The 127,019-nt window shown below is 40.4% G+C and overlaps 12 protein-coding genes and 1 pseudogene across 18 annotated transcripts in view; 7 read left to right on the top strand and 6 right to left on the bottom strand.

Moving 5' to 3' along the window:
- LOC116250447 (protein DA1-related 1-like) overlaps nt 1–6,533 on the bottom strand; it is a 6,945-nt gene extending 412 nt beyond the window's left edge. Inside the window, exons 1-12 of one of the 4 annotated variants that reach the window (XM_031624066.2) lie at nt 6,294–6,533; nt 4,740–4,887; nt 4,545–4,635; nt 3,682–3,820; nt 2,167–2,287; nt 1,916–1,999; nt 1,169–1,288; nt 777–989; nt 610–672; nt 400–518; nt 193–251; nt 1–77 (exon numbers count right to left, since the gene is read on the bottom strand). The exon at nt 1–77 is cut by the window's left edge and continues 412 nt beyond it. In XM_031624066.2, the coding sequence (XP_031479926.1) occupies nt 1–77; nt 193–251; nt 400–518; nt 610–672; nt 777–989; nt 1,169–1,288; nt 1,916–1,999; nt 2,167–2,287; nt 3,682–3,820; nt 4,545–4,635; nt 4,740–4,853 (1,200 nt within the window). In that variant the 5' untranslated portion in view covers nt 4,854–4,887; nt 6,294–6,533. The other 3 variants (XM_031624068.2, XM_031624065.2, XM_031624067.2) reach the window with 3 other exon arrangements.
- Nucleotides 6,534–14,499: 7,966 nt separating this feature from the next.
- LOC116251198 (uncharacterized) lies at nt 14,500–15,103 on the top strand. Its single transcript, XM_031625316.2, has one exon. The coding sequence runs from the start codon at nt 14,568–14,570 to the stop codon at nt 15,006–15,008; it is 441 nt and encodes a 146-aa protein (XP_031481176.1). The 5' UTR covers nt 14,500–14,567; the 3' UTR covers nt 15,009–15,103.
- Nucleotides 15,104–36,537: 21,434 nt separating this feature from the next.
- On the top strand, nt 36,538–42,535 carry LOC116250703 (BEL1-like homeodomain protein 4). 3 transcript variants are annotated; one of them, XM_031624540.2, is made up of 5 exons: nt 36,538–36,890; nt 37,085–38,716; nt 39,685–40,070; nt 40,716–40,776; nt 41,591–42,535. In XM_031624540.2, the coding sequence occupies exons 2-5, from the start codon at nt 37,280–37,282 to the stop codon at nt 42,221–42,223; spliced, it is 2,517 nt and encodes an 838-aa protein (XP_031480400.1). In that variant the 5' UTR covers nt 36,538–36,890; nt 37,085–37,279; the 3' UTR covers nt 42,224–42,535. The 3 variants fall into 3 exon arrangements, with proteins under 3 accessions (XP_031480400.1, XP_031480401.1, XP_031480402.1); XM_031624542.2 differs by lacking the exon at nt 36,538–36,890 and adding an exon at nt 36,898–37,021; XM_031624541.2 differs by lacking the exon at nt 36,538–36,890 and having other exon boundaries at nt 36,897–38,716.
- A 6,583-nt stretch (nt 42,536–49,118) lies between these two features.
- LOC116251043 (BTB/POZ domain-containing protein At3g50780-like) lies at nt 49,119–54,414 on the bottom strand. The gene is made up of 2 exons (XM_031625102.2): nt 53,352–54,414; nt 49,119–50,364 (listed from the first exon to the last, which is right to left on the bottom strand). The coding sequence occupies exons 1-2, from the start codon at nt 53,928–53,930 to the stop codon at nt 49,423–49,425; spliced, it is 1,521 nt and encodes a 506-aa protein (XP_031480962.1). The 5' UTR covers nt 53,931–54,414; the 3' UTR covers nt 49,119–49,422.
- Nucleotides 54,415–61,570: 7,156 nt separating this feature from the next.
- Nucleotides 61,571–63,690, top strand: LOC116250951 (uncharacterized). The gene is made up of 3 exons (XM_031624962.2): nt 61,571–61,872; nt 62,026–62,349; nt 63,341–63,690. Exons 1-3 carry the CDS (start codon nt 61,773–61,775, stop codon nt 63,415–63,417), a joined length of 501 nt encoding a protein of 166 aa, XP_031480822.1. The 5' UTR covers nt 61,571–61,772; the 3' UTR covers nt 63,418–63,690.
- A 1,166-nt stretch (nt 63,691–64,856) lies between these two features.
- LOC116249651 (protein TIC 62, chloroplastic) lies at nt 64,857–70,248 on the top strand. Its single transcript, XM_031622835.2, has 14 exons — nt 64,857–65,102; nt 65,225–65,339; nt 65,425–65,497; nt 65,625–65,671; nt 65,756–65,937; nt 66,442–66,523; nt 66,936–67,008; nt 67,611–67,721; nt 68,216–68,365; nt 68,638–68,762; nt 69,115–69,303; nt 69,409–69,609; nt 69,705–69,881; nt 69,955–70,248. Exons 1-14 carry the CDS (start codon nt 64,931–64,933, stop codon nt 70,010–70,012), a joined length of 1,755 nt encoding a protein of 584 aa, XP_031478695.1. The 5' UTR covers nt 64,857–64,930; the 3' UTR covers nt 70,013–70,248.
- A 3,683-nt stretch (nt 70,249–73,931) lies between these two features.
- LOC116250383 (protein DETOXIFICATION 33-like) lies at nt 73,932–77,493 on the top strand (annotated as a pseudogene).
- Nucleotides 77,494–78,234: 741 nt separating this feature from the next.
- LOC116251624 (50S ribosomal protein L3, chloroplastic) lies at nt 78,235–81,705 on the bottom strand. Its single transcript, XM_031625994.2, has 2 exons — nt 81,077–81,705; nt 78,235–78,691 (listed from the first exon to the last, which is right to left on the bottom strand). Exons 1-2 carry the CDS (start codon nt 81,642–81,644, stop codon nt 78,402–78,404), a joined length of 858 nt encoding a protein of 285 aa, XP_031481854.1. The 5' UTR covers nt 81,645–81,705; the 3' UTR covers nt 78,235–78,401.
- Nucleotides 81,706–83,283: 1,578 nt separating this feature from the next.
- Nucleotides 83,284–87,794, bottom strand: LOC116250025 (pentatricopeptide repeat-containing protein At1g56690, mitochondrial-like). Of its 2 annotated transcripts, none has more exons than XM_031623351.2 (2): nt 87,655–87,794; nt 83,284–86,217 (listed from the first exon to the last, which is right to left on the bottom strand). In XM_031623351.2, the coding sequence occupies exon 2, from the start codon at nt 86,207–86,209 to the stop codon at nt 84,008–84,010; it is 2,202 nt and encodes a 733-aa protein (XP_031479211.1). In that variant the 5' UTR covers nt 86,210–86,217; nt 87,655–87,794; the 3' UTR covers nt 83,284–84,007. The 2 variants fall into 2 exon arrangements, with proteins under 2 accessions (XP_031479211.1, XP_031479212.1); XM_031623352.2 differs by lacking the exon at nt 87,655–87,794 and adding an exon at nt 86,327–86,449.
- Nucleotides 87,795–88,837: 1,043 nt separating this feature from the next.
- On the top strand, nt 88,838–92,788 carry LOC116250024 (pentatricopeptide repeat-containing protein At2g29760, chloroplastic-like). The gene is made up of 2 exons (XM_031623350.2): nt 88,838–91,791; nt 92,166–92,788. Exon 1 carries the CDS (start codon nt 88,838–88,840, stop codon nt 91,148–91,150), a length of 2,313 nt encoding a protein of 770 aa, XP_031479210.1. The 3' UTR covers nt 91,151–91,791; nt 92,166–92,788.
- A 3,455-nt stretch (nt 92,789–96,243) lies between these two features.
- LOC116250384 (plastid division protein PDV2-like) lies at nt 96,244–105,856 on the top strand. The gene is made up of 8 exons (XM_031624012.2): nt 96,244–96,828; nt 99,058–99,717; nt 102,125–102,212; nt 102,303–102,440; nt 102,994–103,114; nt 103,536–103,650; nt 103,735–103,851; nt 105,525–105,856. Exons 1-8 carry the CDS (start codon nt 96,553–96,555, stop codon nt 105,663–105,665), a joined length of 1,656 nt encoding a protein of 551 aa, XP_031479872.1. The 5' UTR covers nt 96,244–96,552; the 3' UTR covers nt 105,666–105,856.
- Nucleotides 105,857–116,083: 10,227 nt separating this feature from the next.
- LOC116250030 (uncharacterized) lies at nt 116,084–116,867 on the bottom strand. Its single transcript, XM_031623358.1, has one exon. The coding sequence runs from the start codon at nt 116,763–116,765 to the stop codon at nt 116,292–116,294; it is 474 nt and encodes a 157-aa protein (XP_031479218.1). The 5' UTR covers nt 116,766–116,867; the 3' UTR covers nt 116,084–116,291.
- Nucleotides 116,868–121,445: 4,578 nt separating this feature from the next.
- Nucleotides 121,446–122,705, bottom strand: LOC116250028 (uncharacterized). Its single transcript, XM_031623355.2, has one exon. The coding sequence runs from the start codon at nt 122,446–122,448 to the stop codon at nt 121,729–121,731; it is 720 nt and encodes a 239-aa protein (XP_031479215.1). The 5' UTR covers nt 122,449–122,705; the 3' UTR covers nt 121,446–121,728.
- Between the last annotated feature and the right edge of the window lie 4,314 nt (nt 122,706–127,019).

Consider the following 127,019-nt stretch of genomic DNA (forward strand, 5'->3'; position numbering starts at 1 on the left):
GATCTCCGATTCTAGCCACATGTGAGCCAGCACTTGGCAAATCCCTTCTTCCACGTCTTGGCTGAGAGTTCTGTATCCTGTCGGTTTTAGTTGCCAAATGAGATCAAAGAGCTCAAAAGATAGCCCGCCAAGCCTGTTAATGGGCTTCGCTACTATGAAGTATGAACAAGTTACAATAGCCTGAATCAGTACCATTAAGTCGTAACCAAGCATGCATCATCTCGTGTGCCAAGATTGAACCTGTTAACAATCTGCGAGCGGAAAAGATCATATCAACCAAGCAGCACTGCAACAGCACATTGTTGCAATTGCCATGCAACTGACAATGTTCTGCGAGCAGATGGAGGTAAGATGGAGGTACCAACAAACACACAAACAGAAATTTTGGAAAAAATGTACCTTGGAAGCCCATATAAGATGAGAATAGCCGTCACTTCACAACGGCGAATTAGTCTGTACGGCTCTGTTATCATATCGATAATAGAGTTTCCTGTTCCTATTCTAGGCCTTCTCAAAATCTGAAAGGCATCAAAGATGGACGTATAACTTTAACAAATTTTGATCAGCCAACTAAACCACATGGTAACATGATTGAACAGAACTACTCACCGTACTGACTGTCTGCTCCTCAGAGAGGCAAAGCCCTCTGGTTTCAGGCAAGTGATGATGTCCCTGCTTACACAAAATAAATCATCCAAAGCTGTTTGTTAGTGAAGTAGCTCAAAATTCTTGAATCCTACCATGGCAGATTTTCAACCACAAGATGACTGCCTTACTTGCTTTTCTCCTTCCAAGGCCTCATTTAGTGCCTGCCTCTCAACTAGTAACAATGGGATTTGCTGTTCCACCTTCATGTTTAACCCTTCATAAAAGTCCCGTATTTCTAGGTAAAGGGGTTGACATTCGTCATTGTCCATGATTGCAGAATCTAAGCACTCCAAACAGAGCTTCCTGCCATCACCTAGTGAAATGTATTGTGTATCCCGTGGCTGTAATTCAAAGTAGAACAGATCTTCAGCACAACAACAGAAGGCTTTATAGCGGGAAATTTCCCTAAAACATGATAGGTCAGCCAAATCTAAATGCAGCGAATGTTACAGATAATAACCATAAATTCTAACATCCAACTTGTTAGCACAGTAGGAGAGAAAAGGACAACAGATCTTACCTCCATACGTTCGCAACTGCAGCATCTTGGTGTATCGTCAAGCTCATGTGATGGACAATACTTCTGTCCCCAGAATGGGTGAGCCCTGAATTCAATCAGACCTGCTCTGTTTGTTGGAATCTGCCCAAAAAATCAAGTGTTTGAGAAAGCACTTGCAACCAAAGCAAAATTATGAACTGAACACGGTTGGTATGTACAATTTAAGTGAAATAGGATGAAGTTACAGCAAGACCAGGAGGTTCAAGCACAAATAATCAATTGGAATTTTGTAAAAAGAACAGATTATACAAATCGTGCATCTCACATCATTCTAGAATTATGAAGGAACCACTTTCCGTTTAAGGAAAGAAAAGAGGAAAAGGATGACACGCCAAAGTTAAAACATGCCAAATCCCTTAGCGTTACTAGTTGCATCTTGAGACCCACCAGAACTGGCAAAGGTTACAACAGGACTTTCTGCCCTCGATAATGGGAGAAGTGTCAACTTACAGGATTGTAAGTTTGCATGTTTATGAAAGCAATAAACAAGCTCAGTATCCACTATCGAGTATACAATCTGTAATTTACCAGCTTGAACATAGAAGGAAGAAGTTGTTTGCAGGTATAACCAAACGTCTACATCATCTAATAAACATCTATAAAGAATATTTCATTTTATTCTGGAATTAATCCAGGAAGAGAAGAAACTAGAAAACTTTCTACTGCCAAAAGATTAACCAAGGAAACTGATCAAGTTTGAGTACTTACAAACTGCTTGCAGACATCACACTTGGGATGATAAAGCTCTCGATAGCATGATTTGTGATAAGGATAGTTGCCTGACATAGAAAACTACACAGAAACCAACAAATGAAACCAATAAATTACTGACCGTCTGGCACAAGGAAGAAAAAAGAAGGAACAGAAGCCAAATATAACATTTTCAAATGCTGCACCAACAATAAATATAGTCATGAACTGTGACTGAGAGGAAACATATTAAGTCCAATCTTTTGTACCTCAAATTCAGATATAGGTTGGTTACACGAATGACAACGAAAACATTCTGGGTGCCAGACTGCACCCATGCAACTAAGAAAGCGACCCCGACCTATCTCATTGTCGCACCCAGCACATATTCTGCAAAGACATGACTAAGTTAAAAGCTTACATTTTTCAAGAATATGGGCTTGCAGACAGAAAACTATAAACATTCTATAATAAAGCAACAACTGCATTACGGCATTTCCAAAAAACTTCCTCGATGTCAACAAAGGTTAGAACTCAAACCAAAACCCAAATTGTTGTGATGCTCTGATCATAAGATATGGAGCTCAGGGCTCACAGTTGAGGGCTTGTGTTACAATTTAGATATCGGTCAAAGACATAGCATTACAAGAAACAATTAAGGATATAGCATGCTTTTAAAAATGTTGTCTGAGTTCTATAAAAAGCAACTCATATCTTCACAATTTGGAAGCCTGCCAGTCCAAATCTGAATAATATAGCTACCGGAAACTAAATATATAAATATAAAAGTATCATAACTGCAATCAGAGTCTGATTCCATGCTTACTCTTACAAGTAAAAGTCTGCCATATGACGATAAAGATTGTCAAAGTTGCCCTTAACTAATTGATATCTCAGGAGGGAAAAACTGCAAGATGGATAGAAAGTAGTGGGACAGCATATGCCAGGGGTACTCAAAAAGTTTACACCTAAGCTGAACGCCTTTCAATTGTTGACAAAGACAATGGTGGTAGCTATGTTACAGAACCAGTTTTACTAGCTCTCACACTAATATTACATCTACAATCATCCTGAGTAAAGGTCAACTGCACCCATTTTATTCACCACAGGTTCCATCTCAAGACAGCGCTACACTCAAAAACAAAGATATTACCATTACATGTATATTGTAAATACCTGCATATCTTTGACATACTTTTAAGTCTTCTAATTCGTCACCTGTAATTGTTAACTTTACAGGAAGAGAATCTTCTTGTAACCAAGCATCCTGGAGTAGCATGCATTTGGATCATTTATAGATCCTGTCCGACATGGGCATACTGTGATTGTCACTAATATCTTTTACAGGCTTTCCCCAATTTATTTCACAGTAAGCTGTTTTAAAGAGAAAATACAAAAGAACTAAAAGAGAAGAATCTTCAAAGGCAATATTATGCACAATTATATCGCAGTTTTTTTTCATTGTAAAGCTGCTGTGGTATATTTTCTTTTCTCTTTTTCATTATAAGTGCTCCAAAACATAACCTAAGGACAATCTATGGCCTTTGAAATTACAGATAAAAGTTCATTAATCAAATAATGCCAACTGCATACTACTTAAAGACTACATACAAGTGAACCTCTGAAAATCGTAGCACTCCTAATTTCTAAAGACTGGCTGACACAAAGCCAAACACAGTTTCAGAATGAACTAAGAGAATGAAGCACTATCAGTATGGCATGCGAAATTGGCAGAGAAAACCCCGGTAAATGACATGACGTGGAGAGCATGTCTGACAACAAACCTGAATCCTGTCAGAAAAGGATATGGTGGAGGCTGATACAAAGTGCTATTATCATTTGTCTGTGGAGGTGATTCCATGTCCAGACTGGCTTGGAGGGCCCTTGCAAGTGCCTCATCTTCCTCCAGATGAGAATCATTTTCTAAAAAATTCAATAGAACTGAAAGGTTACAGCGAAAGAAGACAGCATTGAGTCTAAAGCATACAAATGACCAAAAGTGAGACACCATAGGACCTTCATGTACCGGGACTGAAAGTGCAGACAATAGTAAATCTTCAAGTATCCATAAAATACTAACAGATCAATGGACCACAAAGAGGACTCACAAGAAAACGGCCGTAGAAGCTAGAGTTGCAGCTAAAAGGTCTACCAAGAAGATAAGATATGCTTGTTGCTACATCTCCTAGATCTAGATGCCCCTCATAATCGGATTTTCACCTAAACTATCTTTAGGAACTTTTGTTGGTTAGACCAAATGGAAAGCTCCCCTCACTTGTGCACATTGGCAGATGGCTCATTACATGACGAGTGAACAAGGGAGATTTAGTTTCTAGTCTATCCTACAGCTAAACATTTATTATATGACAAAGATCACAAAAACCAACAGAAAATATTACAAGCACATGTTGTAGTATTGATTCTTCAACCATGCAATTAAAGAACAAATTGTTGAAGGGAAAAAGACATATGCCCGTACATGTCACATAACATCTTAAGTTCTTAATACATCTATGATCTATATGAGTTTGAACACTCAATTTCACAAAGTGCATTAGGTCCATATCTGAAGCCAAAGCATGTTAATCAAACAATTTTTTTTCTCTAAACAATCAATTAAAATCCATATAGCAGTCTGTTCATTTACCAATTCCATTTTCCTTCCGTTTTTCTTCTTCTACAAGTGAAAGTGCAATGGCGTGATCAAGATCCTCATTTTCATACTGAGACTGGATATCCTGCATTACATTCCAAGGCTAACAATAATCAGCAAAACCAAGTAAACTGTTTCAACTTTATGGGTGCACGAGCCATATGGCACTGATGGCAAACAAAACGATACCACAGAATGTGATGGTGGATCCCATACTTTATCATCCCCAAGAATTCCTTGATATTGACCCTCGGATATTTTATGACTTGAAGAACCTTTAAATATCTTGCTTAGCCACCCCATACTTTCAGTGCTCCACAATCATGCCCTCGGTTATCTTGCACAAAACGTAAATTTATAAGACTAGCATCCTCACATTCTCTCAAGTTCTACATTTTAGCAATATACAAAGCAAAGAGATGCAGTAAATTGCAACAAGAAAAAACATAAAAGTCAAAAGTCAGCACCAAAATCAAATATCTGCATCAAAAACAGAAAAAGCTTTAGGCACAACATGCATACATCCAAAACATTCAGTGACACCCATGTCTAGATGTTTCGAATAATTAGATAAGGATGGCATGGTACACAAGTTATCAGCGTCCAATAAAACTAGTTTCCAATTAACCTCCTCTACTATTTTACTTCAAGGTGTCCACTAAGGCCTGAGAGGACTTAAGATTCTAGGTTGTAGCAGACTAACAATGGTGTATCCACTGCAAAACACAAAAATATGGACTTGTCAATTTACAGAGATGTTTCTCTTGATTGGATAAGCATGATCCAGAGTAACCATAACGACCCCAAAGACTGAATTGCCTGCGCATGGATGGCCATCCCGCATGAAAATCCCAGGCAACTCGTAGAATGTAAAATTGCTGCAAGACTTTGGCAGAATTCTGTCATGTGTGTGGATGTGCATGTTTCCCCTGTCTCTCTTACAAGCAAATTCTCCTCCCTGCTTGACTGAACTAGACGACAGGACATGCTAAAATGAATTAATCTTATTGCATATAAACCACACGAGATTCATAAGTTATATGACATGCATATAGATGTCTTCATTCTGTTCGTAAAATTTATGTGACTAATACTACATACAATCAGTTAATGACAGAAAGCAAGATAGCCAAATGAAGGAACACTTCATCAAATTGCCAAAACAAGAAGCGAAATCTACGTACAAAAACGTACTAATCTCTAAATGTATATGCAATATGTTGAACACGTCAGAAAGGAGACTCTTATATGTGCACAATTCAGGTTGAACTTACGTTAGATAGGAGATACTTTTAGGTGTACAATTTAATGGCTAAGTATAAAAACACAAATAGATCCCAATTCCCGTATTTGATAAGTTGCCATCCTCGAACATACCTCGTGACAAAACTTAACGAGAAGAGAAAAGAAGACGAAAAACTAATATCCACCAAACAACCAGTTCCTCCTGCCGAGTTCCAAAGATCTACCCGATCTCAGAATTGGTTCCATCTCCCAATACCAACCACCCGAAAATCCTCAAAAAATCAAACTAACCAATCTCCGCCACAACAACAGAATCAAACTCTCAGAAAAGGGAAGAAAAGCAAACATCCGTCGACCTCCCCCGCATGAAGGAAGAAAGGACATCACCATAAGAGGAAGAAAACCAATCCAAAGGAAAGGAGAGGAAAGAGGAAACTCTATTTATCGGGGACACGAGAAGTTTTCATTTTTAGTTCTTTAAAACCAGACGTCTCTCACCTTGGACAACCGGTAGAACGGGCAAATAAGCAAAGGACCGATGACTCAAAATCCCGAATTGGGGAGTGGAGAAACTTCATCATCAAGCTCGTCCAGATCAAATGAAGGCTTTTCTATTCGATCAAAAGAGGTGGGGGTGGTGAATTTTTCTCCTCGCTTTCCCATGTGGGGTCCTGCTTGACTTTCCTACCACCACCCCCACCCCTCCGCACAGTAACAAAACCCCAAAACCCTATGGAGTTTCATTAAGGCCCAATCTCTCCCTCTCTCCCGCGCGAAGTTGCCTCCCTTCTAAGCACGCGTTTTCCCGTGTCAAAAACAAAAATTAAGTAATCTAATCTACTGAATAGTAACTAAATCAAGCTGGAAATTCTAATGTTACTGAAAAAAAAGAACCGATTGCATGTGGCAGCAGACAGTCGTAAAAACACCATACCGTAAATTATACGGTAGAAATTTCCCTTGATTCTCTTTGAAGATAATTAAAGTTGAAGATTGGAAGAATCCTCCCATCCTTCACAATGTAATTAAAAAAAAAAAAAAAAAAAAAGACTCCCCCAACCACCAAGAAGATAAATGTGAGTAAAGTATGTCATATATTCTTTAATTCGCTTAACAGTTAATGTGGGTTGGGAGAATCCCAACTTTGTTAGATAAAAGAAAGATGAGAAAGCCGATTTCACAACCAACGTGATGGGATTTCCACTTTGTTCTGAAGGAAAAGCAAAACAGCTACCGCCCCTGAGAATTGTAGTCAGTAAAAAAATAATTAAACATCTTTTAGATTCCTCTTCCTCAACATGCTTTCTCAGTTTGTCTCTTTCTCCTTCTTCCCAACCATTTCTTCTTTTTTGTTGGTTTTTGCCTTCTGTTCACCTAGATGAAGACTACATTGACGTGGGTCCAGACATATCCCCTTTTTTTTTTTTTTTTGGTGCCATATATGGTTCGGAGACTGGACGAAGGAAGATCCAAAGATTTTGGGTTTTTGAATTTCTTGAAATATCCCAATCTGTCCTGTACCATAACACAGATTTGGGGGCAGTGAATGACCAATTTCTTTGGCCATATCTAGCAAGGCATAAAAACTACAAGGGATGATGCACTTTTACTGACACATATTATTGGTGTTTAGTATTATTGCGAAAAAGCTGAAGTTCTAGGATAGGAGATTTGTGCCATGCCTTGGCGAGCACCACATATTGAGATAAACCTGAAAAGTTGTGGATGCAGAGTTTTTTTTAATTATGTGTAATACCTAACTGCTCAACTTGTTCCATTTTTTTGTGGTTAAAGTAGAATGGCTCCGAACAACCGTTTGGAGGTATTCTATTGTGGTAGGTCCCATGGACTTTTTGGAACAACCGCGAAAGGGGCCTCTAAGTTCTAGATACATTGGTGATTCACCAGATTTTTTTTTTTTTTTTTATCCAAGAGTGCTAAAATTTTAAATATTGTAATTTTAGAAAACACCAATAAGAATTGGCCACATAAGCCCACGAATGCCACCAGAACTGCTGTATTTTAAAATGGTAAGTTGATAATCGAGGTCAAAAGATCAAATTAGATACTGCAAGATCTGAAATTAAGAGTGTAGCCTAACTTCAGTATTGCCTCATCTAATGAAAATGACAATACCCCGTTGTCGGTGGAAAGTTCATGATATTATGGTCAAGGGGTCACACATTGCATTGCTGGCCTACTAAACAAGCGGAATCGGCCAAACTTTTTTTCAGCTCATTCAAGCTCGGAATTCAAACTAATGGGCAAGGTAGATGAGCTCAGCAAAAATGTATAAGCTAACAGTACATGATACAAAAATATTCATTACCTTTTCTGTCTTATCTTTCTTTCAATAGTACATCACCATGAATTGAATGGCCTTCAACAATGAGTTGGGTCTAAAATCTTCAGTTAATTTTCGTATATATATATATATATATATATATATATGTTGCAACTAGTACAAACTACATACTCCAATCACATGATTAAATTGTAGTTTTATTGCCGTCCTTTGTTTCTCGTTTTATGGATAAAACTTAAAAGTAGATCGCAAGCCTTCCCCCGCGTGGGGGCAAAACTATACTATTTTAATTCGGTAGGTCGGAAGTCAGAAAGGTTAGCTGAATCTAACCGTTCCTTTTATATCTTAAATTACCAAAAAAAATTGTACAAAGAAACTACATTATCAGTAAAATTTTGGGCGGTATCCTCTAATGAAAGAGCCGAAACTTTCATCCAATTCCTTGTCCCCTTAAATTGTAAGGCCTACTTTAAGCTTTGGGGTGCGGCATTTATGTTAGTAACATATTATTTGCTACATATGTCCTCATCATAATTTAAAATGAAAACTAATTGGATACCAACCATCACACCAACCTCTTCAAACTCCGGAAGCGTAACATAAGTTAAAAGATATGTCTGATGAAGAATAAGGCCTTTGAATAGAAGAAGCGTGGAAAGCGAAATTTTCCAAGATGTGAAAGGTTGAGGGACCCTTGTACGCTGTGAAAGGCGGCATTGACCTGAAGGACACAGCCGCGGTCTTCACATTTGTACAAACGCGCTGTCATGCCTTTTTCTTTTTCCAGAGAAGACCCATGGGATGGCTAGTGAATTGCACAATTCTTAGCCAACTTCTATGCCTTTTTTCAACTTGTCAACTGTGAGCTCTGACTTGACTTCTGAAATTCTTTTCCCCGTTACATAACAATACCAACATGGTGTTGGATTTCTTATGTTTCGCTCCGGATCTTTACCCGCAACATTAGCCTGCAACTCTGCAAGGGCCCTCTTGATGTAGAGATAGGGCTCAGCGCTACTATCCAACACATGGGCCATGCTAGATCCCCAGATCGGATAACCAACATACTTCTTTACGAGCTCACTTCTTTAATTTAAGACAGGCTCGAGCTAAACCGTCCAGCCCTGTTGAGGTCAGCCAGGCCAAGCCTGGCTCAAGCCCGGTCCCTAATTTGCAGGGGAGAAAGTAGCACCAATCTATTTTACAAAAAATGAATAGTTTGAAACTTCAGTGCCATATTAAATATCTCAAATGGGCCTAAAGTACTTATTTCTTAAATGCTCATCCATCTCAATGTATTGAAGAGACTGCACTAACGATTAAATGAGGATACAAGTCCTAACCAAGGGTTCTTAGTTTGGGATCGAGGTAATTAATTATTTAAAGCAAATGTTAGTGCATCTGCCCATTAAACCAACGTTGGATGCAGGCTAAGATTCTTATGGCATACGATTGAGCCAGTCAAAAGGGCGTTCACATGTGAATGATTTATATATAAGCATTCTATCACACAACTGTTAGTTAGAATATTGTAATAAAATAAAAAGTACGCCTAAATATCTTTATTTAATGACTCCCAAATATCTTATTTTGACGTTCGTTAGCAAGTCTAGTTTTTAATACTTGAGAACCTGCCCACCGAAAAGTGACACGATCACTACATTTGTTTTTTTGGCCCTCACCTCCTTCTCATGTGCCTAACTATTTTAGTCATTATTGTTACTACCATATATATGTGTGTGTTCAAAATGCAGCAGAATGGGAGAGTTGTTGTGCCTTTGTTCGTCTGACAAAAGAGAATGACGAGAAGACAAAATTGAACCCATGTTGATCCGTAAGAACATCAAGCAAGCTGTGGAAACCCTTTCAAAATTCAAAAGGGCCACGCTCGACTCTTCTTGGGTTGAGAGGTGAGATACGTTAAGATCATTCAGATCCCTTGTAGGGCTCTCTCTATCTTTCCGTTCCAAAGAAGAGGAAAAAAAAAGAAAAAAGGGAAAGATCCCGCAAAATCCAAACTTTGGTAATTCTTTTAATGTATAGTTAACAATGAAGTCATTCCCGAGGACATGATTCTCCAAGTGAGAAAAAGACATTCCTGGAGATGCTGGACCCGTTCAGTAGTGAGTATTTTCACTTGGAACTCTCTGGACCCGTTTGCATAATCTCATGTTATGCCACTACCTCTAGGGATAAAACCAACCACTGGACCCGTTTGCACTTCCATATGTCATTGTTAAAACATGATTGATATTTTCTTATTATGCATTAACATCATAAAACACGCATCAGAAGTCGCTCGTGCATACCATGTATACACTCAACCCACAAGGGTGTAGACAAATGTATCTGTTTATTTCCTTTTATCTTAATTTAAGGTATTTATTATTTTTTTACTATCAATATAAGCTCAAGCTTATATAATGAACGTACACGAGCTTCACAACAAGACAGGGTTAAAAGGACCCATGCAGGGGGCCACCATTGAACTATGAATTTTTCTTACGAGGAGCAGGAATTTATACGCTTTATTCCATAAATTGGATAGAGACTCCATCCCACCATTACACTTAGCCTCAATTCCTTGTGGGATTGACTGAACTGTTACGGAGGGCTGCCTTTGAATGCATCCTCAAAGACTTAAGCTAACAGCCTGGTTATATTATACTGTTAGGTTATTAAGAACTTCTGCCATAAAAGAAACCACAATTGAAGCAATTACATAGGAGAGGAAAGAGACATAGTAAGTGTAGTAGGAGAGATTTAAAGGGCAAGTTCATCAACAATAAGAGAGCAACCTTCAAATATGACCTCAAAGAATAGCGGTTTTAGGTGTACATGTTCATTCCACTTCATCCCCCTGGCATTCATGGCCTGCATGTACATATATATGTTCAGGGGTGCACATATATATATATATATATATATATTTATATATATATATATATATATTTATATATATATTTATTTCTAGAATTCCAACTCTCAACGGTTACAGAGTACAATACTAACAATTTTTACTACTTTGATAACGGAAAGAAATGTAACCAGATTTGTATATTTAGTACACTTTTCTTTCTAAGTGTAAACATTGTGATGAAGAAGACAAGACGATGAAACAAATTACCATATAGCAGAAGACTTCAAAGGTATAAGTAATGACACTTATAAATAGTTATTAGTTAAAAGTAAATAGACTGTACTATAATGCACTTACTATCTGTTTTACTTCTATAGTTTTTCACTCAATTTTTGCACTAAGAGACTAAAACAAAGTCAACTTTTCTCCATCTACCAAAACAAGGACTTCTAAAAATTTGATGTTTATAGTTATAGGGAAATGCAAACAGACTTTGATAACAGTTATGGTGTCTTCAATCTTCTTATATATGGTTTACAAATTTCTCTTTAGAATTCAACTTACTGCTTGGGGAGATGAACTGACACTAATAGTTTTTTTTTTTAGTCTAAATGGCTCCTCTTTCAGATTGTTACTTATGTTTCCAGCTTATGCAACTGTCCAACGTAAAATAGGCTTCATATGGTGGATGTTACTAGCTAGAGGTCTGATTAGTAAGACTAGTTTAGAATCAGTTTAGCTTTATTTCATCAGTATAGACTCCCTAGTGAGTATTTGCATTGGAACTCTCCAGCATGCGCAGTTAGATCTGGTCCATGATTAGTCCTTGTGAACGTGACTCCCCAATTCTGCATTTCAGGCTTTCATTCATGCATTCATACATATTCCCAGTCATAAACATTCGATACTTGCATGATATCAAAAGAATAATTCCATGACACAATATGATTTAGATTCTGCCATATATAACTTAAATAAACAGACGTGTTCAATTTCAATAAATACTTTCTTGTAGCATCTCTATCAATAATACCAATCACTAGAATTTTATGAAAAAATCCAAGGAAACTTAAGCGACCTTGCTATACCCTATCACGCCATTTCTTATCAAGAGACATAACTATACAGGAACCTACCATAGCTATGTTAATCCTCTCATAGATCATAGGTAGGAGGTTATGTTGAAAAATATATGTTTTTAATTCTAGCATGTCACACTTCATACATCGATTTATACTTAGGCACATACAAACATTGATTTGAGTATTCTCATACCTGTCAAGTAAAAAATGACTTCCAGCAACCTTCTATATACTTCTTGTTTCCCTCTAGCAGCCACTAACCTTGATCTCAACCAAAAAGAAAGCAGAAATGAGGACCTATCCCCCCTCTCTCTCTCTCAATTTCTCTGTTGTTGAACCTTCTCCTTCTCATCTATAACTGCAGCAAATGAATGTTTATTTTCCTCCAAAAATGCTATACAAATTTTGCAGCCTTTCACAAGAAAAGAAATAAATTTTCATTTTTCCCCTCTTTCTTTTATAATATTTTCAGTTACTACTTCCAGGCTTCCAGCCAGGTATATGTTTAGTAACCCATTTATTTTTTTTCATAACTGCACCCCCTTTATGATATAGTTGACCCTTTTAGCCAAATTTAACAGTTATTGAATCTTTCATTTATATTTATACCCTATACCCACATTAAAATTTTTGAATAATTAAAAAAAGAAAAAGGAAACATTGGGCATTACACTTCTTAAGTTTTTTGTTATGCATACTCATGTTTCCTACCATTGATTTGTCTCATTTGGCAGTATAAGGTATTATGACCTACGAGACCGAACACTCGGGTTAGTTACTTTTCAATTGAGTTGTTACAATTTGTTCTTGTATGGTTATAGAAGATTAGTTCGTTTAGCGCAAATGTGATGAATCTCACACATGGTAAAATTTTCAATATTTTTTTTACCTTAAGGTAAAGATTGAATAATAATAATAATATAAAAAAACCCTAACGTTAAAATATTAATTATTTAATGCCTGGTAGCTTTCACGTGGAACAAAAGTTTAAGATCCCATATACACCACCATGACTTGTTACTTTTGTTTCAAACATTTTAGTTTTATTTTTATTTATAAAAGTTTTTATTGATGCACATCTTTTAAAGGAGAAAAGGAAAAGAAGCGCAACCGAGTCCAAACAGGACGCCCAGAGATGTTCCCTTTGTGACGAGTCCTGATCAAGATGGGTGGAGACAAGTGAAGGTTAAGACGAGGATCCAGCGAATGAGTTCTTCGCTACTTACTGGCTTTCTTGCTTCATCAACTAACTAAAAAGAATGAAAGAGAAAAAGAACTGGCCACTGGCCACTGTGTAGCTGGTCCAGTCGCCTCTGAGAATCCAGCTTTCTCGAGGCACGACGAAGGAAAAGGATCTCTGCCTCTTTGGAAAGCGGCCTGGCTTTTTCCTCACGTTAGCCGGAAAAAGCTACCAACTGCAGACTAGGAGGCATCTGCAGCAGTCCTTTGTTTTGGTTCCCAGGCGATCGACCGGTCATGTTTTGCTTTTTGGTTTTTCACCTTGAAGAGGAAAATATAATAATAAAAAGAAGCATTGTCCATGTGGCGTGAAGTTGAAGGAAATTTTGAAGTTAAAATCACCGTTTCTTCGCAAGATGAAGATGAAGAAACTTGAATCAACGTACAACCAGAAATTTATATATTAACAACACCGCGCATTGGAGCATATCGGCCGAAATGTGCTGATATGATTCAAGGGCCACATAGATAGTAGTTTTCTTTTTTAAATTGTTCTAAAAATTAATTTAAAAATAAAAAAATAAGATGACATTCGATCGTTACAATGCATATCGGCTTACTCTATATCGATAAGCAAATCAATCAATATGGTGCAGATGCTGTTTATCAAGTCCTTAAATTGTGAGGTTTGGGACGAGTGCCCTCATTTGATAAGTTGCTTGGAGACCACATTTGACATAACAAATATATTCTAAATTGCTAAGTGGCACATACATAATAGCTTAAAGAAGACATTTAAAGCCGCATCATCCAAATTGTGCTGATTATAAGAATGATTAACCAAAATTATTTTAGGTTCAGCCAAGTACATTCACTCCGTCCCTATCTTTCTTTGCAGAGTAAGAATCAGACACAGAAACAAAGGGGCAATCCTGAAATTGACAAATTCAGTACCCTTGTCGGGCAAAGGATGCTGAAGTCTCAATCCATCCAAAAGATTCTCCAAGAAAAATAAAAACGAAACCCAGAAAACAGGGAGGCCCTCTTCAGACATTATCTCACAAATAAGGACCTGTTTAGCTCTTTAGTCGAAAAGATCAGTCGAAAATTTCACAAGCCACCGCCCACCCTTAATTTACTTCAAATTCCTCAATGGTACTCCATTTGTTCTCCAAATCTCCACAACACCCATGTACATGACTGATTATTGACGCATAGGACATGGGCAGTGTCGTAAATGGCATCGACGATAAAACCCCCCTTCCAGGGGTGGTCCGAGCACATGGGCAATCTGCCGTGTCTTTGTTCTTCTTTCTTTGGAAGGGAAGGGAAGGGAAGGGAGGACGATGAACACTAGGTGCGTTTCAGGGTGTCTGCAGGATGTGGAGGCACCCATCAGGGTGAGCTTCATGAAGCTGTACCAATGGCCGCACTCCGATGCGGAGTTTCTGAAGCTCATTAGCGCGAGGGAGGAGAAGAGCACGGGCGGCAACCCTCGGGCCTCGTGGAAGGGTCGTGAGAGCTACGCCTCCAGGCAGATGTACCTGAGGAGCTACACCTTCTGCAGGAAGGAGGAGACTGTTGCGGAGAAGACCAGGAAGTGGCTGAGCGAGAAGAAGAAGATGAAGGGCAGGAAGGAGAAGAGGAAGGGAGGTCCCATGGAGGTGGTGGCCGTCGTGAAGAGGGTGAAGGACAAGTCTGTGTCTGGGGTGTACTCCGTGTTTGAGGTTGTGTTTGAGTGCCTCTTCTCTTGTATGGCTCGGGTGGATGTGGTGGAGTTCAAATGAGGGGGGTTGTAGGGATGGGCAAGAACCAAGTTCAAGTTCCTGACTTATGTACTTTATCCTATATGGAAGAAGGAAAAGATGGGTTTTCTTCTCTCTTTCTTTCTCTCTCTGTCTCTACGTCTCTTACTCTTCATTTTTTGGTACTCTTTCTTCCTCTTCATGTTGCTTTTAGTAGCAAGGATTGAAGTGGAGTGCTTGACTGGTCACTTCTTAGGTTCACTGGAAGATTTAAAGCAGAGGAGGCAGAACTGTCTTGTTGGAATGCAGGAATGGCTCTATCTTCCTCTTGTTTATGCTAAGTGTTGGTACAAAGGCATCACTAGTGATCGATACAGTATATACTAGAAAACGAGGGATCCATATATATTCCCTCTCAGCTTTCTTGTTCCTGAAGAGATCAACAAAGAAATTTAATTAATGCTGTGCACAGAAATCATTCCCTTCAAAGCTAGTACCGTGAGTTGGATTTTAAGAACAACCTGTATTAAATACAGATTTTGCAGATTTCTGGCCACTTGATACACAAAGAACACGAAAGACGCAGCTTTGAAAACAGATGTGTATCCTTCTCTGCAAATGATTATTTCAGTAGACGGATGGTCGTGGAAGGGTAGTTAATTCAGAATATTTTTCATACTTTACGATGGTGGATGCAACTTGTTCACAATGGGTTTGCGTGAATTGTCTTACTTGCAATACAGAGGACAACTGGTCTGGCACTCGTACATGGTGATAGACAAAAGTAGGGCAGGACAAGGGTGGGTGCAGGCGGCATGTGATGTGAAGATGGGGCATCTGGGGTACTCATTGAGTAACGCGATTTTGGGTAGAGAGCCCTTTGGGCAAACCGCAAAAGATTATTGCAGATATCGGAGACTGTGACATCACTTGATATGCTAACCGCTAGTGGTTAGTTTGCTTGGGAGTTGATCCAATCGACTCACTTCGTGCTCAACCGGCCGATCTTTACAGACGCAGAGTTTATGAACTTGGTTGCATCTATGTTTTGTTCTTGGTCCACACACCTGCGGTGGAAAACAGCACCAACCTGAAAATGAACAACTTTTTCTTTTTAAATGCACCAAACTGATAAATATAAGAAAAAAAAATCAAACCATGGCTTTGGATATGTACCTACACACGAGTTTTGTCCACAAAAATTAATTGAACTAGGTGTCTGGTAGGAGCCACACTTAAATGCCGTAGGCGGAGGATGGTTCTACCAGATGATAATATATAGAAGGAAAAAACCAATCTCATTAACCAGCCCAATAACTTCTAGTGCAAGATGTCTCTTAGCATGTCCGGATCACCAGCGCAATCTTAGTCGCCGACTTGGAATTTAAGTACTTGGAAAGGATTCCATGCACCTGGCTAAAGGGTTGGACTGAAGAAACTTTTTTAAGTTGAAAGATGTAAATAATTTAAAATCCTGATTGAAAGAACATGGTCTTCATATTTTAGCGATTACGTTTGTCCAGAACTGATGTCACAACATCTCTCTAGACGCCATACGCTTTCCCTCCAAGGCAAGAAATCTCTGTCTCGGTGCCTCCTGCATGAGAAAGAAAAACTTAAATGTTCTTCCGGAATTTCCGCAGCTTGGCAGATCATGAATGTCGGAGAAGTAACTTTTGGTAGCAAGGATGAAGGTGATCCCCTCGCCTGTAAGGAGGGATCTGTGCTGGGGATTGATGTGTGGCACCGGTGAAATGGTAAAAAAAATCATACGAAGCTTTCCCCTGAAATATTTTCACAGATTCAAGAAAATGAATTTGGTGATAAACGTGCAATGTGAAAAACATATAACCCTGAATGGGAATGATCTAAGGACGTGCTTTTCTGGTGCTTTCTACGAGGGAGTAAATCATCTTGTGGAAAACATGTTTCCACTGGCTGTAAGAGGGTGCACAATCCTTTTTTTTTTCTTTGATCTCGCTATTTACCTGTTTCACTTCACACCGCGTTCAACGTTGTGAATCTTTAGGAGTAGTAAACCACCAGTTCGTCCTTCTCATTAGTTACAAAACTATATTCGATAAACGTGAAGTCTGCAGAAACCATGGTCTGGTAAAGTTTGGATCATTTTACAAAACGTTTTACATCAAAACTTATCTATGTTCAATTATTTCACCTTTAAAATTAAACCCAATTCCATGTACTTCATCACATTTATAAGGTCATATTTCATGCAAAAAAAAAAAACATAAAAAAAAGGAAAAAAGACTTGCATCCTCATGATCCAACGTTTAAATGAAACTAATTCCCTATCTAACTATATGTAGTTGGTGTCCGCGAGTAATAGAGCAACGAATCAATCCACAAATGTATCCCACTATGTATATGTTAATTTTAAAGAGACCAGATGCCAAACCAAAATGAACCAAAGGATTGACTTGACGACTTCCATCATCCATGCCGGTCCAATTTGAACTAAAAGAGTCGTACAGTATATAAAATTTTTGATACCAGAGTTTTTCCGAGTCTTTTTTCGTTTATCTTTGGCTAATACAGTCTATATACCTCGTCGTTTCCATGCATTTGATCTCAGCTCTGTGAGCCGATCGATCGTGACTTTCACGTCCCAATTATATTAACCATGTCAAAAGTAAGACCGGCGGGTGCCATTTTGGTGAATGCCCAAACAAATTCATAGTTTGCTTTTCTAAGTTAACATCTAAAAACTTTCTAAGATCAAGTGCAGTAGCAGCTAAAAACTAGTAAGTAGCATAAATTTTTATCCCAGATATACTTTAAATATAAAATTTTGTACTTTCAAGCCTTTTTCACTCTCGGAGAAGTTATAAGCGTCTCTATATAATGTTAATCCGCAGACAGCATTCTCTAAAGATTTTTACGCAAACTTATAAATTTCTATCTTCGAATTTTTAGCTAGGACCAAATTAAAGCGGCCTATCAGTACTTCATAATAAGCTACGGTGGCCGCCTTCAAGGATCACACCATCTTTGCAGATCCTATTAGATCACGCAGCTGCCAGTTCGTAGGAAAAATCGGTCCTAAATCCTCGTCGGAAGAACTGTAATAGGAAATTGCACTTCTACAAAATTTCCCATGGTTGTGACGTGCAAGGGGGTTGGACTGGCCGTTGGGATCATGAAAGACCTCTACTTGGTATAACATAGATGTTACTGATAAAAGAGAAAACCAATTATAGAAAATATTTGCTTAGTTTAAACTCTTATGTTTGCTCTTCTTTAGTTTGGAGCTTCTACTGTGTGACTTTCTTTGTTATTTTACACATGAAACTAAAACAAAGTTAAATCGAGGTATCTTTGGTCCATTCATCTGAATTAGATGGAGACAAAAGCCTTTCATACGCATCGTCCATTTTTATCGTACTCTGATAAACTACAACGGCCAATCGTGCATATCATCCAACCAAATTAGAGTGGTTCTCAGCTGCTTCAAAAATCACATGAAGGCTACTAATTCCTCCCTCTCGCATCGCTATCAGCTCAGTATTCAATGGGCGTCGCATTTCTTGTTGTGCTCGTAACGTGATTGAAAGAAGGATGGTGACGGACAAACTCCATGTGTAGCGCCCTCTAGGTTAGCCATGTGTCCCATGGAGGTGAGTCCAACTGGTACTTGGTAGTGCCCACCAACACATGGTTCTTTGTTGAGCTCTTCCAGGAGGTGGGGGAAGACTGCCCTGATGCTCAACTCAGGCAGTGGATCCTCCCTTTGCCTCATCAGAATGAGGCCAAAAGTAGCGTTTGATTACTATGAATTTGAAATTCACGATATGATGTAGATTTAACATGGCATGCTTTCGTTGATACGGTGAAAGATCTATTGTCTATCAAGCTAAAGCTTTTAGGTTAGACCTAAAATCCATATTTTAGTTCTTTACATTGAAAAAAAGGTTGGATTTAAGATTGGAGGGAAAATGTTCAGACTTCTCAACTCGTCCTGAGGATCTTAAATCTGCAGAATGAGTTGGGCAGATGCACTAGCTAATTAAGAAGCAGGTAAGCTAGTTCTACCAACCAACTTCTTTTGTCTGTCAAATGGAACCAACAAAAGGCACAGATCCAGATCTAGAAAAAACAAATTAATCTGTAAAACAGACAACCACCGCTTAAGAAGGCAAGAAAAAAGCCCTGGACCCCACTAATTGGGTGGTGTTTGATTTGAAGAACGTTGTGTTCTTGGAACACATACTTTCAAAACACTTGACATGATTATAACTGCACAGTATTCATGTGTACTGCCCAGTCACCCGGCCCTCATTTGTCATCTAGCTGTGACAGCCATTCACTGACCAACAATCTATTCAAGGTAGGAAAAAGTACTGATGCGGTTGAGCGAAAGATAGATTAATGTTGATAACAAAACTTGATCTATCATTTGTAGCAGTGAGATTTCGATCCAGCATTTACATATCGATCGAATGTTCATTATATGAATGTCAGTTTCCATCTATATGAGTCACATGGGGAATTCAACAAAAAACTTTGTGCAGCTTGCTTGAGAAAGTAGCATTAGAACACAAGAAAAGTCAACAATAAAAACGGAAAGCTAAAAAGGACAAGAAAACAAAAAAAAAAACCCTTCCCAGAGAAAATAACAAGAGAAAACCACAGGTTTTTCAAAATTAAGAATCTACTACGTGAAATTGGGTCACAATGCTCTTACGATAAGCTCTCGAGCTTGAAAAGCAAAATTTTTTGAAAAAAAAAAAAAACAAAATTTAAATGAAGGAGCTTGAATTCCTTCAAGACCATTTACTTTCTCTGGTGTTGCATTAGACCTTACCAGGCCGGATGGTCATTCGGACCCAACACCCGATTCAGTCGACGCACAGTACCACTCAAATTAATTTAATCTGAATAATACAAATCTCAGATAGCCACTTCTAATTAGTTAGCGAACAATTGGCCTTCATTTCTCTGGCCGCCCGACCGATTAAGGAGCATTTCTTTGAAAATGAATGTGATATCATGCACTGAAAGATCTCCTCAGGGCTTCACATAGATACATAATTTCACGGCAGAACATTACATATATGATGAAACGGCAGAACATTATGTATATGATGAATCAACACAGATAGGAAAACAGGCTGCTTAATCCTTAGGCAGCTTAGTTTCGTGTAGATGTGCTGTACCAAGAATGTATCCAATGCTTCCAGAAGCACACATGCAATATCCAATATGGTTATTATGATATGTATACTTCCAGATTTAACATTGTGGCAATGTGAAGAAACCTCATCACACACACAAACGAGGAGGCGCAGAACCACAACGGCATGGCCACCTGATCATCCATAGAAGATCCTCTCTTATTTGGCTTGTATGATGAAACGGGCATCATTTAGAGCTCGATTTGGAGATAGTTTTGAAGGGTCGGCCCATTCCTGTCCCACGAGCTTCACACCATTTAGTACTCCACCACCTGCTATCAGGAGGAGATGCCATCTACCTACCTTACAATGACGTTCTTTTGTCCTTTCGTCTTGGTGCCACAGTATTTTCTTGTCCAGGGTATCGCATTCAAGATGCTGGATGTTGCTAGATACCTACAAGGTAAAAACATATCCTTGAAAGCACCATAAATTGCTGCTAAAAGCACCGTAAATTTGTGTGAGTCCTTTCTTTTTAAAGTCTACCTGACGGATGTGCTTTCAACATTAAAAGCATTATCAAACTATAAAGTAAAGATGGATTTTGAACATGTATCTGACGTTCGATAACTCTTTAAAATCAATGATCTGAAACACTTTTGACTTCTAAAGCTAATCTTTCATTTGGGAAATATAATTTCTGTGTCAATCTACGTGTTTTAGTTGAACATGCATGTCTTATTTGCATATTGATTTTTTGAAAACCCTTTAAAAATATTGGGCGACAAAAAATGTTTGAGGCTTTTGACTAGCCAAGGTCCATGTCCTGATTAATTAGGTCGTGATGTCTGGTGAATCGTCACCTCATGCCTTTGTTTATTGTAATTGCTGCCTGCCCGATCACTTCATCACCATGTTCGTGTTACAATTTTAACAGCAAAAAGTTTTTAATGCACGGTTATCATTTTCATACCAAGACCTTTCTCATTGTAAATTACCGCAATAATTTCTTTAAAAAATTAACAAGAAAAGCTTGAGAAAACTTTGGTTATATATTCAAAATCATTACCCGATAATATGCTAAAATTTAAGAGCATCCAGTTAGTAATGTGGGCGTGTGGCAGGCCACAACACGTGAGTCTGCTTGTCTACACGGAGTGCAGTCTGCTTTTCTGAGCTACCTCATGGCAGGTTCCCGGTACTTGATTTAGATGAGTTTTGATCCGCTCAATTGGCTGAAAAATCTTTTCTCAGCTGTTAATTTACTTAACATACAATTTTAAATTTCGAAATTTAATTGGGTGCAGTTGGAGGTTTCTGATTTAATTTTAAGGGTTAATTGGTACATCGAATGATTATATGTCATGTCCAACTAATCACCATAAATGTTAATCTCTCTCTATGAAACTGTCTTAATTCATTCTAAACTTCATTAAGGACTCACTGCTTTAAGAATAGAAATGAAAAAGACAAGAGGCGTCATCTCCATTAGGCTTTTCCTTCGATTAGATGGAATCCTAGGGTTGTGTTCATGAGTATGCAACATATGCCGGGATTTACTTCTTTTCACAGAAATAATGGACAACGCTGGAGGAGAGGAGGGAGTGGTAGCCAACTGTTTCAACTAATGCAACTTGCTTAAATATGATTGCAGGTTCTGTCCTGCTGGTTGGGAACAGGCTTCTTGCAAAGATCACCTTGAAAAGTAGGCATGTAAATGTGTTGAACAAGCGACTCTGTCATTCCCAATCGTAAAATGGGATCCAGTCTATTCTTCGATTAGAAGAATGCAAATTATTTGGCTATATGTTGATTAATAGATCCTGCCGCGACTGTGAAAGGACCAACACCGATATTATATACGACTTCTTCGTACTCTTTTGACTCTTTCCTTTTTCTCCTTCTTTTTTTTTTTTTAAGTTGAACAGATAGGGTTGATGAGCTCCAACTTTAATATCTTATAACTATTAAAAAAATGGACGGGACTTTTGGTAGAAATCAAGATGATACGTGTACGATGCGGCCGTGACATTCTAGCTAAAAAACTTTGCACCATCAGTCATAGCCGCAGTATTTTATAAGGTGCAAGAGAGCCAGTTGGACATAATGCAATAATCAATAAGTAAAGCGGGCCCCCGATCCATCTTTTCACTTGGAATTTTGCACCTCCACACTAGCATCAAACAGTTTTAGATTTCGATCCATTAACGCTCGTGCTCGCAAGCTGTAACAAATCCAAAGACAAAACACAACTCAACTATTGTATGCTCAGCAGAATACATGGATATATACAATCAGCAATTCGTGAACATTGAGCATATTGCTGGTTAGGACTTGGCACACTGGCCTAAGTTGGTAGCGTTAATTATGACTCCAAGGATGACCAATAGTTCAGTTAGGTTATTCCTTGGTCACCAATGTGTTCAAAGGATTGGATTATCCCCGCCTAAAGAAAGGATACTTAAGCTTTTGTGGTGAAAGATGATCTAAACATGATGAACGACTCATTTCGCCATGGCCATATATATATATATATATATATATATATATATATATATATATATGTGTGTGTGTGTGTGTGTGTGTGTCTGTGTGTGGGTTGGGCTTTCTAAAGTAAACTGTCGTCACTTGGTTGTGAAAACAATAGTTGCATGCAGATCAATAGCCAAGCGCCTACCTGAATACGCAAAAGATCAACATCATAGCACATGCACTGATGTACAGATATATGACAGAATAGGATTGGTGTCTGAGCAGTCCCAATCCTGATTTTGATATAAAGTTGGTGCTCTTTCAAAAATATAAAGTTGGTCTGTCGCTGAGAATCAAGCTCAGATTCTAGAGCTGAACAAGCCCCCTTCTTTTTCCCTGTTCGACAGAAGGATCTGAACTCATTTTTAAGCAACACAGTTTCATCACGAAAGCAAAGATTGGTGGTTGGCAATGCTCTCCTTTGAGGCCAACAGCAGCAGCTTTTCGATGTGGGCTGAAGCTTTTTCGGGGTCTCGACAAAGGGAGCGCGCCAATTGACAAAGGTTTTTTTTCTTGCTGAGTGCAGAAGCTCCATTCTTTTTAAAGGCGCATTCCCCCGAAGAGGTATTTGGGTAGGGAGAAGATGCATCGCTTTTTCGCTTTCTTTTCTTTCAATTTGTCCAACTATTTTAATTCCTTTTTCTTGAGATGTCTCTGTCTCTGTGGAAACATGGGAAAGATGACATTTTCTGAAAAATGGAAAATGACAGTAGAGAAATTCTAAGAACGCCTTGCCTTGAGACAGATAGCAATTTGATTCGCAACGTCGAAGAAAAGTCTTGGCCACATGGGTGACGTGATCGGACAGCGTTTTTGGCCACGACTCTGGGACGCCCCTTTCTCCTACTGGACAAATCATGCGTACATTACAGAGCCAAGCACAGGCATCTGATACACAATGGAAAACTCGCATATTGACAAGAAACCCATCTCTATCCACTCGTCCGTCTATTTAATTTTAATCTACCTACCTAATGAAAAATAACAGTTGCTAAGTTTGTTAATCATAAAGTTGTAGGCTTGTCCAGGGCCACCCACTTGTGGCTGAGTCCCAGAAATCCAAGACATGCATTGTCGTCGACCTACCTTTGTTTGTTCCTTTTTTTCTTTGATTATATATGGACCACGGATTTGCATGTCTCTAGAAACTTCTTACCAATGGAAGGTTTTTTTTTTTAAAAAAAAGTTAATTAGTAAGGTTAGTAAACAAAGCAATTCTAATATTTTCTTTGGAACAATGCGTTTAGGAGGGTTGCATATAAATATTAGGTTGATCGGTCGCCAATATTACATTCAGGATTGAGCTTCTACAGATTTCTTAATGAGTCAAATCCAGATTTAAACAAGAAACAGACAATTTCAAAACGCCAATTACCTGACTCATTAGCATCTGTAACTGCTTATTTGATATGTATACAGGTCGATCGTTAAGGAAATATGAGAAAGGATTTTGGAAGATAAACGAATTCATTACTTAAGAAGTTGTTGTTTCATAGTAGAAAATGGCTGCGTTCAATATGCCAATCTCAAATGAAACTAAAATTTTTACGTCAAAACAAACAAGTTCTTTTCAAGACATACTTCAGACCAGAAGAGACTATGACAATGCATGCGAGCTTACATCGAGCAACTAAAATATCGGGAACGATGACCTTCGAGTACGGTTTCCAAGCTACCAACGCAACAATATGACTCGCTCCTTCATGCTCACGCAGGAGTGGGTATTTGTGTGGGGAAGGCGGAAGGGGAAACCTGTTCATGGTTTAGTACGTGCATGCATGCAAGCACAGTGTCGGCCGAATCTGCAGAGATATCTTTGGGCCCTCCAATTCGTCCACTTGCCAAATTATGCAATTAAATGAAAGTCTTGCATTATTGACGGGCTCCATTGCCATAATAAAGTGTTCATCTTCGTTGACTCTCTCTCTCTCTCTACGATACAGTACTTGCATCGCCATTGCACATGGCTTCCAGGGAGGGAGAAAGAGCATCAAGTGGCAGTGGAAAAACCTAGAGAAAGATTAACGTTGGGATCTATCGTTTTGGCGATTGGGATCAATGCCAGTGAATGATGTGGAACAAAAAGAAAGAAAGAGATGTCGAAAGAAAAAAAGAAAGAAAAAGAAGGAAAGAAAAAACTTTAGGTGATTGCGAGAAACAATTCATACATATAGATTGGACACGTCCATACCAAAACCTTCCTTTTCTTCGGGATGTCTATTGGATCGCAAGCGAGGTAGTTCTTTTTATATGAAAACAAGACTCGGGTGATTGATTGGCTTGGAACCGATGAAATTTTAAAATTGTGATTCATATTCCTAGAACATGTGAATTGCATTATCAAACTACAAATTTTGATTCCAACATTATCAGTTAAAATTTTGGGATTGTGATCTCACCCTAGGGGATGAAATTATGGTTTCGAAAATTTGGAACGTTTTAATCTCTTTTTAGAGTGCAAAACAAGAAGGCTTTAATTCATGAATTTTAAAATTCTAATTCTCTTTCCATCAAACATACCATTTCTAATCCTGAAACTGGAATTTTCATTCCTTTTTTGTTTGATTTGAAATATTGAATCGATAATCATAATTTCATGCTATCAAATGCTCTCTAAGTGGCTGTTTAGTATTAGGAACAAAATATGAGCGCTTCATGAATCTGTCTCACAATTAAGATGTACTCATATGATACTTGAACAAGTGTCATATGAATTTACACTAATTTTGAGTTGTTGTTCCTATCATTTGGCAGTTAAAATACTATTTGAGTATTCTATAAATTTACTTCAAAGATTACCATAGATTCGAATTAGGTATATTTGAATCTACCCCAATCTTTGTGGTAGATTAATGAAACATGCATAAAGTGATTCATTTGTCAAACGACTTCTAAGGGAACCATTTGTATTATTGTTTTAAGTGATCACACGGTAGAGATTAAATTGAAAATATAAAATCAAATTATTTTCTTAAAAGATTGAAACACCCCAAAGAGAAGAGAGAAAAAAAAGAGAGATAAGAACACCTACCTCGATCATTTGAATTGTATTTTAATCCCCTAAAAAAGCAGTTTATCTTCCACGCTCTCCGCTTAATATCCTCAATCTAATTTGCTTAGAATGGATGTTCAAGATGAATTCCATTATAAGAAACGAAAGCCAACTCCAGAGAACTTGAAATGAGTGATCACTATAGATTTACCAACCCCAGTAGCTATAGATTTACCAAACCCCGCCGCTGAGACAAGAAAAAAAACGAAACAGAGAGGCAGCGTCTTCCTTCCTTGGGAGTGGATCAAGCGAAGATCTCCCCTGTCAGTCAGTCTGCATACTGGCTGGAGGGTCATTGGGATTAGATCTATACGCATATCCAATCTTATTACAGTTCCTGGATTGTGGGTATTTTCCCCCTGGTTTCGGGATTTTCGCGGCCCTAAGATCCAAATCAGATCACGGGCTACCAAAAGTTGATCTCGAGTCCAAATCACATTCTTCAGGAATCGGACACAGAAAGCGAGGAAGAGATATCGGGTTAGTAGAATCCGATGGTATCCATACCCGATCCGAATCAGATCATGTGGATGATTTTCTCCTGCGGGCGGGAGAACAGCCTGGCACCCAATCACCGCTTGGACCACAGCGCCCACGTGGGCAGCAGAGCCTAACTTCAGTGGGGACCGCAGCCGCCCCACACTGGACTCCACAACAGAGCTTCCTCCACGTGTGAGGCGCAGAAAAGCCCTCAGAGGGGGACCACTCTCTCTCCATCTTTTTCCTTTTTTCATGCCCAATAATAAATCCATCGTCTTTACTGTCTTTCAGATTTCTTCGTTCATAATGGCGCAGTCTTCTCGAGTCAAAGCATGGAAAGTTAACTGAAGTTCCTTACCTCCATGGTAAATAATAACAAGAAGTTACCTTTCCAAAATCTAATTTCATAAACTTTGTGCGGTAACATTTCCACGTCTACCGAAGGAGTCTTTGTCGTTTTATCAAGAGCCACAGCAAGTGACCAAAGTAAATGCCCCTATCCTTTCCTCCACGACAGTGTCCTTTTTCATCTATTAAAAATCTTTCGTAGAGAAGGGAAAATAGACAATTACCAGAGATGAGAGCAAGGGGGACCGTATACCAGGAGAATGTTGGTTGAAAAAATTTATAGGTCACGTGGCAGAAAATGACCTTCCTTCCCCATGTCGGTCATGGCACCACCAGTACAGTACAGTGGGCACCCAAGAGGGGAAAAAGGAGAAGCAGGAAGCCCGAGATCATTCATCATGGAAAGGGAAGGTGAAGCGCCGGGGATGGCATCCCAACTACGACAAAACGAAGCTTTATTGTGTCTAATGTGACCCTTGTTCTGAGATAGATAAGAAATTCTATAGAGGAAATGCATCCCACTCACTTTCATGGCAATCAGATAACGTATTTAAATAGGGGAGCGCCTTCGATGGGGATATATAAATTCACCCTAATGTTTTAACGAAAAGCCTCTTGCATAATTAACAACCACAAAACCAATGCCAATCATGATAATTGACCCTTTCCTCCTCCCCTTTGCTGTTCTACTTTTTTAGAAAGTTATTCTCATTAGCAATCGATTGTACGCAGTGACAAGCAAATGTCATTATCGAGCATAAAGATGTATGCCTTCCTAACCTCAACCACTAGTCGAGGTTGCATGCTTAAAAAGAAAAGGGGGAGGAGAAGCAAGTTCAGTTTGATTGTTACTGTTCGCAGATATCTGCACAATCCGCTTGGGGAACAGGGAATATAAGATGTTTGTTTTATTTTTAAGTTTTGACCATTTAGTAACGCCAGAAGATGACAAATTTCCGGCACCATATTCGTGTTTCATCTTCGAGGCCGAACATTTAAGCACCCCAATCTGTTCAGGCAAATATTCATTCTCAGGATTTCAGCAGTTTGCCAACATAAGATTCTTCTTCATAGAATCAAATATAGAACATGTAAGAAAAAAATTCTCTATACGTTTGAGCACCTGAATGGTTTACACTTTACACATAAGTGGTCGTGGTGCGTCAATCCAAAGTTGACACAGATTTCGCACTTGGTAGTTCGGGAACTGTTTCCATTGTGGTTTCTAAAAGGAAAATCTTTGAAAGGTGAATCCGCTGTCCAGCCGAAAACTTTTAAATTAAGGATATTGTTTATGATAATCTATCTACATCATCTCTAGGTCTGCGCCTACTTCCAACCATTAGCTTCACAGAAGGCATGCAGTGAGAGCGACCTTTTGAAGGACCCAAAAAGGTTTTCCTTGTAAACAGACCAACACGATTAACATAGCTCATTTGCCTATATCCGGATTTCATTTGACTTTGAGCTTCGGTTTCTAGCCGCCGTGAGTGAGAAAGTACCATAGCTTCTCCGTTGTCAAAACAACCAAATAAATTATGGCCAAACTCGATTTCTTAGGTTATAGGTGCATTTAAACAGTTAATCACGGAGATCAGAATTTGTCTAATAAAACTTTTCATTATTAAGAAACACGTTCATATCTCAAATTGATCCAGAGCTTATCAAATTAAATATCATTTAAGATGTTATTAACCACATCTATATTCCAGTCTTTCTAGCCTAATAGAAGAGATATGCTCATTCACAGCTTCAACCATAAGCCTTCCCCTATTTTAGTGGAATGCAGAACTGTCAATGCGACAAACAAACATGTTCAAACCGAAAAGGTACTCTGTCAATGTAGGTGCATGTGTCGCACTCATGCTTCGCTAAAATTTCCATGACATGAGCTGTTTCATCAGCCTGCACACATATGAAGATAAAATACTTTTGAACGCAGTTGGCAATGATCAGGTAATTAACTCCTTCATTGGCTCTTACAGTGACAAAACAAACCAATCAAGTAGATGTATAAAAAATATATATATATATTCTGTGCCGCATCCTAATCAAGGGCGTAATATCTCCAATATTGTGAGAAACACGTAATATTACCGGATTCTATAACAATACATCGACAATATTTTTCTATTCACGCCCAGGTTTTGAAACCTTGAGTTCCACAGGAGCAATGGCGACATGTTCTCTTTACTTTTTCTTGCTTTCTTCTTCTTCTTCTCATCTTCGAGTACCTCTTGACAAAGAAACGGCAGCTCGAGATCAGGCGGGTAATTGGGAAAGGAAGAATTATGAATTCCTACACAGACGTAGTAAGCAAATGCATGGGATACGATCCGCGTGGTCCCTTAATCATTGGTCCAGGGAGGGACAGATCGGAGATGGTTTGAAACCTTCTGTCTCCTTGGAAGTAGTGGCTACATATCACTGATCTGCAGCGGATCATCTGTTACTGTTTTGTCAGCCTGAGTACTTTATCTTTACTTCCCCCATGGGTAACAAAGAGTTTTTGACAAGAAAAAGAATAGATAAAAAAGTAGTAGAACACAACGAAAATTACTGTGCAAATTAATTGCTTTTATTATAGATGCAACTAGCTGATGCGTCCTCGTTGTTGGACTTTAAAATTTCTCTCATAACTTGAAGGCCTAAAATTCAAGCCAAGCGTCCACCACATCTTGTCCAGACACTGTTGTCCGCATCAATTCAGAACAGGAATACTTCGAGTGAAAAGCTGGATTCAATGCCCAAAAATACAGGAAGAGTGAAAATTCAACTTGAACGATGGCCACAAGAAAACAATCGTAGATTGTTTGACATGTCAAAGGCAAGGAAACTAATTCTCCACATAAAACAAGAGCCGGTACAAAAGGTTAAGTTAGCTACAGTTGTAGAAGCATATAGATGCCTTCATAAATAGTGAAAGGTGGTCCTTACTTTTTTGAAATCGAAAGCCTTGAATGAATGGGCCACTGAAAATGTTGAGATCCTTAAATGCGATCTTAATCTTATTCATCTTCAGCCATAAATAAATAGGAATTCCAAGGGTGCCCATCATTCTAGACCAATCAATTGGCGACCTGCAAAAGAGCAGGAGGAGAATATTTACATTGAGAATTTACGAGGGTGCAATTAATTTTTAGTGCACGATGATGACTCTTTAAGTTTTGAGCAAGACAAATCTGCTCTCGCCCTCTCTCTTTCGTTGAAAATTACTTAGTGATAGCTATTCGCCAACTCCAACTGTCAATTGCTTCCCATTGATTTCTGAAGACTGTTGGTTTAAGGGTCTGAAACGACCAGGAATATGGACCCCGCCCTCATGTGCGACAAGATCAATATCACAAATTTTCAGCCCTAGCTAGTTGATGAATCAATACTGAAAAATAAGTTTCTTTCAATTGATATATATCGCTCAAGACTCTCATGTGTAACCATCAGCTGCTGGTAAGATTCCAACAATGATAATTTGACATTGGCAATACCATATATTTATCTTCGGACGTTTCAATATCTTCTGATATTCATGAAGCCTTATTTTTTAAAATAAAATAGATAAACAAATAAAGCGTATGTCATGAAATTCTACAACTTAAAACTCTTTTCATGCTCTTTTACCAAGAATAGGTCCAATCACATGCACTATGACTTTCAACTTCCCTAGCCAACAAGAAATCTATAAATGGACCCAGTTTCCTTGTAAGAAAGTGATCATTCCCCACCATGTTTATTGTATGATTAGGTAAGATGTTAAGTCATAAGAACTAAAATAAGAGATAATCAGAATATTATAATGCACATAGGTTAGCATAGCAGGTACCATGGAAGGAAGGGGCCAAAAAAGAAAGGCCTCTACTGTCATCACTTACACATATTTTAGTAGTATTTCACACCTAGCCCGCAACTTCTGTCATTACTCAATGCTTCCTTTGCATATTATGTGAATTAACTATCTTCACGCCCACATATTTTAATACCTGCACCGCTCTGCGTCATACTTCAAGGGATTGGCTGAGCCACAAGAGACAAGCATGAATCATGAAACTTCGAAGGACCGGGTGTTACTTGAACCCCACGTCATCTCGTTTTCACTTGCCGGTGGAAGTAAAAAACTACTGGATTTTAAACATTCGTTCTAGAGATTACCATATATATGCCCCACATGTTGTAATATCAATAGCAGTATACGTAGCAGAGAGAGAGAGAGAAAGAAAGGGAGTAGTTGAACTCTATATAACAGCAAATGGGTATATATATATATATATATATCTTCAGAATCGTCCAAAGCGAGGACTGGGACAAGTGGTTAGGCTGGATGGAGATACCTCCTTTTCCTTTTCATACGAAGTCCCGGAGTGACGTTTTGCTCCACGTACACACTTATGGAGGACGGAGAGAGAGAGGTGGTCCTAGAAATGCATGATGAAATGGTGGACAGGAAGGACTAATAATTAGGCGCATTCTCTCCCTCTCCTTCCCTCCTCTGCCTTAGGATTCTTATGCTTTAATGTTATTGCTCATGAAAAGCTATATATGCCCATTCGAATAAGATGCCCCCACCCTTCTCTCCTAGCTAACTTAGCCCAATCCCATCCTTCGATTTAAACTTTTCTGGCTGCACCCACGATAGAAAAGTTCAAATAAAACCAAGAGATCACAAGAAACTACGTTTTTTAACTCTTTCAACTGTTACGTAGAAGACCATTATTACATTATATATATTATACATGACCAGTTAAGTATATTACGAAGTACGACTGTTCCCTAATAAACCATTTGTTCTCGTAGTCCGAGGGAAAGGAGAAGGTATTGAATCATAGGCAAGGCACAAATGGGAATGAACGTCATACGGTGAAACTTTCCAAGCTACGGTTCCAACTATCCTGTGATTGAGGCCGCATTTGAGGACATGTTCCAAATTAAGTAGAATCTTTGCCCTTCACATCCTTGTCGGTTCTTCATTCCCGCACTCCCCCCAGCTTGGTTTTGTTAGCTTCGATCCCAAAGCCAAGTCCTCCGAGACGTCGCTATTCATGCCTCACGCTATGCTTACTTCCTTCTGCCCTTGCTTGAAATTCTCGCCAAAAACATGGGGCAAAAATCGATGTTCCTTAGTAAAAACAGGTGCTTCAAAGAGCGTCCTGCAACGGGCCCTCGGTCGAGGCCTCTTGCAAAGAAGGAAGCCCGGCACAGTATATATTCCCGCTTCCACAGTCCACGCTCATGTCACAAAAGAAGTCGCCCTTACATATCATTTGATACATATTTTCCCAGAATTCCATATATAATTTACTTATAATTAAGCAGATGACGTTACATGTACATATCCAGGAGATGTATTAACTGCCTGTATCATGCCAAGCGGGGGAATGGCTCTGTTACAATCTATCTCGTTACGTTCTAAGTTGGCCGGCATGGGAAAGCTCCGGCTTGGGAGCCAGCGTGCTGCCAAAAAGGGCACGGCGTGAATGAAGATATGGTCCGAGATTTACTGTTTCATTGAACTGCTAAATTAAGGGCCTGGTCCTTCGCGCCCCGTACTCTCCCGCTCCATCTATTATGAATTCCCAACTGTCCTTCACCCAAATTGAAAAAAGAAAAAGGAGATTTCATCCATCGTTTGCTGTACCGGCAAAAATCGCGTTTGTGGTACCACTTCATATTTATTACTATTCGCAATAAACATCTCATGTTCCGTGGTTATATATATATATATATATGAATGAGAGAGATAAAGAGAAGGGCAATAATGGCGTGTGCATGCATGGCAGGATGAGGTGGTGCTGGTACAAAAGTTGGGAGAAAGTGGGACAGTCGCCGGTGTCCTCCTCCCCCAAGGTAGAGAGAGAACGAGAGAGAGAGAGAGAGAGGACGCCTGCCAAGAAGGAAGAACCAAAGGGGGGCGGAGGGGCTGGTACGAAAGAAAGCGATATCTGGGCGTCCGCTTCTGTACGCTGACGGTCGTCGACGTCGACCCACTATCACATTGATCGCGACCATCTGGCCCTCTCGATCGATCGGTCGATCGATTTTCGGGGTCTTCTCTTCTTTATCCGGCCATAATTAGTTTTCTCTGCAACTTGAAGAAGTTGAGCATTATACCCAACCAACCTGGAATATTATTTAAAAAGCCACACGCCCGGCCCGATACTAGCAGCTAAATTCTTCTCCGACCATGATATCGAATTATGACGTTCACATATGTTTTTCTACCGAACCGAAATTCAACAACCAAAAATTATTGAGACTCTCCAAGCTATGAAATTTCATTTACAGTCTTCAGCGTGCATTCTAGGTTTTTAAGATATAATGATCCACATCGTGGGCTTACTGAAGAAACCCAGAGTCTGATGCATAACTGCACAACAACATTACAAAAGCTCAATTATGTCGCGCCTCTTGTTTCTGTTGTCTTGGAGAGTCTCCGCTTTGCTCCACTCTTCTAACAACAGATTTGCCCTTACCATTTCGGCCATCTATGGACTTTAAAAAAGTTAGAGAGAGAGAGAGAGAGAGAGATTCCGTCCATACGGCAGTAGGACTCCGGGTCGATAAGCCGGAGAGAAGGAAGCAGCTGGCCTCTAACATGTGGGGCCACTGTGGCGCTCTCTCAGTGGTTTGAACTTTGGAAAGAAAGAGAGAGCGCGATAGATGAGTGGTCCCCGTCAGCGATTTCTTAGGAGAAAAGGTTCATGTGGGGACCACTCCTCGCTTTCCGTACCCTCGCAGCAAAGGGTTGCCCGACGGAAATAGGTGGTTTCCGCCGACGGCGACCCCCTAACCTCTCGCCGTCGCCGGCCCCTCTCTCTAACTTCTCAGCTAGCTAAAAGACTAGCATCTGCCATCTCCCACCCTCTGCTAAAAAAAAAAAAGTTTCGGCACTTTTGGACTCCGTTTCTCCCTTTCCTTGACGGTCTGAAACGCGCGTTCGATGCTTAGATAGTATGTAGATCTCCGATCGGCCATAGCAAGGACACCTTAACACGCCCTCTCGACAAACATGGCCATCGTCACCCTGCCTTCATCACCATAAGCCTTCGCCACAGCAGAACCTTATGAGCTTACATGCGTTGCACCCCAAAAAGGACGTGAACGTGATTCCCAGAGAGACCGCCATGAATGCTACCGGAAACGACGACCTCATTTTTTTTGGTTTTGCTGTTAGGTCTTTTCTATTTGCTCATGCGCATGATTGCTTCCCTCTACTTTTTCCCGAGTCCTGCATGTGCTTCTCCCCCCTCCCTCGTACCCCTCCCCCGGTTACTTGTCACTACTTGTTTGGTTGTGAGAAAGAAGCCCTTTAAACGAATTACAGATTAGGGTTCTCTCTCTCTCTCTCTCTTGCGATTCTTGGCTGGATGTGTGTGACTGTAGTGTTGGGGATAAAACGTGTGAGCTCTAGCATCACCAGTATTGAAAGGTCGAAGTTTGAACAAGGAAATAATGAAACAGTATGGTTCTAAAGAAAAAGTAAAAGGTGAAAGGAAGAGAGGAAAAGAAGATCATGGTGATAGGTATTTCTTTCAATAAAAGGTGAAGCTGTTGTTTTATTATTTAATACGAAAAGCCCAATTTTAGGTGTCGGCCCGTACCTTTGGGGTCCGTGACACACAAACTAACAAAGCAGACGGGGGCGGCCTTTATTGCTACCATTGTTGTTATTATTAGCATTATCATTGTTGTTCATATCAGTAAATAATAACATTATATTATAATCGTCACAGTTATTATTCTTAGGGAGGGGATCTTTTTTCTGGTCTCTTCCGCTCCCTACTAAAGCGATAAACATGAGGACGCGTCGCAACAAAAGCTTTGCTTTTCCCTCCCTCGCCCGAAAGTGACAAGATTAACCCAATTTCCACAGCTCCAACTATTCATGTAACTTTCGCCTCCCCACTTCTTCTTCTTCTTCAAGTGCAGAAAATGTTGCTGTCTTGACGACGAACAAATCAAAATCTCCGTAGCGTCCCATACCAGCACCATCGCTGCAGCGTCTTCAACATTCAACGTCCCGATCGATTCTTCATCTACCACAGCAAAATTACGGCCGCTTTAATCTTCAGTCTGTTGCCGATCAAAGCTCGAGATCCACTGCCAAGCAACTAGCAGAAAACCTTTCTTTTTTCTTTTCTAGAAAGCTCTTTCATCGCCAAAGTCAAAACCAGGCCTTCATTTTCACCCCCACATAAAGTACAACACGCTCATAATTCACCACACCAACCTATGGGTCGAAGCCAACCCCCCACACGTGCCAACTTGTTCATCTTTAGATCCTTGCATGTGGTCCACGCACTGGAAGTCGAGCGTGTGGGAGGTGAGCTTCACGTGACATCACCCTTGAGAGAGAGCGAGAGAGAGGCACCCAACCAACTAAATTTGGGTTTACAGTCGGATGCCAAAATAATTTTAAAAGATGAAATACGAAACTTCTTATTGATATTGATGTGGCCAAATAGACCCAGTAAACGTTGAAGCAGCAAGAGAGAAAGATTGATTTGGATTAATTATATAAGCAGTACGCCGAATTCATTCAAAGCAAGATATGTATTTCGCATAATACACATTACTTTAAATCCCTATCGGACAAAAGAGAGAGAGGAAGGGGAGCATTCTGACGTATTAGTTAACATTATTATTATTATTGTACTAGATATAAAAACAAGGAATTGGTAAAACGAAGGAATAAGATTTTATATATAAATTAGGTATGCAAATTTTGATATGGTACCTAAATGTGTGATGATGACGAAGATGGGTGCCCTTCCAAACCCCCTCTCTACTTTCTTCCCACTTCTAGCCACACACTTACAATGCATGGATTAACCAAACCCTACGGGCGGTTAAATGTGACTTCCCGCTTCTCACATCCCAAACTTCATCCTCAAGCGTGCTTTCTCTCTCTCTCTCTCTCTCTCTCTCTCTCTCTCTCTCTCTCTCTATATATATATATATATATATATATATATATATATATATATATATATATATATATATATATAGTTGACCCTGGAAAGGTTAAAGAAAGACAATCGTGGAGTTTGACATTATAAATGACGAGGTACATTTGGTTAGGAAGTTGAGATTAATTGTTTAATTGTCTGCAGTTTTTACTTGATTAGGATATTGGGGAAAGAAAAGTCAAGGAGAAGTAACTTTTGGTTTAATATGAGAGAGAGAGAGAGAGAGAGTCTCATCAATGGTTGTCGATTTGGAGATAAGAGTTATCTTTCCATGCCTTAATCTTTTAAAAGAAGAAAGATTTGCCGCCAAGTATTTGTTGGTTTCTGCAAAAATGGCTGCAGTCGAATTCAAGAAGTGCAAAAATGCTTTTGTTGGGAGTTTTCATTCCCGTACCTGGTGTGTGTTGGTTTCATCCTTCAGTAATTTCTTTTTTTTTTTACTTTGACGAAGAAACCGCTCGATCTGTTGTGTTGCAGGAACTCGTTCATTCGCTTTATGTTTTGAGTTGTATTTTGATATTCTTTAAAAGATTAATTTACTTGGGAAATATCACAATATATCTTCTAGAAATCAACCTCTTCTAGTTATTAGCAATCAAAAGGATCCCAATTCTTCTGGTGAAACTAAATTACTAAGACGTTGTTTGTCGCCTCCGAGTACTGTATCATTTCCTAACGGCTATTCATTCTTATAGACAAGAGCGAAAACGGTAAAAGGCAGTCTCTCTTTCAGAGAGGTTGATCATGGCACATTAAAAACCATTAATGGACCAGACAGTCATTGACTCATCTCAACGGATTCGAGCGCAGCCATGATAATTTCTCAGTCTACAGAAAAGAAAAGAGAGAAAAAAGAAGGAAGACAAAAAAGCCAAGGCTAGAAAGAAAGGGCATGTCTGTCATGGATAAAGGCCATTCTAGCTAAAACCTGACCGTCTTTGCGTCCTTTCCATTCTTTTGTTTTTTTTCTTTTTTCCTTTTCATTTTTTTATCGCCATCAGAGGAGGAGGAAACGTCATTGCAGGCTGCAAGTGAGGGGGTTTATGTCATTTAATAGCACGATTGAATTATCATTTTCCTTTTGTTATGGGGTTCAGCGGATTAAGAGAGAGAGAACAGCGACCTCGACTGTGCTGTGTCTGCAATCAGTTCCTTGCTCTTAATTTTCTATCCTCATTTTGCTCTGCATCATTTTCAGAAGGCGATGGTCTATTTCCCCTCTGCAAAAGGGAGAGATAGATGCATCCGTAGGTTCGATCAATAGGCTAGAGAGAGAGAGAGAGAGAGAGGTTGTCTGCTGTATAAGAAGAGAGCAAAGCGGAATAAAATAAAAGAGAGGAAAAAATAAAGCTACCAGTCAGAAGGACAACGATGTATGTGTTTTAAGGCTCCTGGACGCCCCTCCTGCAACTCTCATGAGGTAACATCCCCCCTCAAACCCCCTCTTTCCCCCTAGCTAGATAGAGAGAGACAGAGAAAAGAGACGATGATGATGATGATGAAAACCCCTTGTTGTATTTGTTGCCTGACACTGCTCTTGATGAAAACCAAGTATGGCTTCTCTCTCACCTCCTCTAGCACCTACCCACCTGAGTTCCCTTGTTTCTTTTCCAGGCAGGTTCTCCCCAGATGACATGGTTGTGCTAAATCCGCTGCCACCACCACTACCACAGTCGCCGCCAAGGCAAAGCCACCACCGTGCGGAGAAACCACAAAGGAGGAAACAAACAAAAGGCGCAGGAGAAGCGGCGGGATCAACCAGCAGCAGCAGCATAGGTGGGGAGTAAGGTGTAAGAAGTTCTGAATTCTATGTCCGAGAGCCTGCAAGAAGGAGGCTTCGGATTCACCGATGGTTTTGGGAGGCCAAGAGTCCGGAGCCACCAACAACCCCAAATCCAAGCACCCCACATCGCTCAGCAACTCCGCCGTGATAAATTGAGATTCTTCCCGGGAACGTCTAGCCTCGACAACATCCTGGAAGGTCACCAGCAGCAGCATCTGCAGCAGCAGGATCCACACATCCAAGGCTACGAGAGCTCAAGCATGATGCTCTCGGAAATGTTCAACTTCCAACCGGGAGCAGATCTGCTCGGCATCCCCTCCCATCTACATGGAAAGCATGGAAACATTGTGAATTGGAAGAGCCACAACAGTGGCAGCGGCAACGGCAACAGCATCACCAATGATTGGTACAGCGGTGGTAGGCAAGCCGGGGTCTTGAACCCAAACCCCCACCCTCACTTGACTTCTTTGGGAGTATCAAAGGAAAGCGGTGGCAACAATAACCACGCTGGCCATGATGATGATCATGATAACATCAACAATAACGTTAGCAATAACAATAACACCGGCAATAGGCATGAGAATAATAGCGGTAATAATATAGGGCATCATCAGATTTCCAGCATAAATGCAGATGCGGCAGCCATGCAGCTGTTCCTGATGAACCCGGAGCCGGAGCAGCCCTCAGCACCACTTCACATGCTTCTTCCCGGCCCCTCCGCGGACGCCCATCAACTCCAGCAACTGCATCACAACTTCTCGCCCACCACCGCCTTTTCGGCCACTGCCAACAACGTGATTCCGGCAGCCGTGCAGCTGCAGCAGTTGAATTGGGGCGGAAGCGGCGCAGCTGCAGCCAGCAGTGGCGTTGGGAAGTTGAGGAATTGGGGAGGGGGAGGTGAAGCAGAAGGCGGGAAGATAGCGGAGAATCAGGGGCTTTCGCTCTCTTTATCATCGCTGCAGCACCTGGAAGCGGCCATGCACGGAGGGGAGGGGGCTGCAGCGGCCGTGGCTGGAGGGAAGGCGGAGGAATTGAGAATGGATGGAGTAGTCTATTACCCTTCTCAAGCTCATCAGAGTGGGCTGTACGCACTGAAGAGCGGTATAGTTGCCAATAGTGTTGTTGGTGCTGGTGGTGGCGCTAGTGTGCCGGGCCTGCAGGCTCTCCAGGTTCACCTGGGCTCGAGCCCCATGGCCTCCGTCTCAATCCACTCGTCTATGATCCTGAGGAACTCCAAGTATCTAAGGGCTGCCCAAGAGCTATTAGAAGAGTTCTGCAGTGTTGGGAGGGGGCAGATAAAGAGCAGAAGGTTAGGGAAGCAGGAGAGCTCTAAATGGGGATCCACCAATAACACGGGGGACACGAACCCTTCCTCTTCTCAATCTCCTCACGCTCCACTGTCTTCTTCTGATAGATTTGAACACCAAAGGAAGAAAACCAAGCTCCTTGCCATGTTGGATGAGGTCAGCCCTCCACATCTCTCCTTTTCCCTCTGTGATTGGATGATTGGTGGCTCGCTCTTTTTCGCCGGATTCCGGCAGCTTTATTAATTGGGGCTGACGAGTTTTGCGTGAAGGGGAAAACGATTACTTGTTTTCTTATATTTAGATTATTTTTGGGGATTGGTCGTACTTGGGGATTTTTGGGACGAAGGGTTTAAGGTAGGTCCAATGAGAAAAGACGACCCACGGCGAGGAAATCTTCAAGAACTAAAAATAAGAATGTTGTTTGGATCAGAAGTGGCACAAAAGCTGCTACTTCGAGAAATTTCGTAGGCCTGCAGAACCAACTATTTGATTTTACTTCGCAGTGTTTGACCTTTCTGGAAAAAAATAATTAAAACAAATGACTGCTCATTCCTTGCTCCCTCCAACTCCAATTTCGTTCTTCTTTGATATTTGGGCACGTTCCTTGCTTCTATATTTAGACCTGCTTGCTTTGGTTGGCCACCCATTTTCCTATTCTACGCCCTTCCTTTCTATAATATCACTGAAAATTCAGGTTGGTTGTTGTGTCTCGGAGAGTGAAACTAACTAATGCTCTAATGTTTTCCTTTTCTTTTTTTATTCCCTTAACAGCCATAAACTATTAGTTGTTAACCGGATACCCATCTGTTTGCCTCTTCTTCTTCATGACGCCCTTGATTTTTGTGCTCTTCTGTTTTCTTTTACTTTTATAAACTTCGAATTCTAATGCTCGTTGTCATATGAATAGAAGCTTCTTATCTTTGTTAACCGAACTCATGCTGTTGTTTTCTAATCGGTACTCTACGCAGATTCGGCACAGGCCGTTCTTTTTTTAAATTTCAATTATGGAAGAGGAATCCCATTCATATCATTGTTCATAATAATAATAATAATAAATCATTAAGCTTTTGGCGTTTTAACTTTGTGGGTATAGTTCTTAATAAACATCTTGGTGTGAGCTTCAGGTGGACAGAAGATACAACCATTACTGCGAGCAAATGCAGCAGGTTGTTAACTCATTCGACTCGGTGTTGGGGATTGGGGCAGCACTGCCGTATACATGTCTTGCTCAGAAGGCCATGTCAAGGCATTTTAGATGTTTGAGGGACGCAATAGCCGGCCAACTGAGGACTACTAGCGAGCTCCTTGGCGAGAAGGACGTGAGTGGGTTGACAGGAATCACTAAAGGAGAGACACCAAGGCTTCGTCTGCTCGATCAAACCCTGAGGCAGCAGAGAGCCTTCCACCAGATGGGCATGATGGAGCAGGAAGCATGGCGCCCACAGAGAGGACTTCCAGAGCGCTCGGTTAACATCCTCAGAGCCTGGCTTTTCGAGCACTTCCTTCATCCGTATGTCCACCCTCTTCCCTCTTCGTAGTTCATCTACCTATGAGAGAGAGAGAGAGAGAGAGAGAGAGAGAGAGAGAGGAGAAAATGGCGTTGCTTTTACTTCTGCTGCTGCTCTTTTTCCAGAGTGGATGTCTGCTTATGTTTCGCGATGTGGAAACGAGGTCAATTTGAAAACGAAATATTGACGAACGGTCAGATTAGAAAATGTTGAATGTGAAAGCTGAAATAAGTATGAACTTTCGTCATAATTGACGCAATTTCTGAAGTGTTGTGTTGGGCCTATTGGCTTTCTGTACCATGATAAGATCAATAATTATGATGATGCTATATTATACAGTCACAGCAACAGTAGTGGTAGTAGCAGTAGCCGTAGTAGACTTGTAGTAGTAGTGATGGTGGTGGAGGTAGTGGCGCTGCAATAGTAATTAATATAGTAATACCGTAGTTGCAGTCACAATGAAAAGTCGTGATTTTTACCTTCTTTTAGGTTTGGAAAAGAGAGAAAAAGGAAAATTTTTTATGATTGCTGCGGTACTTCATCAATGTCATTACGCCAAGTAGGATCGATCAATCATTCTCAGAGCTCAGACCTTTATGCATTTGTTTTCACGTTGAACGTGGTGATCATCTTTCTCTTGTTTCCAGGTACCCGAGTGACGCGGATAAGCATCTGCTGGCTCGACAGACCGGCCTATCTAGAAACCAGGTTCGTCATCTCCCTCTCAGAAATTTTTAAAAGAGCTAAAAAGAAGAAGCATTAAAAAAATGATCGCTTGAACACAGTGGATGAGCTTAAAAAAGGGTGAAACATATGCTGAAAGAGGCGTCTTTTTCTTCTCCCACTGGGTCTTTTCTTGGGTACTGCTGTTTGAAGTGCTAGAGCAGGAATTCACTCTGTGACGGTTGTGTTACATTATAATATTGGGATTGCTTCTCTCGATTCTACCGTGGTCTATGATAATTCATTGTCAGCATCTTGCTAACACCAAACCAAAAGATTGTCTCTTCTATTCTAACAAGTATTCTTTTTTAATGAGTACACGGGACCCTTCACCTTATTTAAATTTATTTTTTGTTTAGGCTTGCAACTAGGGCTGCTTATGTTTCAGCATACCTACAGAGCTAGAATAACAACAAAACTAGTAGCTTTTTCGATCGTATTTCCTTGCTGGTGGGCTTTTCTTTTTTATACAAGGATCAAACGATAGATGACACAGCCCCCAATAAACAAACGTACTGATCACATCTTCATCAATCCACTACAAAGAATCTTAACCTTTTCTTTTGTGGGTATTGTTCCATACACAAGAACATGCCCAAAACTGAAAGGGGTCTGCGAGAGCATGCACGAAGGGTGGTGAATCAACCCCACGTTTGTCACTGTTACAGTCTAGCCGTTTTTCTTCCTTTTGTTTTTGTGGCTTTCTTTTTGGGGCATTGTTCCAAAAGCATGGACAAAACCACATACTGAAATGGGTATTTGGAGATCTGTATGACATAATGTTTGTCGCTTGCTACAGGTGTCCAATTGGTTCATTAATGCCAGGGTTCGGTTGTGGAAACCCATGGTGGAAGAGATGTACCAAGAAGAAGCCAAAGACGACCATGGTGCCTCTGGCTTCGGCTCTGCTTCCGCTTCTGCTGCTGCTGCTGCAACTGGCGCTGGCTCAGCAGCTGCAGAGGGAGCAGCGGGGTCAGCCGGCAAAAGATGCGATGTTAATATGGCAGAAAAGGATGCGACGGCCAATCCTGCTCAGACCGCAATCAATAAACACCCCAATTTGGCAGCAACCCTCGTCAGCATCACCAGCCACCACCACACCATTTCCAGCCAAAACGATCCCGGAAAAGAAGCCGGAAGCCTCCTTCTGGACGACTCCCCACCACAGGATCCTGTTCCTCCGCTCTCCGGCGACTCTGATTCTTTCGAATTCTCTGGCCGGATGCCCGTTGACGCCGAGCCCGGTCTCTCCCTGCCCGTTGGGTACGGTGGTAACGGGCTCTACCATGGTCGCGACCTGAGCCATATATCTCTGACGCTCGGACTCCGGCACGCCGGCGGCTTGCAGGAGCAAAGCCGGTTCACTGTACGTCCCGGGGGCCGAGGGTTTAAAGCCGGGGAGAGCCAACTCCTGCGGGACTTCGCCGGTTAGCTTAGCTATAATGCAGCTGCATTGGTGCAAACTCAGTATTAATGTGGCGCCGGGAATTTTTCTGGTTGCCTGAATTCAACTCGGAATCCAGTGTAGATTGGAAATCAGGTACGCCCTCTGTATACGTATATACATTATATGTACGTGTGGATGTATGAAAGGGATTCTGTATTGAAATTATATCGTGTCGGAAGACACGATCGAAATGCTTAGAATTTTAGGTTTTCTGTAACTCTTTTAAATCCTCTTTGTTAAGTGTAGGGATGTATTATAATAGATTGTTAGAAACAATATCTTCATTATCACCATCAACATCATCCTCTCTCCCCCTCCCTCTCTTTCTCTCTCCCTCCTGTTCTTTGTTAGTTTTAAGTTTTTGCTTCTTGTGAGTCATATGGAACATGAGAAAGCCTCCTGTTCTGGACCTGATCATGAGATTAATTTAGTGGAAACGGCGGTGGATATCTGAGTTTGATGAAGTGATATACTCCTTGAACTGCATTATCTACATGCATAATTACAGGCGCATATATGGAAGATAATGATTTCATGGGCTCCAGCATCCTTCCTTCGGAAACGAAGCCATCTAAAAAATACGACAAGTGCGCAAAGTTTCTTAGTTAAGCTGGCACTGAGCTAATTACATGAGCTGCAAACTTTCCTTATTTTGCGCATTTAATGATGAATATGTTTGCACTGATTGGCATCTCGGTAGAGATCCTGCATCCTTGAAAGGAAAGAGAACTCACAGAAATTTTTTTTATCGTGCTACAATATGCATGCCAGTTCTTTTTGGGTGCAATGATTCCCACATGGGTGCTTTTTCTGAAATAATTTCCTATGGTTGATGCTTTTTCTTAACTACAAACTAGAATCGAGGAAAGGAATCTGTGTTTTGATGCAAGCCTTTCACGTGTCGCCTGTTTATTCCAAAGTTCGCTCTTAGGATTCCCAGCATGTTGCTCACAAAGCATTTGTGCCGTTGCGGTCAGAATTAATTGAACAGACGCTGGTTATTCCAAGAATGAAGTGATTTCGACACGGTATTCTTTTTTTTTTTTTTGGGGGGGGGTTTTCCTTTAAGAAATGGACCAAAGAATTGTTAAACTCGCTCATATGTTTCAATAATTAAAGTGGGCTTAAAGAATTAGAAGTCACTGTCTTTGCCAAGTCATTCTTTATTTTGAAGGCACAAGCCAAACTGGCGAAGAAGCCGTTTTCTTTCAATATCGATCCAAGACCTATTGGCTGCATGATTTGCTACACAATTATGAGCGCTTTAGCCTGTTCTGTATTATTCAAAAATCTGAAATTGACACTCGAAGCGAAGAGCTTCGTTATTAAAAGTTATGTAATGAATCGCCTTAGTCTGCGTGCCACTCGTCCAGTATGATTCATATGCCCATTAAATACGTTGTTTCGAAATCAAGCAAAAAATCCTGGAGATGTGAATTGCCCATAACTTAAACACTTGGATTGGATTTCGTGCCACCTTCTATTGCCAATCGTACTCCCGTTCAAATGTATTTATTCAATCAAGCAAAAGTCCCTAGACATGGATGTTGTTGATTGCTGATAAATGATAAGCTACATCAGGCATTGAAAATGTTCCGTACAACCCAATTCATTGCTTATATTGAATATATTAAGTGGTTTCGTACATGATCAGACCTATATAATATTTGCTCTTTAAACTGTCGAGATGCTCAAGGCTCAAAAGTCTATGTCCTCAACTAATTTTTGCATACATGCAGGAACTTGTTAACCTCATTTGTAGAAAAACAAATTAAGCAGAAACCTTCTTCTCCTCTTCCTAATGCTAGGCCTTGGCATGCGGATCATAGATTACCTGGCCAATGAGTATACGCTGAGTAGCAAAAGTAAGACCGATAATCTTGCCCTTTGAGGTTCAAGTCAGGAACTTGGTGCATGTTCATGTAATTCGATAGAAGTGTTGTTCCTAACCCTAGCATGTTTATTGAAAATGAAAGCAAGCATAGCATTCGTGATGTAGTGAAAAAATTTAACTAGCCTTTACATATCTTGGGATGGCCTCTTTCTAGCTATGAGGGTTAAACCAACCTCCTCCAACAGCCGATCGTGGTTGGCAATTCTCTCAAAATCAATGGAATGCCCATATATTGGCTCGAATTTTTATGGCAAAGCCTAAACTGGACCTCTCGATGATGCACGTTGCCTCTGATGTGACTCAAGCCTTGGCCAAATTAATCAAGGAGCTCGGCTATATGTAGCGGGCCTTTAGATTTAACATACTGAACTATATGTTAAGGGTAAACATTTTTCATTAACATGCTGTATGTAAAACTGTCTTCTCAATGCCCGTACCAAATTCTTCCAATTATAGCAAGAAATGGTTTTGTCATAAAAATTTGGATGTTACGTCCCATGGGGGTGGAGTATATTTGGTTATAAAATGTCAATGGTTGTTGAAGCATGGGCATATTTATGTGTCTAAATATACATACAACTTTAGAATATTGTACGCACACATGCATGCGCAAACTGTTAGTTTAACGTGAAACGTTTCCTCTATTTTGCTAGAAATTGTTAGGGTTTGCAAAAGGGAACCGATGTGGTAAGAGGCTTTAGCTTTTTTCAGGGAGATATGTATATATACGGCAGGCAAATTAAAGATCTGACTTCATTAATTGTCGTCATTGTATCAGCAGCCTTATTGATGTACAATTCTTGACTAGAGTAGAGTAGGCTCAGCTCGGCAAACTAAAGGCAAGCGCCTTGTATAAATTTGACTTGCTGTCAATTATTTAAGTGAACTGAACGACTATCAACCCCTTTGCTCCTCCTGCCGGGTGAGCAGAACTTTAAATTTTTTAGCCTCTTCTTTTGCTTCAGCTAGAGCGTAGAGGTTCAACGTACAGATAAAGCGTTTGATGGACCTGATTCTTTCTCATCCGTCAGTTCGCGAATTAATTGTCAATTTAATTCATCTGGTCGATGGCACCCAATTACATGCTCTTACCACCGCCATTCATTCACACAGCTTCCTGTCATGCTTCGTTCCCTAACTTTTGTGTGTACATTGCTCTCATCACAGGCATGAATTTATTGAACATTACTGTTAACAATCCGCCCGCATGCGTGATCTTCATTAAAGTTCAGAAGATGGCTATAACTTTTACGACAGTAATTGAAAGAAGAAGAACGTTTATTGGATACCCCCCTGCCTTGTTATAAGCCAATAGTAAATGGTTCGCTGCCTCGTTGGTATTCTTTGAGAAAGCACCTTATGTTTTTTAACCTTTCTGTTGCCCCATTGTTAGCTTATGCAAGTTCAGATGTCGCTAGAGCTGAAACCATGTCAGGGTAACAAAAACTATGCTCCAAGATCAAATAAAATAAAATAATTAGCTAGGTGCTCTCTCTCTCCCAATGTTTTCAGCCCAATTTTTACGTGGCATACAAGTGATGTGACATTGTGCTTTGGGGGATGTAAGCTTTAAGTAAAACATTTGGCGTTCATATCCATGTCTCTTTTCAAAGACAGCCAAAAGTGAGTGGGTTTTCCATCCTAACCTACTTTCCCACTCTCGCACAAGAAGGGGAGAAAAAGGAAACCCATGTTTGAAGCTTAATGATCATTCGGTCCCTTTCATTTAGACCAAGGAGTCAAAGGCAAATTGGTCATCAGAATCATGGCATTTTGCTTTTTCTTTTCAGATAGAAAATCTGTGCCGAGATTGCAATTGTCTCCTTGAATAGTAGGAATATGTAAGTTGGGGAAATATCATAAGTTCTCATGATTTACTTAACAATCCCTTGTGTTTGAAACCTCTCCAATTTGAAGACACGTCGTTAAGGATCTCAACGGCTTTTGAATCTAAATTGGGGTTCTGGCCACAAGATAACATATTATACCAGATTATATTTACAAGGAATAAGATATAGAGTTAAACTAACCACCAGTAGGAATATAGTCGGGTCAGTATACTTGTATAACAGATCTGTATAATTAGGCTGGGCCTTTTTCCTAAATATAAAGTCATAAACAAGTAGTTCTTGTCATTTTGTTGCCTGTTTTGCATGCACAAGGAATATTATTTGCGCCAAGAGAGATGCACCCCAAGCGGGTGTTGAGCTCTGGACCTTCTTCAATGTGAGTGCCTTAATTTCTTTTGAAAATGAGGTGACACTTATTTCGTTTGTATTTGACATCATTTTCTTTAGTATACAATTACCACTTTACACCGTCTAAGTGACACAAATAAAAAGGGAAACTGCGGACCAGGTCTTTCAGCGCCGCACTACTGGATCTCACAGTTGAGCTGAATATGAACATCAGCGAATGGCTTATGCAAATTTAAATAACTTAATTGTTAGATTTCAGTTAGATTCCAAAAGCTCGAAATACCCTTGAAAGAAAGGAGAGAGAAATGGGAGAGGAGTGAGTTTCCTTGAATGGAATCCTTCGCCTCTTTTGAAGGATATTTCAGAACATTTGCTTCGATGTTTACTGAATTTCTATTATTTGATCTCTTTATGATCGTTGGCTTGGATGATTTTGATCAAATTTGACATGTCACTACATGTTTATAAAGTGAAATGCATTTTACTTAATTCTCTTACCACAAGTGCCACTAGCATTTTTAACCCAAACATACAAACCAGGTTTCAAGATTTGATAGAAAAACCAGGTTAAAAGCGTTCATTTCTTACTGCTACACATTTGCGTTTTTCGTTTGCTGAGTTGCATTTACTTCATTTGTAGCTGCTCTCTCCCTCTGCTTCCCTGTCTGATGCTGAATTTAATTTCATTATTAATCCACCATGCAACTTTTACTATGAAGCTGCTGCTATCAGCAATGGAAATTGGTCATCCATGTCCACCCTGACTTAATCTGGTTCGTTAAAGTTTCTTGAGCATCCTGCTTTCAAAAAAACGGTGGTAGTTTGTGATTGCCTAATTGAAAACTTGTGGCATTTTTTCATGAAAATTTGACAAAAAGGAAAAAAAAGAAAATTAAAATACTGGCATCATGTGTTTCCGAGGGAACTAACAGACGCCGCACCACTGTCCATATCAAAACATCATTGTGGTTGCTCGCCAGAGCAACAGAATAGGACATCTTCAACGACGAGCAGCAAGTTCTGAGACAGTAAAAGTGTATTTTCATTGAAAGTTCGATCCATTTCACCCTTTCCTGCCCAAAAGCGGCGTCTCGTTAATTTTTTGTTTTGTGACCTAAGCTGTCAAATGAAAGTTTTCGGAAGATGGGCACCTTCCTGTCATATCCATATTAGTTGGGTGTATATATATATATATATATATATATATATATATCAAATGCTCGACAAGCCACTACAATTACCGGCACCTTAATCAACAACCAACCTTTTTCCGTGGTGGCATCGTAATTGGATTTTTCTGGAAAAACATGTACTAGACTACACTTGAGGGTACTACAAGAATCAAACGCAGTGTAGTGTTTGTTCCATTGCAACGGAAGAAAAAGGACGCTAAAGGAGAGGGATAGGCTCCTTTTGAATCGCCGAAATTGTAGGACGAACGAGCCTTCTTGTTCCAGCGGACAACCTGGAGACGTTTTGGTATCCATGTGCTAAGTTCCATCTCCTACGTTTGACTACAGGTATAAAAAGTGAAAGTCGTCACTTGACAGAGTGAACTGACGAGTAGGTTGTGAGGATGTGCATGTTTGTGGGGCTATGAAGTCCCCTACTATGTTGCTAGAAATAATCAGTTAAGGTCTAAGCCTATTTGTGCGTTGATTTGTCAATCCCAGCCATCCCGGTTTGCATCTTGCTTTCGAATTTGCAGCCACCCCGGTTTGCATTGTTCTTTTGAATTTGCTGAAACAAAGCAGTTGAAATTCTTAGTAATCTGTGGACGTGACTGTGTTGTTTGGGTTTCATTTATTTGTTCAATTGCATCGTTTCTGTTCTAACAAGACCCAGTTGAAAATCTCCACCTTCACATCCTAGAACCAAAACCTCGAAACTGGAGGATAGAAATTCACCAGCTTTTTCTGTTTCCCCATTTTCACGCTGATTCATGTGCATGTTGATTTGCTTAAACACTTTCTGGTCCTGTAATTAAAAGAAAGATTTTTCTCCAACAAGTACTGGGCATATACTTGCTTTTTAGTAGGCTGTCTCTAAAACCAATCCCTTGGTTTGTGGGGCTAAACTCTGGTTGGCTTTAAGCAGTAATTTTCAAGAGATTGGGCTTAGGACCAGATGAAGGTAACAGTACAACTTTTTAAGTTACTCTTATCATAAAGATGAAAAAGACGACGTAGTTGCAATTCCCCATGGTTCCTTATGCTTTAGATGATGCTAGCAGGCGCTTTCGTAAGGACGAAAAAGAATGATGTACCTGCAATTCCCAACGGTTCTTTCTGCCTTGGACGACACCGTTAAGGGGGCATTGACATAAATACAAAAAGACTACGTACCTGCTATTGCCCTTGGTTCCTCTGCTTCAGAATAAGCCGCTACGGCCGTTATCACGAATGACAAAAAGGTCTATGTATCTGCAGTTCCCCAAGGTTCTTTTTCCTTGATCCAGGAGCACCCTTCTGCTCAATAGATGAGGCATTTCCTCTCTCTATCCCTGCTTATATATTGTTCTTCCGTTCTCTTATTTCGTCAGGAATTTCCAGGGGAGTCTGTCTCTCCCTCTCCCTCTGTCTCTCTCTCTCACACACACACACACGATTTTGAAAGAGCTGCTTTTACAATCCGAGAAGCTTAAGATGCTTGCATCGATTACAATATTTTTATCATGTTTCCGCGACTTTTAACACCGCCAATGTATTAGTTCATCCTTGCTTTCGGAGAAGAGCAAAGCTCGCGTTCTTATTTCATAAAGTAGCCAATCTGAAGAACATGCATGCCATTGAGAAGTCCAATCTTTCATTTATTAAAGGAAAAAACACGCCTATATAATTTAAACTTTCAAAACACAAACCTCTTGAACGAGTCACCGTAGTCTCGTTTCAAAAGTTCCATATTACACACACTTTCAGAATTGGAGAAGCAGCAGCAGCAGCAGCCGATACTCTTCTCTGCTATGAACATGCAGTTCGTCACTTCTGCTTGTTCTGCTACTGACCCATGACATGCAGGCTATCCGCCACACCTCACACTAGTAAGTGAGGTTCATACCTGAACATATTAGTAAAGAAGACAGTCTTCCACAACTAGCTACTGCTTTCTAGCAAACATTGCTGCTCTTCCGAAAAAGGCCTCACAAAGGTTCTTCTCCACCACACCTCAAAGGCATGTTGCAGATTTGGGCAGTTATCTCCAATCTTCAAGAAACTTCCTAACCAAGCAAGCAGAATGCTTTGCTGATTTTCAAGTGGAAGCGTTGAAATGGTGCGACCAATACCTTCTTCTACCAACTTCCCATCAAATGATCTGCACGCATGCAGCAACCAGCTGTAGTCATCAATCAATGGCTGCAACCACTTATCTAACAAGAGAAACCTGGTGTCCTTGGATGGCAACACCTCGCCTCTACCTATTGCTACAAATAGCCTCGCTGTCACACAGCTGACCAGGTGACGTGACACTATTGGGATCTTCGGGTGAAGCATCACCAGTTCATTTTGACTTGACCAAAGATGCACAAACTCATCACCTGCTTGCCTGTCTATTAAGATCTCGGCCAACCATAGAAGATTATCAGCCTGTAGAGCTATTTGCTTCGCGATAGATTCTTTGCTGTATGCAGTTGTATCCGTAGACCTGGCCTCTGCTGCTTGATTGAAGAGAAGCAAGAGCGCATCTAAGCAGCTTCTGCAAGAACTGTAGAGATTTTCATTGCAGACATCTGCTGTTCCATTGTTTGGAAACTTGTATTCCTTTAACAATTTCAATATCAACGTTTTCATCTCACGCCGACCTTTCTCTTCATTTCCTTTGACAACAAGATCAAGTATATGGGAAAGAATACCACTGGGTGTGGTGGTGATTTCTGGAGAAACCCGTCTAAGCAAAGGAGTAACTCCTCGAGCATCAACCTGAAGACCCTGAAGAGAAGTTACGACCTTGTCCTCTTCCTCTCCAACCCATGGCACTGCTTCCAGGAACTCTAGGCAAGACCGGATACCTGCATTGAACCCAAGTGCTTCTCCGACCTGCAGAGTAGCCACTTGTCAGAGTTGCCAATAATGTATAGCATCCAGGTTACTTACGCAATGTGAATTAAGGGGGGAATTAAGCATAAATTGAATATTTTATGGTTTGCTTAATATAGCAGCGGCTAAAAAGAAAAATCCTAACCACAGAAGATGATCCATGAAAATTCATTGTTTTGTTCAGAATTGATTGGCATGTTTCGGGAAACCAGTAGTAGAAACTACTAAGGGTATTGAGAGAAGAAAAGTTGATGTATAAGATGAAAGGGGAAAAAATTTAACCCAGGAATAGTAGCTCCGACAGGAAGCCCTTTGGAATGACCCACCAAGAAACCAAAATGGATTGTGGGGTTTGAAAGCCATCGTTACACTACAATGAACTAAGAATTTTAAACTACATATCATAATAGACGAGTATGAGGAGCAAAACCGAAGCTATTGAATATGATTAATGGAAGACCAAAGCAAGGCACATGATTCGGAAGTAGGATGGCGTCCAGTAGCTCATGTCAAGGTAAAGGGGTATTCAGGAACATTGACTTGTTGGACTTGAAGTGCTTGATGAACAAGGCACCACGATCAATGCAAAGAAGTTGTACTTTGGCAACTAACAGAACATGTACAGATGATGGGAAACTCCACGAAGCCTTTATGAAAAATACCTACTAAGAAAACAAGATTTTTGCAGGATGACATGAAAGGGGGCTTCATTTCACAGTACAAAAGATGGCCCACCGTCCTATTTGTGAGTTTGGTACAAAACATCGGACCTGCTAAAAATGCCTGTACAAATCTTTTTGACATGTCACTTTTCGATTTGTAATCAACCCATAGATACCAATAGAAAATTAATAGCTTCAGGAGCATGTAAAAGATCTGGGAAGGGACTCGACTGCTAAAGCTGGGTCTATGACTGTCAGCAAACATTCCTGCTACCGGTACAAAATTCTTCCAAGCCTTGGACTTGCAGTTGGGAATGAAACATATCCAGAAAGTAGTATGACATGACTTTGTGGCAGACAATTGACATGGATCTCACAAGTGTTTTATTTGCACCGCAAGTGAAATGTTTGTGGAAGCAAAATCTGAATGACAATTTGCTGGTGTGCTGAAACTGAACCCAGTTAAAACTCTAGCTGTTGGAGAGATGAGAAAGAGGGCATAAAGATGTGCAGCTTCCAACACAGACTTGAAACATTCACAACATCAAGGGATGCACATTGGCACCATCAATGGCATAACTTGATGCTAATGAAGACATACAATTTGATTTTGATCAAGTCATAAAACAAACATTCTATATATAATTTTTTTTAACCCAAACTGTTTATATTTGCCTTCTCCACATGTATTACTGTTCTATATATTCCTGAAAATTAGGAGGTTCGTCATCATGCAACATTTTTGCAGGCATATAACATGTTTAAGCGCAACACCTTACTGTACTATAACAAATTAAAGTATCCTCTTCCCAAATCCATGATGCGATTATAACCAATTATCATTTATTAAAACCATTAATACCATTACCATTGTGCTGCAGCACTGCAAAGTCTTATTCCAGTATGAACCTTAAACAAGAAACCTTTTTGTCCGCCTTGCGTCAATTCAAATTTAACCATTGCAAGCAATTTATCTTCCCAATGTAGTTTGTTGGTAAGAACCAAATTTATGAGAACATAAACCCAAACACACTTCTTGAAAAATTTCCACATATTTGTTTTCTCTTGTTAGATTAAGTCGCATGTAGGATGTTATCACAAGTTTTACAAAAATTAATACAAACCACACACATATTTTGTTTTTCTTTCAACCAACAATTGTCATAGAAAAGGTTCCTCGATTTAGTTTTCATTTGTCAGTTCCCAACAATTCACATGGCTTTGTATTCATGATTTCCCTTTCTCATCAGTAATGCTTCTGCTACTCTGTAAATAGTTCTCCCAGTCTTTCAGTCTCCTGCCAATCCAAATTTCAAAGCCAAATGGTCGGCTTACCTCATCTTTGTTTCAGATGTAAAACGATTCAACGAAACACTATTAACTCACCAACAGAGACAGCATTTTTTTTATTTTGTTCCAGGTAGCTTGCCCTTTGCTGATCCTCAGATTTCTCTTTCTTTGCTAAGGTTGGCAAGTCATAATTGTAAATATTTTCTGTTGTATTAGACAAAAATCGTCCGTGTGGATATATGTGTTAGGTAGAAATATAGATAGATAGGTAAGAAAGCAGGCGGGCGTAGAAAGAGGTGTAGATAATGACGTATCCGGCACCTCAATGGCGATGTATCGCCTGCAGAGCTGCAACTAGCAGCATCGGACACGAGAGTTGCAACTAGGCGTATTGAATCACGTCAAAAGTGTTCTGTGTAAGACATACCGCCAGGCACCTATCCTTATCCAAAAGGTAAATCTCATCAATTCTATATGCATCAACATGGAAATTTGGATGTGCTTTTGACACACAAGAGACAATTACTCTGCCAGAATGGACAGGACATGCAGTGATAAAGCAGCTAGGCATGTACCAGAAGCCATGACTACTTTATATGGAACAACCTAAATTATCGGGGGGAAATATAAAAAAAATAACGATATTGCAATAAATGCTAGCGTAGCAGCTAGTTACCCTGATTAGAAACAAAATGCGCATTATGAATAGAGGAGATAGACAGAGGATTAACCAGAAAAAGCTGGCAGTCTCTTTTCCGACGAATTTTTTAAAGTTTGAGATCTTTATAGTCTACCGAATGGCAAGAATAAATAATTCGTCAAGATCACATCAAAATCATCAGATAAGCGGGGAAGATCGTGAACTAAAAAGAAACTGACAAATCTATCACCATACATACTGGCGCTGAAGAAATAGAAGGAGAGGAATCCTATTCGCAAGTGAACCCATTCAACTTAAGATCAATTAAGAACAATTTCATGCCTAACCGGATTTAATAGGAACATAAGAAAGCAACAGCTGAGAATGGACTGTACCTTGAGAAGTCGAAGAACCCGAGAAATGCTCTGCTTGATCAGCCTCTGCTTAATGTCTTTGCAGTACATCAAGCCAACCACTTCCACATAAATCTCCACATCTTCACAATCTCCGATCTCAATGCTACAGGGATCGGCCGAGTTCGCCGCAATCTTTTCACCGAAGAAAGTGCTCTTCCCGGCGAGAACGTCCCTATGAACGCTCAACTTAACGGTGAAACCCTGTTTCCCGGACAAAAGTACCTCACAGTCCCTGGTCCCAGCCTCGCCATACTCAACAGACACAACTCTTTTCTCCACCCTATGATTCTCCTCAGGCTCCGGGTTCGGGCATCTCTGTTCATCGGGAACTACCACTCTGGACCTAACAGGAGAAGACTTCGTCTCCTTCTGGTGGTTCTGCCTCCTCATAGAGTTGGTTCTTGGCGACGGGTCCCTCTCTTTTCTTCTCGAGAGGTCGCCCTTTTGAAAGACAACCTGAGAAGGGCAGCACCAGAAACCTTCTGGGGTCACCGCGATCGGAACATTCCTGATCTTGGTATGTGTATGCACCGTTCTCTTCACTCTGAAATCCGCCATTTTTCACGTCACGGTATCCGGTAAACCACTCAAAGTCCGCGAAGCACCCTGAGCTTTGCCATAGTTGTAGAGGTTAAAATCAGGCGTCCACCGTCCTATGACAATGGATAATCATTAAAACTCTTGTGCGACAGGTAAGACTCAAGAACCCGCCATTTTTTGAATCTGGGTATCTTCAAATGAACGTGGAAAACAAATCAAGAAGTCAGAACAAGGGTGAAAGACGAGAGTTCGTCTTCTCTAGCATAGAAGAGGGGCCGATATTCGCTATCTTACTGGCTTCTAGAGTCTCTGCCTGCCGGTGTTGCTAATGATAGCTGGAGGGGGGCAATAATGGCGATTCCCCGAAGGTTTGATGGAGGGAATGTGGGTGCAAATACGGTGTTTTCTTGATTTCAAGGATGCATCCCTGCTGTTTCTCGAAATTAGAGAAGAACCACTAAAAAGATGCCTTCTTTTTCGAGGGAAAATGAGATAACAAACAGAAGGAAGAAAGGACACCGGGTCGACTCGGTACTGCAGAGACTGTCAAACTGTCACATGAATGCCGGATGACTTGGACTCTTCCGCGGAATTCATCATGGGCCCAGTGACTCTAATATTAAAGAGTCAGGCAGGACAGAGTCCTAAAAGCTTTGTTTAGTAATCTACCCCATGGCTGATCCCACTCTCGCTGTTCACTAGTCAAACTTGTTTACACGCTCAAGTCATCTTATTTGTCATTGGTCTTAAACTCAACTGTAATATTACAAACTAAAATTTGTCTTTTTGGGGTGCGGTTGAATTTCATGATATCATCAGATCCCGTTGAATCCGGTAACCTTCAACTTGCTCTAATCTGGCGATGAGAGCTTAAGCACAATATGTGCATGTACTTTCAGCCCTCACATTTAAATTCGAATCCGAGACCAGAAAACAAAAAACAGTAAACCAAAAATAAAAAACAGAAAGCGTGTGTAAGTGGGTTGTTTTCTTTTGAAAATTTTAGCAATGAATTGGGCCACTACTCAATCCTGGAAGTAGACTGTTTTTTTGAATGACTGAGAATCGATTCATAACTCAGAAAACCGAGTCAGTTGGTTGGTTTCTTAAGGCCGCTGAATAAAAGCATAAAAAAGGGGTGTCTACAAATTTGAAAGTAGAACGGATATGTGCCAAAAGGAGGAAGAAACAGGAGGAAAATTACAGAGGCTATGTTTGTCGTGCTTTTTTACTTTTCCTTTTCATGGATGGAATCATTCTTTATCTTCCTTTACTTTGCTTTATAGGCATGTCACTTGCTGGCACAATATTGCACAATCTCCGACTTCTGTCTAAAGTTACCCCCAACATCATCGATTGCTCTGTCTTTCTTCCCTCCTCCCCTTCTTTTTCTCCTACTCTCTTTCACTTTCTCCCCCCTTTTCCTTTGAATTGCTGGTGCTTCGGCCACAAATTTTTGTCGCTTTGTTTTTAAATGTGATGTAGATGGGGAAAAGCCCCAAGGCTTGGGCGATTCAAACCCCTATGCAATGGATCCCATTCTCTGACCACCAAAGTTGCTTCGAGCCTTGCAATAATAAACAAACCACTGCAGTTGCTAGCATCTCTCCCTGCACTTGCCATCAACTGTTTTTCTTCACAGCTCAGAGAAGTTTATCAGGATCCCTGTGTCAAACTCCAATGTAAGGATAGGATAGATGTATCATGCCTAAAGAGACCATAGAGCTCAAACATCACCTGTGGAGCAGAACAAAAGGTTTTCACATCCTGCCCACGTTTCCATTGATTCCCCCAGCTTCCTTTTAGTGAAATTATGCGATTCAAACATATCAGTAGCATATAAATGATATGTTGGCCAGCAGGTCCAGACTGTCGGTGTGGGGCACCATTCATTCTTTTGATCACAAAGATCCAACTGTCAAAAAATGAATCTCATGTGGATTGTGCAACTTGTTTATGCTCACTTCATTCTCCGGGACTTCTACACGTGCCATCTCCTGTATGCCAATGGAACTGAAGGGAGCTGCCAACGAAGATTACTAGACTTAAACTGTGAAAAATAAAATTATTTGATATGACAAAGCTCTAACAGCTAGCTGCTTTTACTTTTACATAACATTCTTTGTTTTTTTATGGTTGCAAAAGGACCTAACATCCTTGACATGAGCACTGTCCTTCGGTAATGATGCTGCATCTCGGGATATCACTAAGTATATGCACACCTGTCTCTCTTTTGTTTTATTTTACTGTGAATTTGTTGCTTTCTAAGAACAAAAAAGCTTGAGCGCAGTGGTATGGAGAAGGGCGCTGCTTCTGCTTCACAATCGCACCTTCTGTAGATAGGATTACCAGAAAAATTGATGCTCATCCATCTAAACTCTTGTGGTGGAGGTACTTTTGGATGAAGAGATGGGACACCATATAATTGAGAGTGTCTTTTGGGTGTCAGGTCTTGTCCCTAGAACATCATAGGGCTCGCCTAGCAATCAATGGAATGGATGCTCCCAAAAAACGAAGAGTTGTTGATAACCTTCCAGCAGCAACTTGTTTTTGTGGGCGTTTCAGTATTGGCAGTATTATCTCACCCATGATCTGAAACTAGACTTGACCGTTCCCTACCCTCAATCTGTCTCGCCGAATGCTTCTTGAATACTTTCCATGCTTGCTGTTCACTGGCAGCCTACTACTGTATATGATCTAATTCCTTGATATAATTCTTAAACGAAACGGAGATCCTAACTACGATCAAGGAAATGGATCTGCATGGCATGAATCTTTGAAAGGTGTTGCATTAGAACAGTTGGTGATGTAGCTCGAGCAAATTAGAAAAAGAAAGCGAGTTTTTTGATAACTATACTGGGATTGAAAGATCTTTGGAGTCATTTGATGCAAGGAAGTTATCGGGCTTCTTTCTTTCCTTTTCCTTTTCCTTTCTTTAGTTTAGTAGCATTTTCTGTAACAGGCTGACGTTGCAGGAAGAAAGGATCAAAACATGATAGCTGGATTTAGTTAATGGTGTACCATGTAATCCAAGAAGTGTGGGGCTCGGGGACGGGGATTAGCCACCGTCTTAGACAGCGATGTCACTGATTTGGATTTGGATCAGCCGTCCAACCGAATTGAGACCCACTTTGTTGGATTCGGCAAATTAAGGAAACGAACCCATGCGTGGTCCAGACTCGGTAAAATTTTGCAGGTTAGCTACAAACCAATCTGGAGCCGACGGAAGCAGAATCCAAGAAAAAGGTACGACCCGTTCAGGTATTCAAAACGAGCTCGTCCAGGTTCAACGCCTTTTCTGTTCTTGTTTCAAATTCCATGAGGCTCAAATTTGTAGTATTTTTTCCGTTCCTTCTAACAAAATCTGATTCATTTGCAGTTATAGTTATCTTGAGGTACGTCTGAAAGCCAGGACCTCGGGTAACGTCCCGACACAAAACTGTTCATATTTGAACTCATGCTCCAAGTTGTTTCCAAGATATATATATATATATACTGAGAGAGAGAAAAAGAGAGTCGATTATATTATTAATATTTAATAAGGGTTAAAATATAATTTTCAAAAAAATTATATAAAATAAATATATATTTTTTTAATTTACATGTAAAGGGGTGAGGGGCCAAAGCCCTCTCCCTAACTCTGCCCCTAATCCCACCCGTTTTGAGCTACACCCCTCTAGGCCATCACACATAGTATTATTAATTTCATCATTGATTTTTTCTTGACCACCCATTTGAAAATTTTTAATTGTTGAAATTATTTCTTGTCTATTTAGCATATAAGTGTTTAACACCTGCTAGTTTATTTGTCTGAATCATCATCTCATATCAACAGTTAAAATGATTTTTTTATAAATTTTGCGCACATAAGAGTACATGTCACATATATATTATATATAAGGACCATCAATCATTTAAACTATTTTTCACATTGGTTTTGCTGAGATACAAAAAGTTTAACCATTCGGATTCGTCCGCGCCATTTTCAGCGATAAAAGGAGGAAAAAAGAAAAAGTAGTAAGAAGAGAAAGAGGAAGGGAGGGGCACCCACCTCCGGTGCGGTGGAAAAGAAGATGAAACTATTGAGCATCTCGAGAGAAGAACTGTACCCCGTTCTGACAAGACATGGTCCTGAAACTGAGATGGGTGACAGAGACTGGAGCAGCCCCTCCCCATCTTCGTACCGGACGGCCTGTAGGACCCCGCCATCGCAGAGATGCCTTCACTTGCGGCAGCAATGGGGCAAGGACACCAGATCAGATCAGAAGGGCCATACATACTCACCAACCTCCTTTTCTCAGCTTTTTGGTTCCATGGGGAAGCCACATCCGCTATGCCTTAAGATGCAACATTTTTTTTTATTTTCGTTTTGAAACTTCATGGCAGTTTTTCTCACAACTGCTCTTTAAAAACTTAAAGAGTACATAACTAGTGCTTCTTTCTTACTTCACCCCTAAATTACATATCTTTGAGCCGGGTCGTAGAAGCATGTTATGTATTTAGATTTCACAAAATTAATATGTCTGTGTTGGCAGCTGCCCACGCGCCCTCACCTAGCTCTGCCATTCATAGGACCACATCTAGACTCATGCATTCCATTTTCGTCCTTTAAATTCTTAGGCTGCTACAAGTTAATCAATTCTTACCCCGCTTGCCCAATTATCTATCTACTAGAGATGCAAGGGTTTAGGGTTCGAGAATCAATTTAATCTAGATCATTTCCAATTTCTACTTTAATGCGTGGCTTATTGGCTATGAAGTCAAGTCCGACGAACTCATCTCCCCAGGCAAACTGTTGGATCTACTGGGTCTGCAATCGGATCCAAGTACTGATTTGGATCTTTTATATCTCAAATAATACTGCTACTCCTATTTTGGCTTTGAACGCCCCTCTGTTGGTCATCTAATAGGACATAACAGTACGCATTGTGGGAGAGTTGAATTTCCGCAAAAGACGATTGACGTTATTATTTAGCTTCGAGGCTTCATTTCATATAACTGAATGTGATTCCTTTGCAAACTTTTATAAATGTCCAAAGTCGGGTTCAGTTTGGACCATCAAGTTTTGTCCTCCGTCACCATTAGAAGAATAGCTCTTACAATAAAAAAGAATATATGTCAAAGTTACTTTGGTAAGGGTACGGGTATGAGTATGAAAATGCGACTACCAACAGCACCACAAATTTACAAAATATGGGTAAGGAGATACACCAAAAATTTTATATATGTATATATGCAAAACACCACAAGAGCAGCACTTAAATAAAAAGTAATATGAAGAAAAAATATATATGTTAATGACCAACAACTACGAACACAAAATGAGAACTAAAAAAGAAATCAGTTAAATCATGAATCGGATTCGATCTAAAAGGTTCTCATATGTATCCAAGTACTCACCTTGTTTTCTGTGTAAACCGATAAACACCCATATGTGACTTAGGCAAAACCAGACTCAGAAAGAACTTTATATATATATATATATATATATATATATATATATATATATATATATATATATATATATATATAGAGAGAGAGAGAGAGAGAGAGAGAGTAATATTTATTAATCAGCGTAATTATAAATTGGTGAAGAAACGACGACTAGGTACAGTGGTTTTCCTTAAGTATTTGAACATTTTTAAATTGATCTTTTTATCCTTTCGCATCTATTTAAACCTTATATATTGATGCAAATTGCTCATACTTGTGTCAGAAATAAAAAAAAAAATACAAACTAAACAAGAACACAAATAAAACAAAACCAGACCCCGTTTTAATACAGATATCGAGATAAATCAAAAATCTGAAAGGCAAATGCTAAGGCCCAAGCCCACACCAAGTTTTTTATTTATCTTTAATTTTGTTAGATTTTTTAAACAGACCAATCTTTTATTTTATTTTATTTTATTTTTTTCATTTAGGAACTGTTGCAGTTCTATTGGGGCTGGGCCAGTTTATTAAATCTACCGAGTGGTACTGATGTACGCTTTAAATGAAAGCTGTACTGGTAGACCACATGGATCCACGGTTTTTGAATCCACGGTGGTGAATGAGAAAACCGTGGGTCCGTGGTCCGATCTCAAATGCACGGGTCCTAGCTAGATCTGCGCGAGTCTCGCTACCAAATGAAGCGATTCATTGTTTTTAAAATTACAGAAATCGATGCACATGGTGTTTTTTTAAAGAGGGATTCATTTTGATGAAGTGATCTATGGGTGAGAGAAGATAATTTATTTTTGTCCGTCATAATCAAACTTCAAAATGTAATCCCAAGTTCATCAAATATTTCACATCATGTTATACACATTGTGTTTATGATATTTATTTAACATTATATATGATCCGACTCGGAACCAGAGTATCAATATATACTTAAATTCCGTATCTGAATCTGATTGTATATCATTTCTTGCATCCTAATCCAATTCCAAACATTTAATCAGATAACAAAATTTTTTGTGTGGTTTGGTAGGGCAGTGGATCTAATTCGAAATTTATTGGCATCCCCATTAGTAGAGAAGAGCCGGCTTTCACATCGGCCTCCCTTATTGCCATAACTTGGAATGCAGCCATGATAGATCCTAGAAATGGTGATAGTAGCATTTTAATTAAGAACTAAAAACAAAATTCCAAACTGTAATTGGAAAGAAAATTGCGGTTCCAGTTTCCCTTTGTGTTTGATAACATGGAATTTTGATTTCAGAATCACGGTTTTGATAAACCAAGAATTAAAATTTTAGAATTAACGATTTAAAACCATGATAACATGTGTGCTAAAGGGGCATGAAAAATTCTGAAATTTTGAATTAGAATTCTACCCTGTAGGGTAGAATCTCAATTTCAGAATTTTGATTTAAGAATGAGCCTATAATTCCATAATCAAAATCCTTTGATTGATAATGCAATTCTCATTTTACCAAGTACAAAAAAATTAATTCTAGAATGGCACAATTTGAAACATCCCCTTAAAATATGACAACCAAGCTTCACTAAGTCCTTGTCATGTTTAAAAGAATGAAACTCCACACTACTTCGCCATCCTTAAAAATTTAAAGGCAGCAAAGCAAACATCGATCAACCCTGCCTTAGCGAATAGTGATTAGGAAGGAGAGAGAGGTTTTGGAAGAAGGATTGGATGGAGTTCTACTTGGTTTGTTTAAAGTTTTAGGTGCAACTGATCAAAAATTGGTGGGTTGGTGAATGTTTAGTTGGGGTGTTACTTCTTTGAACTGTAAATAAATGAAATAATGGCAGATGCCACTCTCAAGTTGATCGAGGTAGCTGAAAAATTATCCATCCATGTTCAGAAGTAGCAGCCCTGAACACCAGCCTCTTGTCGAATCTTCAAACCTATACTGCATAAATTTATGCTATATTCTATCTATGCGTGGAAGTAGGGAAAAAGGGGACGGAAAGAAAAAGACTCGCTAGATTCTAGTAGTAAGAAAGAAGAAGAAAAAGACTGTATTAAAGACGAGGGAAATAAAATATTGGATTTTTATTGCATTTAGATAGATAAAGAGGACAAGAAAAAAGGAAAAGGAAATTATATGTACGTTTAATCCGTTTGAAAATGCATAGATTGAGAGGAAAAGATGGAATATTATTGTGTTTATTTAAGAAGGAGAAAAGGGAAATATATAGCACTGCTCTCTCTGAAAAAAGAAAAATTAGGAGCGACACGAATGTGTTCGGAAAGGGAAATATATACGTACTCGACTCTCACTAATTCTTGATTTCTTTTTCTCCCCGCGATTTTCAAAGGCTGGCACCACGATCAAGTTCTCTTACCAGTCCCTTCCGCGACTCTGAACTTCGTCTTCTCGCTGGAGTAAGGGGCCAGATCTCAACAAGAGGATGGCTATCTCTCATAAACCCTCTGTCCGCTTCTCCATCTGCAGCCTCCTGATGGCCACCCTCTTCGCATACTCAGCGTCTGTTCAGTTGAATGATCCAGGTAAGAATAAGATGTACACTGCCACGGGCCTCCCACCATAGTCAACAAATAAGAAGAAAAAGAAAAAAGATAGGGAGGCTTCTTTCTTTTCTTTGTGGATACGGGGAGCTTTAATTCCTTTTGCTTTTCTCTGCCGCTGTTTGTGGTTCTCAGATTGGTATCTGTGGTTCCCTCTCTATGCATTTGCTTTTGGCATTCATCTGCTCCAGAGCATCAGAATCTTTGGGAGGAGCAAATGGGTGGCGGGTATCACCTTTTGTATGGCCCTATTCTTGTTCCTCAAGGTAGTGTATGAGGCTTATGCTTACGGTGGATTTGGTGAGGTTGCGTCGTTGGACATGGAGAAGAGAGTGGTGAGAGAAAAACTGGGGAGTGGCTTGGTGCTTATCTCCATGTTCTTCCAGTACAAAGCATCGGATGTTGCAGATAGTCCTGTGAGGGTAAGGAGGGAGCAAATTTGGAAGACGATCGAATACGGTGAGGACCAACACATTCCATTTTAGCCTTCTTCTTGCCGATGTGTTAGCACTTTTCAAAATCTTGTTCATAAGAAGATGTCTCAGAATTGATCGTAGATGGATGTGGTGAAAGCCGTTATTTCTTTGGTCTTTTGCGACTTGGTAGGTCTAAAAAGGTGCATTAGGAGATCGAGGAGATAGAATTTGGTGGAACATGGAAACCCCGTAGCGGTGGTAGAAATTTGCCCCAATTTTCTCCTTGAGGTTTTTGGGAGTGGTTGGCAAAGCTAACATCGTTTTTCTAGTTTTCATGAACAGGACTAGTAAAACGAAGCCCAACCAACGAACTGAATAGGCCTTGTCGGGGCTCGTTCCTTCTGAAAACCTGTCCGGGCTAGTTCCTTGTGGAAACCTCTCGATAAACTGCTTATGAAGAACTTGTGGGCCAATCCATCCTAAGATCAACAGTAAACAGATGAGGACAAGCTGGGATGTTTCCTAAAAATGATTGAATTTGAAAGATACTTCTCGTGAATTTGATAATGTACTGCATTATATATGTTCACAACTGATAATAAACGGGCCACAAAAGTGATATTCACAATAGTCATATTCATAGAGTTCGACTAAGGAATATTGAATGATAGTATGTGAGAGAAGAGAGAGAGAGAGAGAGAGAGATCTGAGTTTTGTGAAAAATCTGGCCTTCAAGAAAAGGTCCTCTTGAACAGGTTTGAAATTTTGAGTAACTACAGTTCGACATGCAATTCTTCCTTGAGAGGCTAGCGTAAAGACTCGCGGATTTCCTTGAATATTTGGCTTCTTTATTCGGGCTGTCATTGTTTGTGGCTATCGATGGTCATATCCTATTCACCAGGGCAACTGAGAATGCGGTAGCTGGACATTTTAAAAGGCAATTTAGCTATCTGAAACTGTCTGAAAATCCATGACACCAATGAGTCAAAGAGATGCTGTTTTCTTGCTTGACTGATATCTGCTGTTTGTCTCAGGAATGCTGATGCTTGTGGCTCTGAGCTTTGGACTTAGCGTGACATTCGTTGTGTTGGTCAAAGAAATTCAAGGGTAATTTCAGGAACGGTTGATATGCGCTGGAAGAAATTTTCGAGTGATTGATGTGGCTGCACATAGCAAAAGATTCATAGTCCTTTCCCCAGATACGAATGGGGAAGTAAGAGAGAGAGGTTGATCTTTTGTTTGTGTTGGAATAGCTACATGTTCAAGTCGGTTGAGGTCTTGCACAGTTTCTCTTCCTGGACTGTAATCCACATATTTGTTGTAAATCATAGTATCTGACATTTTTGTATGTTCACATAATATTAACAAGGTTTCGTTGAGCGAATATAGAATGTGATGATTCTCGATACTTTTGAGTTTGAGGTTGCCCTGTACTTTTGATCAGAGGGAAGTCAGGCATCTGAGATCAGCGAGGAAGTCGAGCGAGATTATTGTCTGTCCCTGATTAAATTCTTCGAAGTTCGAAGAATATGATAGATGGTGCAAGTTTAATGGGATTCAAATTGAATTTTGACTTTAATTTCATACATCTCTGGCTCTCTGACTTGGATCCTTGAGGGCCAAAAGGGGTGAAGAAAGCACTTGCATGGCCTGACAAGAATAGTTCTCTTTGTTTTCTCAACTACGTCGGTCAGGTCTTTTAGGTTTTTCAGCACACAAGAAATTGAAAGAATCAAGAACATGTTGTTTTCTTATCTCTTATTAAGTTTCAGGAGAAGATGTTGAAATTGGCTTCACTAAATCTCGTAAGTAACCAAATTTAGAAGATTGCATATCCTGCAAGTTTGATAAATTTATAGTTTGCTGCCATGTGAAGGCTCTCTCGGCGAATTGAATTTCCTCTATCATTCTTCCTGGAAGTTAGATTTATATTTCTACCTTTACATGTACTTATGCTCAGTCGCTCATCGAGAAAACTTGGTCTTAAGATGATAATGATCCGAAAGGGTCAGATTAAGATGTCGGCTGCGGTAGACGAGATTCGTTGTTTTCATATCTTTTATGAATGTAAGTCAAAGTTTTGCAGGTTTAAGGCGAACCTTTACCGCTGCTCCGAAATATTTGGGAGGGTAAAAAAACACAGATGGAAAAAGTAAATGAAAATGGTGGGGAAATATAAAGGGTGTCAAACTTAAGACCCTGGCTGGGCCAAGTTTTACTCCATTTTTATGCATTGACATGTCCAAACTCCGAAGTAACTATTTATTGAAGAGAAAACTTTAAAGATCCTTGCTCCGTGTTCCTTTTTATTTGATACATCTATGAATGTAAAAGACTTCCCCTCACTGGGTCATATTCCGTTTGAACAAACACACTGCTTGAGGTTATGAGATTGGAGTAGATCCGGGCCCAGTCGAGTAAAGACCCACTTGTTTGGTTCAGGAGAAGCGGATCACCAAGAATGGGCCCACCATATCTAGATAACGAGGACGTGGAGACGGACTTCTGGAGTTTCTATTTTCATAAATTTTCCGAGCAATATATTTTTATTGCCCTTCTTGAGAAACCTCATGAACCATAACGAAAGCCAATAGGTTTCAGCTGAACCAGACGTTGCCATTGCAATGGAGCTTCTCTCACTGACTCATTCCCCATGCGGCATTCTAGAATTTTCTACAAACACCACCTTGCAGAAGTCATCTTATATCTGTGGCCAACCTCTGCGATTGCCCAATTGTGCGAGGCACCCACGAACCAGGAAGCTCCGTTTCAGGCATTGCACGGCTCAAGCGTCAGGTGCTCCATCTTCTTCTGGATCTTTTGATCTTGTTCAATCATGATTGAAACCAAATGCTAGGACCAAATTTGGTCTGAATTCTTTGTTGGGCTTTCATCATAACTCCTGTCTGAAAAAGCAGCTGGAGGATCAATTCGGGAGAGTGCACAAGCTTCTAATAAGATATTGAATTCCAGTTGTGATGATCCTGTGTTCGTTGCTGGCGCTACTGGAAAAGTTGGTTCTCGGACAGTGAGGTCAAACTTTGCAAATTTTTTAGAAAAACAAATTATGTTTCCTTTACTGCGTTCTCGAATTTGAGTTTTTTGTGGAATTGTTCAGGGAGCTGCTTAAGCTGGGCTTTCGAGTAAAGGCGGGCGTTCGTAGTAGAGAGAGAGCAAAATCTCTTGTAGAAGTATGTTGATCACCACAATGCAGTTGATTCTCTGAATACAATTGCCACAAAGTATCATATTTGATAATATTTACTTTTTTTATCTTTGATGCGCTTTTGATGTTCTGAGTGAAACTGTTCCATGTAGAGTGTGGAAAAGCTGGAGATTCGTTCAAGTGCATCACCAAATTCAACGTAAGCAATACCGTTGCAGTCTAATTTATGCTCAAACTCTTAATGTCATGTTATCTAGGTGAATGACAAACATATGGTTTTTAGCCCAGCGGTAAAGAGACTTGAAATTGTGGAATGTGATTTGGAGAAACCAAGTGAGATTGGGCCAGCAATCAGCAATTCTTCTGTGGTTATTTGCTGCATTGGTGCTAGCGAAAAGGAAGTCCTCGATGTCACTGGACCCTACAGAATTGACTACCAAGCAACAAAAAATCTTATTGATGCAGGTCAGTAGCCCATTCATTGTGGCTTTTTTTTTTCTTTCCTGATAATCAAGCTTACCTTTTGAGTTCTTTGTTTTGCTTTTTCACAAGGACAATACATCAAGAATGGCTTACTGAAATGATATGTTATATCAGATGTAATTCATACAATCCATTCTATGTAACAATGCTAATTTTTGGTATTTCACACGAAGCTATTAAATTTTTACTTGTTTGTTTTACAATTCTCATGAGCCATTAATTGTGATATCCTTAGAAGCTCATAACTTTCCTGTATGTGTATATGTGCAAGTGTCTGTGTGTGTGTGCATGCCTCTACACATATTTTTGTCTTTTTCTGCACCCAAGTCAGTACTAATGCATGTGCAACTTATTCCAGGTTATGTTTAGGGTAATTTTATGTTACATCTGTTGAAGTAATGTCAATTTTGATTTTTCTTTATAAAAACTATCACTTCAATTTTGATTTTTCTTTATAAAAACTAACACTTCTGCATCAATGTGCAGCAACTGCATCAAAGGTCAAGCATTTCATTTTGGTCTCTTCCCTTGGCACAAACAAAGTTGGGTTTCCTGCTGCTATTCTAAAGTAAGTCTTCGTATCTGACAAAGAGAACTTTCTTTACACTGCATAACTGACAAAGGAACTTGATGTGCCATTGACTATTGTTCACTAATTAGAGGCCAGTACTGCTATCTGACTGCTTTTTTTTCTTTTTAATTCTACATCATCTAGTTTACAACTTATCTAAGGTGCTTTTATTGACAAATGTGATTTCAATAATAAGGCATTCTACCTTTCAGAGTGCTTGTAAGACATCAAGCAATGTTGAAAGCCATTTTCTGTTGGAATACACATTATGCATGTTACATTCTAACTTTATGTCTCCTGAAGCTTCAGAAAAGTCTGTTATCAAGAAAATAAGAAAAGTAATCTTTGTTAGATTTTAGGTATTCTGCATAAAGATACTGACTTTCATAAATTTAAATATGTTAAAAAGCTTGTTTTGGGGAGTCCTCATTTGGAAGAGGAAGGCAGAAGAAGCCTTGATTGCCAGCGGAATTCCTTACACTGTGAGTAACAGAACAGATTTACTAAGTAATTTCATGTTTGATTTTAAGCAAGAGTTTAGTTGTTTTCAGTATGCTTGGTCTCCATCACATTTCATACCTGATAGCTAGGTTGGAACCTTGACCAACTTATCCAGGTTTCATTTGTCTGTCTGAGACTAAGCAGAAGTAGTTGGCCAAGTTATGTCAAACATAGTCTAGATGAGTCTTCTGTTATAATAATTTTTAAACTGGTTTCTCAACACTTGTATTTGTAGATTTCTGAAATTTCATGCATCTTACACTTGATTCAACTCTCTGCGGCCCATGACAAAGCCTAGTCCCTTATCCAGTACACTGTCCAGTCTCAATTTTAGCATCTTTATATTTGTGGGTGAGCCAGGCCTAGTGAAATTCTCTGTTGTATTTTTTTTCTCTCCAAGTTTCTCTTTTTCCAGCTCAAGTTGGTTCTTGGGGACCACCATTTGGTTTATTTCTACATAGGGAACGAAGTTCCTTGAATGTATCAAGGATTTAAGAAGCACTTTGGGATATATCTGTCTATGCAGGAGATGGAGTTCCTTGAATGTGCAAAAGATTTTAATTTCCTTTTTTTTCCCCCTCAGATAGTAAGACCAGGAGGAATGGAGAGACCGACAGATGATTATAAATTAACTCACAACATGGTTCTTGCAAGTGCAGATACATATTTTGGGGGCCTAGTTTCTAACCTTCAGGTAGCAAATTGTTCATATTCCTTGTTATATCAGTGTTTATTTGGTTTATTGACTGTTATCTGTAAAATTTATGTGTTACTTCTTGTTGATGATTTGTTTCAAATGTTCCTTTACAAATGGCGCTGTTCAGGTATTCTATTGGAAATTAAAATTGATTGATGTAATAGGTAGAAAACTAGAAATTAAAATTGATTGATGTAATAGGTAGAAAACTATGCCTTAATTCTTTGATTGCTCTGCTTTTGACCCATATTCCCTGTGGCACAGTCGGTTAGTCTACCTATATCTTTGTAAGGACATTTGCATCTGACGGCAGCTTTTCCATTTTTTTTTTGTCTTGAGATGTTTTATGTTTCAAGGAATCCAACACCTCTTTGTTTTTGTTCTGGTGGTGCAAATGTTTTGAATCTCTGCCATGGATCCCATTTACATTATAGTCATTGCCATGACCATGCTGAGACTTTTCATTGATAAAATTCTCAATATTTTAACAGATAGCTGAGCTGATGGCATTCATGGCAGAAAATAGGGGGCTGTCTTCGAATAAGGTTGTAGAAGTAATTGCAGAAACAACTGCGCCACAACTACCTTTTGAAGAACTTCTGACTAAAGTTCCTCCAGATTCTCCAGTCAATTTTGTGGAGGTAGTTGGCTACATGTTTCTTATATGTCTATTATAGTTTCAAGTGCCTTGATTTGACAAGGCTGCTGTTTTCTTTCTCTCGTAGAGGAAAATTGTCCATATGGCTGAATTGTTGAATACTTAAACAGTAACTAGATTGACATGTAAATGAAGTAAACTGAGGGAACCCACCAAAGGTGGTGCTAGCACTTTTCTCCGTTTGATTACATTTTTATGGTAATATTGGTGTCATCGGCCCTCTTAGTTTGTATATTATGCTACTTTTACTTCCAGGAAATGAAGTCTGAATCAGAGCCAAAGACTGCACCGGATGTTTCTGTGTTTGAAACAACCACCCTTTCTGTTGAGACAAAACCAGTAGAAATGAAGGCATCAAAGCCGCTCTCTCCATATCATATGTAAGTACTTACTATTGCATTAATCAGTTTTATACTGTTGTCATGGTAAAATAGCCAGCCATGTGCAGATACGATGATTTATGGCCACAAGCATCACCAAATTAAACCCAAGCTCCAGTTCCAAACTCCCTCCATCTGGTTCAAGGCCTCCTTTTCCCTATGCTGCGTCTAATGCTAGCAGTCTGCTCTTTTTCTTCCTTTATTGTTTTTTTTCATTAGCTGGCGAACATAGACTCCCATCAGACTCCATAATCCCATGAAAGGCACCTTGCTACCTTTTGATATACACCTCTTTTTCTTAAAAAAAAAAAATTAATAGCTTGACTCCTTGTCACCCCTTAAATCCATGTAGGTACGAGGGTTACAAGCCACCAACCTCTCCAACCCCAACACCGAGCACTACCTCAACATGCCCTCCAGAAAGGCTTGAGGACATTTCAGTACCTGCTCAAGCGGAAAAAGCTGAAGCAAATGACACTGAAGGACAGGAAGAAGCACACACTCAGTTGAAGAAGACCAAACCCTTATCACCTTACTTTGTGTATGTAAAATCTGTCAAATTTTTTTTGCTTCGTTTCCATCAAGGTAGCAAACATGTCAGTGCCAATTGTTAGCTTTTGGCTTACCAAAAGGCAACTCTCTGCAGATATGAAGATCTCAAGCCACCAACTTCACCGTCTCCAAATCCACCTGCTGCTAAAAAGTCCATGGTGGAGGATATTGCTTCTTTATCAGCATCCTCCTCAAACCAGCCCCGAGAAGCTACAGTTCCTACCAATGACACATTGAAGAGTTCGGAAAAGAGTCTACATCAAGCAAAATCTCGGCCCCTTTCTCCTTATCCAGTGTAAGATTTATTTTCCACAGTATTGGTGATTCATGTTACAAACACGTTATTTCCAATTGTTAGCTTTTACATGAGCCAAACGTAATTGTTTGCAGATATGAAGACCTCAAGCCACCTACCTCACCATCTCCAAGTGTGCCAAATTCTCTTTCTTCTTTATCAGTATCCTTCTCAACCCAGCCTCATGTGGCTGTAGATGCCACTAATGATGCACCAAAAAGTTTGCAAGATTCCAATAAAACAAAGCCTCAGGCTCTTTCTCCTTACTCAATGTAAGTTTAGATAATTCTTGGCAACGTGAGTTTGTTTGTCTTCAAGTTCTGAAAATTTCCGTTCTTGTAACAGGTACGAGGATTTGAAGCCCCCATCATCTCCCATGCCGTCATCTCCAAGGAAATGCTGATGTGGACCCAATTTTTTCGCAACAGTAATTATGTGATAACTATAATCAATTTATTGTAGGAATTATTGTTGCAGAAGTCACCAGCTTTCTTGAAAGTGCTTAGAGGATGGGCCTGAACTGCAGATCAAATTTGCTTTTTCATCCTGCTATTGTACTGCTGCATATATATGCCTTTTCTTTTTCTTTCTTGATTTTGTGTTTTCTTTTCTATATCTTAATAAATCTTTATTTCCATATATTGTTAATATGAACACGAAATTGCTCCTCAGGGTATATTACCATACATATTAGTCAGCCAATAAAAGCTTGGCTACTATTTGATGAAAATCATGTGTATGTTGTGCATGTGTGTGGGAGCTTATGCCTGAGAAGAGCTTGGATAACAACCATAAAGACGAGACCTGCCCTGTTAGTGTCTGCAATGTTTAACAAGTGCCCTCCTTACAAATTGTTGCCTGCCTTACAAATTGTTGTCATTCCTGCCTTACAAATTGTTGTCATTCTCCTATAACCTTGGCTTTAGACAGGCATTTTGAACTTGACTGCCTGCCTTACAAATTGTTGCCATTCTTCTATAACATTGGCTTTAGACGGGCATTTTGAACTTGACTGACACAGACAACACAAGTTTGGACCTGCCTGTAAAAGCCTCAACTACCTCCTAGAGATGAGCTTGCTTTGTTAAACTCTGAACAAAAGCCAGCTGCTTTAGTAAAGTTTGGTTGTACCAGAAGCTGGATCATGTTGAAGAGACACTGTCTAATTTTCATGGGGAAAACATGGTTTTATCCAACAGATTGCTGCACTTTTAAGTGGTAACTGAAGTTCCCCATGCCAGTGCATGCTACCCATGTACTTTTATTGTCCTGACCTAACTTTCTTTGGAAAATAAAAAATTTATGCACACATGAAGGTCGACTGCAGAACCTTTTCAGATGGCTTGATGGGGCACTTTGGGGGTCCGCCAATATTTAAAAAAAAATTAAGTTATATACAGATGTTTGGGAGAAAATTAGGTGACGGCGAGTTTGGTGGGAGTTTCTGTCTAATCGGCACACACATTGCAAGTGAAGAACGAAAATCGAGTTATGAACGGGGAGGGTAACCGCCTGCCCTACCAAGAGTCGTACGTGAAAAGGACGCGTGCTCTCAGTGGGAGCTTTCACGTGGGAATGGACTGTTCTTAGCGAGGGGGAAATGAATGGTGGTTAACAACTCAATCTAGTGACCGACCAAATGCGCACCTACCATTTTCTTGGAGAAGTTCAAAATTCGAAATCCTGACTTTCACTTAATCAAGATTCATTCGTATTTAGCCCTCATTAGTAGTAAACAACTCTCTTATATATATAAATAGAGGCACACATACACACAAACCAGATCTACTAAAAATAATTATTTAAGTGTTTCTTTTTTGTAGTCTAACTTTGTACATATGAACTTAAAAGTGATTTGATGAGAATAAACTAGTCATTTGTTATCTCAATATTGTCAATGATCTCGTTTTTGTCCCTTAACATTACCCATGTAGTTTGGCATTTACCAATTACTCTCTCCCTCTCTCTCCCTCTCTCATATATATATATATATATATATATATAGCTACATGTTGTGCTCTTGTGCAGGATCGAAATGATCAAAAGCCCTTGACTTCTAAAAAAACTCCTTCCTTCAAGGGCAACAAAGGGCAACAAAGGAAGTGGATAAGAGTTAACTTTTTCCAAATCCCCTTCTATTTCTTATCAACAACCAAGCTGTGAGTCTGTCTCGGTACGTGTTCGGTCCTCGAACACGCAATGCGCTCTATGAGCGGAAACTAAGTTTCCGGCCTGTGAGTTTGGCCATCATCTAAGAACTGGATGCTGGATCACCAGGTTCAATGACTAGCAAATTTAAGAACATCCCTCGATCGATTCGGCAATTTATTATTATTTTGTACTGATCGGCAATTAAACCTTGCGTAACACAGCATTTGCTTACGAGCCCTTTCGAATGTTGACCCAGCCCATACAGTTGAAGCTTCGATTGGAGCAGAGGGTGAGCGAACTTTTTTGGCCAACCACGTGATGTTCTAAAATGCAGAGATTCAAAGCGCTGACAGGCCACCACATTTAACTTTTTTAATTAGAGCATCACTCTCTTTACCTTTCAGTATTCAAAGCTGCTTATATGCATGCGCAAAGGCCCGTGCACCATTCACATACCCATGTGCATAACATATATCCCTCAAAGCGGACTAAAGAGATATATGTCATGCACTGGAGGCTAAGCATGGTACACATGTGGGTGCACAAGAAGAAGTCTCCTGCTATTGGGCAGAGGCAGAAGTCTGAACCAGGCATGAAAAAGTTCCTCAATGACTTCAAAGGAAAATCGTGATGCTTATACGTCTGAATTCAACAATGTATATGGGCTTGAAAATGCACTGCCTGCATCAGGAAAGGCAATGCATACTGTGGACCTGGCCCTGGGTGCCCCAACTAGATCATAATGTGGCTGCACTTATAGCGTCTGGAATCTAGGAGTCAGTTTGAGGGATTTGGTGCACCAAAAATGCCAAATCAACTTACATCAATTCAATGCCAAACCAACTTACATCAATTCGGACCCATTTGCAGCTCCAGTTTCTCGAAAGAGAAGTAAACTTGTTGTACTTGTTTCAGTGGTAGAGTTAGAAAAATTTGTTGCAGGGACACTCGTTTAAAAATACTTATATCTGACTGGGTACTTATATATATATATATATGGATAAATGTTTAAAAATGTCTATTTAAAAATAAAGAAACTTTAAGAGACTAGTGTAGGTAATAATCCATACCAGTCACCATGTGTCTCCACCACTGACTTGTTCAATTCGTAGCCTACCGTAGCTCCAAGTAATCAGGTTTTTGAAGGAAATGAAGTCATATTGCAGCTCAATATGGTAGCCCAAACAGAAATTTCTATTTGAGAGGCACCAATACTTCAAATTTTAGAACTTTAGGAACACCAATATTCAAATGAAAAAGTCGCTATCAGATATATATATATATATATATATATATATATATATATATATATATATATATATATAAATAAGCAACTTGCATGCGCAACTGCATCCTGTCGACAGGATCTGATTGTTACGAGCTGTATATACATGTGGTACAAGATTCAGTCAACTATGCAGTTGATCGAATCGGAATAATGACTTGCCAGTCTAAATCTAATCTTCTGTTTCATCAGTCAGAAGTTGATCATTAGGAACCATCTAAAGGCCTAGATGCTTCCAAAGTCACAGGTGGGCAAACCTTTTCCCCGGAGCCAAATTCTAGGTCATCTGTGGATCATAAGTTCCATTGTCGTACACTATTTATCCTTAGGTGATGAGCAGCTTTCCTTCGATTATAAGGAAGGCAGTGGCAGTAATGTGTGACTTTGTGGGCATTTGCTGCTGAACAGATGAACTTGGTACTGCTAGGAAGAGGGCAAGTAAAAACGTAAGTGCATCTGATGCTTCCATCCATCTGGATGTGGGTCAGGACACCATCGCAGCAATATCTGAAGTACTACTACCAGTAGCCAAAGTGTCAGAAGTTTGACAGCCCAAAAAAGTAACCAAAAACCACCCTTTCATTTTCCGGTTCTGGCATTACCAACCAACCATTCGCACCTCCACCCGTCGGTTTACAATACAAAGTAAACCCTACTTTTTCTTTTTTTTTCTTTTTCTTTTTCTTTATCGTTTTTCTTTTTTTAATTTCCGTTTTCAGATCAAATGATGGCGCATGGAAGCTTGGTCACCTTGGATTTGTTGAAGGTTGGATTATTAAAGCGGCCTTCTTGGCAAAAAGGGATAGCTGTGCTTTACGGTGTTCCCTCTAGTGCAGCCCTACTTAAACCAAGGGGTGTTGAGCTGAGGTCGAAGCAGCATCTTCAAGTTAGCAAGGAAGGATGGAAACTCCTCTATTGGACGACTACGAAAGATCAGGCCTCTGCAGGAGATCCTTGTTCGAGAGCAAGAAATTATGGCACCTTGCAGGTCCAGCCATCTTCACCTCTATATGCAACTATTCGCTAGGTGCTTTAACGCAGACCTTCGCCGGTCATGTGGGCGAGCTGGAGCTGGCTGCAGTGACCATAGAGAACTCTGTGATTGCTGGACTGGGCTACGGCTTCTTGGTAAGATTGATATGAACATAAAGACTTCCACATGCCTTCATATGTGATACTTTTTCTGTATATACTTATATCTTTATTGTTGTTGTTGTTGTGGCGGCGGCGGCGGCGCGGCGGCAGTTGGGTATGGGAAGTGCTTTGGAGACACTATGTGGGCAGGCATTTGGCGCAGGGAGGTTAAGGATGTTGGGAATTGTCATGGGTCACCCTGTTCACCACAGCATTGGTCTTGACTCCCGTCTACATCTTCTCATCGTATATCCTGAAGCTTCTTGGCGTAGTGGACGCCATGGCTGACGTAGCAGGTATGCCCTTTTTCCGGGCATCGTCATCATCAACAGCAACATTGAAACGTCACGACCATCGATTTCCGTGATAAACCTCACCAACTATTCTCAAATGCATCCTCCATAACTGACTGAAATCTGTGAGACAAGGCAGTTTCCTAAACAAGTATGTTTCTTCGATGATCAATTAAATAATGTATCTTAAGTCTCATTTTCTAAGAAAGTAGTGCCTGTAACGACCCTGCACGTGGATGGTCTCGAAGCTTTCTGCAGCGGCAAAAGGCATATAGAGCGTCGCAAGGGCTATAATTATGGAACCATCGGCATAGCTGCAAGAACTGAATAGGACCCACGTGACCACCCAGCGGCGGAGCCACATATGGGATGGTGTGGGCAGTTGCCCACACCATCTCTCAATTTTTCTTTATTTTCACATTAACATCTTAAAATATTTGTTCTGTTACAGATATATAAGTGTCCCTTTGAATATGAAAAATGTTTGTTCTGTTACAGATATATAAGTGTCCCTTTGAATATGAAAATCTGTGAATGAGTGGCCCATCAAAAAATTTTTCTGGCTCGGTCATTGAGACCACCCCTTCCTGGAATAGTGGAGAGTGAGGCCCATTGAAGGAAACGGAACCCATTTTTGCTTGGGGATCCATCATCTCAGGACGGTGATGTTTGACAAGGTCCATAAGTGCACTGCTTCCGCGTCGCTGCAGTTGTTCAAATAACAGCAATAACTTGTTTATATTTACAGTGCGTATATTAAGTCGTGTGAAGAGTATTTTGTCATTTTCTTAAGTTCATTCAGGTGAATTTGCGATATGGATGCTTCCTCAGTTGTACGCGTACGCAGCAAATTTTCCAATCCAAAAGTTCCTCCAGTCTCAGAGGAAGGTCTGGGCCATGGCTTGGGTAGCTGCCATCGTTCTCATAATCCATGCGTTCCTCAGCTGGTTATTGATTCTCAGACTAGGCTGGGGCTTGGTAGGTGCGGCGATAACCCTTAACTTGTCTTGGTGGCTTGTCGTCTTGGGTGAATTCGGATACATATTGGTCAGTTGTCGAGATGCATGGGCTGGTTTCTCATGGCTGGCCTTCAAGGACTTGTGGGGATTTATCAAGCTCTCCTTGGCCTCAGCAGTTATGCTATGGTAAACAAACAAACCAATCTCATCCTCTTTCTTTTTCTTTTGAAATTTCAGACTATCGCTAACAGATCTCTGTTGGCAGCTTGGAGTTTTGGTATCTAATGGTGCTCATTGTGATCGTTAGTCACTTACCAGACACAATCATTCCTGTTGATGCTGCTTCCATATGGTAATAACAAATTCACAGCACCAGGCCTTCTTATTTCATCAACCCCGTGCTACTGCGGCAATGAATCTCCATACAGTAGGCCCTGCTATTGAACTTCTATGAAAGGAGAACAGCTAATCGGGTGGTTCATACAGGCTGCGGCTGATATATGTCGCGGAAGGTGGCCATTCAGGATTACTGACACTGCAGGGGCATGTGGAAGATCCAAGCAGAACTGCATTGGCTTCTTCGTTCATTAATTGTTGACTGCAAACTTTTCGAACCATAATTATGAGCTTGCTTATTTCTGACTAACATTTCCTCTCTGGCAGCATGAACATCAATGGGTGGGACGCCATGATTGCGATCGGTTCAATGCTGCAATCAGGTTATGCTTATGTTCCGATACAAGAAAACATGAATATGTTCCCAGTTTTCTCACAATCCATTACAAGAGGGCACTTTAAATGGTTTCAATAGTGTTTGGAAAATCAGTTGTCTGACAACTCTGTTTCTAATGGACAGCGTGAGGGTATCAAACGAACTGGGAGCAGGAAATGCCAAGGGAGCAAAATTTGCAGTGTGGGTGGTTTCTGTTACTTCCGTGTTGATTGGCGTTGTGATCATGATCCTGGTCTTAAGCACCAGGGATGTCTTCCCTGCTCTTTTCACCAACAGCACCTCTGTCCAAGCCGAGGTGACCAAGCTTGCAAGCCTGCTTGGAATCCCTGTGGCTCTTAACAGTCTGCAACTTGTTTTGTCAGGTATAGTTTCAGCCCTCATGTGCACGTTAGTCCTTTGACATATTTAGTGACGTAGCTTTGGGCAGTGCTCATATCTCTCACCTATAGCCCTTGATTTCTATTCCACTTTTATTCAGGAGTTGCTGTTGGTGCTGGATGGCAAGCTGTGATTGCTTACATAAACATTGGGTCACTATATTGTTGGCTTGCCTGCAGGCATACTGTTAGGTTTCAAGTTCAACCTTGGTGTGGAGGTAAGTTCTCTGGAACCATACTCGTTAGAACCCCAAATTGTGCACGTACGAATGTGCTGTGGGCTTGCCCGCTTGTGCGGTGGATGTGCATGTGTTTTTCAGAGAGGAGAGAGATAGAAGGAGTGGATGGATGAATGAGTAATATCGCTAAAAGGGCCTAAAATTTGGTAGCATAGCTGAGGTCTGGATATTGCAGGGCATATGGGGAGGGATGATTGGTGGCATAGTTCTACAGACACTAATTTTGATCGGTCTTACTGCTTCCACCGATTGGAACAAAGAGGTAAAGCGGTCTGCACAGAAAAATGATTTAACGGCTTTGAAGTCAGTTGCCATTATCAATTTACATATTAACAGTCAGAAGAAACATGTTCTATTTTATTCAAATGGACAGGCATCACAAGCTGAAAGCCGCGTTAAAAAGTGAGGAGGAGCAATTGCTGACGGGAACGGACCTCTCAAGGCCAATGGATTGGGCAACAACCACATAACACAAGCGTGACCTCAACTTAGACATCCGGCTCGCATGGAGGAGCTTAACTGAATTCTTCATCTGTAATAAGTTTTGAAACCTCTGTTTTGCCTCGTATGAGGGTAAAAGTAGTAAATATGCATTTCTGTTTTTCTGTGTGTTCCTCCAGGCGAGATGCCATAAAGCCAGTTCCCAGTTGTTAATGTGCACAGGCAGAACTGTTATTCAAAGTAAGCCCGGACGCTTTAACAAACTTTCACAACACTGGTGTTTCTTAAGAAAAGCAAAAGAAATCAAGATGGCACCGGAGGTGTTTCATTTTCTTGGGTAAGGAAAAGAAAAAAACACCTTTCTCCCACAGACCATTGAGGGTTCCATCGCAGGAGATACTTAAAAGAGAGGCGAAACACTGGAAAACCACACTTCTGTCAAGAGATTTAGCTGCTTGGCCGAAGTCACAAAACCCCATGGCTACCCTGACCCCCAGAGGTCAGCTACGTCCAGAGAGCTAAAATCCAAATGCTACATAGGATTATGACGCGTAGACGTTTGCAACAGGAACAACAAGCTCTACAAAGCAGTCCTATCGCTCAAAAATATGACCGAAATTAAATTCACATCATGCTTCTTGAAGATATTTTGAACGAAGACAATCAGATCCAAACATGCTACCGTCCAGTCTACAATCGACAAATTTCCTCCTCCATGTTAAAGATACAATTTCCAGAATCTGTGGGAGCCCAAGGTTCCATAAACCACGCATGCAATCTCAACCTTACAATTTCCACATCGCACGAGATGACTCATTTATGATCAGCAGAAATGTTTTCTGTGGAAAATGAGTGGATGACTATATAGATTTTGAATTATAAAGACTTTACCTGAATGTTCTCCAACTATGTCATTCAGGACACTTTACAAAGTCCAGGAAACTGGAAACATCAATTCTTAATGTTGCACAATTCAAACATTATCAAGCTGAGGTTCCCTGTTGATCTTGATATGAGCATTGAAGTCCACTTTCGTGGAAGAGAGAGTTACCATTTCTCCATTCAAAAATCAACAACTTTGTTCCGAAAAATTGTGACATTAGGAAAGTCATGCTAGTTCATATAATGAGGAAAAAAACACTTCCACAATTGAATGTCTTAAGAGCTCTACATAACCTTGCTAATTTTTTGGTATGTTTTCACCAACAATCTTTGCAGGCGTGATACGCAAAAGGTTTCCCGGCTTCCCTGGAACAGCACCTTTAATCATCACGACTCGAAGCTCGCTGTCAATTTTAACAACCTGCAACTTCCGGATTTTTGTTTTTGTTCCCCCCATCCTGCCAGGCATCTTTTTGCCCTTATATACATGGCCAGGTGTTGTTCCCGCACCAATTGAACCCAAGGCCCTGTGACTTTTTGAACCATGAGTCATTAGACCACGTCGAAAGTTGTGTCTTTTAATGCCACCTGTACAAATCAAATAAAAAAGATACAGCTGAGTTCTACAAGGTGATCAGTATACTTTTCTGAAGTTCCCTCATTTTAGTGCCAAAATGACAATCAAAGAAATGACACAGAACTGAGCCTTATAAAATTATATGATCTTATCAGGATTTCATTCTTTCCCTAGTTGAATGTGGACTCAACAGAACTGCAGTTCGGATGAAACATGAAAAGGGGATTTAAACTGTAAAAAACTTATCAAAAATCACAGGAATAGCCTGTAAAAAATAAAAAGTAAAACCCACTAGGCAAAAACAAGTTCTAAGCTGCTGAGGCTCCCAGAAGTTTTACAGAGACTTGACCCAGACTTGTTCAAGCATGGCAAGGATTGGTTGGATCAAACCCATGCCAAGATCAACTGAGAACCAGAAAAAATTTACTTTGTTTTGATTTAAGTTACTGGAAAAGCAACTGATAATTTTTTTTAAATAAGCAGAAAAACAACTGACCATCGAACTTCAATGATTATCATACGAAAACTCGCAGGCAACTCTCAAAATGTCATCAACAAAAGGAAAAAACAATGAACTTCAACAGAAAACCAGGTTTTGCAATGTGAAAAAATGCTTTTTCTTCCTTTACTTGTAGGTGCATGTTGCTTTGCTTTTCTTTTCCTGCTGTGCTTTTTCATGCTTCTTTACTTTTCTTTTCCTGCTGGGGTTGTGGGGTGGGGTGACTTGTGGTGTGCTTGTGTGGATGGGTGGGAGTTGGCTTTTGTGATGCAGAAGCCACTATTCAAAGGAAAGACTGCAACAAATTGTCGACGGAAAAAGTGGCAGGACTGTATCAATATCGCACAGATATTTCTTCAGGAGAGAAAAAACAATGAGAAACAAGCAGCAGAAACAGAATAAATAGCAAATGACTTCCTCCAACACAGGGAAACATATTTAACAAGCATGTTTATATAACATCTCAAGACCTCTGCCAAAAACAGAAGAAAACCTATTAGCTTTAACTTATGTCAAGGTTCCATTCAACTTGACAACAAGAAATCAATAGAAAGTACACGTAGAAGAAAGATAAGTAGGAAACAGGGGCAAACTACAAGACATTTCATCAGTAATAATCCACACAAAAACATCCAACAAAAGCCAGGTAAAGTACTTGATGCAGGAAGAGGGTGTTCAGATGATATGAAATTTCCATTATTTCCCCTGAACTCTCTTCATTTTTCCTCTTCTTGATTTTTGTAGAAGGCAAATTATCATATCTGTGCAACTCTAATCGTGGGAGTTCTAGGGGAGCTCCTTCTAATTCTTTCATCAGTATTAAACAAAACATGATTTTGCAGACTTTTTCCTATGCTCATGAGGTATAAAGGGTGACAACGTAATGAAAATGCCCTCTGGGCAGTAATGAACAGCCAAAATGCTGAAGCCCCCAACCACTTATGGAGCATTGCCTCGTTTGACTAATAAAGGACAGACGGTAATAAACCAATGTAACATTCCTCTCAAGTGGTACTAACCAAGTATTTGCCACTAAATGGCGACCCTAGTGAACAAGCATCCGAAAAGCATTGTCAATCAACAAGATCGTACGCAGACCAGCAACATAAACTGTATTTAGGCATCATATCCATCGTCTACAGTTACCAATTGTTGGCCAAAAAGAGGGAGAACACAAAAAATCCAAAGCACCTTCTAGCATGCTATTGCGATCCTCCTTAGACACCGTAGGTAAGGTACACTGCATAACATTAATAGATTTTATCCACGAATTTGTATTTGCTGAACCCAAACTTTATGCCTCTCATCCGAACAAGTAATCATAAGACTTTCAACCACAGGTGTAAATGTGCATAGCATCCGGTTGGCCGCTTTTAAAGTTCATGGTTCTTGATGTCGTAAGTATGTCTATGATAATGAACACAAACACAAATTCTTTGACATCGACGAACACAACAATCACAAAATTGTCTACCTAGACCTATGTTTCTCAATTAAATTCCACAATAAGGACCTTCCAACAATAGTTTTACCAGTAGTTCAACACTCCACCAAAACAGATGAACTATCACGTCTGTTAACTCCGTCAAATGTTTCAAGCATGTTAATAAAGAGTTAACATCACGCGTTGTAGCTTTACTTTTTCCCGTAAATATAAATTGAATATATGGAACAGTTGAAATACGATTGGTGATTATACCTGTTAAGGTCATTTTTCAGAAACTACAAAAAAATTGACTGACTGCCTCTTAAATTCACCAATTCTCACGAACACATAATGGGGAGAACCTTTTAGTTTCTCCATGAAAAGAAAGATAGATTGATAAAACCAGGCACTGAAGAACCCACACCAAAAAAATTATCAAATGCCGCCTGAATGACAGAGAAAATTGAATACCTTGGAACCCTTTACCGATGGACTTTCCAGAGACATCAACAAGATCTCCTTCCTTGAAGATGTCCTCAAGGACCAAACTCTGGTTAGGCTCGAACCCGTCAACGGAAACCAGCCGGAACTCCTGCAGATGCCTCATGGGAATCGCACCGACCTTGTTGAGATGGCCTAGTTCAGGTTTGGTGAGCTTCTTGTCGCGAACTCTACGGTAGCCCACTTGGACGGCATTGTAGCCGTCTGTGGCCTCTGTCTTCACCTGGGTGACGATGTTCCCTTCACGGAAGCCGACCACCGTAACAGGGACGACCTTACCGCCTGGTTCAAAGTAAGTCATCATCCCCAATTTGGTGCCCATCACCCCAATCCCCGCCTCCATGCTCATCGCCACGATCGGTTGCCTCCCTTTCAGGGCACTGGGTGTGGTCTTGGTGGTGGTGAGGGATATGGAGATGGTGGGGAGGCGGCGTTGGTAGGGTTTAAGACCATTGTACGGTTTGAGAAAGGGAGTTCTTGACGGGGAAGAAGAGGGAATTGGTGTACATGGGCAGCGGATGGAGATGGCTGCGGCCATCTTGAGACGCTACAGAAGAGTGTAAGAGAGAGCAAGGATAGAGCCCCATGAGATGAAGGGGCATGTTGTTGCCTTATCTGTTGTAAATTCTACTGACTAAAATACCCTCAAGTTCTGTCCATCTTCCAGCAAGCATAGTAGCGGAGTGCAGTTAGGTCCCTTAAAATAGACTAATGTTTCCTCCATGCCGAGTCTATTGTGGTTCGTGCTTCCCATCCGTAAAATACTAAAATGTAAGGAAAACCAAATAGTTAGCGACTGGTGAAGTGTTTGTTCGCAATGAGAGCAAGAGAAACAGTCTTGGGTAAGCGACTAAGTCTCAACTGCATTTCTCTCTGTAATTAATAGAAAAGTTGTCAAAGATGAAATGTACATACAGGCATTTGACATTTTGCTTATGTCCTCACTAGCATTTTGTTAAAACTGTTAGATTTAAATGAAAAATTCAAAATTAAATCATTCCCATGTCAGAATGGTTTATTGGGTTCTCTTTCACCATCAGTTCAAACCATTGCACCTTACAACTTAGAGGGTGTGGAAAAGACTTCGGAGATTGATATTTTTTGGCATTCAGATCAAAGTCAGGATGCCTTCCGATTCGTGCAGGATATGAACTGGTCAGTACTTCAAACTGCTACATGAGATCTTTGGCTGTTTGTTTTTTAATTAATCTTTGTTTAGGTCCACTAATACTATTTTAAAGCTTTGGTGAAACATTTATCAGCTTTGAAGACCGTAATGATCAAGAGAATGATGTTGTAGCATGTGGCCATCTGGTTTCAGCATGGTTTTGTTCTGCGTCTATTCTACTGTCAATTATTGGTTTGTATTCTAATTTTGGTGTTTAATTTCCTTCTTTTTTTTTGTTTTCTAATGCCTGATTGTTTTTAAACCAGTGAAAATTGTAAAGGATTTTGAGTGAAAAATTAAGGGAAAAGATATTTCATCCTGAAAAACAATCTGGGGCCACGGTCGATGCAGCTCAATTCAGGCAGGAAAATTTAAATCAAAAGCTTGTTTCTTCTTAAAAGTCAAATGAAAGAGGTAAAATAAATTCATATCAGGTGGCAAATTACCAGTTATCACAGAGAATCTCCTGATGCCCAGATCCTCTCTATCTTCCACCACTATTCACGCGACAGCATGTTGCAATGGAATCCGTACCAAATACCAATTGCTGCCAAGTGATTGGTAACTCTAAGCAGAGGAAAGAAAGCAATAGGCGCCAGAACGTAGACTCTGAGGGCAAGGTCGTCGATCACAGGATTTTACATCGGCAAGTAGGCCTCATGTTGCATAGTCGGTTTCCTTGTGTTTGAAATGGATAACTATTATTTCCTGATTGTGTCAATAAAAATGGATTATGAAGAATCAACCTCATTATATCCTGGTTCTCGCTGTTGTTATTCCTTTAATGGTTCTTGATCATCGCTGAGCTTCAGGCCAAGCGACTGAAGAATCAGAAGTTTTGCTACAAAAAAATGAGCAGCAACGCGGGCTCTGCCAAGACGAGGGTCCAACGTAATTGCTCAAAAATTGTGAAAATAGTAGCACACCTGTTTTGCATGACTGAGCGATTTCAGTTTTGGTTGTTTGGGAGACAAAGACAAGCTGATTTGCGCTTCAGACAGGCTACATGACAATAATATTAGGACCACATAAGATTACATGGATAGCGCAACAAGATGCAACTCGTACTATGAAAACCTAAACTTGTCCAAGCATGCAAGATGCATTGAATTTTAAATACAATGATGATTACGTTGGACAACCTACAAATGCTATTTTCTCATTCTTCAATTTCTTCTATTCAGATAAAATTGATAAGAATAGCTGTTACCCATATAGACATAACAGTAGGTAAGGTATGCCAACATTTATCAAATTAAATAAATTTTCAGAGGAAGATATTTTTCTAGATGTGCTTGATTAATATCTCATGTGATGTCGCCGAAGACCTGATGCGATGCTCATATACCATGGCTCCAAAAACCATGTGCTAAATAAACTTATAGTGGTGATCTTGGTTCAGTCGCTACTTCAGCCAACCAACTGTAGCATGAAACCGGATCATATCTAACATGCGTGCAATTTGGGTAACAGCTTGATCAAAGAACATGCAGACCGCATGCCTCCATGGATATCACATTAAACATTTCTAGCGGTGCTGCTTAAGACATGATCTGATCTCGTTAGATTTGTATACCCACAAGCTCATTTCTTCCACAGAAATTGCACCGGTAAGACTCTTTTCAACATTTGGCAACCTAATATGTGTAATACTACATTTCGAGTCGCTATACTGAAAACTGGACCTAGATCCCACGAATGAGTTGAAAAGTATATGTTCCTTTCATGCGGTTTCACCAATAATCTCGACAAGAACAAGCACCATCTTTGAAATGATGAAACCGGTTGGCATCTCTTAGTATGATCTCTCGCTTAGTGATCCTAGAGATCAACTTGATTGCAGAATGACAATCCATACAAACCCTGAGATTCTTCATGACACGAATTGGAATGCCAGGAGGCACTCTTAAAATTCCGAAAGCCACGGCCATTTTCTCACTGTGGTAACCCAAGCTATGCTCTTTTTGTTCATCATCCACGTCGTGGAGGACAAACCGCCGATCTGGGTAGTATCCTGCCTCCCTCAACATCCCATTCAACTTCTCTAACAGCCCAACAATCATTGCATACTCGGGACGCTGGTTTTCCCCATCACCACCTGCAAATATATAAACTCGCTTATCAACCTCAATCCAACTGCATCCGGGCATCTTTTGCACATTCCTCTCCTTCATGACCTTCCTCAGTTCCTCCACATCTTCCCATCTTCCCTTGGCTGCAAACATGTTAGACAGCAAAACATATGGCCCTGCATTCATTGGTTCAATTTGCATTAACTTTCTAGCAGCTATCTCTGCTATTTCTATGTTAGAATATGTTCTACAACCGCCCAACAAAGCACCCCATACTATGGGATCAGCCTCGAAAGGCATCTCTTTTATGAGTTCCATTGCTTTTTCCAAACATCCAGCACGACTGAACATGTCAACGATGCATGCATAATGCTCCATCTTTGGCTCAATCCTGTACTTATCTCTCATAGATTCAAACAACTGCCAACCTTCCCTGACCTTTCCTGTGTAGCTGCATGCTGACAGGACTCCAACTAGTGTTACATCATCTGGAAGAATACCTGAGACACACATCTCATTATAAATTCGTAAAGCTTCCTCCCCAAGGCCATGCTGGGCATGACCAGTGATCATTGAATTCCACATAACAATGTCTCGACGATCTGCTCGGTAGAATACTTGTCGGGCCTTGTCAAGATTCCCACACTTGATATACATAGTGATCAATGCAGATGCTATAATCACATCCATGTCCATCTGGGACTTCAAAATTACTGCATGAATCTGCCTACCGTGATCAAGTATGGCAAGCCCAGCAGACACACTTAAGATGCTAACAAAAATGGAATGGTTTGCTCTGTTTCCTACTTCTACCATCTCTCTGAAGAGATTCATAGCTTCTACTTCAAATCCATTGCGACCATACGCTTTGATCATTGCACCCCAGATGGCAGGGCTCCGCTCATCCGTCTCCTCAAACAATCTCCTAGCCATATCAACCATTCCAGATTGAGCATAAGCAGTAATCATGCCCGCCCATGAGGCGTCATCCTTCTCGTCCATCCTATTAAACAACTTCTGTGCCTCGAGAAACTTCCCGTTCTGTGCATAACCCATAATCATGGCATTACAAGCAACAAGTGATTTATTTGGCATTCTTTTGAACAGTTCAAATGCTTCATCTATCCGGCCACATTGGGTATAGCCAGTCAACATAGCCGTCCAAGAAACCTCGTTTTTCTCTGGCATGACCTCAAACAACTTTCTTGCTAAATCGACCATGGCATTCTGACAATAACCTGAAATCATGCTTGTCCACGCCACTACATTGCGTTTTGGCATTTCGTCAAATAGCTCTCGAGCCTCCCGGACCCTTCCACATTGGCAGTACCCACACAGGAGGTTGGTGCGAGCAACCACATCTTTCTCAGGCATCTGCCGAAACAATTCGCAAGCGTCATCAATCCGACCATCCTGAATAAGCCCTCCCATTAAGACCGTCCACGAAATAACGTTTTTGTCAGGCATCTCCCGAAAGAGCGTCTCCGCTTCTCTCACTATGCCTTCTTGCACATACCCCCTCATCATGGCAGTCCATGAAACTACATTTCGTTCAGGCATTTTATCAAATAGTCTTCGGGCCTCACCCAGCTGCCCGTTCATGACGAACCCTGCAATCATCCCGTTCCAAGTGGTGGTGTTCCTCTGTGCCGGAAGCATTGTTTTGAAAAGATGTCGGGCTTCTTCAACCTTCCCATTCTGAAAGTACCCACTTATCATTGCATTCCAAGAAATCGTGCTTCTCTCAGGCATTTCGTCAAATACCTGTCTTGCGCTCTCGATTTTGCCATGCCTAGCATACCAAGACAGCAAAGAATTTGCACCGATGGGTTTAACAGATCCGACCTTTGTTGATAATCGCATAGATGCACCTGAAATCATCAGAAGGAATATAGATACCAATTACGTATATATATGTATATATATAGATCAACCGTTTGATGCTTCCATAGAAAATCAAGCATCCAAACTATGTCTTACTCGGGTTGCGTTTCGGTTCGCATGTTGATACTGAGTAAACCGTTCATAATTAGGTGCGCAAAAAAAGAAATGGGTACGTGCAAGACGGGTTGATCCAATATTGATTTGGTTAATCTGGTCCAGAATCTTGAAACCATATCCAGCATTTCAGCGGAAAATTGAGAAATATATGTTCAGCATTTCAGCTTATAACAGATATACGCTGGTGTTTCACAGTTTTTCGCATTCATGCCTGTGTTAGGAAATTATTTCACAAATAGCAGCTTTCGAGGGTAGCAGACAAAACATTCAACTTTTATATGAAATAAAATTTTCTTTTTTCTCATCACAAGCACATATAATGCTTATGCATGTTCCATGAGCGCCAGACAGGAGTCTGGATCAGGGACTACAGGGTTTGATGTTGCCTATCAGGAAGTAGGTGCGCAGCTCACCAAAATAGGGGTGGTAGATTAAATCATTAAACCAAGCATGAAATAGAAGCAAGAAGAAGCAGGAGGCAATTCTCCATACGGTCTGCAAGAGATGACAAGGAAAGACAAACAATAGCATCAAAAGTTCCACAACTTCTTTCCAACGACACAGATACTCCAGTAACAAAAATTGTGGTTGTCTGAGTATGAGGAGATTCTGTAACAAAATCTGAGATGACACTCGTCAAATAAACACTATCCTGATCATGTAGGCAAGAATTCTCCTGAGAAAACCAGAAAGACAACGTAGTCGGGAAAACATCCCGCACGAGGGTAGAGGTGCTCGGCAACATCTAGATTTTCCTCCTACAAAGATACTTTTTCTCAAAATTTTCCTCCTATAGAGAGAAAGAGCAGGGTGGCAAAGCGTGAGCAGAGGTGCTCGGCAACATCTCATCAAATACGAAAATGAAAGAGATTAAAGAAAAATGAAATGGGGGCATCATGGGTGCTGCAGCTGACGGAACCCCGGGAACACCGGCAGGCTGCTCCATCACGCAACAAGGAGGGGAACAGCGGAAGGTGGAAAGACAGGCCAGACCACACTGCGGCCCTGACGGCAGGGGGCCAACGATGAAGAGAAACGGTGGGACATCTGAAGTACTGATGAAGAAGAAGAGCGATGCACTCTGAGCGAACGCGGCGAGGTTAGATTGGCTGCCGGAGGATGAAGAGGAAGAGCCAGATCCGGAACCAGAGCTGTGTTTTCTGCCGGCATGCAAAAGGAAGAGCGCCGGAGGATGGGCGGCCAGTAGGAAACCCTCATTACTAGGCAGAACGTTGAGAGGGAGTGAGGGAGAGAGAGAGAGACAGAGGGAGAGAGAGAGAGAGACAGAGGGAGAGGGGTCATCACACCTGGAGATGATGGCCTCCGCTGCTGTTGGTGACCTGAGGAGGTGTGCAGTTACGCTGAGGGAGATGGTGTCCGTTGCGGAGGGAGGAGGCAGAAGCTTCTCTCTCGTGAAATCCCTTAACGAGCAGAACAGAGTCCGCCGGCAAAAGTCGGACGTCTTCACAGCGCGAAAATTTCACCCGTGCGTAGCTACAACAAAAGGCGGCACCGTCAACACGATCGGGGCCGTCGAGATTTAACCCGTCTCTTGTAATCGAGTGCTCGTCGAAAATACTGTTCCTCTCCCTCTCGTTTTTGGTCGCGGGTGCCATTACCTCCGTCGCGTGCCTCGCCATTGCCATCGGCCTCACCCTCCATCTTTCCCTATTACTGCTGTGAGAAGGAGGAGGAAGAAGACGAAAAAAACAGGAGAATACGAAGCTCTCCCATCGCCTCCGTCGCGTGCCTCGTTTTATCCTTTTGATGCGCTTCGAGAGCTGCATTTCCTTATGCTGTTTTAGTAAATAAAAGTTCGTTAACATGTTCTACGGAAATTGTGATTAGCACAGAACGTTATGCAGATGTACCACAAACTGCAGCTGTTCTCTATGTCTTGTTGATGGACGTAGATGCCCAGAAGTTATCTACATAGCATATTTGTAACCCCTCGATCAAAATCATATTGAGGAACATTATCGCAGTAAGTAGTAGTACTTGCTTTATGCTGATTTATCTATATGCAGAAGTAGTCGTTATGTTCAATCTGCTCCTCTTAAACCCTCCCCATGCCAAGAAAATGTTTAGTAGTTGTTGTGTTTCATGTTTAAATTTAAACGTGCATGTTCAAATTAATTGTACCTTTCGTTGGGCACAATATGGATCACTGTGTGTTTTGGCATCTTAAATTTGGAGTTTGAAGAGCTGATTGCATTTGTTGAGTAACAGTTGGCAAGAAAGTTGTACAGTAATCGTACATTGACATCAGTTATGTCCGTGCTTCATAAATTAGATCCTAATTTTATGTGCTTTAATGGATGATGGAAGTACTCACTGGCATCGATTTAGAATTTCCCTATTCTTTTGAGCAACTTGAGGAACCTTATGCTGCGTAGCAGAATCTTTGTGACTGGCAAAAAAAGCCTGACTGATACAGGGAAAAATATGTGTATGCAGTACACAATAATGCGACATTGATCAAGCAAAATCATGCATATCCTTCGTTGTTTCCTGTATTCAAGTAGAGCTCCACCTGAAAAGGCTGGTTGCGCTAGTCTTTTCTTGACAGCCACTTTCAGTATATGTTCTGTGGTAGAAAGAAAAGCCCGGCTGGAGGAAGCTGTCAAAACCGTGTATTTTATGGAGAGTAGAGGTGTATCACCAAGTTATGCTACTTACAATCACCTTCTTCAGGCATGCATGGACACGAAGTCTTTGAATCATGGCTTAAAGCTGCATCAGCACTTAATTTCCAAAAAATCCATAAGATTACCACTCCAAATCAAGGTGAAGCTTGTAAAGTTGTATTCTGTTTGTGGTGAGATTAACAAAGCCCGCCAGCTGTTTGATGAAATCCCTCAACCAGACAGTCGGTGTTGGGCTGCCATGATAAATGCCTATTCCAAGCATGGCTACCCAAACGAATCTCTAAAATTGTATTCAGATATGAAGTTTAAGAATGGAACTCAACCTGATAAGTTCATCTTGTTAGCTGTTGTAAAAGCCTGTTCCATGTTATCTGATTTGGTCAAGGCTAAGGAGATTCATGAAGATGCCGAAAGATTTTGTCCTTCATCTATTTTGGTCAAGAATGCACTTATTGATTTGTATGGAAAATGTGGATGCATGTATGGTGCAAATCTCATATTCAATAAATTGCCTGAGAAGGATGTAATTTCATGGACTTCCATGATTGTTGGCCTTGTTCAGTGTGGTCACTGGGAGGATGCCTTGCAACTCTTCTCTAAAATGGTATTGGCTGCGGTACAACCAAATTCAGTTACAATCTCTTCGGTCCTTGCTGCTTGTTCTAGTTTATTGGATTTGAAGTTGGGCAGGATTATCCATGGCTATGTTATCAGGATCGGCATTGAAGATAATGTCCTTGTAAGTGGGGCCCTCATAGACATGTATGCGAAGTGCTTGAATGTTTTGCATGCTAGGCGCTTGTTTGATATTTCTCCACAGAGGGATGTGGTATCCTGGAATGTAATTTGTGCAGCTTATCTTCAAAGTGGTGAGGTAGAGAAGGCAATTCAACTGTTCCAAGAAATGAAGTCACTGCAGGCTATGACAAATGTAGCTTCTTGGAACGTGATGATCAGTGGATGTGCTCAAAATGGTGAAACAGTGACTGCAATTGAACTGTTTGAGCAAATGGTCAATGAGCGAGTCAAGCCAAATCATATCACCATTGCCAGCATTTTACCAGCTTTGAGCAGTGTCGAATCTAGAAGAGGGAGAGAGTTGCACAGCTATTGCTTCCGGCATTGTTTTATTGAAGATACCATTGTGGCTACTGCTGTGATTAGCATGTATGCAAATTGTGGGAGCTTGAACATTGGTTTGAAAGTTTTCAATGAAATGCTCGAAAGAGATACTATATCTTGGAATGTTGTAATTCGTGCATATGCTACGCATGGATATGGAATGGAAGCATTAGCTGTTTTCCAGAAGATGCAAAAAATGGGTGTAAGGCCAAATGCAGGTACTTTTGCAGGTGTTTTATCTGCTTGCAGTCATGCTGGATTGGTGGAAGAAGGCCATCATTTCTTCCACTCCATGAGTATGTATCATGGGCTTGTGCCTGATGCTGATCACTATGCTTCCATGGTTGACATACTCAGCCGTGCTGGTTTGCTTAATGATGCATATCTATTCATACAGAATATGCCTGTTAAAGCTACTGCTAGTTCTTGGGGAGCTCTACTTGGTGCCTGCAGGGTATATAAGAACATTACCTTGGGAAAAATTGCAGCGAGGTACCTATTTCAGATTGAACCAGATAATCCAGGGAATTACATACTGCTTGCAAATATGTATATTGCATTAGGAATGTGGGAAGATGCATTGAATATGAGGAAGTTAATGAGGAATAGAGGGATTGAGAAAACACCTGGTTGTAGCTGGGTTCAAGTGAGAGGCCAAATTTACACTTTTGTTGCTGGTGATAAGTCACATGTTCAGAAAGAGAAGATTTATGCATACCTACATGAACTGAATGATAAGATGAAACTAGCAGGTTATTTGCCAGACACCAGATTTGCACTGGCAGATGTGGATTTTGAAGAGAAAGAAGAAGTTCTTGGTTATCATAGTGAGAAATTGGCAGTTGCCTATGCATTGCTCAATATGGAGTCAGCTTCTACCGTTTGTATTTTCAAAAATATTCGAATTTGTGGAGATTGCCATAATGCCATGAAGTTTTTGTCTGATATTACTGGGGTTCGGATCACAATCAGAGACTCAATCCGCTTTCACCACTTTAGCAATGGATTCTGTTCTTGTCAGGACTTCTGGTGATTCAGGGTTGATATATTGCTGCTATGTAGGTTAGGCCAGTTACCATTAGGGTTTTTGCAGAAAGTAGCAGCTACAGGCAAGTTGAGATGAATTAGATTACAGTTTGCCACTGCTATGATAGAGCATGTGAATGAACAAAATATTGAACAGAGGGCATGATTTATACTTGCCTGCTTCAATAGTTTTTTGTTCAATGCAAGCAGCTTATAACAGAACATCACTAAAAATATTATTGGCATCTTTCTGCCCCTGGAGTTGTGGTGGCACCAAGTAATGTGCTTATGGAACCAGAGTTTGAGAACTGGTGCATGATGAACTGGTTTGAACCAGTCCTGAGTATTTTTTATGTTGGCTTGGCTGCCCAAGTGGAACATTTTCTCTGCATCCTTTGAATGTTCCAAGTGTAAACTTGGATAAATGGCAGTAGTCAAGACAAGCTTTTAAGAGAAATAGCGTCCTTCATGGCTAGGATCGTGGACTTTATGGCTTGTATTTTGGATCATATGGCAACAAAGTTGCTATCATTGATAGCCAGATTAAAAGTTTAACATGGATTATGAAGAAAGCTTATTTGCATCTTCTACTGATGGCATTAGATTGCCCTGAGCAGTCCACATTACCGCTGGCTTGCCTGTTGCAAGGTACTTGTGTCATTTATTCATGTGTGTGCATGATTGGTTTCTGTCAAGTGTCAAAGTTGGTTTGCCTATAGAAAGGAACTTGTTTCATTTCTTCCTTTGCAAGCATGAAACGGCTGCTTTAAAGCTTCCCTATTTCTAGGCCATGAAGTTAAAAGAGTTTTTTGCTTCATTGTTGGTTTGCCTAAACAGTAATGGGTTTGACAAGAAGCATGAATCTGGTCGATTTTGATTATATAAGGGTGGTTGCATTCTCTGGCACAGCTAGAGATGTTGCTGAAACTTTGTCCCTTAGATTATCTAATGGCTGCCATTTTTTCTCACTAATGTCATTAATCTGCTAATTTTTTCCTTTTTATTTTTTCGAAAATTTATAGACAAAGATGGGAGATCAATTAGAATGAAGATGATTTTAGCTTCTTGACACTTACTTTCTCTGGATCCAAGGCTTTGTCAAGAAGGTAGAGCTGATAGAGGATCATTTCTTTCGCTGGAAATGTAATGTCTTGGCTACTGGGCCTACTGCCATTGCTTTCGAGATTACCAAAATTTTATATGTTGGTCAATGTGGACCCTCAAGGCATCCTTGACTTAGTGATCGGTTAACTGCTAAGTAGATATGAAATGGTGCTGTTTGCTGACTTTCTAAGATGTGGTCTTGCTTGTGAAATTTAAAAACTGCTGCGGACCACTGATGGACGGCTCATGGGGCCAAAGATTTCAATGAGTTTCTGCAAGCCCACGGTAGAGCGGGGATTCTTCAGTTCCAGCATCCTTCTTGCTTGATGGCTTTAGCCTACTGTTGAAGGCATGTCGTGTTGCCAAGTAGCCAACACTAAGCGGAGGTTCTTAAAGCATTCAAACATGATAGTTGTTGTTTCAGTAAAAGTCGGCTTCTGTAATATGTTCGAAAATATTCCAGGAGTTTTCTCTAATGAATAAATACCGTGATAATAGTTGTGGTGTTCACTTTATGATTTACGTAATTAATAAAATGCTTGTGGTGTTATTAATTGGTGCATGGAGTATGCATTATCATGTTTGTGACAAGCATGCAATGTAGCATATGTAGATTTTGCAATATTTGAGTTTCTTTTAAAGTCCCATTTTGTTTTGCTGTTGAGCTTTTCCATGGTGCCTTGGTTGTGAGGTCTCACCCTCGGCCATTTCTGTTAGAACTACTCTTATGATTGTTATTGGCCATTAATGACAACATTTCCCTCGTCATTAGAAAGAAAGAAGCCATAATCCTGTGCCTTTTGAAAATTGGGTCTTGCTTTATATTCAGAATAAGCGAGATTTGCCCTTTCCATGTATTCAGACAAATTTTCTGGCCATCGGTTTTTGGTCTAACCTCAGGGCAGGGCTATCACATGAGCCTCTCTTTTGATGGCACAATCATGCATCCATGCCTTTGCTGGTCATGTGCCAAATACATATATCCTAGTCTAATAGGGACTGCGGATTAGCCTTTTATGTCTTATTTGCAAATAAAGGAGTTCTCCAAACTAAACCATAGTAATATTTATTTTGTTGCGAAGGTTTCTGCATACCAAATATTTTACATTCAACATGATATTTTCGTGTTTCTGCAATCCCCATAAACTAACTTGAAGTCTTACTGGAAATCTTGTCTTCAATTATTTCCACTTACATTGTCCTCCCTTTTAACATCAGTAAATTACTGGTTCTCGTGGGTTTTCAGAACGCATGCTTCTCATTATCAAGTGAATTATTCTTGATACAAATCCGTTGGTTTTGATAGGTTTTACTTTCATTTTCTTTTTGACTGTTTCAAAATCTTTTGTAAGAACCAATTGCTAATCCACAATAGTCTTATTTTAATATTTTGAACGTGATTTTGGAACACTTAGCATTTATTATGCAATTTCTGTTAGCAGGTTGGACAGAGCACTTTGTGATAAGCATAGTTACAAATATCATTTACGATTTTTAAATGGTGAGGTTTTTTTTCAGGTATAATACAGTTGTTTATCTTTGGAAAGTCTCAGTTTGTGTAAACTTTGAAAAAAGAAAAAAGAAAATTCCTAAAAATAAAGTGCAAAAATAAAAAATGCAGTAATAAAAAATTTGAAGAAAAGGGGGCCAAAACCAGTAAAGAAAGTGCATTTTCTCGTGGTTTTTTGAAGTTTCTTTTTTCGTTTTGTGTTTTTCAAAGAAAAAAGTTTTTCTTAAGCTTTATATATGACCGACTTATTTTTGAAGTATTTCTGCTAGAAAATATTTCCGCATAAAGTGTTTAAAATGCTCAAAAAGCTCCTTTCTCCACCTGAATGGACTGGCCATGATAGCAAAAGGGCCCTGGAACTTGGGTTAATTCTGGAATAAGACTGGACACAGACTGCTGAACGCCCCAAGCCTGCCGAAATTCATGAAAAGTTACACCTGCATAATAATACCTTTAAACCATAACCAGCTCGCCAAAGAATAAGGTGACTGCTCTCATCCCACCCCCTCGGCAGCTCTTCCACACCCATGAGAAATGAGCTTTAGACAATGTCTAAGGGTCCAAAGGCTATTTGTCTGTAGCTATTCAAATCTCACAATCTCAGCCCATCCAAAATCGGAAATCAGGGATTGACTCGCCACTTCAGCCATTAGAGCTCTATTACAAATACAAATGTCCCACAATCCAATTCTCCCTTTGGCTATCGGTTTACATACAACTTCCCATTTCAAGAGGTGGCATCTACGCAAACCTTCCCCATAAGAATTCACGAACCTTCTCCTCGATTAACTTAATAACAGATGTCGGCAAAAGACGAAAGTCTTCTCTTCCAATCTGCAAGACGAATAATAGCTTCTGTACACAGATCTTGACATAAGCTGACTTTCAAATTACCACCAAAACAATGGTAAGCCCAAATACACCAAAGGGAGAGCTGAAAGTTGACAACCAAATATATCAAGAAAGGCCTTTTTCTTATCATCCTTCAGATGAAAAGGAACAATAACTCATTTGGAAGAGTTGATTTCTAAGCCAGCATGTCTGCAGAAATCATTTAGAGCATATCTTAAACTTGAGACTTGAGAACTACCATCCTCGGGTTAACACTGGTTTTTCACAGTTTCCACGTTCATGCCTAGGTTAGGAATCATTTAAGAAATAGATGCTTTTGTGGGCAGCACACGAAACATTTAACTTTTATATGAAATACGATTTTCCTTTTCTTCCCCTCCAAAGCACATTTAATGCTTATGCATAATAGTGCTCCATGAGTGCCATACACCAGTCTGGATCAGGGCCTACAGGGTTTGGACCTCACCAATCAGCATATGCACAGCTCGCCATGTGGGCTCGAAGCTGTTGCACAACTCCTACATACTAAATAGGTTCCCTGCTGCAGAAAGCAGACAAATCGCAAGTGGATGAGTGTTCCCTATTTTGTGCCATCGATCTCTCATACGGCTTAGGCCTGGTTCTTTCTCCATGGGACCCGATACAGTTCTTGAAATAACAAGAGGAGTGCAACAAAGTATTGAAACTGCAACTTTGGTGCTTTGCTGCTAAAGATCAACACAAATATGTACAACCTCTGACAATTGACAGATATAAGCGAGAGTTAGCTCAAGTAGTAGATACTAGAACATGATCACGGTTGTGTCGCAAGGACAGAGGCTGCATTACCAAGGGTTTGTGGTAGGTATGTGGTTTGTCTCCTACATGTAATAATTCATTGTTGTTGTCCTCATCGGCATGTCTTATGCAATGATATCATTACCTCGAACTTTAAGTCTTTTGAACATGCATAACAATACCAAGTGCCTATGCCAAGGAGATCGAAATGTTTGTTCATGTTAAACATAAAAGTTATTTAATCGGACCCATTCCATCTTAAGATTCGATGAGGGCTAATGTGTTCTGTCCACAAGTGTTTGGATGTGCAAGTACAGGGATCAGTTTTGCACCTGGCATGCTTATGTGTGCACATACTTTTTCGTTTTCTGTTCACTTACATGAAGTCACCACAAGCACGTACTGCACTTTGTTTTATGGCCATATGGCATGGCTTAATGTATCATGGAATAAAATCTTTAACATTGGAAGTTGATGGATTTAAGATCGAAACATCTCTTCTACTAAATCTTAATTCATAACTTTCGACTTGAAACTTAGTATGATTTTCTTGCCGCATAAACGAAAGCGGGTCGCTTTAAGTTTATGAATCCAAAACCTGCGGCAATCGTACACATCTCAATGGGGCTTCCAAGAGAGTTAACTGAGTTTTCCTTAGCTAAAAAGTGATTTTCATGGTAAACTTTTTTGAGTAAACGTATGCCGCGATCATCCTTCGACGTAAGCTCTGTTAAACCTTGAGGGTGAGAGAAAGGCAGTTGGCTCTTTTCTAAAAGAAACGGTTCGAAACGGTGGAGATGAACCACCTCACCCGGTGGCTTAGATTCTATATAACGGATTAGTGATTATCCCATTATCTCAAGCCTGAGTCCCCTGTGTCGCCGTTGTCGTCGTTACCACCAGCAGACGGAAATCGTGGGAAAATCTTTGGGGTGTTTGTTGAAGAGATGGGTAGTTAATAGTTTTGCCTTTATCTGTCTTGGGGATCTACTGAATGCGGAAAGCATCCATGGATGCAGCCAAACGAAGGACTACCGCACGACGAACCTGTCAACTCTGACCTCTCGGAGAGAGAGAGGGGAAGAGGGTGAGGGGTTTTGGGTTTTTCTCTGTTTCTGAATAGCACGGGCGTGAGGGGTTGGAGGAGGCGGCTTCGGAAGGAAGGGATGGAGGGGGACGAGATAGGCATGGTCATGTGCAGGGTCTCGGAGCTGCGCTCCAAGATTACCGGCTGCATCCACAAGGCCACCGCCGACTTCGAAGACGACGACGGAGAACAATCAGCAGCGGGAAGTGAAGCAGAGGAAGAAGCGGGCGAAGAAGACAAGGATTCTCGCTCCTTCGAGCGACTGTGCTCGGGCGAAGCCGAGGGAGAAGCCCAGAGCCTCTTTGGCATCAGGGATGCCCTCGATTCCCTCGAAGAGCAACTCGCTTCCTTGCAGGTCCATTATCTCTTTCTCTATGGATTCTTTGCCCAAGAGGGCTTCCATTTATGCTCGGCTTTTCCTCACTGTATTTCCATTTCACGTCGTCTGGTATACCCTCAAGTCCTCCTTGAAGGTGATTGTGGAATCCAGTTTATTGAGAAAGAAGAGCGAGTAAGACCATATACCCGGTATGGTTAGAACGTTGTGCCTTTTGATGAAAGAGAAACCAGTTCCGTAATGAAAGCCAAAATCACATGAGGAGGTTCAACTAAGAGAGAGCTCATTTAAGTTTCCAATTTGCAAATGCTAGCGAAAGAAGCCGAAAAATAAAATGCGGAAAAGTAGTTCTCTACCTAGACTGCCATAATATGGTTGTCTTATTTTAAGCCGAAAATTCAGAACATCTCTGCTTTGGTGAAATTAATGCGTAAATAATATAGCTCGAATGTGGCAGAATTCAAAGTGCACACCGCAGAGCAAAAAGTAAAACAAGTAGCAAAGCTCAGCCTGCTTGGTTACTAGGATACATATAGATCACCTACTCCTCTTAGGCAGTGGATTAATACGCTCATTCCACCTCCTTTGACCTCACCGGTGGAACAACGTCGATGTTTTGGGTTCAACAGGCGTTCAGGCTTGGCCTTGTAACTGCGCATGCACTAAGCGTACCAGGCTTGTTTCTTGGTAAATTTTCGATATCCTGTCTCATTTTTTATCTGCACTGTAAACAGAAAAAAATATCTTGCAGACACACCTGCTATGTGTTTTGTCTTTCCCCTTTCCCGGGGCCGTCCGTAAATTTTATTTGAACTTGCTAATCTGGGTAATTGTACCTCTGGATATGTTCTCTGGAAGTAAATAGAATTATTCTGTTCGCTAGGGTTCAGGGAAAGTGGTCTGACTTACATTTATGTATAGGTCACAAAAGTATTTTTGTAGTTCATTTTAGTTGTTTTAGGCCAAATATTTGCATAGATGTCTGTTCACATTTTTAACATAAAAGTGCTTATTATAAGTTTTGATGGTCGTCGTGGAAATGTCATTATGAGTTGATAATCTTAAGTGTGACTCATAAAGTACTTTATTCTCCTAGTCTCGTGAGGTTCTGAGGTTTGAGACGGAAGATCATTATTCTAGTTAGTTCCATCTATGTCAGTTAATTGCGGGCACTGCTATATGAAGGTCATGTATGGGAGAATGTGTGTCCAGCATTGACAATCTCTGATGCTGGGTCTCAAAGGTTGGATTTTACATCGTATGCTGGAGATGACATGGTTTAGCTCTACGAACAAATTCAAGCCCTGCTATGGCTGGTTGGCCAACACCCTCTAGGGACACACTTTCCTATGTCTGTCTTATCTTTAACTCTCTCCAGTTCCAGCTCTCCGCAGTCTTGGCAGAAACATCGTCATGTGCTTTTTGATGGTCCCTCAAGTAGGTAAAGTTTATATTGATAGCAATTCCTTTTTTTCTCTTGGAAGTCCTTCCAGATGCTATCATCAAGTTGCATATTAAAGTACTTAAGCTAAAGTTTCTGTCATCTTGGATGATATTTCCTACAGCCTTTTTGTTGAACACTGGTACAAACTATTCAAGCTGTGGTTTGATCTTGTTCAGCTTTGGAGTCATGTATCCCATTTGACAGAAATTCAGTTGTTTCTTATTTGAAATTGTACTTCAATAGAGCAGCTGATGCAAATAATGTTTGTCCTTGTTGGCATTTGAGCTATTCCTGTTTGTTCTGTGTAGGGAATCGGCATAGCTGATTCAGCTGATCTGCTCCCGTTGGACTTGGTCAGGCTTTAGAGAACAGTTATGCAGTGATGTGGCTTTTTTAGTTTTAATGTGATATCTAATCATTGAGATTCTATGCAAGCATATTGGTTTCTATTTTCTAATAGTGAATTTTGGATTGCTCAAAGAATTGATTTGCTGACTTGGGTGGATTTTTGTTCGACTTGTATTATCTCAACTCCATTAGCCAAAATCTCAAGAGGATCGGTTCTTAAATACTTTTGTATGTTTAGTGGTCTGATTAACACCAGTCGTGTGAACAAGCATCAAATTGGGTGGTTGTCAGGATCTCTTACAGTTTCTTGTAGGCTTGTAGCGGCTATTACGCCTCATACTTTACAGATTTGTAACTGCATGTGTAAATTCATAAACAAAATCCTTTGCTTCTTCTATATTGTTTGATGGAGCTTTCCAAGTTTACTGCATTTGCTGTTCTATTGTTTTTCTCAGGCTCTTCAACATCAGCAGCTATATGAAAGAGAATCCACACTTGCTGAAATTGATCAGAGTCGTAAGATTTTGCTTAAGAAACTTAAGGAGTACAAGGGGGAGAATCTGGAAGTAATACAAGAGGCCTCTGCCTTTGCTGGTGGAACTATTGAGAATGGAGGTGATCTGTTTCTCCCTCCATATCCAAGCCGTCTAACTGAATCTGTGATTTATGAGGGTAGGTACCGACCACGGCATCCACCATCTAACATGCAATTGGCCCATCTTGTTGGGGGTAAGCACGAAATCGAAACCATAATGAATGGATCACACAAGAAGCTGAACCAGCTGGCGCCTCCTGTGGGTGAGAAGAAATCTCAATCTGGTCTCAAATCTGTCGTTGGGTGGGCAGCTAAAACAGTGATTACAATCGTTGGCATTGTATCTGTTCTTAGCCTTGCTGGATTTGAACCAAGGATCCGTAGGAGAAACGTGCAGTTTAAGACTCTAAATCTGCTTTCAGGAGTGCCCGATGCAGGGGAGAACAGTACGCCAGTCCAGTGTCCACCAGGCAAAGTTTTGGTGATGGAAGATGGTATTCCAAGGTGCATGGTAAAAGAACGCATTGAAGTGCCATTCAAACCAGTTCTGAAAGCACCAGATGTAAGTTATGGCTTTGGATGACTCGCTTGCTATCATGTTCCTTTTCTTCTGGTTATGAAGAAGATGCAGATGAAGTCCAGTGCAGGGTTGGGTAGGCTAGTCAGGGATCTTGTGGTAGGAGACCCTCCGATTGAGAGTCTTGAGGATGCAGCCTGTGCAGCATCAGCGTGAAGTTTCAAGAGTGTATGGGCAGATGAACCTGAATTGCAGAAATCTTCGTTAATGCTGGATGAACCTTGCGAATTGATCCAAGTGTTGTTGCTCGTTAGGAGCTCCTCCTCTTGTGGGTCAGGTTGAGATACCCTAGCCAACTCTTGGTTTCTCCTTTCTTCTTATGTATATGCTGGTATTACTGTGTTCTTGCTTGTGGTTGCCTACGTACCTCTCTGTTTCTATGTGCTTGCTGTTGTTTTGCATGGGGAAGTATGACCCGCCAGTTTGAACCTTGGTAAACCTGGACAGTGGGATCATCCTGGTGAATGGGTTCATGCCATGGGATCATGGTGTGCTTATGACTACTTAGACACATATCCACTACTCACAGGAGTAAGGCGCAGCAGATGACAGCTCCTTCCAAGTTTGCAGATGCTCGGAGAAATGACCGCCGACAAAAGATGTTGGGATACCTTTGTGCGCGCCGTTAACCGCTGCTGTCTCCTGCCGTCAAGGGTACACGCGGACCGGTTTTTTTTTCCTCGCTGTGAATTCCAATTCTAATATAACTTTAAAGGTTCAGCTGCAAAACTGGTCCGATATAACTAGTTGTTAAGGCGAATTCATGAACCCTTAAAAACCAAAGGACCCAGTTTTCTGCAAATTTATGCTTCGCCCAGTTGAATTGGGTTGGAACCTCCATCGTCATCTGTGACAGATTGGTGGTAAGCTTCGGTTATTTTTTTATGCAGGATACGTCTCCAACGTTACAATATCATAAAAATGATCTAAGATCGTGAGAACCAGAGATGATCATTTATTATATGGTAGTGCCGCAGGTCAAAGACGCTCGCATCATGGCCATTTTATCTCGCTCTTTCTTAAGTTGGTTTGATATTTGAGCAGCATTGGCTCATAAATTGGCACCTTTTTATAATGTTTACTTAGGAAGCAGTATCGTTAGAGTCTGGGTGGATCTTGCCGTGTTTGGTCTACCCTTCAATTCAATATGAAACTGACGCCTTGCAGCCCAGTTGCTCTGTGTCCTCGTGGCATAATTATTTTTTACTATTTAAAAAACTTCGGTCCAGCAGATGCGGCTAATACGACAGTTGAACAAGGTTGCCGTGACTTATCCCGTAAAAATATCTACGACTTGCAGGAAAAGGAAAGCCGGTACACGTCTGTCCATTGGTAAGCTTTTTTGGAAAAAAAAATAAAAACACACTTTAAATGTTTTGTAATAATAAAAAACGCACCTAACAATTTCCTACTGTTAGACACACACCCAATTCCTTTATCATTTTAATGGAAAGGTCATATGAATACTTTTGTAAATTTCATTTTACTCTTTAGAGAGGTAACTTGAAAAATATGTCTTAATTTATTAATCCACTTAACTTACCTTGTCAAAATCATAGCATCATTATGTCAAATATTAATAGAAAAATAAGTTATTTACATATAATTAATTGTGTCTTGATATTATTAATTATAGGTAAGAAAGCCCATGCAAATGAAAAAAATTACATGTCCTACATTAAACGAAATTTAGCATTCTAACATTGTTGACTCAAGCTTAAACTAGTAATAGCTCGAGGAAAAACTTCTTAGTTAATTGTGAAAATTAAGGTTTTTTTTATAGAACTGTAACATCGTGATCTTTTATTTCAGATAGTGAAGTAATGTCAAAAATTGTTGAGATGAAACTGAATGTGTGTTTTATGTCATACGTACAAATAAATTAATATGTGTGTGGATTTTCTTGTCTCATGTATCTTTTAAGAATTGTTTGGAGTAACCATTCTTATCAATCTACTTAAACATTTGCATATTCTTACCAATCTACTTAAACATTTGCCTCGATTGATTGATGAGGATTTAATTTGTGTAACTCGACCTCGTGCTATAGTTAGTTAATGCAGTTCTAAACCGCTCTTATATACCAAAAAAAAAAATTACAGGTCTCTTTTTGGCAATATAATAAATGCAGTTCTAAACCGCTCTTATATACCCAAAAAAAAAAATTACGGTTCTCTTTTTGACAATATAATAAATGTACAAGGACTTTACGATTATCCCTAAATCTTGAAGACTGTTTTTGAAATTTGAAAATTTTTGTCATGCCTAACAAAATGAAAACAGACAAGGTGTCGGCAAAATACATGCAAAGCATGGGCGAACGTCATCGGCAGACTCGGCACCAAATCGTAGCGACCTTTCGGAGCGCCAAGGGACGTCGTAATAATGAAACTCTCCACTTAGGTCTTAGGAAGGAAGGGGGAGAGAGGTAGCAGTACAGCTAGCCATGGATCTGTTGAGCCGAAGCACCGTCCTCACTGCTCCTCTCACCTCTGCTCGTAAGCATTGTAGATATCATCTTCATCCTCTCTCTCTCTCTCCACCTCCTGTTAATAAGTTTGATATAATTTGATTTTGGTGGGACGCAGGGTCTCGAACTTGCCAGCAGAGGATACCAACCTCGTCATCCGTCCCTGCTATGAAGTTGCCTTCGTCGTCTTTCTCTTCTTTCTCCGGCGAAAAATTGGAAACTTTCAGGCAAACCATCACCTGCTCGCCAGTAACAAGTATGCGCAGCAGCTCTGTTTTCTTCCTGCGATCAAATAAACGTTTTTTTTTTTTCTTGACATTCTTTCCCGTGCATCCTTTTCCTTTTCAAGTGTACTGTGTAACTGTGAATAAGAAGAAGGAGCAGAAACGGCCAGTCGGAGTCGAGACCAAGGAGTTGCAAAGTGGTCCCGAACTTAGAGTCGATCTCTTGCAAACTCTGAGGTTGCACCCTCCTGACTCGGTCCATCCCTGTCTGCTTTACACCTAATTCAATTGGTAGCCCATAAGCCCAGGCGATGGAGCCGTAGACCTGGATCTTTTCTTCTCCTGATTTAATCAATTCTTGATCTTTCGGCATTTTTCTAAAGGACACTTGTTTGGTTTTTTGTTCATTTCTTGTTGAAATAAATGTTGATAAAAAAAAGCTGTCTGATTTTTTTGTGGAAAGAAGGTCGGGAGTCTGTCTCCGGCAAAATTTCATTGGAAATGTTGATCAATAGAATATCTGTAGCAGTATCCATGCCATATATGAACTTCATATGGATATTCCATGACAATGTGGGTGGGCAGGGAGGAGGGCTATCCCTGCAGGTGTGGTGGCATTCTCAGAGGAGCAGGAGGCTTTGGTGGTGCAGTCGTGGGGCGTCATGAAAAAGGATGCGGCCGAGCTGGGAATGAAGTTCTTTACAAAGTGGGCTCACCTTCTTCAACTCCTTATTTGCTCTTCTTTTTATTTCATTAATCTACAAAATCGGCTCAGCTTCATCAACTTCTTATTTGCTTTTCTTTTTCTTTCATTAATCTCATCTGTTAAAACCAAGTTGTCGACCCATGTGGCCTGTACTCTGCGTGCTCCAGTCAACCATTATGTTCGATCTCTTGCAATGTCAGGCACATTCGGTTGGCTGATTCTAACCCCATTCCTTTCTCCTCCTATCGCCTAATTGTTCACTAATTTAGGAGGCTTTGAATTTAAATAAAGCTCGGTCACTGCTTATCTCCTGTCACATCCTGAACTAACGTTACTGTTTAGGTGGTGGCCTGATCCTTTTCCCTTATAATTCAGGAACCTGTAATTTGAAATTGTTTGATGGGAAAATCGGAAATTTCAGGATATTTGAGATCGCGCCATCTGCAAAGAAAATGTTCTCCTTCCTTCGAGACTCCGACCTGCCACCTGAACAGAACCCGAAGCTCAAACCCCACGCCTTATCTGTCTTTGCCATGGTAAAGCCCCCCTCTCTCTCTCTCTCTCTCTCTCTATCTCTCTCATATGCATATGTTTCCCATTATGACGAGATAAATTTGCAGACTTGCGAATCCGCAGTACAACTGCGGAAAGCAGGAAAAGTAACGGTGAGGGAGTCAAGCCTCAAGGAACTTGGCACCACACACTTCCGATATGGCGTCGTTGATGAACACTTTGATGTAAGATTTGCCTCTTCCCTCTTTCTGTTTTTTCTTCTGTATGATGGGCTAAAATGTGATGCTGTCGGACAGGACCATTTTAGGTGAACTCTATGTGTGTCCAGCTTTCTTCTGTTTCTGTTTCTACAAAATCATCTTCTGATTCTGTTTTCACAAAATCATCTTCTGCAAGTCGTACAGTGCTTGTGTTTTAGTTGATTTTTTGTATATCTGTGTACAGCTCATTTTGTTATAATAAAAGGTTTGGGAGACCTATTTCTCCCCTCCGACTTGCATCGGAAAACCATCTTCTGATTATGCTAGAAATTTTCCATCATGTCAAAAATGAGAGCCACGGCCTGTGGCTGACGGCTAGGGACGTGTACTATACTAGTGCTGAGAAGGGCTTCCTGTTTATAAGTTCAGAAGTAATTTCTATATATGATGAACGGAGTAGCAGGAAGGGATGCCTTCTGGATACCACTATGATCTAAAACGATTGTTTAGCATTTTTGAGATGATTTCATTCACGACTGTTGTTGGTGCTCTTTTCATAATTCAAATGTCAATTGTTCTATGATATTCCGGTGATTGTTGGCTGCTCTTGCTGTCGGTTAGTTCAAAGCGTACACCTCTCAGCTTCAAGTCCATCCGGTGAATGTCCTTCTTTCCGTGTCAAGGCTCTAATTCTATCGCTTGCTCGACTTAAAAACCAATTTATGGCGTTGCACTTCCCTGTTTCCTTCTTGTATGTCACTTGGGACGATGAAGTTTCTGTTTACTCTGCTTGAGAACGGAAGCAACTAGCCAAGAACCGTTTCACAATATTTTAATTTGTCATACTTCGTTGCCATTTTTCGGAAAATCAACCTTTCCAAGCTAAGATCTCTAATAATGTTATCTCTAGAATGCCATTGTTACTTTCTAAAAAAATAACTTTGTGACTAGTATCAACATGAGAGAGGTGTTTTCTTTGTTGGAATTTACTGATGTCACTGATACTGGCTAACGCTTCTAGAGATTTCCAAGAATACTAAAGGCTCTAACAGTCACAAGAGTTTTGTTGTCGATGACGTCCACCATGATTTTAATATTCAAAGACAATAATGACCGAATATATGTATTACTTTTCTCCCTATTGGTAAATATTAGCTCTGATCAGATGCATTTTCTTTCGTGCGTTGATGGGAAATTCTGTAATTATCTTAGTTACAGTGGTTTTTTGGGACGACGGCAGTGAATGATTGAAGAATTTCTGTTAACAGAAGAGTGAGCGATGATGTCTTTGCAGCTAATGATACTGTCATTTGAAATGTTTTTAGAGTCGACCAGAAAAAAGTTTTGCAAGGAGGATGTTTCTTGGTTTTGACACAGACAGCCCCCTGCCCTTGACATAGTTGTACTTAGAGGCTGAGGGGCGTTGAAAGTGCGTCTCTGAAGATTCACAAGGCATCACAGAAATGCCAGTTACTCATACAACAAGTTCAATTCAGATTTAGTGATGCAGAGATCAATGTTCAGAACCTTTACTCTCCATACATACAACCCCATGTTCAGATTTATTAATGCAAGCTTTAATTCTCTTAGTTCATGCTCACTCACTCTCTTGCATATGACTGTGATCTGCATGCAAGTGAACAGTTTTTCTTGCGTAGATTTGAACTTTTCCTGATTTATCTTGGGCATTCATTCAGGTCGCTAAATTTGCTCTGCTGGAGACGATAAAGGAAGCCGTCCCGGAAATGTGGACGCCAGAAATGAAGGATGCGTGGGCAGAGGCTTATAATGAGCTTGTTTCAGCCATCAAAGCAGAGATGAAACCTGCGTCTGAGTAAGCCTTTGCCCTTGTTAAGGGCATCATCTCAGGCAACACTGCTACTAGTCGATTATTTCTGTCAAAAAGGCCTTACGATCAGGTCTTGCCACCGGACATTCATGTCCGAAGAATTTTCCTTCCTATGCTTGAGCTTGATCACTGGGGCGCTAAATCCCTTTTGTTTTATTTCCAATAAATCGCCATTCATCAGAGGCTCATCTTTTCCCAGAATCTAATTTTTTTTGTTTCCTAACTAGTTTGTTAAGCGAAATATGCTCTCTCTCTCTTAACTTTATTTTTAGAACCTCAATTCAACCAACTCTTTATTTTCTTTTTAAAATTGAGTAAACTTATCTCATGTTGAAACTAGTTTTTTCCAGTCCCGTTTCTCACTTCCTTTCTTTTTCATTTCATTTTGCTTTTTTTTTTTCATGTACTAAATCCTGTGGAGTCAACCCATTGACTTGGTTGATTCAGTTTAACTCGACCGTCTACCAAGTCAACGGACTCATTTATAATGAAATTCAGATTGACTCGGCCTTGAACTCGGGTTGGCTCAGCAATAAGTCGGTCTAAATTTGGTTTGACTGGACAATCTGGGGGTAAACTTCATATTGTACAATCAATTAGGGGTTGGCTACCTGCTATTTAATTACTTCATTTTTAACGTAGACCTTCTGACTTAAATTGGAACATAAAATTTATAACTCGTATATTAAATTTACATATTGCAAAATAAAAGCTAAAGTTGAATAGGCTTTTAACCTCACCTATGGTTTCTAGTTCACAAACTTGTGACTCGGACTTGGATCGACTTGTGACGGCGCCACTGGGTCAGCGAGTTGGTGGGTATTCAAATAACCATAATGTAAATCATTGCCGTTGAATCAAGTTGAGTCAAGCCAACCTTGACATGTGGTCAGATTTCTTGGCGATCTGGGCTGACTCAGGTGAGTCCCTAGTCAGCCCAGCAAGTTTGCCAACAATGCTATGGTATTTTGATTTTTAGGTCATTTGTTTTATCATCTGGAATTCTAGTTTTTAATAACATATTCAAGTTTAGTTTATTAACTATTGGATAGTTGTATATATGTCCAACATATGCAACACAAAATACCAGTAGTTCTTTTTATGATATGAGTAATATGACTTAATTATTAATATTAAGTTAACTTACTGGCTGAATTATACATGTGATCAAGCTATTTACAATTTCTTAATTATATATTTTTATTTTAAAAAACTCCACTCGAGTGATCGAGTTGGCCCACCGAATAACAATGGAGGAGTTGTTTCCTGAGTTATTGGGTTTTAAAACACCGATTTTTTCTTTTTCTCCTTTTTCAAAAATCATATTTTTTTCACCTAAAGATTGGTCAATTTTAGAGAAAGATGAAGGTTGAAAATTCCGTCCTATGCACGTGCATTGAGGACCGTAGAAAAAATGCTACGGTCATTTTGGCCGTAGCTTTTGGAAGCCCTAATATATTTTTATTTATTTATTTATTACGTTCTCCAACATACAAAGGCAGAGGCAACCGTGGATAAGAAGCATAATTTGTTCCGTTGAGCCATTGCCAACTTAAAGCGGACGGCAACTCTGTCGACTCATCGCCGACGACTCCTCATCCGTAGCGACTGGTAGGAAGCAGCAGCACACGACAATGGCGACCGCCGCTGAATGTCTTTCCTTCTGCCCCTCTCTCCAATGAAGTTCTAAAAGCATTCTCAAGCTACAGGAAAACATTTTTAAAGCACGGTTTCTGACAATCGAATTCCGGCCTTGATATCCCCTGAAATTGGTATGAATTTACGTACGTTTAGCTAATCATTAAATTATTATTGAAAAGCCAATAAATAAACCAGAAAGTATTACGAATACATAGTCGATGTCTGACTGTCTGATAACCTTGCGTGCTAACTAAGTACGATACCCGGAATGTTCACACGTCTCAAGCCCCTACTAACCGCTTAATGTCTTAATTTCTAGGTAGGTTCTTCATTATCAATAATGTTAAATAAATAAATAAAATACACAAATAAGATGTAAACTGCATATCCTCTCTTCATTGGTCACGCTTTTGAGTAAGGAATAACTCAAATCAGTTTTACTCAAACATGGAAATTTTAGGACAGAGATAACACTGGACAGGAGCTACTAACAGAGAGATTGATATCAGAACAACTTAGTCCGCCATTAAACGAAAGGAAAAAAAAAAAAAAACTTGGACAGGCGAGTACACAGCATCTCCAATACGAGGTATTTTTTGCAGCATTTCCGCATTATTTTGTACCATGTAAACTTCATCAACTTCTCCGGCCTACAGCAGGAATCATGGAGGCAAATTGCCAATGCTCTGAACTCAAAGGACGTGGAAGAAACCAAACCCATTCATGAGACGGTATTTACAGTAAGTAAAGGTGAACGTCGCAATTTCATCAAGAGTCCTCGTCGATGGTCGGAAGGACGGGGACGAGCTGACTGGGAACTTTTTGGTCCAACGGAGCTGTACCGCCAGCCAAAGCAAAGATACGACTAGAAGTGACGGCGAGCTCACAGATGTCGGAAAGGGAGAAGCGATGCGAGAGGCGGGAGAAAGGGAGGAGGAGGTACATGTTGCCGGGGAAGAGAAGCTCACACTCGCCCAGGCGCACCGGTTGGGAGTCGACGTGCATGGAGTCGACGGAGCAGACGAAGCATCCGGGGTGACGGGCGAGGACGTGGCCGGCCGCGACTGGCTGCTCGTACTCCAGCGCGCGCCCCTCGTGGTGGATGACGACGGCCGCCGGTGGTCGTCGAAGGGGAAGCTCGTCGGCGTGGCCTCCCGGAACGCAGTTCCCCATCCCTCTCAGGCGGCTGCTGATCATGCCCTTTGAGGTTTTCCCTTGCATGAAGATTGAAGAGGGTGAATGAATTCCTTCTTTTGAGAAGCAAACGTAAATTTCCAGGCAGGACCCTGCCGGCTGCGTTGAGATTCGATCTGCAGAACCACTTTTCCTTGGTACCTGAAATACTGGACAAAATGTACCACTTGCGGACCCACTGTTTGCCTTGCTCCCCAAGTTTGTTGTCATGAAACGTAAAAGGCGGTAGGTACTGAAAGTCCCTGCCCTCAAATGGTCAAAACCTGAATTCTTTTTCCTTCCTTTCTACGATTTAATCATCCCTCGAGCGCAGGACGATGCACCGAGCAAATGCCCTTCTGACTTTTTTTTCCTCGAAAGTTAATCTACGATGGATGACATAAACACTGGAAACATTTTTCTGCGTTTGGTGGCGCATTCAGCTTTGGCCATCAAACAAAAACATCTGTTTCTGCAGACTCTTTATCTGGTGCCACCATGTTTTACATGCTCCCACTCGTGATGGCTGTAATTCACCTCACCGACCACCCAGAACTGCTTTAATTATGTGAAGCCCTTGCCAGAAGAAGTTGTGTTTGCTTGACATTCGATTCCGAAATAGGCTCCACTGTCTTAATTTGCAAAAAACTTTCCAACTCAAAAATCAATTTGACTCTGTAATAGTTTCGATATGCGATGCATTCGACTTGTCTGATTCGAATCCGACTGCTCGTTCTCCAAATTAATCGGAACAGTGGTCAACTTAATAAGATTCATTTCTTGTCTCAAATCTTCACTTCACTGTACGCTTTTGTAGATCTGCTAAGTCTTCGTTCAGGTTATTTTCATCAATATCTAAGTCATAATCAATTAGATTCTACTGGTAAAAAAGAAAACAGAGTGATGGAAGCACCATATTTTGGTTCAAATCCAGAGAATTTTTCACTCGCTCTAGATCTCCGTAAGTGATCCAGTAGTATATTTTGGGTTGAGATCAGTTCGAGTTGATATTAGAACAAGTTACTTTTATTTATGCTCGATGGCACGCAAGTAGTGATATAGTTCTACCACGCGTAATGTCAATTGATCGTATTTAGATTACATATAGTTAAATTTTGGATCCAAATCCGTTAAATTTAACGTACGAAGAAAAATGCATCCAATTTTTTGAATGCGTGCAATCAGATTCGTGAAATATATATCCACTGGATACTCATCACATTTAGCATCAGGGCAAAGTATTCCTATACATGTATATATCTGGATACTTGTCATGTAACGTGAATTTTCTTATAGGGTACAACTAAAAAGCTTCAAATTCAAAACAAAATCTAATAAATTGAACCTGCCACAACCCTATACAGAAACTTGTTCCTTTTCCTAAAGAAAGCTAGCGCTTAGCCTGACCCAAAGATTGAGGTGGGTTTATGAAATAGAAGTACTAGTCTTACATGAATTTGCCATTGCCATTCTTGGAGTAGATTCATGAATACTTGTGAAGTGTTCATGCTGACAAACGATCCTTAAGCACATGTCTGGTCATAACAGGAGTGTATATCTAGTTACTAACAGCCATTTTCGGCAACGTGAAACACCACTAGAGTCAGTCGTGATATAATTGCATAATTAGTGGACCATTATCAACATAATAACATGACATCGAAGGACTCTTTCTCTCTCTCTTTCTCTCTCTCTCTCTCTCTCTCTATATATATATATATATATATATATCCTTCTCTTCTGTTTTTCTTGAAGCATGAACCCTTTTGCAGCATAACATCCTATCAAGATAGAGACATTTAATTTGATGTTTAAATTACTTCGCTCCTTTGGTCCCATGCTAAAAAGAGAAAGAGAAATAGTCTTCCAGTCTCCTAAATGTTTTGACCGAGAATAAGCACCCACGTCTACGACCAGATTCTCTATACTGGCTGTCTTTCAATTCTGCAGCGCCCAGTTTGATAAAACATGTCCGGCGAGGGGCTGGCTGTAAAGCGGACCCATAGAATTCTGTGGAAGAAGTCTATAAATCAGGCATCTAATTGAAATCAGGATGGTCCTGGCTCTAGAACATTCGATCGGCTGCCTTGTAGAAATCTCCATTTGTTTCTGTATCTAATATTCGTTTCCTCTTTATCCGCTGCTCCAACTTCCTAAGTTTCTCGAACCCCACAGTACTCAACACATGGCCGTTCAGTCTTGGGGAGTTGATATGGAAACAATAGCGCTAAGATGTGAAGGACTTGAAAACAATTTTATAGTAAAGATTAAATATGTTTTAGCAAACTTTAATCATTTATATACGAGCTTTTTTTTTTTTTTCCTGTTAGGATCATTGAAGTTGCATGATCTAAAGAAATAATTAATAGTGGCACTGGTACACACTGGAGCAAGCTAGTCTGGTTAAAAGTTTGTGAGCGGAAGAAAGTGAAGAACAAGACAAGCAAATGCATCATCCATGGCGTTATCTGAGAGAAATTGTCGAACTAGTGTAGGGTTGTTGCTTTTCATCTATGAAGTCTGTCATTGATGGCCCGTAAAAGTTTCCACTTTATGGAGTCCGCGGCAACTCATAAGCGTCCGCCATATGCGGTTTCTATTAAGCACAGGCGCCACTTTCTGCTCTCCTGGTGGGCGCGAACGGAGCGCGTTTGAAAAGGCTGCAGAAGGTACTTGCAAGGAAGCTGCCGGCACAGAACCCAAAAGATTCAGGCACGCCCCTCAGACATCAGCTAGCCTGCAGGCTGTAGCCACCTCTCTCGAGTGGAAGACGGGGATTTTGATCCCACCGAAGAGAACCAAAATTCTTGAATTCTCGCGTTAGAGAAACAGCACACGTTGCTCCTGGTTACGTCGGCTACTAGCCTAATTCAACACATGTGCAAGAGAGGTAGCACGCCTCTCTAAAAGCCGAGTGAATTCAGAAGCAGAAAACTTCAACTTGGCCTGTTACTTAGCTGGTTGGTAACTTGATCCCTTCGGAAGGAAACAAACCAAGGGTGGGGGGCTAAAGCAGTACACGGCTCAATCAATGGCGGTGCTTATTGGAATGCATATTAGTTAAAGTCGCTAGCTGCCACCATGTCCTGCTGCTAGCATATTCATAGCTCTCCATCCATGCATGGAAACGCCTGTGTACAGAAAGGAACAAGACGGGAGGGGGCTGTGCCTAGTGGGGTTGGGTCCAACCATTTGAATCGATGGTCGCATTTCAATTCCATGGGCGTCTAAGAGACTAATATGAGTTTTTGGGTGAGCCGGAGGGACCTACAATTCGAGTGAGAGGGGGGTTTAAAACTAGATATACTACTCAAACCGACTAGCTATACTATGCTCCTTAAATCGAATTCATATCGATTTACCCTCATATTGGTAGCATGGTGCTATTACCACCATGCAAAGAAATGAATCGAAGTCTCCCTCGTTACTTCTGCATCCATCTCATGGCCCCAGTGTTTAGCAAGCCTTGAGACCATATGTTTCTCTCTCTCTCTCTCTCATTGTTGTCCAAGTGAACCACAACTTGGGCGTAAAGAGTCGTACATGAAACAGAAGAGGGAATTATATATTGGCAACTAGTCTTGTTACACGGCTAAATATTATAGGAGGGGCCCCTGATAGTGATGGATTGCGAATTTGGGTGTCCCCGTTCTAATCAGACTGCCTTGGAATATCTTATCTGTGCCCGATCTTGGATGAGGATCAGATCGGCATCTTCAATCTAAATACACATATTCACAACTGCACAATACATATAAATGAGTTCGATCTTTCTGAACTTGTTCATTTAACAGTTACATCTTTGTCGAGTGTTGTTCACTTGAAGAGTGAAGAAGAACAGCAATCGCTTGTGGCGCTTCTGTTCTTGCAGCCGTCGATATTAATTAGTTCCTAATCACTCGTCCTGTTTCGACCTCATGAACTCCAGAGTAACAGACGTCCCGCGTCAATCTTCTCTCGGCAAACTCCAAACTCAGGAGTCAAAAGATTATGATATGGCAACTGAATGAAATATATTCGCGTGTTTCTTAGCGCATTTAATCAGGTTTAACTGAGAAATCGCATTCTTATACAACTTGAGCTACTTTGTCCAACTAATTGCTGGACAAGTACTCAGCCTACTATGCCCATCTAATTGTATTCATAAATTGGAACTACTTCTCATGGGAAATAAAGTTAAGGCAACAGAACCAACAGAAAAACCTTAGAATATGCATGAAAATCTCAACAAATTGCACCTGTTACAGACTTGTTTTCACTGAGTAATGCATTTTTATGAGAATTAAAGCATGTGGGATTCAAAAGTTTAACCGCTTTTGGATGTGTCACTATATAATATTCGTGATCCCAAAAATTGATATTCTATGCTTGCAAGATTTATTAGTTTGAACTAATGTTGGATCATTCTCTGAAGTGGGAATCGGTGCATTTTGTTTTACATTAGATTTGGAAACCATCTAGCCCCACTTGGCATTACATTTACATGACCAATAAAGCATAAGAAGTGACAGTTTGTGCAACTAGGCGTCTGAGTGGCCGGGCCACAAAATTGCGTCAGGTAAAATTCGATCACTTTTTTCTCCTCTACGCATAACAAGCAAAACTTTTCCCATCAAAACATGCCGTCTTATCTTCGTTCAATCAAGATTAGAAAAAGGTGCTTTCCACTAATGGGAACAAAGAATAAAGGCACCCCTACGTTGTTACCTATGAACCAAAAAATAAAAAAGCCTCTAGAAAAATTTCCATGAATCCCGCTACCTTTAATTTCTTTTATTGTAGATGACATAGTTACTGCTTCCGTGGACAGCAATTGAGAAACTAAGCCTAAAAAAAGTTTATTTGAAGGTAATTAGATTATGAAAATGCAGTCAAATAGATGCGTAGAAAAGATGTTGATCTCAATGCGTGTGTGAGCACTGTGCCTAGTGTGCATGTGTATATGCAACACCTACAACCAACTTAAACCTGAGAATTGTTTTCTTATTTCAACATCACTTTTACTTCATTTGTGCCTTGCGGATCTTTACTTGCTTCAGGGTACTGTTTGATAAGAAGAGCATTATGTACCTGAAAATTTTCTTGAAACACATTTTCGTAAAACACATGTTAGAAAAAACGATTGATTATAGGTACTTTTCCCTAGCACTGGCAGAACCATAAATTTTGGGCCCAAGGGCACTAATTAAGAAAATCTTAAAAACCATTAAAGACACGAATATATACAAATTAGGTTCAAATAGTTTCGGGTGAATAAGAAATTAACAACCTACCATCTAAAAAAGAAGCCTGAAGACCATTCCTATGAGTTCCAACCCAAGCAACAACTTGTGGCTTATTCGGGTCGAGACTACGAACAACCTGTCTTTCTCATTTCTTACATCATATACACACAGGTCGATCTTACCTCACCCGGCTGATGTGCGTTGATCTGGCGTCCTCCCAAACAATTGAAAAGAAATGAAGCTTGTCCGTAATTTATTGGTAGAGGGCAAGAACAATTTTAAGAATACCAATTTTTTGCAGGAGACAATTTGTCCATGGCTAATAAGGTGGAGGTGAACATAGACAAGACGAAGAGGGTTCCGATAACATCTTGTTTAAATTTGACCGTGTACATCTGATCTAAATGGTTGACTTAAATAAGAACCACTAGTTGAGTCGCCGGAGTTCAAGAACTCAGTGTCTCACGCTATTCTTTTAAAATGGTGTCATAAATACATCAAAACTATAAGTAATTTAAAAAAGTTATATATAGAAACACACATTGATTGAGAAGCCCATTCCCTTCCAATCAACCTTGTACGGGACAGTATTTAAAATTGGCGATCACAATTGAAATTCGACAGAGAAATTTAAAGTGCATTTACTCATATCTAAACTGCCCCATCTGGGTCAACAAATAGGGAAGTAACAATCTATATCTTTTAGAGGACATCAGTACTAAATTGTTACTGTCCAGTGAAACTATCTCAAAACTTGGGGTAACTTCATAAAACATTGAAACATAGTGTTTCATGCATTTACCCCAAATTTTGAGGCAGAATCATTGGACAGTAAGAATTGGTTATCGACATTAAACGACTCCTTAGATAACAGTCCCATGTGCTCTTGATGTATGAACTATGATCATGTGACTCTTAGATGAACATGAAGCAAAGTAACTTTTATGAAGTTGGTATTTTTTTTCTTTTAAAGTTGATAACTTCTTTAGCTATCCTGCATAATGCACTCGCAGAGAAACAAAAAGAAAGAAAAAACCAAAGGGAAGTGACTTGAGGCTTCGCGGTGCTTTTTGCCTAGAGAGCTTGCAAAGTAACCGCATAACAGCCGTTCATGGTCTCTTCTGAAAATTCCAGTTTGTCATGTTATAGGGTGACCTAAGAAAGGTAACTAAGTTTGTTGTGCCCTTTCTATGGATCGATTGCTTTTTGTCCCAACCCTTTTCAATCTGTGGGCTCTTTCTCTCTTGTACCAAGAAAAAAAATTATTGGGCGAATGGAGTTTGGTGCAGATATGGTTCTTATAGTGGTCCCGTGGATGGCGGAACCTTCTTTCACATCAGATTTTTCATATACATATCATGTGCTTCTCATAGTTCACACATATATATATATATATGTATATAAATAAATTATTGTGTCTTGATGAGCACTGAAATTTTGCATTGATGAAAGTCAGCCACCAAGCCTGCAAGAGAAGACCACCACAAAAAAAGAATGGAGCCAACAAGAATGACGGGGTTTCCTACTTGACACCTCTTATCGTTCCCTTCTTATCACCCGTTAATGTTTTAAAGCTTCAAGCTAGTTTTCACGTCTAAAAAACTAAAACGAAGTTTTAGATCAGGTTGCTTCCTCGTGTAAGTGGGGTTTCAGGACAGAGTGAGTGACTAAACCTATCGACCCAAATGTTGCTTCCTCAAGTAAAGTTTCAGCGTCATCGATCCATGGTTCCGAACAACTTCCTCTCAGCCGCACAAGAAATTCTCCCAACATCTGATTGTTAAGTTAGAGTCCTCTCTGTGCGATTTGTTTGGCTCGTCCTTTTGTAGTCCCCTTGGCATGATTGAACTCTATGCAAAACAAGGTAAAAAAAAAATATAATACTATATTCTTTGACTAAACAAGTTGAAAACGTCATAGAGAAATCTACACCAGCCACCACGCACGTTCCCCCTGCCACGCCCTCTCCAAAGGTTTACCTTCTCGCTTTGAGCCGACCTCCACGTAAAGTCGCGACGAACGAGCCCGGCCGTCGGCCGGCACCCGCCACCGAGTTGAGCCCACTGAGCTCCCGGAGAGCCCTTTCCCCTAGCTGAGTTAAGCAATCTCTGCGGAGAAGTCTCCTTCCTTCTTTTAATTTTTCACCTGCTGTACTCCTTCCTCTCCTCTCCCCCGCTTTCTTACGTCCCAAGCAACATAAAAAGACGGAGCGAAAATATTATACAACCATGATCCAGCAGAAACGGAAAAAGGAGAAACAAAGCGTTCATTTCTCTTTCCTCTCGCCATTGCAACAACAAGGGGAAGAGCGGTGACTGAACTGCTCTTCCCCGCAAGTGACGACCCAAAAAGAGCGGACAGCAGGAAATGAAAAATCGACTACTTTTATTTGTACACATTGAAGCGGCCCATATGAATGAGAGCGAGTGAACAGAGACTGCTTCCAGTCCACCACCACTGTCCTCGCTCTTTCGTTTCCACGGCAAAAATGGAACTAAAAAGAAGAAAATGTACAGAACATTGAACAAGCCAAACGCGAATCCGTCTGTACAAGCGCCCCTCTCTCTCAATGTCAGTCAATCCCATCCTTCTTGGATCGTGCCGAGCCTCGCCCCAGCCCTCCGACCACACCCACCAGCGCGTCCCTTGGTCGCCGAAAGCCCACCCTGCTCCTCCTCCTCGTCGGCCACGAACACGTCGTAGCCCTTCCTGCTGAGCGCCGCGCTGGCCCTGGCGGCGAGCGCGGCCATCTCCGCGGGGCTGAGCGGGCGACGCAGAGAGCTGAGCGGGAGGACGAAGTACAGCTGCCCCGGCTGCAGCTCCTCCTCGGCGCCTATCGCCGAGACGGAGCCGTCGTACTCCATGGCGTCCGAGTTGCAGATGAAGCAGGCCGGCTCCCGCCGGAGAACGTGCGACGCCTTCACCGGCCACGCGAACTCCTGCAGGTCGCCGTCCGGCAGCACGAGCTTCGCCGTTCCCCGGCACGACGACGACGACGACGACGAAGCCGCCGACAGGACGGCGGCATCGCGGGAGCAGCACGAGCCCATAGCGTCTCTCCAACAGGTTCCCTGGCACACGTGCGTCGCCTCTGGAGGCACTCCTCGCCCTCACTTCTTCTCTGCTCCCCTGTGTGATCGAGTGGGAGAAAAACAAAGATGAAGAACGGAGGGGTGAGGGAGCGAGCTCCTCCTTGTTATAGGTGGGACACCGGGCGGTGGGGCCCATAGAGGAGAATGGGGACGGACTCCTGTCCACGCTCGGCGGTGGGCCCCGCAGCGGCCAGTGACTGCGTCCGTCCGTCGTCGGTGTTAGAGAGAGAGAGAGAGGGAGACGGTCAAAGAGGAGGGTGCCAACCTGGAATTGGCGGATGACAGCGTGTCCTCGAAACTCACAATAAATAAAAAGAGAGTGGGGGAGTGAGACGTTAGTCACGAGGTCACAAACGGGTCGGAGTCGGATAATTCGTAGACCCGGTCTCTTTTTCTTTTTATATTATATACAACGCATGAGCTTGAATCTTTGTAGATTCAGGGTCCACGCCAAGTGTATTAGAAAATGTGAGTTTGGACAAAGACAATAGCACTGGCAGTCTCGATCAGCCAACGAGGCAGTCCAGTCCATCTTGTGAACACTGAGTTTTGCCGGTTCCTCAATTTGTTAATATGGACGAGGACGACAGTTGCATATGCCTTTCTCTCTTGTCCCAAAATAATTAACAATTGGCTGAAATGGATTTAAATCCAATCCCGATTGTCACCAATACCTACCATGGTGGATGCGGATCGGGTTTCACATGGTCAAATCCAGAGCATGAGTTACTTAGACCCGTGGCCACTAGCAGGTGAAGTTATGACTCCCATCGACATCCAGATTGTGGATCTTGATTTCAAGATCTGCATGTTCCTATACATTATGAGGTAATCAAAAGGAGGTCCCACATCTCAATGTTACCAAATGATGATGAGTAGCGCAACAGGTCAGGTTGGGTCGCGGGTATTGACCATATTCTAACTTCTAGTTTCGAAAGCTGCTATCCTCATATTATATTGAGGAATATTGATATGCGCTCATGTTATTGTTATCGTTCGCTAGGGGCTGGTCAGCATCGTTCAGCCTTGTTAGCTACAGTTGGGGTGAACAACAACAGTCAAGCTACTCGAGCTCGAGTTCATGAGTCAGTCTGTTCAAATAACCAAGTTGAGTTTGAGTTCACTAAACTCAAACTATTAAAGCTCGACTTGGCTCGAAAATGATATGTAGCGATTTTTTAAATATTCAACTCGCTTTTTTAATTAAAAGACTGATATATTGACGTTAATTAATTATGTAAGTTTTTACAAAAGCTCATTCAAGTTTGTCAAGTCTTAATCGAGTCGAGCTCGATTTATGGCAAAGTAATAGTCCATATATTCAAACGACTTTGTCGAGCCTTAATTGAGTCGAGCTTGAGCTTAACACATAGCTGCCGAGCATAGCTCAAACTGCTTCAATCGAGCTATTCTTGAGCTCAAACAAGAGGTTTCATTAGTCAAACCGAGCTCGAGCTGGCTGAACTCGGGCTCAACTTCACCCTTAACTACAGCTACTTTTGCAACCTAACTGGATGACGCATAACTGATATTGGGCGTGAGCAGCAGTGGGTTGCTGTTGTGGATGGAGATGAGGAAGGAGGGTGGAGGTATGGTCTTAGTCAGAAGAACTCTTCCTCCTTCCTTTTGCCCTTAATTTGACGCATCGATACGCCCTTTTCCTTTCAATGCGCTGGCGATCAGCCCTACCCACTTTCACTTTCATCTCTCACCATTCTCCCTCCTCACCTGCATCCACTCGTTTGAAAATCAGTTTTTCTTTCACACATATATATAATGGTTCAATCATTCACCATGGTTAAAATTTAAAATTTCTTTTTAGTTTTCTCTCAACCTTTCACTTTAAAAACATCAACAACCAAGATGATTCTGTATAGGTAAGGGACAAAAACAAAACCCATTAAACTTTCTATTGAAGTATTTTTACTGCAAGTCACCTATGATCTTAAAAGTGGTCTGATGACAAATATACATTAACTTAAAATCATTTTTATGTTAATAATCTTTTTATGATAAACAAAGAACAGCTCTTTTAACATCAAAATGACCAAAAAAGATCACTTTTTTATAAAAATAACTTTAACTAAAACATGATTTTTATAAAAATTTTTTTTTTAACAAAAATTTAAGATGTATGGTTTTTAGCCCTTACCCATCCAGGTGGTTGGTCTAGCAAATTTAAGTTTTCTTCCTCTCTCTCTCTCTCTCTCTCTCTCTCTCTCTCTCTATATATATATATATATATATATATATATATATATATATATATATATATATATATATATATATATATATCATAGCAGACAGACTTCCCGCGGCGATATTCACGAGGTCATATTTTGGCTTATGCTTAGGAGACGAAGAAGGTGTACGAGACACGGTGGTTCATCATTCATGGCCATGGTGAAACTTTCCAAGAGGGTGATGGATCATGTGATCATGGGAAAGATTGCAAAACTGGGAGGGAGTAGATCTACACATATCATGGCAAAATGTTGGTGGCAATGATCAGTTCCTGATCTCGATCAAATTTTCTCGTTATGTCAATTCAATCTTGTCAGATTTCATGAACGGGATCATGCTGTCAGAACATTGCCAAATTTTGCTGGCTGCAGAAAAAAAAAATACAGGCTACAGAAAAGGACCCATCGTTGATGATGAAAACTTTGTGGCCCCTTCTTCATGTATCAGACCGTCTAATGCATGAAGCTGGTTTCCGGTTAAGTTGAATGACCATTCAATTCAATCTCCAAGAGCGCGACAGAATGGCAATGGCATGCTTACAAATTGTGGACAGATATTTACAGAGTGCTTTCGTAAAAGCTTGTATATCTTGATGAAGTCTAACAAGTATTGGAGTTTCGAAAGCAGAAGGTGGCCATGCCCCCATTACAGTCGCTGAGTTGTTATTTTGCAGGCATCGATGAGGAGGAGACTTCACCATCCAGAAACGTAGAGACAGGACTAAACGGTCTGAAAGGCTCAGACCCCACGCGGTTCAGCAAGCTAGGGATGGAATCTAGCTATCTGGCTGCGGATCAGATCTACCGCTGATCAAATTCGAGTAATCAGATTCTACAGCTCGATTCTGACCTGTTTTTACGAACTGCATTCAGATCCAACTAAGATCACGAAATTGGTCTCTATCTCGATCGATCGCCCCAGATGTCAATAAATCGGATATACAGCTGAACTACATAACAATTAGGATATGAAAACAACAAAGTGATATCCGATTAAGAATTTGGAGATACAAAATGGCATGAACAAATCAGATTCTGATTCGAATTCGGATGTAAGCGAATATTTGACTGGGTTTGGATCAAATAAAGCTTTCATATATGTCTCACATTCAACCTTTCTAATGTGGTTTTGATTCAGTTTAAAAGTCGGATTTGGATTGGAATGTTAGTCTAAAAATAGAATTAGGATTGGATTTATATTATGAATTTGGATATAGTATAAAAGTTTCCCTATCTGGATTCGAATATATAGACATACGAAAAAATGTCTGGTAAAATATATATTTAAAATGTCTGTGGTAAAATCTGTATTTAATTATTATCTGATCCGTCGACATCTGCACAATGCGGATTGAATTAAGGACGTGCTATCTAATGTACCTCCCTTTTGAAGAATTAAACTAAAATGTATTTAATTGCTAGCCTGATCTAAACGAGAGGAGTTGTGGACCCTGACAACCCTTTATTTGTATAATAAGAACATACGGAAATGCAATTTTCACCTCCTAGCCAATATCATGTCGATTGTGTTGCTGACCTTTTGTAGAGTTTTAAGATATAATTTCCACCAAACCAAGAGCACACATAAATTCATCATTTATAAATTAATCCTTAAGTCTCTCTCTCTCTCTCTCTCTCTCTCTCTCTCTATATATATATATATATATATATATATATATATATATATATATATATGGCGTCCAAATTTAAGTTGGAGGTGTCAGTTCAAGAATACGACAACAATGGTGTCTAATCAGCTGCAGGGAAAAGATGAGAAGTTGTGGGCTAAGCTATTGGGAACGTGATTCTCATGTTGGCCTGGAACTTATCCAGCGATGCATTCTCCACAACCCTTTAAAGGTCAATGAAAGAATGTCAGTGTCACCAACCCTCACATTTGATCAACATTAACATTGAGATGAACTCCTTCCACCATCTTCTACCATTCGTGCCTCATAAGAGGCATTTAGTAACAGAAACACCAACATTTATGTTCGAACAATAACACAGTGTGTGTTTCCTGCCACCAAAAGCTCCTTATATTTGATCAGTGCGTTCACTTTCAAAAATTTAAAAGAGTTCGCTGGCTTGATTAATTGGTTAAACTCCGGCTATCATGAGAAAGTCACGATTCAACTTTTATAAGCGTTAATTGCTGGCCTAATCAAAGGCAGGAGCTGAGGTTCCAAGCTAGTCAAGTGCTAATCTAAGGGGATTTGAAACTGTAACTAAGAAGGTTCAGGTCTCAGTCATCCCTCAAAACTCGTTCAAGAAAAAAAAAAAAACATGCTTAAGAAGATTGCAGTCTGCAATCGATAGAGCGCAGAGTGAGAGTGAATCCCTGCATGTGCCTCCATGAGAAAGAGAAAGAGAAAGAGGAAGAGAGAGAAGGGGATAGATGGGGTTCCTTTGGATTTCTTTGTTCTCCATTCCAGATGTTTGCATAGTGGCAGCCAAAGGAACACTTTTTCAAAGCATGCCCACTATGCACAACCCCAGAGGATATGGAACAAACTACCATTTTTCGCCCTTGCATTGGAGTGAGTACAAGGACAGCATTTCAAAGTGGTAGTCGCAGTTGTAGGAATTCCCCACCAACCACCGCCTTCGAAAAAAAGCATGACCATTACAAAAGACAAGTTGAGACACAAGAAAAAGAAGAGGAAACTAAACTTCCATCATTTGGACATGAGAGATCCAATGACCCCGGCAATCATGGCCGTCGGATCCCCTAAAACGGCGGAGATAATGAACTGAACGGCTAGCCCCGCCATCTCGCAGCACTTCCTCACTTTCCCCCTCTTACTCCTGTGGTGATTCTGAAGCGTACCCTTAAGACTGGGAATCCTAGTGTACAACTCCAAGCTTCTCTTCCCGTTGGAGTAGTACAAATCCTGCCAGTTATCGGCCAACATCTCCTTCACGCAGGAGACGTGCAGGTGGTACTTCTTGCAGGCGCTCCGGTAGGACCAGCTCGGCCCCTTGCGGCCGCAGCGGTGGCAGGCGGAGGAGACCTTCTTGTGCAGGTAGAGCTTGACGTCGCCGTCGTCGAGCATGTGAGGGAGGTTGTAGCAGCAGGGGTGGAGGTCGAAGCCGCAGAGGCGGCAGTGGTAGACGAAGCCCAGCACGTCCTTGCCACAGGCATTGCAGTAGCGCAAGCCGTTGCCGGGCGGCCTGGTGAAGAACTGGAAGTTGCATTTGGGGTAGAAGGGGTGGGAAATGGACTGGCTGGGCACCGCGCAGCACTTGTGGAGGTCGAAGTCACAGAGCTCGCACTTGTACCTGCACCCAATGCCGGCCTCCTTGCAACCATCGCACCTGAAGGGCACCTCCTTGTACTCGAACTTGAGCCTGTGCTGAGGGTGGCTGGAGTGGATGATCTCCTTGTTGTAGATCATCTTGGCGAGAGCGGATGGGCTGGCTGGCTAAAACAGCATGCAGATGCAGATGACTCTATAAATAGATTGAGACTGAGAGAGGATAAGGATAAGAGTGATTAAGAAATCCCCTGGGAGAATGGCGCCGCTTTTTAATGGCCATTGCTTGTTTCTCATACATGAAGGGAATAGATTCAAGTGAAATAGTCCACTAAGCAAATGGGCCTACAGGGGAATAAGTCAGCCAGCATTTATGCCTTTCTCAATTAGAGATGGTGCTTCTGTTAGGAGTCGTCCTTCCCCACCCACATCTGCATCCATGTGGAACCAAAACCAAGAGATATATATATATATATATATATATATATATATATATATATATATATATATATATATATATATATATATATATATATATATATATATATATATATATAGAGAGAGAGAGAGAGAGAGAGAGAGAAAATGATTTTTTGCGCTTCAAAGTGTGCTCGCTGTGTTAGAATTATCTATGATACTACTACTTTTTCTTAGGAAAAAAAAAACATAGTGGCCAAGCATTGCAAAATTGACAAAATATATAGGAACATTTAAGTCTGCCAGATGGCCGATGTTATCAGTGACTAAAAATTAAGAATATATGATTAAAATTGTTATAAACTGTTGCTAAAAGCACTAATACTGTCACGGCACTATAAACCATTGTTGATATTGTTGCAGCAACTCTTTGTTTAGTAACAGATTTGTAACTTTTAGTCGTCCTGCATTTTGACAGATAACATATATATATGTATATATATATATCTTGATTGTTTGATTTATAAAATTCAATTTACACATTGGATTTCAATAATTTCATTTGAATTTTGTAGATTTGAAAATGTGATGAGATTTTTGAAAGCAGCCCTGGTCCAGCCATGTAGCAGAAGGACCGACATGCAGCCCATGCAGCGGAACCCTGAAACATAAAATTGACATACCTCTCTGGAGCATGTGGAAAATGGTAATTCTTAAATAGACATACTTGCACTCGTCGTCAGTGGGTTGTATAAAAGCATAATATCATAATCCAATTTTCCCTTTGGTTCTAATTAAGGTTTACTTTTCTTTTTTTTTCGAGCTAGTGTGGACTTTATTGTCGAAATGTTCTGTATTCAATAATTTTAGCATCATTCTCTCTTTGGGCCTCATGACTCACGCTAACTTTCACTTTAAGGCGCAATTAACACTTTTACTTTAAAGTAAGTATACTTAACACACATCCGCCACTTAATCGAGAGGGAAAAGGAGAGCACGGTCACCAAGGCTTGCTTTTGCCTAGATGCTCCCTTTGATTGGTTTTTTGCTGGTAAGAATCAATCCTAAAGCAATGTTCCCAATTACCCATAATCTTTCCATGAGTGTGTAATTTTTCTGTATATTTGCATGTGGTATGGCGCTCCAAAAGTTTTATATCTCGATATGCTGATACGGCTTCCTGTTCTTTTATCATTAAAGGTGATTATCCATTCCAGCCAAAGGATGATGGCAAATTAAAAAGAGAATATCTGACGTTGGACACGCAAGTGAGGAAAAAGATATTCTAATCCTTTATTAACTACATTATAATCCTACAAACTTATGATACCAATTCAAACCACTGCAAGCAAGAGCACACACTCGCACACACATGCAATGGAGACTTGTGCACAGTAACTTGATTCATGTAGAGATCATCCAACGAGTACTTCATATGGTTGTAATCTATCTAATCATGCAGGATCTGGAGAAGAGAGATGCAAGATGAGCTTTAGCGAAGAAGGATTGACGATCAATCTTTTCATGTGCAAAGGAAGAAGTGTAGACCTTTGCTTTTCTAAAAGAATGATGGTGCGTAGGTAATTGGCAGTGTAAAGAAGAACAGGGAATAAGTAGTTTTATTCTTCGGCTCCTAAAGTGTCTGAAAGCGAGAGCGGAGGGAATAGGTTCGTGGTATGAAGAACAATAGACGGCGGTCGAGAAGCCATGTATTGAATCCATTATACGTTTTGCTTTGTCCTTTTCCTTGTGGTTCTCTGAAAATTCTATATTCCCATTTTATTTGGATTGAGTTTTTTACTTTCTTTTCTTTAAAACGGTAACGAAAAAAAAAAGAGAGAGGTTCGCTTGAAGGATTCTGATCACTTTCATCCAATGCTCTACAGGTCAGAACCGGAACTTCTTTGTGTGATTCATGTCAGGTTTGGATCCGGAAGTTCTTTGTGTGATTCATCTCAGATTTGGATCTGAAAATCATTGCAAGAGGACACTTACATTATCAACTCAAACACCCTAAATCCTGCGAACCAAAAAAATTCAGAAACCAAGAAAAAAACTGAAACTGATTTATCATTTTATGCGTCCCGACTTCTTCTCTTGAAATTAAAAAAATAAAATAAAAGGAAAAAGTCGAACTCCACAATCATTACACGGCGTGACAAAGGTTTTTGGGGTTCGAGGAGATTACTTTATTCCATGAAACGTAAAGTAATTAAGTTAATTTCTTTCTCGTTAAATATTTACATTTTTTATTTACAGAGGGAACTTTTTATACGTGTGCCTGCTTTATTATTTTAATGAGTAATACGTTTTCTACTGCCGTGATGACAGCCTCACATTTATTGATAATGGACCAAATTAAAGCAGATTCATGTAAAATTAGTATATAATAAAGCATTTGAAAATTTTTATTATTTTCCGCAAGTGCACTTTCAATTTCAAAAGTTTAAGGCCTCCATCAAAATATAAAAAGCCGCCGTTGTTATATGTAAATTATATAATGAAAAGTTGGTCAACCAGGTGTTGGGAAAATTATAATTCACCTCCTAAAGCTCACAATAGTTTATATAAATTATTGTTAAAAACAGAGCCATAAAACAAAAATTAATATGCCAACTATCTTCTACTAACGTATTTTTATTTTTTTTAGCTATCCGGTAATATCCCAGTAGATTGGATCAGCTCCCATGCCAGTCGAGAATACATTGTTTCATTAACTTTAGAATTTTTTCAATAGCTTCGTCAAAATTTTAAATAAGCCTATTTTACATACTAAGATATGTCAAAAACTAATATATCAAAAAATTACATAGTTAAAAAAGTTAAACAGTAGGCTTGAATAGTGTGTGTGTGTGTGTGTGTGTGTGTATGAGAATTCAAATCTGCGAGATATCTGACGTTGTTGGATTGTTAAAACTTAAAAACTCGTCATTAAAACACAGTAAATCATTGTTAAAAGCATGAACTGTCGCTGCATCATAAATATCGTTAATACTTTTGTGGTTATCTTCTCAATAACATGTTTTCAATTTTTAGTCGTCCAACATATTTGAACTCGTATATCTATATATATAAATCTTCTATACTATTCAATTATAAAGAGATGAAAGAATAGAGATTAAATTTCAAATATCTACAACTTAATATTCATTATTCTGATTTTTTTGGAATTGATGTCCCATACAATTCCAATAAGTTAAATTTGGTATGTATCATTCTTCTAAAAAAGGATACACCCTTAAACATAAAACCCACTTTTGGTGCCTGACTAAATGCTTAATTGTTTTGGTGCTTTTCTCTCTGACATTGTAAAAAATCCTCATTTGTTCTCTCTCTCTCCCTCTCTTTGTTGTGTAGCGTAGTTGATTGGACTTATTCTTATTGGTGCATGAACAATATGTTCAATTCTTGTAAGTGTTACCCTCTAGTCAGCATTTTCTCTCTCTCTGGAATGAGAGAGAGAGAGAGATTGATAAATACCAGAACATATTTGGGTAAGGGACAAAAACTAGAGATCTTGAATTTGTGTTAAAAGTCTTTACAAAAAGTGAACCTCTTAATGTATTTATAAACACTAACTTAATATAAATTACGTTTTAATTCAATATATTTTCAAAAAAAAAGATGTTTTTCTACCATCAAAATTTTGATGTGATAAGAGCAGTTCAATTTTCAATTATTAAAAAAACATTAAAGTAAAAAAATGACCAACTTAATGTTTGTTTCTCACTAAGTTACTCCTATGTAAAAAAACACTAAAAAAAATATATGTTTTCGTAACTTTCAGTTCTTACGTTTAGGGTCAAATATTAGGCATATAGAGGTGTGGCTTTGCCTTTCGTGTACCGCCATTTATTTAGGACCTTAGATGATTGAAACCATACGAAAGCTTGCAATTTAAGGAAGCAGACCACGTAATGGATGAGTCATGAGTGGGACCTCTCGTCCATTATGTGATCCTCGGTATTGCGTGCATCTTAAATTATGTTTAAGTTTATATGTTCAACGGATAGAGGAAGTGCCCATTGGCATCAGTTTGGAATATTTCTATCGTTTGAGCAATTTGAGGAACCTTATCCTGCGTAGAAGCATCTCATAGAGTTGGGGAAATGCCCGACTGATTCATGCAATACACGATATTTAATCGTCCATATCCTTGTGTTGTTTTCGGTATTCAAGCAAACTCCACAGGCCCATCTGAAAGGCTGGTTGGATTAATCTTTTCTTCCCAACCACTTTCAGTGCATTTTCTACGGCAGAAACAAGAACCCCACTGAACGGAGCCATCATGACTG

The sequence above is a fragment of the Nymphaea colorata genome, chromosome 3 (genome assembly GCF_008831285.2).
Source record: "Nymphaea colorata isolate Beijing-Zhang1983 chromosome 3, ASM883128v2, whole genome shotgun sequence".
Classification (NCBI taxonomy): Eukaryota; Viridiplantae; Streptophyta; class Magnoliopsida; order Nymphaeales; family Nymphaeaceae; genus Nymphaea; species Nymphaea colorata.

What these genes read in the sequence shown, in the direction of transcription:
- LOC116251198 (XM_031625316.2), top strand. Translation starts at nt 14,568, where the DNA reads ATGAACACTAGGTGCGTTTCAGGGTGTCTGCAGGATGTGGAGGCACCC.
- LOC116250703 (XM_031624540.2), top strand. Translation starts at nt 37,280, where the DNA reads ATGTCCGAGAGCCTGCAAGAAGGAGGCTTCGGATTCACCGATGGTTTT. An exon ending in TCCTTGCCATGTTGGATGAG is followed by an intron (nt 38,717 to 39,684) that starts GTCAGCCCTCCA and finishes TGTGAGCTTCAG; the next exon opens with GTGGACAGAAGATACAACCA. An exon ending in CCGGCCTATCTAGAAACCAG is followed by an intron (nt 40,777 to 41,590) that starts GTTCGTCATCTC and finishes CGCTTGCTACAG; the next exon opens with GTGTCCAATTGGTTCATTAA.
- LOC116251043 (XM_031625102.2), bottom strand. Translation starts at nt 53,930, where the DNA reads ATGGCGGATTTCAGAGTGAAGAGAACGGTGCATACACATACCAAGATC. An exon ending in GGGTTCTTCGACTTCTCAAG is followed by an intron (nt 50,365 to 53,351) that starts GTACAGTCCATT and finishes GCTACTCTGCAG; the next exon opens with GTCGGAGAAGCACTTGGGTT.
- LOC116250951 (XM_031624962.2), top strand. Translation starts at nt 61,773, where the DNA reads ATGGCTATCTCTCATAAACCCTCTGTCCGCTTCTCCATCTGCAGCCTC. An exon ending in TGTTCAGTTGAATGATCCAG is followed by an intron (nt 61,873 to 62,025) that starts GTAAGAATAAGA and finishes TGTGGTTCTCAG; the next exon opens with ATTGGTATCTGTGGTTCCCT. An exon ending in TTGGAAGACGATCGAATACG is followed by an intron (nt 62,350 to 63,340) that starts GTGAGGACCAAC and finishes TGTTTGTCTCAG; the next exon opens with GAATGCTGATGCTTGTGGCT.
- LOC116249651 (XM_031622835.2), top strand. Translation starts at nt 64,931, where the DNA reads ATGGAGCTTCTCTCACTGACTCATTCCCCATGCGGCATTCTAGAATTT. An exon ending in GCCTAGTTTCTAACCTTCAG is followed by an intron (nt 67,722 to 68,215) that starts GTAGCAAATTGT and finishes ATATTTTAACAG; the next exon opens with ATAGCTGAGCTGATGGCATT. An exon ending in GCTCTTTCTCCTTACTCAAT is followed by an intron (nt 69,882 to 69,954) that starts GTAAGTTTAGAT and finishes TTCTTGTAACAG; the next exon opens with GTACGAGGATTTGAAGCCCC.
- LOC116251624 (XM_031625994.2), bottom strand. Translation starts at nt 81,644, where the DNA reads ATGGCCGCAGCCATCTCCATCCGCTGCCCATGTACACCAATTCCCTCT. An exon ending in CATCGGTAAAGGGTTCCAAG is followed by an intron (nt 78,692 to 81,076) that starts GTATTCAATTTT and finishes TGATTTGTACAG; the next exon opens with GTGGCATTAAAAGACACAAC.
- LOC116250025 (XM_031623351.2), bottom strand. Translation starts at nt 86,209, where the DNA reads ATGCGATTATCAACAAAGGTCGGATCTGTTAAACCCATCGGTGCAAAT.
- LOC116250024 (XM_031623350.2), top strand. Translation starts at nt 88,838, where the DNA reads ATGCATATCCTTCGTTGTTTCCTGTATTCAAGTAGAGCTCCACCTGAA.
- LOC116250384 (XM_031624012.2), top strand. Translation starts at nt 96,553, where the DNA reads ATGGAGGGGGACGAGATAGGCATGGTCATGTGCAGGGTCTCGGAGCTG. An exon ending in CCTTATCTGTCTTTGCCATG is followed by an intron (nt 103,651 to 103,734) that starts GTAAAGCCCCCC and finishes ATAAATTTGCAG; the next exon opens with ACTTGCGAATCCGCAGTACA. An exon ending in TCGTTGATGAACACTTTGAT is followed by an intron (nt 103,852 to 105,524) that starts GTAAGATTTGCC and finishes GCATTCATTCAG; the next exon opens with GTCGCTAAATTTGCTCTGCT.
- LOC116250030 (XM_031623358.1), bottom strand. Translation starts at nt 116,765, where the DNA reads ATGGGCTCGTGCTGCTCCCGCGATGCCGCCGTCCTGTCGGCGGCTTCG.
- LOC116250028 (XM_031623355.2), bottom strand. Translation starts at nt 122,448, where the DNA reads ATGATCTACAACAAGGAGATCATCCACTCCAGCCACCCTCAGCACAGG.